Source organism: Cucumis sativus, chromosome 7 (assembly GCF_000004075.3).
Source record: "Cucumis sativus cultivar 9930 chromosome 7, Cucumber_9930_V3, whole genome shotgun sequence".
NCBI lineage: Eukaryota > Viridiplantae > Streptophyta > Magnoliopsida > Cucurbitales > Cucurbitaceae > Cucumis > Cucumis sativus.
The window spans coordinates 14,632,140-14,754,190 of NC_026661.2; the positions used below are offsets into that span (position 1 = coordinate 14,632,140).

Consider the following 122,051-nt stretch of genomic DNA (forward strand, 5'->3'; position numbering starts at 1 on the left):
TTTTAATTTTAAAATATCAATAGTACAATAATTGTAATATGAATAATATAATATAATGGTTGTTGATTGGAGTAATTTAACTTCATTTGTGATTTTTTTTTACTTTCTTCGATGTGTATTTTGAGTTGAATTTGATTTCAAATGATTTTGTTTTATTTTTTTACATTAATTTTTTTGTTTTACTTTATCTCAGTTTCGTATGTCAGTGTTGTGATATATTTATATTATATGTATTAGTTGGTTAATATACTTACTACGTGATTTTCATTTTTTAAAATTTTATGCAGTTCATTAGAGTATTATTAAGTGTATGAATGATGTAACTCAGTGTATCATTATCAAGTATATCAACAATATTGTTAAATCATATGAGTAAAGTGAATCATTATCAAGTATATGAATTGAGTTTACAAGTGTATATCAATAGTATATCAAGTGTATAAGTAGGACTTCAAGCATATCATGTGCATTTAATCAATCAATCAATTATATAAGTGAAAAATACTAAATATATATGCAGTGTATCAAGTGTATCAAACATATATTAGTATGTTTTGGCATTGAGGGTATCAAAGAGTATCAGGTGGATCAAGTGTATCAATTAAATGTATCAGATGTATCAAGAAGTATTAGGTGTATCAAGAGGTGTATTAGGTGTATCAGGCGTGTATTAGGTGTATCAGATTACGTGTATAAGGTGAATCAAACGTATATTAGTAACGAGGGCATTTGTGACATTTTACCTCTTGATGTGTGGATTGGGCTTCATTTTTGTCATTTTCGCAAATAATAAAATGTGTGTGCTATTGACTTAATTATTATAACTTATTTTGTTATTTTTTGTAAGCCCCTAATAAAATCTCAATACAAAACTCACAACACACTTTTCATTCCATTCATAACATACCAACTCATGAAGAGTTAATCGTGACTTTCTAGAATTTTAAAAATGAATCAATTCTATTCATATATTTTTTAGCAATGGCCACGTTTCAACCATAGGGTGACTACAATATAAAACATTTTTCATCCACTTTCTAAAAACATTCTATAAATTTCACCCACCTCAAAATTTATATTTTCCTAATATTTTATTTTTGTACGGGGAGAGATGGAGGCATATGAGAGATGCATCCAAGTTTTTTTCTTCTACAAGTACAAAATAGGGATAGTTGTAAATTTAGCAATTAGATTCAAAATAATTAAGTATATAGCAATATTTTAAAAAAATTTATAAATATAGCAAAATTTGTCAAATTCTGTCAATGATAGAAGTCTATCACCGATAGACCATATTGCAAATATACTATCAATAATAGACCATACGAGTCTATCACCGATATAAGTCTATCAGTGATAGTTTTACTATATTGACATTTTATTTTTTAATGTTGCTATATCCTTAATTATTATTTTTAAAATGGTCATCAATTACAATTTTCGTATAAAAAATATACATTTGAAATTATTTTTAGGAGTTTAACTACTACTTCAAGGGTGTTTGACCTATGAGTTTGGAATTATAGAGTTTTAACATTTGAAATCAAACCCATGTTTGGACACTTGGAATAAAATTCTTGGGATTAAGATTCCAAACTCATGGGTTTAGAATATGTTTATTATTATTGTTGTTGTTGAATGTCATATGTTTTAGAAAAAATTTCACTTCAACATCCTATCAATGATCGTTGATGATCGTTGACAACAAATGTTAGCCAACTTCACGATCAACCATGATGACTGATCATGATCGATCAATGACCACAACAACCAATCATCTTAATCGTTGGTTTCAGATTATCTTGATCGTTGGCTCTAAATCGTCTTGATCGTTAATCATCAATTGTCTTGATCGTCGGTGACCAGTCATCTTGATTGCTGGTGACCTACAACTTTGGACGTTACTGTTGTGGGGTGAACATCTTGATCAACGACAACCAATCGTTATCGTTAACTATTGATGTCATGCCTATTAACAAACGATCATAGTGATGGTCAATGATCAATAGCCATGGCCCTTGACGACCGATTGTCATGATGGTCGAAGACCAACCAATCGCCTTAAAATTGGCAAACGTTGACTGTCTTCACCATTGATCAATGACCGTCTTCACAAAGGCTTCCTACATTCTTTCCCATGGAATTGAATAGTAAACACTATTGAAGTTCATAGATTACATTTCTTTTTAACTCAATCTAGAAAATTCATTGACCAACTTCGAACACCACCCCTAGTGACCATTGTCAGTCGACTATTGAGTGTCATTTCTGAAAACTCTGTCGTCAAACTTCTAATCACCAACTTTTGAAACTGCTCCAAACCATGAAAAATTAATAAAAATGAATTTTTGAAAAACATTTTTTTTCGAGTCATTCAAAATACGCATTTATTTAATCACAATAATATTTTTTAAAATACGCATTTTTCATTCTTTTATTTTCTTTTCTTATAGAGTTTTTTTATAACTATTATTATTAGATCATCTTTTTTAATTATATTTTTTCTCTTCTTTATCTAAAATTAACATTTCCTTCATTTTATGAGATATTATTTATTTTGTTATATTTTTTCAAGGTGAAAATTGATGACTTATTTATTGTGATCTCGAGTATAAATCAAATATTAATATATTGGTAATATAATAGAAATTGTAAATATTTATCACATATATATCATGGTTTATTTTTAATTTAATAACAATTTTCATTTTTCCGTTAATCAATTTAACTAAAAGACTTATGACTTATTTTGATTGACTTAAGAAAAAAGTTTTTTTTTTAAAAAAAAAAAACTCATTTTTATTTAGACTCTTTTGATAAAAGTGGTTTAAAATACATTGCATGTGTGTCATAGGCAAACAACCATAAGTATGGCTAAATCTAACTCTACTTAACTTTCGCTTTTGCATGACGCTTTTAGTTATGCTTATTTTGAAACCCATTAGACCCTTTTTAAGGTTGCTTAACTAGAACTTTCATAAACTCAATCCGATTACATGATTTGTTATATTTTGCGAATTGTTTGTAACATTTCTAATTAGATCATTCATGTTAAAGCAACTATAATCAAAATTATTGTTATTGAATATTAAAATTTATCGTTTTTACATTATTGTCATTAAAATCAACAGAGTCAAAAATTGAATTAGAGATACAAAATATTAAAAAAAAACCAATTAACAATTTGGTACAAAATAAATTTAGAACATACAATTAATTAAAAAGAAAAACTAACTAAACAAATTAGCTAAACCAAGAATTCAAAATTAGCACTCAAACATAGGCATTAGAAATCCATATTTTCAAATCTTGCACCCAAAACATAGAATCTGTAATTCTCAAGCATTAGAGCTCCATCAAATAAGCTATCGACATTTAATTTTTAGGCATTTGATTCTAAACTTTAGTTTGACGAGAACGATTGGAATTCAATATAATGTATGCAATTGAAAAGTAATCATTTAAGCCGTTTACGTTTATCAGTAGCTAAAAATACTAAGAGAATTGAAGTTTATGATTTACCCAAAACAATGCTATAAACTAAAAGGGGAAAGAAAATTAAAGGAATGGACAAAAAGAAATCTAGAGAAAAATCTAACATGTACCAACTGCAACTTGAATTAGTATTAAAGAAGATAAAAACAAAAGTGGACCCATGGTTTTTAATCTAACAACTACAAGGACCCATTTGAAAATATTATATCACTCAGAGTTAAAATTAAAAGAAAAAGAATGATGTTAAATGAAAAGATTAGAAGAGAAAATGGAACAAACCACATTAAAATGGGGGCAGATATGCAAAAAAGATATCATTATTTGTTTTTCTTCATGAAATTTGCATATAAATAGGAGAAACAAAGCATAGGGTTGATAGAGTTTATATTGAATAATATAATATGGAGAGTAGAAACACACAGATGGAAATGGATGGGGAGGAAGTGTTAAAAGCTCAAGCTCACATATGGAACCACATCTTCAGCTTCATCAATTCCATGGCTTTGAAATGCGCGGTTGAACTACGTATTCCCGATGCCATCAACCGCCATGGCTCGCCCATCACCCTCTCTCAACTTATTTCCGCTCTCCAAATTCACCCTCAAAAGTCACAACACGTCCATCGTATAATGCGTATATTGGCTCACTCTGGCTTCTTTCTAATACACAACAAACTTAGCCAACAAAAAGATGATGATGAAGATGAAGATGAAGATCAAGTAGCATACTCTCTCACCAACCCATCCCTTCTTCTTCTTCAACACAACCCTTTAACTTTGTCTCCCTTTTCGCTTTTCATGCTCGACCGAGTCCTCATAGAGCCATGGCTATTTATATCGGCCTGGCTCCGTAGTGACTCCGATTGCCGAACCCCATTTGAAACGGCTCATGGGAAGGAATTTTGGGAGCATATGGGGAGTGAGGCAAAAGATGGGGAGGGTTTTAATGCAGCTATGGAAAGTGATGCAAAGTTGGTGGTTAGTGTTTTGTTGGAGAAATATAAAAGCGTGTTCGAGGGAGTTGAGTCGTTTGTGGACGTGGGAGGTGGTACGGGAAGTGTGGCAAAAGCCATTGCTGAGGCTTTTCCGCAAATGAAATGTGTTGTTTATGACCTTCCTCAAGTTGTGGCTGGCTTGGAAGGAAACCATAACCTGATGTTCCTTCAAGGTGACATGTTTCAAGTTATTCCCTCTGCTGATGCACTTCTCTTGAAGGTGAGAACAAGGTTAACTAACTCATTTAGTGAATGGGTGTTTCGGAATTAATTTTGGAATTACACAAAATTAATTTTTACTATGCCTAGAATCACAATTTTATATTAAAATTGTGATGTTTAACCACACTGACCGAAAGTGACTTAAAAACTTAGTTTGAGATTGGTAGATAAACTAATTTTGAAATTATTTGGATAATCCTTAGCAGGCACATCCAGAACAATCACTTATATTTGCGCATATTTTCTCATCACACACAAAGAAAATATTACAATATTATAAAGAAAGGGAGAAGTAAAATATTTCATGTAATAACTTAGGATTGAACAATTCGATGGAATGTACAAATATTTAGGTGCATCCTGAACATCACCTATCTTTTTGCATTTCACCAAAAGGTTAGTTTAAGAAAAGTATACGACATCATTAGCTTGGCAAAATTGAGATTTAAAATTATTGTATTAGTTTCCAAACTTAATTTAAAAATTACCAAATTACTAAAAAGGATTTTTCTTTTATTTTAGAAACATATCAATACAGAAGAAACACGAATTTTACTATGAAAAAAAGAAAAGAAAAGAAAAATGGGGTGAATTTTGTAAGGTAATTCCTTCTCAATCACTCCACCAAAAAGCATACTTCAAATAATTATTACAAAACCAATTCTAAACTGTTTTTAGATTGTTTTAAAATAAATTTCAACATTTTCCAACACATCAATTTGTTTGTTTGAAAAAAAAAAAGTATTTTTAACAATACTAAAATCACTCCTAAACATATCTCTAATCTTCCCTTTTGTATATTCTAATGGGAATAATGTAATAATACAGTGGATATTACACGATTGGACTGACGATGAATGTGTGAAGATATTGAAGAAATGTAAAGAGGCAATCACAAGCAATGGAAAGAATGGAAAAGTGATTATAATTGATATGGTGGTAGGCAATAAAAGTAATAAGAAAAACATGAAGAATAATGATATGTTGATGACGAAAGGTAAACTTTTTTGGGACTTGTTGATGATGGTTAATGTTGGTGGAAAGGAAAGGGATGAGAAAGAGTGGGCTGAATTGTTCCAAGCAGCTGGATTTGGTGCCTACAACATCTCTCCAATATTAGGTTTAAGGTCCCTTATAGAGCTTTATCCATGATTATATTATATATGCTAATGTCTTTAAATACTTGAGATACCAAGATTGAACAACTATATATATACTTTCATACATGAATAAGTTTAAGTGTGGTTTTATGTTGATTGTCGTCATAGTTAAAACAAAGGGCAACTTTGGGACTTGAGATTGAGCGTTGTTGTTATAAAATTTGTATACTAAGTTGGTCAATATGTTATATTGAAACTTGTTATAGGAAGGAAATGTGTACTCATCGGTTTCCTTCGGATGTGATTTACATAATCTCATTATCTTTAACAATAATGTTACAAAATTGTCAAACAAAGATATCAAAAACGTAAAAGATGAGAGAACTGCCATACAAATTTACATGACTTTTTTATAATGTGTTATCTATGACGTCTATAGAATAGAAGAATAATGATTTTATTAGAGAGAATATGACAAAAAAAAAATAGAATCTAATGAATGTCGTCCTTTAGAATTAAAGAGTTTATAAATTATTATATTAATATTTATAATACAAAACACATAGTTACACTTTAGTAAAAAAGACCATAAAATACAAACATTTATTACATTTATTTTTTGGATTTTTTTAAAATAAAAAAAATTCAACCTAGCAAAATCACGGAAAGACAAAATTCATTATATTTGATATTTGTGTGAAAGGTAAATATTTTATAAAATGTCGTTGTATATGTGATAATTTCTCCATATTTTTCTAATCAAATAAATATTTTATTCATTGTGCTATCTTTGAAAATTTATCTATTTTTTTAATTGTTAGAAAGAAGTAAAAAAAATGTGCAGAAAAAAATTCACTTTTTACTATTCATATTTTATTTCACTTTCATCGTTGTATCAACCTACCTATACAATTGATATGCTAAATCTAGCATTCAAAAATCAAAATTTATTATTGCACTGAGTGGTCATGCATTTATTATAAATTGTGGTTTTGATATAATTTCTTTTGATCATTTCTTTCATAGTATTGTTTTTTAGTTCACTATCATAAGCTTTTCGTAGTTGAATTCATCCAGCTAGTAACCATTTTTGAATGAATGTTGATATTATATTGATACAACAATGTTACACTTCTTTTGGCACTTGAAATTAAGTTTTGAATAGATAGGTTATGATAAGTCAAGAATATACTTAAGCAAACTTATTTTTAAAACATATCAATATATGATTAGTGATTACACACATCAATGTTATACTTAAAATGGATTTTAAATCAATGTTATATTACTAATAATGCACCAATGCAATACATTTCAAAATCAATGTTATATTACTAATAATGCACCAATGCTATACTCCAAAGTTTATTTCAAAACAAATGTTACGATATAGTATATATACTAGTACATATACTATATAGTTCCAATGAACTTTGAATGAGTGCTTAAATAATAAACTACTGATACATGAATAACATACATGAAATTGCAGGTTGAATAAAGTAATGATATATTATTACTCATGCATTAATATACCAATGATACACTTACTTTTTTTTATGAGTTCTGATATAGTAATTATACTAATAATATAAGTTCATGAATTTTTAATAATGATCACTATTAATATAACATTAATACATCAATGTTTTATTCTAAATGAGCCGTAATAAACTATTGATAATTGTTCTCCTGAAAAAAGAGATTAGAGAAGCATGTTTAACACAACCTATAGCGTAAAGGCATATAGAATAAAACCTTTCTAGAGGGATTTGTTCTCCATGTTTAATTAGTATTTAATTTTGAACTAATGATGATATGCCATTGAATTAACTACTCATGCCATTCAATTAGCAATGTCATTATATGTTATATCATAAAGTATATATATTGTTATGAATGACATTGATATATGAAAAGTGAAGTCTACAATGGTGTAGCCAAAAAAATTTTATATAGGGGATACGATACATAACACGTCTAACAAAAAAATATCTATAAATGAATGTAAAAAATGTATTCACAAGTTAAGTACATAATTCAATACATTACAATATACCTCCTTATCTCTTTGGGGCTATTTGGGCCCCGGTTTATTATTGTGGGCTTGGGTTATAATAACTCAAACTCACGTTTTAGGGTTTCCATTACTCGTCTTCCATTCATTTTTCTCCCCGGTTTACTTCCTCTCAACTCGTCTTCATCCCTCGCAACTCGTCTTCAATCTCTGTACACTACTCGTCCTTAAAGCCGTTTAATCCTTCCAATCGAAATCATCCCCTCTCTTCAACCCTTGCAACGACATTTATTTCGATTTAATTTCAGAAATTTTTTTTCCCTTTTCCCGTCAACTCATTTTCAAAAATCTCTGTACACTACCTCTTTATGTTTGTATCTATTGCGTTGTTTTTCTTTTATAATCTCTTCATATTAACGTAGAATTAACACTACAAAAGTCTTAATAATAAGTGCAGATTATCATCTATTATATACATTATTGAGAAGTATAAGAACTTATGTCTTAGAAAATTTTAGAACTTACTTATCGAGTTCGTACAACTGAACGAGCTAGTATCGATCTAGCTAGCTTGAACTCTAAAATTAATAATTTAAAAAGATCTATACTAATAAAGTATTTACAATAAAAAAAAAAAGATGAATAGATCTAAAAAAATACCAACTAAAAAGTCTAAGGATCCGTTTGGATGGAATTAAGAAAACAATGTTTTTCAAGAAACTTTTTTCTCTAAAAATTGTTTAAAATACACTTAAAAATCTATTTTGAGTGACTTTCAAACACTTTTGTTTTTTCAAAATAAATTATTTTCTAAATTAAACAAAAAGACCTCTAAATTTTGTAAAAAACAAACATCCACATAAGATAAAATAAACCACGCTGATATCTCCCCTTTTACTCTATTCCTTACAACAATTGATATACCAAATTAAGAGTAAATTAAGAGTGTAACTTATATGATATCTTACATTAATTTTTATGAAAATATAATTATACTATTTGTTGTCACTAATAATGAGATTCAAAATATTCCATTAAGACCAAGAAAAAAAATTTAAATCATCGTACAATTTACACCAAAACCTAAATTAGAACTATTAAAATGGAACTAAAAAAAGTATACGATATTGAGCACACACTAAAAAAGCAACGTGTGGATCAGTACTCGTTGCAGGGTGGGGCGTGACATAATTAACATCATATCCTAAGCCTTACAAGCTTCAATGGCTCAATGATAGTGGAACAATGAAGGTAGTTTCTCAAGCTTTTGATTTCTTTTGCCTTGGAAAAGTATAAAGATGAGGTTCTATATGATGTGCTACCTATACATGCTAGAGATATCTTACTTGGCCAATTGTGACAATTTGATTAGAAGGTTTTGTATAATGGATAACTTGAATAGGTATTCTTTTTACCAAAGATGGGAGAAAAACAACTCTTTTCTCTTTCTGTTCAAAGAATGTATTTTCTTATCAATTAAAGTTAGAGAGGAAAAGGAAAGAATTGGAAGAAAAAGAATTGAGATAAAGAAAGAGACGAGTGAACAATTAGATAAAATCTCCAAGAAAAAAAAGAGTAGAGTGAAAAGTGAAAAGCAAAATGAAAAAGAGAGAGAGATAGGGTGAGTTGTTTGGCATGAGTGAAAGAAGCGAGGAGGACATTGTTTTTCCAAAAATCAATCTTTGTATTTATGTACAAGGAAGGGTATTTGGTCTCTAATGTTAACAACTTGTCTTTGCCTAATGTATTTCAATCTCTTTTACAGGAATTTAAAGACGTATTTCAAGCTGAAGCTCCTAAAGGATTACCACCTATTAGAGGCACAGAACATACAATAGACTTCATTTTCAAGGTTATCATTTTAAATGGGCTAGCTTATAGAAAAAATTCAACTAAGACGAAAGAAATTCAAAGGGAAGTGGAGGAGCTCATGAAAAAGGGGTATATGTGAAATCTTGAGCCCATGTTTTGTATAACTGAATTTATTAGTGTCAAAAAGAAAAATGAAACATTGTGCATGTGAGTGGACTATGGGGCCATCAACAAATTAATCGTTGTAAAGTATCGTCATCCTACTCCTAGGCAAGCTTATATGTTTGATGATCAAATTGCATGGTTCATGTTTCTTTACAAAGATTGATTTAGAGTTCATATATCATCAAATTAGAATGTCATGAAAGGTTAATGAAAAACTACCTTCAAAACTAACTTTGAATTATATAGATGACACTGTTATGTGTTTTGGTTTATCTAACGCTCCTAACACATTTATTAGAAAATGCATAAAGTCACGTGCTTATTCGTGGAGGGAAGCAAGTAAGGAAAATCGCCCAACTACTGAAGCACTTGAAAATTTCCCATTTTTATAGTCTTGCAGTTTTTGTTGCTTTTGTTAATCAATATTGCACATCTTCTTTTAAAGAACCTCTCATCTTTTGAGATTTTGATAAAATGAAAATAAAAGGTTGTAATATACTTTATTCCCATCTATTTTGTTTGAGCTCTACATTCTTGAGATCACATATAAAAATGCTATATGCATTATGTCTAATATGTGTATATATGTATAGTATACTAATAAGAAGAAATAGCCTTAAAGTAAATCAACATTATAAGTTTACACACAATACCATAACAAGCATTAATTAATATTAAACAAATCAGTTTACAAATTAACTAGTCACAACAATTACTTCTCTGATGATCTCCCAAGGAGCTCTTATTTTGAATGCAACCCTAATGAAGCATACGATATCATAAATTCTCTAGAGAAGTTATTTTTGAGTGTAACAAAATGAATCAAAATATTTATAGATATAGTAAATACCAATAATAGACGTATCTATCATTTTCTATCACCGATGATAGAATTAAAATATTACTATATTTATAAATATTTTCAAGTAATTTTGTCACGGATAAAGCTTTATGAGAGACCTCAAACCTAAAATAGGAAAGATTTTGTAGGAACCAAATCCAGCTTTATGAAACAATTGAGCCCATTCTTTCTCATCTCTTTCCTTTCCTCCGACTGAAGCCATCATCAACATGTCCCAAAGCAGTTGAGTTTGGGTCGATATATAATCCGCTTTATTATTACTACTACTACTCGGTAGTACCATATCAATTATAATCACTTTTTCTTTCAACTTGTTGTTGCTTCTGATTGCTTCTTTACATTTCTTCAATATCTGAACACATTCGTCATCGCTCCAATTATGTAGTATCCACTGCATGGTTATCGCCAACATTTCATAAGTTTACATTTACACTCAATGGTTCACTTAAAGAAATATAATGATAATTGAAAGCTTAAAGGCTTTTTAAGTTTGGATTGCTTAAGAAATTTGTTGTGTTTGTTCTTTCTCTACCCAATTTCTTTACCATGACCATCATATTTCTTAAGGAAGCATATGAATTATTCTTAGCAATGTTTCAAAAAAAAATAATAGAAACTGTTTATTTTAATTTTCAAACCTTGGTATTTGACTATTTTAAAAATACTGATTAGAAAGTAGAATATATATATTAAAAAGAGTGAAAAAAGTAAGTGTTTACAAGGTTTAATTTTTCATAAGTCAAACAATTAATTGTGTTATCAAATAGATTAGTGTTAAAATTCTTATTTAAAAACAAAATTAACTAATAATTCAAAAGTTTCATTAGAAAATAAAAACAAAACCATACACTAAATAAATGGATGAGTAAGGCACAACTTGAAAAAAAAAAACCATAAATGTTTATTACTAACAAAGAAATGGAACCAAACTATGCTTAAATTACAAGTTTAATTTTAAAAAATTTATATGAAGTTTACGTACTTTACATATTTTATTGCTTTAAAACGTTTATAGTAAGTAATTAAGTTGACTAAAATATAAGATTATGTAAAAATTTCCTCTTGTTCTTTAAAAAAATAAAATAAGATAACAATAATAAATCTTTGAACAATCAAATTCTGTATACCTACTTGTCAATTATTAGCTCCCACGTTTAAACAAGTGATGGAGCACATGTTCTTGAAATTAATGACAATGAAAACATTAGATACAAATAAAATTAATGGTAATGAAATATTAGATACAAAAATTTAAGATTAAGAGATGTTCAAAAAATATTTTATATCGAGAAAAATTATGTTCCCAACCCCAAGCATTATAACTTAATTAATTTCAATAAAATTTTGGCAAGTGGTGAATAATTTTTTTTTAAAAAAAAGAATCTCACATTTTAATTTTGTTTTGCATGGGAAAAAAAGAAAGGACGATCATGAATCATTACTCGTCACCTTAAGTAGAAGTACTTCAGCGGAAGGAATGGCTTGAAACATATCTCCTTGACGGAATGTTAAGTTATGGTTTCCTTCCAAGCCAGCCACAACTTGTGGAAGGTCAAAAACAACACATTTCATTTGTGGAAAGGCCTCAGCCATGGCTTTTGCCAATGTTCCAGTACCACCTCCCACATCCACAAACGACTCGACTCCCTCGAACATGCTCTTGTATTTCCCCAACAAAACACTGATCACCAACCTCGCATCACTCCCCATGCCTTCACCAAAAGCCTCCCTATCTCTCGTTTCACTCTCCATGTACTCCCAAAATTTCTTCCCATAAGTTGTCTCAAATGGGGTTCGATCACGACCGCTACTACGAAACCAAGTGGATAAAGAGTGCCACGGGTGTAAGAGGCTTTGGTTGAGGACGGAAAGTAGAAAAGGAGACGTAGTTAAAGGGTTGTGTTGAAGAAGAAGAAGAGATGGATTGGTGAGGGAGTATGCTACTTCCTGATCTGCATCATCATTTTCTTCTTGTTGGGTAGTTTTCTTGTGTATTAGGAAGAAGCCGGAGTGAGCTAATATACGCATTAAACGATGAATATGTTCAGATTTGTTAGGGTGAATTTCGATTGCAGAAAGGAGCTTAGAGAGGGTGATGGGCGAGCCGTGGCGGTTGATGGCGTCTGGAATGCGGAGTTCGACAGCACATTTCAAAGCCATGGAATTGATAAAGCTGAAGATGTGATTCCATATGTGAGCTTGAGCTTTGAGCACTTCCTCCCCTTCCATTTCCATCTTTGTATTTGCACCCTCCAAATTATTGTTCAATATAATTCCAGGGTTATGCTGATTATGCGCTGTTCCTCCTATTTATATACTCAGAGCCGAATCGTAGAGTCTGATAGAGACTATCACTTATACATTTTTCTAAATTTTTCACGCTTTAAAGGTTTAATTATTAGTTTTAAGAATGCTACCAACTGTAATTACCTATATTTAATTGATATGTATATATACACTTGATTTTAACCATTTTCCTATAAAAAAAATCATTTAGGAAAGGAAGTAAATTTGAGTTTAGATCCAGGAAATGTAGGTTAGTATAAGATCAATAGTACTAAATTGTTTCAAATTAGCAATATTGACTCCATCAAACCTAAAAAGTAAAAATTAATTCTAAGGTGCTTTTGTAGAAGAAAGTAGAGAATTTTTTTTTATAAAAGAGCTCACGTTATAACATTTTCTAATTAAAAAGTGATGATATTTTCTAATAGTCTTAGGATTATCATTTGATTGTCCTATGATATTATTTTCTTTCTCATTTACTATTATTTTGATTAATTGTGTGAGATTTTTGTTTATTTTATTAAAAAAAACCTTTTCCAATATATTAAGGTATTTATATAAACTAAGAGAATAATGAAAGCACCAAATGAACCTTAAAACTTAAATGCTTGACCAAGGTTATAAGTTAGTAGTTGAGTGGCCAAATACGTTCTTTGTATATTTGGTTATTTATCGTTTTTGTAACTTTTCGGGGAAGGTTTTGGTTTTGTAATTTTGTGAGATTTTCCAACTTTAACTTGAACACTACAAGAAATTATAATTTTTCTAGCGAGTTGTTGGAAAAGTCAAAAAGATAATGTTGGGGAAGATTTTCTCAAACACCACACTTTATTAAACGCGGCAAGAAATTAAGTAAAAAAGATGATGTTTTGGAAAGATTTTCTCAAACACCCCACTCTATTTACCATTGGGCACGACCATCGAGAAAGCTCCGTAATTAATTAACTTTACAAATAAGGTGTGATTTAAAATTTTAGACAAACCTAAATTTATCTATGTTCATCCATATACCAAGCTCAAACTCAATATAAAACTTAAACTTCAATGTAAAAATATATAAAATGTAGAGAATCACCCTCACTCAACCCCTACTCCTCCTATCAGGGTCTGCTTTAAATTCAAACTTACATTTACAAATTTTAAGCCATAAATACGTCCAAATTCAACCTCAAAACTTAAAAGTTAACTCAAAGTTAAACCTAATTAACTATACATTTATATTAATATACCAATTTCAAACTTCACTTAAATCCAACCTAAAAACATTCAAACTTAAAATTCAACTCAAATGACTGTTACTATATCAATTTTGAACTTGTAAAACTTAAAACTTAACCTAAGAGCATTAACAAACTCTAACAACAAACCACCCACATTTTAAATTGCAACTTAAATTTAGAACTTACAAGCCAAGAATACATCAAAATTATTTAAAATTCAACTCAAACTTAAACATAACTATATATTATTTAATCACCCCTACACCAACTTTAAACTCAATATAACTTGAACTTTAAATTCAACCTAATAAATAACACAACAACCTCAAATAAACTCTAGACGTTGCACTCTCTCCTAGTTCTTGTCCTCATCACACGTTAATCTCTTCTAAACTCCTTTGAGCTTATCATATGGATTCCATTAAACTTTTTAAGTTTTTTTATGAGTTATCATGCAGTGAACGCTAAGTTTTTCATGGGTATATCATACATGCTAAAGTTAGCCATAGCAGTAATGATGCATTAGATATACTTACACTCATTTTTTTATACAATAATATATCATGTTTGGAAATGTAAGAAAAAAATTGAAATAACAGAAATCTCAAAAAACGAGATTTCAAATATCTTGTCTGCAAAATCCAAAAGTATAGTTTCTGCATTTACCAATGTAGCAAAAGTTTTAGTACCTCAAGAATAGATATTGTTTTATAATATGGAGTTTAAATTTTCCAATGTTTTTTTCCCTTGAAAAGTGAAAAGGTAGTTATGAACTATTTATTTTATGTGATCTTTTTATTATTTTGTTAATATGAGAGGTTGTGTGGAGGTATGGAGGTATATAAAGAAAGTAGTTTTCCTTTTCTTAAAATAAGGACGGAGTCAAGCACTCTTCATTTAAATATGGATCTGTTAACTATTTTCTGTCTCTATCCTCTTAATAGCAGGAAAGATTGGAGCTTCTAGAGAGTTTGGGAAACCTTCTCCATTACGTTTTTCTTCTTTCTGTTTTTACTTTACGTAAATATTAATCTATATTTTCATTGTATTATTTAAATAAATAATTCACTATATCTACTTATTTTTATTATTTTTAACCATATATTCCATTTTAAATTTAAATTAATATTTATTTTATAAAAATCTTAAATTATGATCTAATAAAATCATAAATATAACAAAACATCAAATCTCGTGTAACAAAATTAAAAAGTCACTATTAGGTGGGTCATTCTTTTTTAAATATTTCACATTTATCCTTCTTTTCAATCTTTTTTTTTCTGCAATTTTTCTTTTATATTATTTTGAAATCATATTTTTTGTTTTCAATTAATCATAAATCTTGTATTTTTTTTTCAAAGTGTTATTTGGTTCAAGATCGTGCACAAAATATAAAAGATTTTGGTATACAATCTTGAACAAAAACCGTTGGAATATTGGTACACGATAATTTAGATTTGGGTTCATGATCGTGTACAAAATTTGAACGATCTTGGTCGTGTATCAAATATATTATGCACACGAGTGGTCAATTAATGTGTGTTGACTTAGGCATTTTTTGTATTTTCCATTATGGGTATGTACGGGTTTTTTTCATTTTTGAACTTGTTCTATAGAGTGTAAATGTTTGTTTGGTTTGTTATATTTTTTAAAAAATTCCTAAAAATAATTTAAATTTAATGTAAAAAGAAATTCAAATTAGAAAAAAAATGTTATATAAGTTTAAATTAATTAGAAATTGATTAATAATTTTAATTGGGGCATTTTTGAAACATTTAAGAAATAAAGACAGTAATCAAATATTTTTATATATCTATCAAAATATTCCTACAAAACAAACATCTGGTAATAGTTCACGTCAGATTTCCAAAGAAATTTGATTGGTAGAGTTGAAGTTGTATTAATGTTGATTAGGGTAACAGTTCACTTTTGATTTAGCCCTACCTTACTCGTGTTGCTATTTTTTGTTTGTATATATGTGTATTATTTTCATAATATATATACATACACACGTTACTTGTGCGATGAGTAATTGATATAGCTGACTTATTGAAAATATATGGAAATAATTGATTGCCACATAAGTGTGCATCATCATACATAACTTATTGAGATTGAGATGTTTTTTCTCGTAATAATCAAGCAAAAAACACAACTCATAAGTCATAGAAACATTAATTCATGGAAGGTCATATCTTTCAACCCGACTCTAAAAATATTGGTTCGTTAAATATGGCACGCAATATTTATACTTATACATAACTTTGATTATTTGGAGATTTTAATAGGGATGTCAATTTAATTTTTGAACTTTTGTATGTATATATTTTAGTTTGCACTCTTTTTTAGATTTTATTAAAAATTATCATATAGATCTTTAATTATTTCGATTAAATTATTTTTAAATTGTCACGTGTGAATCAATTTAGACTATTCATTTATACTGTGATCTTTGAAAATTGTAAATGTTACCATTTGTATATTTATGTAGATTTTCTCGAATATAATATCAATATAATGAATTAGTGAATGAGTGATTTTCGAGAGTAATCTTATAGTTGTGAGACTTAAACTGCTTGTCAAAACTATAACAAAATTATAATAAGCTATATGTATATAGAATATAATTAAGGGTATACATACTTGATATCACTGGGAATTAAAGGAAGGAGATCATGGTAAATTGAGAGCTAATTAATTGGTACATTTTTTTTTTAATGAGATTTGAGATCATGTGATTTGGAGGATCTTAATTATTGTAACTTGTAAGTCATGTGTTTAATGGGGAAAAACAAAATTTGGCCATTGAAATTTTCTTATATTTATCTAGATGTTAATTACGTAAAAACAGTATTATATATTGGTTTCCTAAGAATGAATATCATTTGAAAGTGAGCAGTGGTTGTGGCTAGAGAGGTGATTAGTGGAAGGGCATGGTTAAACGGCTGCAACCATGGATGGAAGAGAGGTAGAGGGTTTATAAACGTTGCACGTGTTAGCTGTGTTCTTACTATTTGCTCTCTCGATTAGTTGGTTATAAACATTGGTCAAGTGGTGGAGTAAAACTTAACTAATGCAATAAATCTTATAAGTTAGACTTCTTATCAAGAACTTATCACAAGCCTAAACTACTTATAACACTTTGATAGATGAACATTAAAGGAATGATAGATTGAAAGGGGATAAATATGCAATGTATTAAAGAATATTGGTTTTAGGCCATTGTACAATATGAACAACATACATTATAATGAAATACAAAAATGAAAAGTAAAGAGGTGAAAGTTGTACAAGTTAGGGGGAAGAAAGTAATGGAATCTCTCTAAGCTCTCACTTAATTACAAGATTGACCAGAGTAGAAAATGAACTTTTACAAAAGGCATAAAGGACTCTTGTTCACCGGCTCCAATAGAGCTCTCTAGGTTTTGGCCCATTCAGGCTAGACTTTGGCTAGTCATTCAGACTTATGGCTTTCTTTTCCTTGGTAGAGGTGGAAGCTTTATATAGGCTATTTTCGATGAAAATATTTTTTTGTGCATATCAGCGTCGAAAGCAACCTCGTCAAGTCACATCAACTTCAACTATCATTCTTGTCTGCTAGTGAATTCTTATCGCATTCTGATGTGGTTCCTCGCCTAGGAATGTTTAGTCGCCAGGCAAGCTTCTTATGGCGTGTTCTCTGTGATTCACTATCTTTCTTCTTTTCTCTATAGCTATAATTATGTGATAAAACACTGAAAAATAGGATAAAATAAGTGTGGAGACTTATGTAAGCTGTATCATCTTATATTTATGAATTTGCGATAGAAGTTACGTGTTTAACACATTATCATGCGTTTTGGTTCCATTATCCTACATAAAAGGCCATAATAACTTGTATTTCTACAAGTTATCATGGATTTATTTGCATAATGCATGTACTTCAATAGTTTCTCATCCTCAACCAAAAATCATTTCAGTACAACCCAAGACACCAACGATCACCTACCGCTCGTCCGACAGTCGTTCGCCTACTTGCCAAGACAACACAATCTCCATGGAAAGAGTAATGTTGGTATATTGCATAATGAAGGAGATTACGGTGAACGTTGGCGAGAAAATAAGTGATCACATACTTAATTGAAAGATTGTGCTTAAAGGCATGTCCGACATTAGAAAAGCTTCCTTAGGTGGAGGTGAAAGATGGAGTCTGGACACCATCATATCCCTTCACCTCATCATCACCATCCACAAAACCAAAGAAAAGTCAAAATGTCACAAGCTGTCTTAAAAAAGAAAAGACTTCGTTGAGAAAACTATTGATGATCACTCCAAGTGGACAATGTAATGTCAAAGCCCATCACATAAACTTCTTCACCCAATGTCGTATCACAAGAGGCAGAGAAGGAAATGCATGGAGAAGAAGTTGATGAGGATTATATCTTGAAGTTCATGGATGAAGGCATCTGTAAGCCAATGGAGAAAGCGTTTGAAGATATGATCCAATGCCAACATGTCCTTCAAGAAACACAATTCGAACGCATAACCACGTAAGTGATCTAGAATTGAGAATGGAAAATGTGATTATGTCTATTGAGGCATATATAAGTCAACAAGATGAGAAAATAATGAAGCTCACAGCGCAAAATGGAGAGCTCCATATTGAACTTCTTAAAGTCTACGAGCAAAATTAGGCTTTAAACGCAAGGATGGAAAGACTGACTGATCTGGTTGATGTCTTAGCGGAAAGATGCGACACACAGTTCAACACCTTATTGAGATATCAACATATGTTAGTGTGTTCCGCAACGACTCAGGTTTTGTTAAGCTTAACAAGTCCTTTAACACGTTTTGATCTGGCAGTGAAAGCGAGGATGAATCCACCGCAACTATCATCAGAACCTCCTCTACGCCACAATCTTAAAAGTACATGCTAAGCTTTTATATTTTATAATTATTTTGTATATTTTTAATTTTTGCCTTATGTAAATTATATTTCTTTGTAATTATGCAATACAAGTACATATTTTGGAATAAGTATCATGCGTTAAGTTTTTCTTGTCACAAGTACAACTCTCTCCATTTTTGCACTTTAATTTTTTTAAGTATTTTCAATGATAGCTTTAGTGAAATAATGCGAAATAAAGTTCCATTCATTATTTGGGTGTTTAACCTGGTAAGGAAACTTACTTAAGAAACATTTCTATAGTTTATTATGCAAGTAAGTTTTAACTCAAACCTCTTTCGTAATATTTTTCTGCAAATAATCTTATCATTCATTTTTAGCAATGAGGACATCGTTAACCTCTAAAGTTAGGGGTGTGCGAGGTTCACGTTAAATTTTTTGAAACTTTTGAAAATCCATTGTGGCATCTTTGAAAAATAACTGTTTTAACATAAGTTAAAATTTAGTAAATACATAATTATTTAAAAATGCACTTTACATAAGCTTCATGCCTACTTTACCCCGTTTTTAGTGTCTAAACACAGGATTATTATCAAAAGAATAAGCTGGCAAATCGCACAGAAATAATGTGAGAAGATCAAATCATTACATGAGAAGAGGTTTTTTAGAAGACAAAAGTGGTAGTTGGAGTGATGTGACTTGAAGAAAAGGACAACTTTTGGCGCTGATCGAGTCAAAATGATAAGTTTCCCGTTGAAAGTTGCTTATATAAGAAGTTCTATCTCCATCAAGAAGAGGAGGCCTATATGGGTCATAAAGGTGTTAATGGACCAAAACCTAGAGAATTGTTGGCAAGGATTAGACTTACGATCATTTGTTCAGCACTTCTTCATATTCTCTAATCAGTTTATGGAGTGAAAGCTTGTAGTCTGAGTGAAGAAGATATTATTCTCATCTCCCCCTAACTTGTATTCATTTTCTTCTCTTTCCATTTTATTATTTTTGTACATTGTATTCGTTTATATTGTACAGTGGCTAAAGGTCTTTATTCTTTAATATAATATATACTTGTACACTTTTCAATCAATCCATCTCTTTACTATTCATATGTCTTTATGTTATTTGTAGTCTAGATTTATGATGCATTCTTGATAAGAAGCTTTTATTTGCAATGCTTATTGCGTTAGCCGAACTACATTCATCATTTGACTAGTGTATATCGCCAATTGTCCGAGAGGGTAAGTAGCAAGGACGTGGCTAAAACAAGCAAGGAAAGGTTTTCTCAGCCTTAGTGATTTGGCTTCCTTCATTTGTATCTCGAAATGTGAACAAGTGTGGACAATAGGCGTCAAGAGGTTGTTATCCTTAAATGTAAAGCACTATGAGTGGTGTAAGTAAATATTTCTAAATATACCTTACTAAACTAGGTTTAGACATTTGGTTCCCGAAAGGAAACCAAGTGTGGCGTTCAATGACTCTGATAGAAGCACACCTTAATCATAAAACAGTTCAACGAGTTATATCGCATTAAAGTGGTTGTATAGCCTATTCACCTGGTAGCATTAGACCTTCCTTCACGCAAGTTAGTTCGCTCACTTCTCCATCTCGCCATAATATATTCATTTATGTATGAGTCTCTATGTGTAAATAGGTAGTTATTAAGGGATAAAAGCTCTAGCGAGCATAAGATTTTATAAAACCATTCCTTAAATTAATTTGGGAATCCTAAAATAACAGTACATTGCCAATATTTATAATCAAAATTCTAAATAAAAACTAAGTATACTTTTAAATTAAAAGATACAGATAATTTACTCTTGTTGAAATCTCTAAATCTACAATCCACCGAATTGGGGACACCACCCGTTAGAAACCTTCCTATTCTCTTGGATGAGATTGGTTTGTGGGAACCAATTGGAATGGAAAAAGTTTTAAAGAGAAACTAGTTTGTAAAAAAGTAAAATCATTAGTTCAATTGATTGATTAAGAAAAACTATTTTTCTTCTAAATATTTATAACACTCTTTCCTTCCCGGTGTAGGAGAGAATCATTGCATTCTATTAATTTCAAAAATATCAAATTAATAGAAATTTCAAATCAACTAATTAATTAACAATTAATAATTAACTAAATCATATTTAATTAATATTTCATTTAAATAAATTTAAATGAACATCTCTCCAATATCTTATAGTTTTAAATTAATTTAATTAAATCAAATTAAATTAAACTAAACTATTAATTAATAGCTAAATTAAATATTTTATATTTAACTTAAATTAAATTTGAATCAAATTCAAATATAAATTTCTCCTCTAACCAATAATTTTCATATGAATCCAATTCACATTAAATTGATATTTGAACTCATTCAAATATTTTATCTCTCATAAATTAATTTTGAATCATATCCAAAATTAAATTTATATAATAAAGTTTGATTAAGCTATACAAACTTTGTATTATAATGTATATCACCATACATTATACTAATTTGCAAAATAAATTTGAACATTTCAAATTACAACCAATATAAATAAATCTTATTATAAGGAGACCTAATAGACTTACAGATTATAAGCTACAACGATATGAGATTAATTGGCTAAATTCATTAATCACATTAATCCATATTCGTTAATTGTGCGCACACTCTACTAAAGACTCACAATTGACCTATAACAGTAAATTAGTCTTTCACGAGTGTTCGTAACACCAGCTAGATCAAATTATCATTTTACCCATGGGTTACTCCTAGTACTTAAATACCGTGCTCATCTAATGAACAACATGTTTTTTTTTTTTTTTGTGTAGAATTTTGTTAGTTCTATTTGCTATCACTTTTTACGAAATAAAATAGCGGGAAGTTCCGAAGTTTTGTTTTGGTGAGTTTACTGTCTTTGAAATCACCAATTTTTGCCCAAAATTGAAACATTGAGCTCCATTCTCATTCTCCCTAAACCCCTCTCACACCACTGCCTTCAACTCCGAATCAATGGCGCGAGCCAGGCATCCACCCCGAAGAAAGTCCAATCGCACGCCATCAGGTTCTTCCTTTCTCTCTTCTGCATACACCGAGTAGTTTGGATAAATTTTACTTCTTTTTTTTTTTTTTTTTGGATTGGTAATGGTTTTGTCCCTGGAAGTGTTGTTGGATGTATTGAGCTTTTGTCCTTTTTCATACTGCTTCTCGTTTTGTTTGTGAAATCTTAGGTTCTGGAGCTGCACAGTCTTCCCCAACTGCCCCTTCGACGGTATTACTTTCTCGCTTTCTGTACAATGATTAGATTTTCGCTTCCACGTTTCTATTTTCTTTGGAGTTATGATGGAAAGATGTTGGGGAGATAATACATTATGGGTCTGCGAGGTCTGGTTTCAGTAGATTTGGTGGCTTAAGAATTTTCGAATATGAGAATCCTGTCATTGTTTTCCATTTTTAACATATAATTTCTTCTCTAAAGAAAGGGGAAAAAACCCGTAGACTCTTTTCATTTTGATGATAGGATAGTAGGAATGAGAGAATAAATTATATCATTTTTTCCCCTGTTTGTGGCAAGGGTAAGATAGAGCTTGGGTGTTCATGCCTCTTCTAAGTTGAAGGCTCACTTGTGGAAGTATGTAGTCTGATTGGGTTGTTTGATATTGCATCGGGCATCCCGAACGTGTGCCAATATGTTGGTAGACAAATTACCCCTCAAATTCGCTTTTACTTATGAAATGAAGGGTACACTTGATAGTAAGGAGGGGATTAATGGGATAAATTGATATGCAGGGTTAGTTACTAATGGTATATAATATATATAAAGCAGAGGCAGTTATTGTCTTAACTTATATTTTTTAGTGTAGATATAAAACTCCCGAAAAGTCTGTGAACTTTGTAATTCTCTTTTCTCTATGTATATAAAAGAAAATTACTGATTCCCAGCAGGTTTCTAATTGTGAAGATGTAACTTTTACAACCCATGATGTGGGGTTACTTGTTTCCATATAGATATTTAGTATTGATTTGAGGACCTCTTATGTCTACCAAAACTATCAATTGGACTAGATTGGAGGGATGCTCTGATTGGAAAGTGATAGGAATGCTATTAAGGGTATATTAGTAATTAGCTAAGGAACTTGTTATGATATTTGGTTATAGATTAAGAGAGTGGGAAGGGAAGATGTATACATTATTGTAGCATGAGATTTAGGGCTTGAACTTGAAAGGTATCTCAATAGAGGATCTCCAAGTACCTTGAACACTTATTTTATCTTGTATGTTCTTATTATTTATATTGAAAAGAAGAAGAAGACAAACACAAGGTATATGTGGAAAACCCTAGTACATGGAGAAAAAACCACGATAGGAGTTGCTCTTATTGTTTACTAATAATCCAAAGAATATGAGGGGTAAGAATATATATAGGCTACAACAAGCCCTAACAAATGAGGAAATAAAACTAGGGTACAGTAAAATACAAAAATACCCTTGAGGCTTTAAACAATCAACTAGCTCTTATTTCCAACATTCCCCCTCAAGTTGGAGGGTTGATGTCAATTTGACCCAATTTGCTAACACAAGAGTCAATCCTTTGGTGAGAACCATCAACAATTTGTTGACTAGACGGATTGTACGAAATACAGAAACTGTCATTATCAAGTTTCTCCTTTATAAAATGTTTTTCAATCTTCACATGTTTCGTTTCGTCATGTTGAACTGGGATGTCAGCTATGCTTATAGTAGATTTATTATCACATAAGAGCTTCATAAATAACTCACATTCTTGGTGAAGATTAGACAAAGCTTTTTGCAGCCAAATCTCTTCACTGATTCTCAAACTCATAGCTTTATATTCAGCTTCAGCACTACTCCTAGCGACAACACCTTGCTTGTGAGTCCTCCAAGTAACAGATCACCCACACAAAGGTACAGTATCCTAGAGTGGACTTTCTGCCAGTAATTGATCCTACCCAATTAGAGACGGTATAAGCCTCAATACATCTTCCGTTAGTTTTCCTAAACATCAAACCTTTACTTGGAGTAGTTTTCAAATACCTCTAAATACGATTCACATCTTCCATGTGTTCTTCGTAGGGTGCTTGTATAAACTGACTCACAATACTAACTAGGGGTGTAAGTCCAATTCGAATAACCCGATAACTCAGACTACCCAACTCATATTATATGGGTTGGGTTAGGTTAGTTTAAAATGTGGGTTGGGTTGGGTCTCAGGTTAGAGGTTCAACCAAACCCAACCCGAAATAATAATATATATATTATATATTTATATTTATTATTATTATTTATTTAATAAAAGTAAAGTTAAGGGTATTTTGTTAGCTGATCGTATTGAAAGTTAAATGATCGTGTAAAAAGTAAACGATCATTTAAAAGTAGAAAGCTAAATGATATAAGAGGGTAAATGATCGCTAGGTTGGAAATGAAAAAAAAAAAAAAACAACCCAACCCATATTTTATTGGTTGGGTTGGAAAATTAATTTGAGTTATTCGAGTTGTCAACCCAAAAATATAGGTTGGGTTGAGAATGTCTCCCAATCCAACTCAACCCAACTTGTTTACACCCCTAATACTAACCGCATAGGAGATATCCTAGTGTGGGATAGATAAATCAACTTTTCCACTAGATGCTGATACTTCTCTTTATCAAGAGGAACTTTGTCAACAGAATTTCTCAGTTTCGAATTGAATTCCATAGGAGTATCAGCAGGTCTGCATCCATCATATCTATTTCTTTTAACAGGTCAAGAGTATATTTACTTTGTGAACAAAGATTCCTTCCCTTGATCTCACCACCTCCATCCCAAGGAAGAATTTCAGATTTAGGTAGAGTGCAAAGATCTCATGTCTTATTCTTCTTAAGCACTCTCATTTCTTCCATGACAATAGTCTTCCACTCTAGACTCTTTATAGCTTCATGTATGTTCTTTGGTACTATTGCAGTATCAAGGCTTGCAGTGAACGCCTTGAACTTAGGCGATAGATTACTGTAAGACATGTAATTACACATAGAATGCTTTGTACAGAACCTAGTATCCCTTCTCAAAGCAATGGGCATGTCAAGAGAGGGATCATAACTTCTTGGTTTGTTTGAGTCATCCTAGTTGGTCTCACCCACCTGTTTTTCTACTAGAGTTTCATCACTTCTGGCAACCGTGTTCTCTTCTTGAGATTAGTCATGTCCTTCTCAACCACATCAATAATATCATCCTCAATGCATAAGTTATTATTATTAAGTTTAGTCATACCATGAGCTTGTGTTGGTTTAGATTCATGGACCGAAGTCGACGGAGCAGTAGGGTGCACTATTTCCTTTCTAAGGTTCTTCCTGTAGTAAGTTATCCAAGGGACTTGGTTGGTGGGTAAAACGGTGTCATGGAGGATGGGTTCAGAAGGCTCAGTAAGAGCTAAAGGAACGAAGGAAATGAGCCACTTAGCCTCTTCACTCATACTCTTTCCTTAAGGAGGGCTCACAGGAAAGAAGGGTTTGTCCTCAAGGAAGGTGACATCCATGGACACAAAATACTTTCGAAAAGGAGAATGATAACACTTATAACCTTTCTGGTGTAGAGGATACCCCTAAAAGGGCATGGTTGAGCACGAGGAGCAAACTTAGTATGGTTAGGGCCATGATTGTGAACGAAGGCAGTGCACTCGAGCACACGGAGAGGAACACCAAGAATAAGTTGTGTGATAGGGTAGAACTCCTTGTGACATTCAAGAAATTTTTGGAGCTGGAGGATGCAAGATGATATTCTATTGATAAGATCATATTGCTAAGGCAGTAAAACATTCTTAAAAGAACTATGCTTTTCATATATACATCATAAGATTGCATCATTAAGCATGATACAAACATAGCATGAAAGAACTTGGAAAAGACTATCTTTTCATTGAAAAGTCACTCACAAAGCCTGATCTCCTTTGTTCTTCCACCTTTCTTAACATCTAAACTTTTCTTCCCCCTTCTCGTCTAATCTTTCTTTTCTTCCTTCATCTTAACGCCTTCTTTACAGCTTCTTCTATTCAGCTGTTTTCTTTTGAGAACACTTTAGAGCTTCCTTTCCCACTTTTCTTCTGATCTCACGAGGCTTATTTATACTCCCACTTTTCTTCTGATCTCACGAGGCTTATTTATACTAAGTTTAAACTAGATTAGTCATCCTTAACTTCATATTTGCTTGCCAGCTCCTCTTTCATGATCTACATATGTCGGTATCCCATTTCCTCTAGTCATGCTTATCCTTAAGTTAACACGTAAAACACTGACTAATTTGAGTCTACAGCCTCACCCAAAATACCTAACTTCCTTCCCTTGCATGGCTTCTTTGCCTGATGCCCAAAGCTCTTTTCGTGTGTTGTGTACCCTTCCTCGCGTGACACCTCTTCTGATCATCACGCAGATCCCAAATCGCTTTCTTCTTATACAACCTAACTTTCTTCTTCACAACCCTTCTATTCCAGAACGCGGGTGCTTCACAGTACAAGAAGAAAATAACTATCAAATGGTTGCGTCTTGCCTCATCCAATTACAGGGTTTGGAGTTGGTACAACTTTCACTTTTAAGGGCCATCGGTAGTAGAGAGCTTTATTTTGTAATTGCAAGATAATTTTTTGGTCAAATATATTTATATTTTCTTGCTCTTGGTTTACTTCAACTAGTTTGGTACAGTTGCTTATTTATAGATAAATAGATAGATAGATAGATAGATATAGCTATATAGATTATTGACTAACTAGTATTCTGTCCTCAAAATTGATAGCCACTTAATGGGAGAACGCAAAATGTCAGGCAAGCTCAAAGTGAGTTTTTTTATTCTGGCTTTTCTTCACCTTTGTATTAAGAACATTTTGATTTTGGTGATAGCTTTTGCATTTGCTTTTTCAACTGGTTTATTCTGTGTAAGTCTTTTTTCGTTCTTTTCTTTTTCTATGGCTTGAAAACTTTTTAATATAGACTCATCGTCAAGAACAATAAAGAAAAAAAAACGCTTCAGACCAGGGACAGTGGCATTAAAAGAAATTCGGAATCTCCAGAAATCATGGAATCTGCTAATTCCAGCTAGCTGTTTCATTCGAGCAGTAAGGTTTTTTTTCCTTTTTTCCTTTCTCTTTTTCTCTAGTTCCTATGTATATAAGGACATCTTTGCGTGCATATTTTCACTAATTGATTTTAAGGACCGAAAAATATGGTCAGCCTCTTGATTTCTAGAGAACAGAAATGGTCAGTACAGAAACTCAGGAGAAATGAAAATTCAAATATGAGAAAAAGTATTCAAGAGAAAGTCCTATATCTAGATTCACACTTCCTTCTGACAAGTATTGTAACCTAGTTTTTTATACTTACAACTATATAAAGTGGTCTTAATGCAGTTTAATATGCTATGTGATTATTTTGATATTCATGTTTCTGGTCTCATATTGAGATGTCTGCTTCTTTGCCATGACAGTAGCCTTGGTGCATATATTCTATTTTATAATAGTTCACTCTATACATTTCTGAGGCTATTTCTTTTGGGGAAAAAAATGGAACTTCAATCAAGAAATGTGGACTATAAAAATAGTGGAGCCCGCCTACCTAGTATAGTTATTGTAGATGCTACTTGCCTAGGATAAAATTCTATGAATTTCTTGACAATGAAATTAGTTGAGAGTAAGGTGGTCTCATGAGATTGATCAAAGTGTGCAATCTAAGTTAGGCACAGACAGATATAAATTTATATTTCCACGTATGTAATGAAAACAAAGGGGGAATATCATGAACAACTTAGTGAAACCCATGATACAGCGTTGAAATCTGCTGGACCCCAGCCCTTCTGCCATTGATTTTTCTAGTCAAATGTTCCACATAAGAGCCTGATAGTCAGCTTGTAAAAAAGAATCCTCCTGTCCTTAAATGGGGCTTTGTTAGTTGAGTTCTTGAAGAGCAAGAACATATTAAATGCTCATTTTGTAATTACTTAACATATATTGCTTTTAAAATTTGATCATGTGACGGTTATAATAAACCCTTGTAGGTGAAAGAAGTAAGCAACCAGTTGGCTCCACAGATTACGCGTTGGCAAGCTGAAGCTTTAGTAGCTCTTCAGGAAGTAATTGCTTCTTTTCGTTAGTTTGGTTGAATGAGCCTTCTTTTATTTGTCTACACTAATGAGAGGAGTTGTGTGATGTGTCTTCCATTTTGTCTATACTAGGAAGCAGCTTCTCTTCCTTTGTGCTACACTACTTTTGGCAATGCCGTTCGGAATTTCAAGCTTATAATTTTTTTAATTTGTTGCAACTTGAAGAAGAAATTAAAATTCTCTTTGTTGTGTGAGTGTGTGTGTATTTCCTTTCCAAGCTATTGTTTAATTCTTGATTTATAAAATTTGATGTTGTGGTTTAGTACTTCAAAAATACCTTTTGTTTCCCAAACTTATCTATTATGGAACATAGTACAAATGTCGATTTTACTTAATTGTCTTGGAACAACCGGTTTAAAGCAACTTGTGTGTTTGTGTCATAACTTTGTCCCTCAATAGCCAAGCAAGTATTTGCGCAGTTTACTTCTAATTTTTAAGCGTATCTTGTTATCACCTAGTTCAGGTAGTTGGATTTTATGCCATCTTTAACTATAAACGTTATTTCCATTTAATGAATCATGTTGTTTTGTTTCTTTAAGATGGGAACGAAGCGAAAACATCAAACCTTCTTGTGTTTATTTTGAAGTTCTGAGGACCATAGTAATATTTTCCCTTTATTTTTGTATCTGCGATTATTTAAAGTATGTTAAACAAGCTTTATTCTGTTAGACATCTTTTTTAAATCTTAATTTAGCCTCATACTTCTTATAATTGATCTCTGACTCACTCTTGTATTTCTATCCATGGCCATATTTGGCTTAAGACTTAGTGTTGTTACAAGATATTAGGAGTGAGTTAATTTTCACTTTTACGTGCAATTATGTTATTATGATTTCCTTTTTGAGTTAGTTTCTTTCGTCTTTCTGTTGCATACAAAATATTTTTATTTCTTGCAACAAACATTTGGCCGACCTGATTCCATTTTTTGTAGTGCAATCTATCACTTTGTCACCTGTTTTTGTGAAGCCTGATTGTATTTTGTTGATATCTGCTTTTCGTTAGGTTTTTTTAAGATCAAGTAAAATTGTACCATTAAACTGCTTGCATCTCTCATCTGTAGGCAGCAGAAGATTTTTTGGTTCACCTATTTGAAGATACCATGCTGTGTGCTATTCATGCCAAACGTGTAACTATCAGTAAGTCAATCTTCACATATTTGAGTTTTGTTCCAATTTTGATTATGGTAGCTATTTTTCCTGTCAGTATTATTTAGATTAAAATACCATTTTGGTCCAACTATTTTGAATTTTGTCCCATTTTTGTCCCTGTTCTTTGGATTGCCCAATTTTAGCCCTTTGTACTTTCAATAAATCTCAAAATTAGTCCTTGTAGTTATTGTCTTGTTGATTGTTCCCACAAAAACATTAGTCTCTATGAGCACATCTTTCATAAATTGTGAAAATATATTATACACAATGTCTTTTCTTGATGAAAATTATTTTTATTATTTTTCTAATTTTGATAGAGAAATTAACTTCTAAAGACTAAATTGAAGTTTTATTGAATGAAAGCACGTGGACTGAATATAAGATTTATGGACAGTACAGGAACTAAAATTGGACAATTGAAAAGTACAAAGTCCAAAATGGACCAAAATCCAAAGTACAGGGACCAATATAGTATTATACTCTTATACTTGGGAAAACTATACAAAATAGCCCCTGATCTTTTAAGCAATCCTAAATTTGTTCCTTTATTTTTCAAAGTTCTCAATTTTACCGTCAATGTTTTAAAATTCTCAATTAGGTTTTTTGTTTAACATCTTTTTTATGAAAAAAAGAATAACAATATTTAGACTCATGTTGTCACATGAGATCCAACTAGTTTATTGTTAAAATCTGACCCACCACAAGCAAATTCCTTTCTTTCCTAGTGGCACACTCATGTGCCCAAATATGTCGACTAGGCAATAATTTAGTTTGACATAAGATTTGGTAACAAATTTTAACAAAGGGTAACTAGCCCCATCCATGTTCGTTGAAACCTTCTTCCATTTTGTTAAAAAAAATTGTGTGCTTTTACTTAAACAGTAACAGCCTCATTCTCACTGCCCCAGCTTTCTCCTTCGTTTTGATTGATATTTTCTGTTGCACTATGGGGAGTTTATTTTTAAGAAAAGCAGTAATATTGAAATCTATTGTGTCATTAAGATAAGAGTACATCAGTCACTGTATAATCTTTTTTGTTTTGTTACTCGAAGTTTCTAGCTGAAAAGGATAAAGGAAAAAGAAAACCCAAAATCTTAATTAAAATATATTATAGTTTCTTTTGTCAAAATGAGCTTAGCTCAATAGTAATTGACATTTTCTTTCTCATTAGAAGTTTTGATTCCGCATCCTGCCGTTGTACTAATATATATATATATTTCATGCTATGAAAAATTGAGGTTTTGTTTTGCTTGTATTTGATGATTGAAGTAACTTTTAAAATTTGAACTCCAAGATTCAAATTAAAGGTAAGGCACTCAATTGAGGGGAAAATAGTTAACCGTTCTGTTTGAATTAGGTTTAGTTAATAAAATTTGATGCTTCTACACAATGGTCAAAGTTCCATAAGCAAGCATATGGACTAAGATTATTCACTTCTTTAGATTGGTTGTGTTAGGAAATGATTGATAAATTTCTTTTTAACTCATTTTGGATCGCTTCTTCCTTTTCTTCTTTCCATATATGAACATAAGAACTAAAAAACACTCCTGGATTTGATAATCAATACTTTCAACTTGTAAAATAGTTGGACACTGGACAGTATAATACTCTCAAACATGATTATGAACTGCGCTAGGTTCCAAGTATCTGCTAAGTCTATAGATCTTTATTTCCTGCTATCCTCCAAGTAGTTTATTGATCCTTTAAATGTTATCCATTTCCGTTTTTTCCATTCAGTGAAAAAGGATTTTGAACTGGCACGTCGGTTAGGAGGGAAAGGGAGGCCATGGTGAGAAGAGATGTTCGTTAGAAAGAGTAGCCGATTTAGCAACCCAATACCTCATTAATCGGCATCATAGAATTGCAGTTGTTGATTGCTAGTAAAGTAGTATATTTGAATGCGTAAAAATTAGGTAGTACACAAGACCAAAAAAATTTGTTGCCGAGAACCGTTTATGCCACAGCCTCCAAAGTTCCAATCCCCCATCCATATCAAATTTGACTCGAGATACGAAGTTTATGTTAGCTGTTTTAAAGAAGATTGTAGGATCGATTCAGCTTTGATGTGGCCATTGATTCTGACTCTTGCGGTGCTTTTTGTAATCTGTAACTTTGTTGCATTTTGTTATTAGAATACAACTTTCTTGTGGCAGGTCTGTCAAAAAAGAAGACACCATTTGGTCAGCCCAATCTCTTTACTATTGTGTGCGTTTGTAGGGGTAACGTTCATTTTGTCTGTCTCTTTACTATTGTAAGTTGTAACATTTGGTGTTCGTATTTTTGTAAATGATGGTTGATTTTTGTACTATTAAAATCTTTACCATTAAGTTTCATGTGTTAAAAATCTTGTGATATCTAGGTCTAGCTTGATTTTGTTGTAGGAAGTGTGCCGATTTTGTTATCTTAGTTCAATTGTGTATTGATTTTTAAGGTACAAATGTTAAATTAGACTAGACTATGCAAAAATACTCCTATACCATGGTTTTGGTTTTGGTTTTGGTTTCATCAATATCCCTCAACTTTTAAAACTACTAGTATTATTAGTAGCTTGTATGAAATACCATAGGTTGTGAAATGATTATTCACTCGTTGATTATTCGAATAGGCCATCGATATTTGATGTAAACAGAAAACATTACAAGCTATTTTAAAACGATTTGTGATGAATTTACAAGTATTTCTCTTTTATCTTTATCCTTATTCTTACTGTATCATATTAAATGTGACTTAGGAATAGAATCATTTTTTAACGTTTTTACTATTTGTCCAATTTTAAGTTTACAATATTAACTTATGTATTAATGTTAATATTAAGTTATTGTTTTTAGTTTATAAAAAAGTCATTCACATTTATGTTATTGTGTTCGGTGGATGAATAATGTTTTTAGAAATCATTTAACACTACTTGTAACCATTTTGCACTCAAGGAAAATAAGTTTGGTTTTCCAAATTCCACAACTTAAAAAATTTTAGTTTGTTACCATGGAAAATAATTTATTCTTTTTGTAATAAATGAATAAGTATCATTATTATAATTAATAAAAAAAATATTTCTTTTAAAATTCTATAACAAGAACGATAAATTATATCTGTAAACTTCTTCACATTTATTGCTTAAAATTATATTTGTACAACAATTTACTCCATATACAAAATATAAGGTTGAATTTTTATAATTGTAATAAAACACAAAAATATTTTATACACAATATAAGGTTGAATTTTTATAATGATAACAAAACACAAAAATATTTACGATCATGGTGACAAAAAGCAAAAGCCCATGAAGTCAATACAATATTTTCATAATTTTTGAGATGATGTATTACTTTTCTTTATTTTTCTTTTTTATGATTTATTCATCTTTTTTTACCAGATTTCATCTCTTCTTTCAGATTTTCTTTCTTCTTTAAATGATTTTTTTTTTTTTTGTTTAAATCTCCTATTTCATCTTTACCGTTTTTGACAAGATTTTTTTAAACAACTTCATCTTTCTCATATTCGAGAATATCCATATCGTTTGAATATCATTTTGACATGATCTAAATGATCATTTACAATTGTCAACATGATCGCCTACCATGGTCAACATAATTGTTTAAATTTGAAGTCATTTTTCCATCGTTTAAAAAGAATTACACAATCGTGTTTATATGATCTAAACGATCACCCAAAGAACTACACCATAGTTAACATGATCGTTTAGCATGGTCAATACGATCGTTTAGATTTGTAACACTTTTTCCATCGTTTAAAAAAATTACACTATCATCTTGAGATTGAGAACATGCATTTTTGTAAGCAAAAACTAACCATAGAAAAAATTTAAAAAAAGTGGCAAATTTGACTAAAATATTTACAGCATATAGCAAAATTTTCAGATTCTATCAATAACCGGCATTGATAGTCAGTTTTATTAGTGGCAATAATAGATAGTGATAGAGTCTATCAGCTATTATGGATAGAATCCAAAATTTTCCAATAGCTTGTAAATACTTTAATTTATATTTTACTTTTAAAAATACCTCTTTTATCATATTGGTTTTTCATCCCTCAAGACCAATTTTGAATCTCCCATTTTTGGTAAGTTCTTCTATATATTATAAATATAAGTGATTTAGTTTCATTATAATATTTCATTTATCTACGTTTCTGTTATTTAAATAGATATTGTTGGAGTTATAATAAATGTAAAACTCATCACTCTTATCAAATCTCGAAATTTGAAAGAACAACTTAGTAAGAAGTATGATCATTCTCGATAAAAAGTAAAATTATTCCTTTAATTTGTTTAAAATAAGTTCATTTTTATTATATCCTCTCTAATCGTTTGTACAATGAATAGTTCAAAAACACCATGAAGTTTAGAGAGAAAAAAACAACAAACAATGTCAAATAGTTGTTATCTCTAATGTTAAGTTCGTCTATTACGAAGGTATTGATAATTTTATTAAATGATTGTTGCTTTTACTTTTTAAAATAATAGATGAATGTAACAACTCATTAGCCTATGTTTAATTTCATATTTGATAGTAATTAATATAATTTAATTTCAAACATGATACAAAAATAGACTAATATAGTATTTGTCCTCTATAATAGTAATGAAAATTATTTATTGATGGATCTACTTTTAATTTAAATTTTATTTTTGTTGGATTTTATGTCCTAAAATTCGTCGATAGTAAATATAGTTCGTTGATCGTTATTAATAAAATGTTGTTATTATAATTTCAATAAAACATTATTGATTATATTGTTAATTTTTTTCTTAATAACCTAAATACAATCAACTAACATCTTAAGCTATTTGAGAAGTCTTGAACAATATGTAGAGACATACATGGATTAATGATCGAGATATAGCTTAAAGTGTTTATAGTATAAAGATAAGGTTTGAGTATTTTATCCTAGTATCAAATTATGGATACGACTCACTTTGTATTTGATATAAACACAATGATTCAACATGTTTGTGTAGGTGACATATGAGTGGGGATATCCTATGTAACTTAGTCTTAATCATGAGTGTATTATGAACTTCTGTTTGCGAGAGATTATCTTTTGATTTATACGGGTAAGAGTGACCAAATTTTCGACTCAATATGCTTATCATTTTGGAGACAAAACCGAGTGTGGAGCTGGGAACATAATCACCCAAGTGTTCTTATGAATGGTATCTCCAGAACTTTAACAAAGGGTCCTACCCTCTCTATGACATAAGAGAGGTTTCTATTTATTGGTTAGACCAAAGATCAATTGTTCACTAGATGAACATTGATTTTTAAGGACTAGAAGTATACTGGGGGTAAAACGGTAATTTGACCCAGTTGGTGTTATGAACACTTGTGAATGACTAACTTACTATTATTAGTCTATATCCGTGGACACAAAAATATATCTACAGTAAGGGAGAGTTCATATGTAATTCTTTAGTGGAGGGTACACAAAGTTAATGAATACTTATTAATATGGTTAACAAGTTTAGCCAATTGATCTCATATCGTTGTAGCTTCTTATATGTAGGTCCATTAGGTCCCCTTTCTAGCTTGTAAAGGGTAATGAGGCTAATATATATTGGTTGTAATTAGAATTGATTGAATACTTTGGAACTATATTATATAGAAATAGGGTTGGACACCTTATTTTGGGACCATTAATCTATGGATGCAATCCACTTTGTATTTAGTACAAACAATGTAATCCTAAATCATTCATATGAATACATGTAAGTGGGGGTGTCCTATGCAATGAGATTGAATAAGACAAGACCATGAGGTAGCACATTTACATTTTGATATTGTTTACTATTTAAAATTGACTATCTCGATTTCAATGACCTAGGTAACTTGATCTTAATCCTCAACCAACTATGAACTTTTGTTTATTTGAGATTATCCTTAGATAAACAATGATGAAGACAACTCAACAACATTGGCCTAATATATCTCTCATTTCAAAGATAAGACTATGTAGATAGTTGGGTCATATAATGCAAAACAAAATTCACTCCTACCCGCTTTTAGGGATTATAGAGAGCTTGTTCCCCTAAGTGTTGACTCCAAGGCTTGAATAGGAGCCCCTCTCACTGGCCCAAGAAGGATTCGATTTAGCAGATAGTCTATAAATCAATTGTTCATTAGAGGATTTGTAGAACTTAAGAAACAAGATGTAATATCGAGGGTAAAATGGTATTTTGATCTTACTATGATTACGAACAATCTATGAAGGGTTGACTTACTAACCATGGTTGTATCAAGTTGACACAAAATATCTACAGTGAAGAGAGTGCAACTACAAGTTATTAAAATAATAACTAAATATTGATTGAAATTTGTGATTAAAATAATAACTAAATATTAATTAATTAGATAATTTAATTAATTATTAACACAATTTTGTTATTATTTAATTAAATATTTCAAATTAATTAGATTAATTATTGAAATTAGACTTTGATAGTCAAAGTCTACAAACTTGAGGTTTTTCCATCTTATAGTTGAAGATTGAATAAGGTACTTAGTAGGTAAGGTGCTTAATAGGTTAAGTGTTGTTCTCTAATTTCACCACAAATACCACTTCATGCACGAATTAAGCGTTAGATGCAAATCAAATTTGCCTGAATTTGGGATATTAATGCACGAGGTTTTATGAGATCAAACGTTACTGGAAGTTGATAGTTTTGTTAGAAATTTTTTTTCACTCCAACATGAACTTAACTCAACTGACACATGTACGTACCTGTGGACAAGAGGTCTTAGGTTCAACTCTCCACCCCTATTTTAGCATGTTTATAGATCTAGATCATAACATACATTAATAGAAATGAGACTTGATTCTCATTTGGAATAAGGATAGTAATCTTTTGTTTAATTTGGAATGAGAGATAATATTGGTGGTTGAAGATTGGCTGGCTTTATTCAAAATTCTACCTACATACTTGAAAAGTTGAAGTGTAATAGAGTTTTAGAGATTTGTTGTAGAGTAGACATAGGTCATAGGGTAGCAAAGCAAGGAAGAGAGAAACGAATAGATGAAAATAGGAAAGCTAACCCGAACCAAAAAAACAGTAAGTAGAGAGACAAACAATTATTTGGCTCTCTTTTTGAAATAGGTATTAGAGGCCATCTTCATTTTCTAATATAGGTAAGATCAGTAAAACCCAAACCTTTTACAAATTCGAATTGAACCAAAAACCAAAAACCAAAAACCAAACCAAAAAAATGTGTCCGGTTTGGTTCAACTTTAACATTGAAAACCCAATTGAAGCTAACCAAACCGAACCACTTCAATGTTTTATATTAACTTAGGGTTACTCTTCTCTTAGTGAGGAGAGAGTGCCCGCATTATTAGAAAAACAAAAAATAGGAGAAAATAAAAGAAAATAGAAACGTAAGTCTGCTGCCGCCAATCTCCCACCTTCCACCTTCGTTCCTTTCCCTCTCTCTCCGCCGCTCTCCGACGCTCAGTATCGGATTTCATATTCCTTTTTCGTTAACTTTGTTTTCAGTCCTATTCGTCAATGGCGCCGAACAAGAGGACTAGGGATAGACTGCGAAACCCCCAGCCTTTTATCACCACAGATGAAGATACGGTGCCCAATAAGCAACATTCCAAAGCAAGAAAGCGCAATCATCAGGAGGAAGAGACGCTTTTGTCATCCGGGATGAGCTCCAAGATATTTAGAGAAGCTCGTATTCAGCAGAGAGAGAATGAGTTTGAAGCTAGAAACCAACAGCATCCCAACCCTTTCTTTGACCTTCCGGATGAAGAACTCCCCAAGGACGAAGAGGATATTGATGACTTTACTGGATTCTCTGAAACTCAAACTGAAATTGGTACTTATAAGGAGGTACCGTAGTGTGGCTATGTACATGAATGAATTTGATATAATGTGCTTTAGGTTGTTGGGACATATGGGATTTTAGTTTTTTTTTTTTTTTTTTTTTTATATATATATATATATTATACAGGAGGATATTGCTGAGGAAGATGAGCGACTAGTGGAAGCTTTTCTGTCAAAGGATGGTGGTCCACAACATACTCTTGCTGACCTTATTGTTAGGAAAATCAAAGAAAATGATGCTATAGTCTCTTCAGGTATAGACGCGTTTTGGTGTTTAAGCAAGTTTCAATTTGATCATACGCTTTGTAATATTTCATTTGTGTTGTGGTTTCATTGCCATTGATGTTTGTGGATGCAGATGCAAAGCCTTTGCCGAAATTAGACACCTCAGTCATAGACTTATACAAGGGGTATAAAGCTATCAATTCCGTTGATTTTTTTTTAAATAAAAAAAGAAATTTGGGATATTTTCTTGAGCTGAATTAACATACTTGATGCAGAGTGGGAAAATCTCTCAACAAGTATACGGCTGGAAAAGTACCCAAAGCTTTCAAGCGCATCCCTTCCATGCCACTCTGGGAGGAAGTTTTATATTTAACCGAGCCTGAAAATTGGTCACCAAATGCTATGTTTCAAGCCACAAGAATTTTTGCATCCAATTTGGGAGTGAAAAAGGTGGAGAAATTCTATAAGCTGGTTTTGCTTCCAGCAGTAAGGAGAGACATTCAGAAGAATAAGCGGTTACACTTTGCCTTGTATCAAGCATTGAAAAAGGCCCTGTATAAACCCACTGCTTTCTTCAAAGGAATTTTGCTTCCTCTCTGCGAGGTATTGTCTTAACCAGGACTTCTTTTCTTTTTATTTTATTTCATATGAAAGAAGAATTTTGTTGTTCAAATGATATTACGAAAGGAAATTCGTATTAAAGTAGAAAAGTTTTTCCAATGACTTGTAAGAGACAGCTTAGCTAAGAGCCTTAGACTATAATCACAAAATGGTAATGTATGAAATCAAAGTGTTAATATCTCAAATGACTTTCAAAAAACTCTTTAGGTGGCCTTTAATGCATTTATTGATAATTCTGGTTCAGTTGATACCCCCTCTGACAATTGGGATGTATACCTGGTCTAACCTTAGGGAGGATTTGGCAACAATTCATATTGACAGGTTTTTACTCTCTCCTGCATGCTTTACCTTCAAAGATTCCTCCATTAGGAAATTATCTAGACCAATTTTCGATCACTCTTCTCTTTAGGAAATCTGATAGAACCCGACTTCTCAGTTTGCAATGGAAAAGGATACAATATAGGAAATACTGTGGCTTATGTGTATCTGGTGTTCGATATTTCTGTTGGGTGGTAGCTCCTTAGGCTCCTCGAAGACGTCCTCATACTGTGTTAGAACTGTCAAGATGCTCTCCAGTTCGGTTTCGTTTTCTGCAGTTTTCATTTGGCATGCCTCCAGTGTTCTGCACTCAATCAGATATCCCGTGTCCGTTTCTACCCAAGATTTAGTGAGGTTTTTTAGACTCACTTGAGTTTTTGTTAAACTCGGATCTCCTTTTAGTACCACCTTTTTACTGTTATGAAAAAAAGACATGGTTAGGTTCCTCCAATCCATTTCTGTCACTCCCAAGGAGTGTAACCATTGCATTCCCAAGATCAAATCTACTCCTCCGAGTTCCAGTGGTAGGAAATTTTCTACTACTGTCCACCCACTGAGGTTCAGCTCCACCTTTTCACACACTCCCTTGCCTTTGATGGCCGTTCCGGATCCCAGTATTACTCCATAGTTGGCAGTGTCTTTTGTGGTTATCTTCAATGTCTTGACTAGCCGATCAGATATGAAGTTGTGGGTTGCTCCACAGTCGACCAGCACGACCACTTCCTTGTTTTGGATTGTGCCTCTTATCTTCATGGTTCCCGGGTTTGTCAACCCTACTACTGAGTTAATACATAACTCGACTACTTCTCCCGGTTCGTGCTGCAACTCCATGGCCTTCAAGTCTTCTAAATTGTATTCATCTTCCTCAATGATTTCTTCTTCTACATCGTCAGCCCTGACCACAAACATTCGTAACTCGCGAATCTCCCTTGCCTTGCACTTGTGCCCGGAGTAATATTTCTCATCACACTTAAAAACAGAGTCCCTTCTCTCTCTTGGCCTGGAATTCCGCGTCCGATAGTCGTCTCGAGGGTCCTTCTTTCCTAACCTCCTTCGCCGGCGACGCTCTCAGTGTAATCGTTCGGATTGGGAAGGCTACGTTCTCTTTATTCCCTTGTTCCTTTACCCCACCGTATGTCTTGGTTGTAGGATAGCTGCTACTCGAGAATTTGGTTCCCGAATATCCTGGTAAGTTTGCTTCCCTCCTCAGGATCTCCCGTTGTTCTACCATTTGCGCGTATCTCATCATCTCGGCTAATCCCACGGGATTGCAAAATTCGGTTTCTACCTTAATCCACGGTAACAACCCTCCCATGAATGTCTCTTCCACGATCTTCTCCGGGATATCCGATAATGGGGCCACCCATTTATCGAAGAGATTCGTATACTCCTCTACGCTTGACTTCTGTTGGATACGCAAGAACCGGCCATACAAGGAACCTTCGCGGGATGATCGGAATCGGATCAATAATCTCTCCTTTAAGTTTAACCAGCAGGTGAACTTGTCCCTCTCCTCCTGTGATCGGTACCAGTTGAGTGCAGGTCCTTCGAAGCTGATAGTGGCGACCGTTAGTTTTTCAGAATCCGTGAGTTTGTGTATTTGAAAATACCTCTCTGCGCGGAACAGCCACGAGTCGGGGTCATCTCCATCGAATACAGGCATTTCTACTCTTTTGAATCTGTCTCGATCATTGCCATCCTCTTCGCCGTCTTCCTTCTTTTCTGCCGTCCCTTTTTTTGTTTCTCTATTTGCCGAACTTTCTCCCTCCACCGTTTTTCCCGTCCATGTTTCTTGTTCTGACGAGTCGAGACCCTTCCCGCTCGCTAATACCCGTTCCTTGGCCATTGTTTCCATGAAGATCATCACCATCTGGTGAGTTTTCTCCACTTGAGCCTGCAAGTTCTCCATGTTCTGTGACATTACGGTCAGTTTTTCTTCCATCGCCGGAATTTTGTTGAGTTCTTGTTCGTGCGTGTCTCTTCTCTCTTCGCTTCTGGTTTGAACCATGGTTTCCCTTTCGTTTTGGATCGATGGGTGCTCTGATACCAAGTTGATAGAACCCGACTTCTCAGTTGGCAATGGAAAAGGATACAATATAGGAAATACTGTGGCTAATGAAAAATACAGAAGAAAAATAAAAGCTCCCTGTCGAAGACTCCCTCTCTCCCTCGGCTGCCTTCCTATCTCTCAAGGAATAACAGTAGGATTCTTATCACCAAAATTCTCTGCCCTCTCCCTTCCTTCTCGTCTCTATTTATATTTGCTCCCTCACTCCCCTGCCATGGTGATCGTGCGTCGGCACTCCATTTCCTTGTGGTCCCCACCTGCAGTTGGTTACATAACCAACTCCTCGTCCTTTTTCTCTTTCCTGTTTTTTCTCCTACTATACTGGCGTATGATGGGTGGTCTAACAAAATCAGAGGTGGGTCCATCTCCCTTCAGAAATTACCAGAAGCATGATGGGCTTTAATACTTGGGCTATTGTAGCTTTGACCCTCTAACATAATTTTATAAGGTACCAAACAAGGGAAGTGTACCCCTTATCCATCCCCACTTGTATTCTCATCCTCCTTCCCTCAATCCAATTGAACCTCTTCAGGGATTGTAGGTATTGTAGAGGCATGGTAGAGGAGGTTCTTTTGTACTACTGTTGAGAAGGGAAGGGAAAATTTTGGTAGATTATTTTCCCCCTCCTGATCCTTGTCTTCCATTGAGGAAGATAGAAATTTTTGTGCCATATACACTCTTTAATAAATTTTATCCATCTATTTCCAGACCCTTTTAGTTTCAATATTTCAATGAAAAAATTTCATTCCATTTCATCCCATCAGGGGCTTTTCCTAGAACCAAGTCAACTACCATTCTGTTATTCTTCTATTTCTACAGTCTTCCACCACTTCGTTTTCGACTAAAAGTTAGGTCAATGATTTGTCTTCCTTTGATAAAAGCATTTTGACCTGCCAAAACTGTAGCTGGTAAAGAATAATAATCTTTGTGCCATTACTTTTGCTATTATTTTGTTCACATATGCCATTGAATTTATGGGTCTGTAGTCTTTAATTCCTCCTTCCTTCTCCTTTTTAACTTTATTTTGCAATGTATATTCTGATCAGCGTGTCTCTAATTTGTTGTTGAAATTTAAGGTGCTCCAATGAAAACTTGCTTCTTTCTTTCTACAGTCTGGCACTTGCAGTCTGAGGGAGGCTGTGATCATTGGGAGCATTATTGAAAAGGTTACGATTCCTGTGCTTCATTCAAGGCAAGTTAGTATGTAACAAGTTTCATTATGCATTTAGAGTTTCTTTCTTGAGGTCAGGTACACATGAAGACACAAAACACATTATTTGCTAGTTGTTCAATTGGGGATTTTGGTTTTGTCTGCCCATTGCAGTGTTGCATTATTCAAGCTTGCAGAAATGGGATATTGTGGCACAACAAGGTATTAATTGATTGCTAAGTGTGCATATTTGAATGTTTTCTCATATTCTCACTAGGTGGAAAAATATTGTTTTTAATGAGAAACAAACATGTATATTCCAAAAGAAACCAGAAAAAGAACGGCATAGGGGCAAGGGGTTGAGAGAACCCCTGCCCAAAATACTAATGTAGAAAAGCTTTCCAATTGTTAAAAATCATCCAAAGGTGAAAGATTACAAAGATGAAAAATGGCACAAGATATTATCCATGAACTCATGCTAGGAGCTTTGTTTTCGAAGACCTATGTAACTATTCTATCAGTTTTATCTTGTATAGTTGGAGCCTTTTTCTTTAGTAGGGTTTCCTTCTTTTATCGGCTTGGCTTTTTCTTTTCCTTTGTATTCTTTCATTTTTCTTGAATGAAAGTTCTCACACACAAAAAATAAAAAAACTTTCATGCTAGTGGTAGTGGTATCAAGTATAATGGAATGCATTTCGTTTTTTTTCTCATGAAGAGGTGAAAGTAGAATTTAGTTTAGTGAGTATTGTGGACAACTCTAAACTTGCACAGAAACTTTATAATGTTAATACTTTCTGACGTAATTTATTTTAGAAGTTGTTGGTTTCGGAATTGCTAGCCATTGATTGTTTTATATTTGTATATATATACTTTTTAATCTTTTAATATTTAATAATAAATGTTGTTCATCCAACCTAAACATGGCTCATATAATTAAGGCACTGGAATCTTGGCAAAAGAGCTCATCTAATTAAAGCGTTGTAATCTTGGCAAAAGGTCAAGTTTGAATCTCCATCTGCACATATTGTTGAGAACTCAAATAATAATCAAATCTCCTCTTTTAGCAGGGCCTCTTTAATTAAGGGGCAGGCAGAAGGCAATACAATAACAGATGTTCTATAGTTTGTATAAAATTTCTTTGTGCAATGCCTAATAGGTGGCGTCCTTAAATTATGGCAGTTATTTTATTAAGCTTATATTGGAGAAGAAATATGCATTGCCATACCGTGTAGTGGATGCAGTGGTTGCACATTTTATGAGGTTCCTTGAAGAAACACGTGTAATGCCTGTAATATGGCACCAGTCACTACTTGCCTTTCTGCAGAGGTGAGCAAACAATTTTCTTTTCTCATGTTTTATATTGCCATTTCATGTGCTAGGCTTCCCTTTTTTTGGCATCAATTATATTTGTACTTAATGCAAATATCTTCAGAATGGTTTGTTTCAAAAAAAAATTTGATCCACCATGTACAGTTCAAGTATCTTTTGATTGTTCTTCAATCCACCTTAAACTAATGACTTGAATTTTCAAAATTATATATGTGTGTGTGTGTATTTATCATCTCATTGTAAACCCTAAGATGAATAGACTAGAAGCCAAATACCTAAAACAAGTAAGTCCAAACAAACTGTTGTTGGATCTCAAAAGGATATAATCAAAGCAACACAACGGCCTGACCATGGAAGATATTTTTCTCAAAAGCCGATAAAAAGTTTTGGTTAAACTCTGCTATCGAAGTTAAGAGAGTCATGACACATCACTTTTGTTTCAGACAGAACTACGAAAACCAAGCGAAAAAGGAAAGCTCCCAAAAAATCTAGTACATCAGCAACATAGTGATTGCTCATATAATACAAAATGATATCAGAAACACATTTCCTTTCTACCATCGATAAGCAGTAAACCACATAAGAAAAAGATCACTTCTTCCTTTTAAAATCACATCTTCCTTTTAAAATCACATCAGTTGAATTGCCTAGACCACTCACTCAATATTGAGTACATTTAGATATGCAAAGAGCAGTGATCTAGAGAGAGTTTCATTTAGCAGAAGAGTGACATAACGGTTTTCATTTCATGTGAATCTCATGGTAAAGGAAAGACTCCAATTTCTTCCTCTCTTTTGTTTGCGGGCATAGAAAAAATCGATTCTTTTTTTAACCCCTTTTGATCTGTAAGTTTCATTCTTTGTCAAGCAGTTTGCAGTTTGATGAGGAAAGACCTTTTAGATTCATTTTTATTTTTCCTTTTTATTGTCTCTAATTAAATGTTCGTTATTAAGGGAACATCAAACTTTTTATTAGTTGATATATGTATTATTAAATGAACGTGAAACTTTTTATTAATTGTTATATGTATCTTGAAACTTTTATTTGTTGACCATATGGATGTGTTTCATAAAGTTTGTGTTTAAATAAATAGTACTTGCATCCATTGTTTGATATTTGTAACGAATGCCTCTCTTTACAATATTGTTGTGTCACTTTGATAGTGCGTTTTAATTTTTGTGACCATCTCATGCAGATATAAAAATGAACTACGGAACGAAGATAAAGCAAACATTAGAATTCTTCTGGAAAGTCACAGACACAAAGATGTAAGACTGAATTCTTTTGATATGCAGCTTCACGAATTTTAATATTACTTTCCTGTATGGCTTCAAATTACCATAATAAATGTGCCTTTTGGAACTATAGGTTACTCCAGAAATTTTGAGGGAACTAAATAATAGCCGCAGTCGAGGAGAGAAGGATACTACAATAAATATCCTTTGAAAATAGTATAATCTATCATTATAATTCTTTATGCAGGCTGCAAAATAATCTAATGTTTTTTTATACATTTAATGCTAATAATTTTTGCTGGCACACAAACTAATCAGTTTCCAAAATCTTAATAATTAGGCGACAGAATGAATTTCGTCTCTAAGCTTGGACGTTTTCAATTTAGTTCCCATATTTTTTAATGTTTCAATTTGGTCCATGTGTTCTTTAAAAGTTCTATTCAGTCCCTTTAGTTTATAATCAAATTTTGCAAATCGTTCTTATATCACATTTGGATGACTCTTTGTTGGGCTTTGTTAAGGTTTGTGGTAGTGTATAATATTGGAAAATGGGTTGAATTTTTGTTGAGTCAACGAAAGTTGAGGAATGATTTTAACTAAACTTTTGGGACCAAATTGAAAGTAGAACTTCAATAGACTCAACTTTTAAAAATATGGAGTTGAAATTGAAACGAAGTTTAAACCTACAGAGGATAGTAGCATTGGTTAAATGTTTTGTTGAAGATGAGGTTCCGCACCATTGTGTTTTGGTTTCAGTTCATATTTTTGTGTGTTTTTGACTAATTGGTGTGTGATGTTAAAGGAGTTTGTTCCTTGACTGTTCTTACCTCCAGCTCCTCTAACTAAACCTGTTGAAGAAGACAGGTTCAATATTCCTTACGTTCCAATGGAAGAGGATTATTAGGATCAATCTCCGTGGCATTGGCCTCGTTGGTGCTCAAGTTTTTGTAGTTGATAATTGAGATGATATTGATATGTAAAGGTTAGTTATATTTACACATTGAAATCATAGTTTGTAAAATTTATTTGACAGATTTTATTTTTCACCTTAGGGTGCTGTGGTGCTCAATGAGTCAATTTTGATGTAGCATTCTTATCATTTAAGTGATTTCTTTTGAAAATTTGTAGTTGCCCATGAGTATTTTTATAGTTGAGTGGAACGCCTTTTTCTTTCAAGATCAACTATACCGAGGCTTTAAGAATTTTGTTGATTAAAAATTGTATACTTCATTGCTTGTTTCATTGATCCTCAAATTTATCATTTGAGGTTTGTTTTTAGGGATTCTTGGTCGATGTTTCGCCCACCATGTGTTGATTTTGTATATTTGTGTTTAATTGTTTTTGACAAATTCGAAAATTTTAATCTTTGATTAATCTATTAGGTTTAAACTTACGACCTTACAGCTACAATAACTTTTCTATAGGAGGTTGTACAATTGTCTCCCTCCAATTTTTTCTTTTTTTTGTTTAATTGTATTTTGTATTTTATGTTTTAATTGTTTTTGACAAATTTAACAATTTTAAATTCTAATTAATCTATTAGCTTTAAATTATGTTCTTATTTGAACTGTTCTACAGCTTCTAAATGGTGATTTTTTAGGTAAGAATTTTAAAAAAATTGGAATGTATTTTTGTAGGTATGAATTTTATAAAATTTGAAAGTTCATGGATGAACTTTGCTACTAAAAAGTAACTGTGTCATAAAAGTCTTGCAGTTGATAAATTAATTTATAATATATCTAGAAATTCAATATATATATATATTTTTCACGATATTATTAGTATATTGCAAAAGAAAAAAAACCAATATTGTTAATGTATCTTGAAATAGATTATAAGTGAGTTTTACAATATTTTATCTTTCTATAAATTCGAAAAGCAGGAAACAATAATTATGTTTTTTATACATTTGTATTTTATTTGAAATATGAACTCTAGGTAAATTCTTATAGATAGAGTAAAAAATTAAAAATATTTATAAAATAAGAGGACTTGACAGAATTTGTTTTGTAAATATTTCAGTTTTTTTTTCAGTCTCAATAATCCAACAGATCTCGGTTTTTCTCTTATGAAAAAATGGAGATGTACTTTCAATCTCTATGGTTATTTCCTTTTGTTAGGAGATATCTCAATTAGGCAACAGAGGGGCATTTGATTTGATGCAGTTAAAAGACCAAGAAGTTTGGTTAGGACAACTTCTTACTCATTCGTGCTTTTGTTTATGAGAGCAACAATTTTCCAAATTTAGAAAAGATATTTATTTGTGTAGGTTTTGAAAGTAACACTAACTTGAAAAATTCCTATACATGTGTCTTTTGGTACCAAATTATTTTTATAAAAACTTAACGATAAAGAACTGAAAGAGTAAATTTTGTCAAAGTAAAGTAATGGCCTAATAGCTATACATGAAAAAATATATATGAAAGTTTAGACAAGTGGGTGGTTTGAACTAAAAAAAATATCAATTGGTTAGATTCAGTTTTCTAACCAAGCTGCCATGAACCAACTATGACTAGCTTAATCAATGTTTAAAATTTTGAATTGACCTCTGACTGTCGAGGAGTAAAAATCAGTCGATTTTAGTTTCTCGATTTAGTTCCTTGGAAAAAAATTCAAACTGACTTATGTTCGATCGACTAACTTGGTTTTTCGGTTTATTATGCTTATCCCTAGTTTGAACTATTCATTTGAATCAGTCGATTTTAGTTTGTCGGTTTAATTCTTTGGAAAAAATTTCAAACTGACTTCTGTTCGATCGACTAACTTGGTTTTTTGGTTTATTATGCTTATTCCCAGTTTGAACTATTCATTTCACAATATCAAATGAGAAATTATGATCAATTGTTTCTAAAAAAAAAATGTGTAAAAGGCCTTTGTAAGTATCCCTTCTTGTCCATTTTTCTAGCGAAATTATGTCAATTTTGTTGTTGAGTGGGAGTCTTTCCAAGCTTAATTATTTCAAAAACAAAATCATACATGACTATCCACCTTGCATGCTAGTTAATCATCCACCCAAATTGTGTGAGACCCGAGTCAGGAGTAGAAAGGTTTTGCTTTTGAAAAGAAGAGGCATTTTGAATAATAGTAGGTGTTTTAAAGAGTATGCGTTAAGACTAGGCAATGCGATTCACGTTAAAACTAGGCAACGCGATTCACATTAAAACTAGGCAACGCGATTGAGAAGTACGCATCCAAGCCCTGTAAACACAAGGAAGTAGGCGTTTTGGTGTTGTAACGCAAGGAGAATCTAGGTGAAGAGAGTTAGGAATTTAAAATTCTTAATCTTGATTAGACAGCTGATGACATGTTGAGTTAAATCTTAGCATGGTTAAGAATGATATTAAGTCTACACGTGTAAAGCACTAAGTAGGAACTAGCAAGTAAAGAAGAGCTTAGGGAATGACTAATCTGACTTAGGATTAGTTAGCAAGTAAAGAAGAGCTTAAGGAATGACAAATCTGACTTAGGATCAGTATAAACAGGATTGAAGGGGTACGAAGTGTTGTAATTTTGAAGTTACCAAGAGAAAATACTAAGTGTTGATTTTCTAAGGAAGCATTCGGCGAGAAGAAGACTTGGAGTTGGACGTTCAAAAGAAGGAAACTTTGTTTTGTGAGTGATAATAAAAGAAGGAACAAGGTTCTAAAGCATTTTTCTGAGTTTTGTGTTGATCGTAAATATTTAACAAATGTTGTAATGTTCATTTATTAAATAGCTTATTTATTTGAAAATGAAGTTTTTAAACTAAAAGTTCCTATGTGGGAATTGTATGTATATGAGTATACCATTGGTATACTTTGTTCCTATCATAAGCTAGCTATTATGTGACATAATGAGCCAAGGCAACCATGGGGAGAAAGGACTCTATGGCAGTAAGAAGTTGGCCAATGCATTTAGGAGCGTATTGAATCAACTGAGCAACGAAAAATGAACTGAAAAATTCTCTAAGGGGTGTTGATGATGATGCAATCATCATAGTAGTCTATACATGATAATGATTCATGTTCTTGGTGAAAGGAATAAAAAAGGCTAATGTGTGTTTTATGTTATTGAATGAGGCGTTGTGAACCTATTTATGAAAATGTATTTACTTGTTGTATGCCCAAAAAAGCTTTCTAAAATCTCACTAAATACTTAACTTATGTTTTAAGTTTTTCTTTTCCAAGTAACAAGGAGTTGAGGCCAAGTTAAGAAGGGTAAAGCAAACAACTAAGCACTAAGGAGTTAAACCAAGTGTTCTAAGTGTGAATCTGAAAAAACTATGTTAGGCGTTCAAAGCCTAAAGTCTTAGTTATAGTTCTTTGTACTCGAGAAATTATGTATTGAGACGCACGTTGCTAAGAAATAAAAAGAAGTTACTTTTATTATCATGCATTGTGGAATTTGTTATCACTATGTATTCTAAGTCTCAAGTTTAAGCATTAAGTTCAAGATTCAAAGTCTAAGGCTGAGCATTTTGGCTTCAGAGGTGCCACAACACGAGAGTCAGGCCGTCTTGCGTTGCAGGGCAGGATGCATCAAATTGTACACAAAATACTTCTTATATTACCTCATAATGGAACACATAGCAAGTACTTTACCATACAAGAAACCAAATTGCTCTGTTTATCTTATAAAAGTGGTGAAATTGTATACTTAATGATCTAATTATGATTAAAAAATCCATGTTCTTAGTGTTTTTCACGAGCTTCCTTGAAAATCGACAATTTGTGGTAGATTTTTGCTTCAAAAACTACTGTTTCTACCATATCTCCCTTTCCCCCCAAAATTTGGGAAAGCTGAACAAAAAGAACGCTTCATGACTTAGTTATCATCAAGGCTTAAAGATCCTCACTGTTAAAGGATTGTTGGGTTCCTATTTCGTTGGTTAAAGAAAGACTCACGGTATCTAAAATAAAGGTTTGTTAGAAGTTCTGTGTTACTTGTAAGATATCTTATTATATGGTCGAGAAAAACTCTCGGATTGTCCCCGAAACGTTTCTCATTTGGTTATTCAAGATGATCACTAGTCATAACTAAAACAAGACAAAACCATGGAGCTAATAACAAATTCACATGAGAAAGCAAAATAACATAATGAAGACAGCACCAATCCAAGGGACGCTTCTAGACTTAAAATTGGAACCTTCATTGAAATATGTCCTTTCATTTTTGAGATGCTTCCACCTTCCTTTCCTTTGGTTTCAGAAATGGATCCTGGCAAAATCCGAACGTGCATAGGAATACACTGTTAATTAATACTATTCTCTTTTGAGAAATAATCACCATTCACTGAAAAGTGAAGGAATACAAAGGGCAAACTGATACCAAAGAAAAGCTCTCAAACAGTAGTTAGGATCCAAAAAATCCGATACTATGTAATAATATCTAATTAAGATAGAGAGAGTTCTCCTGTCCTCATTGATGAATTGGCAAAATACAACTACGTCTATAGAAGAAAACTAAAGTGAATGATAACAATAGTCTTAACCACCTAATAATAAGAAACTAACTATATCATTAGCTGTTGTGGATGAGGATGAATCACACCAATTGGCACCAAAATCCAAAAATGAGTAATTACAAAAAGATTAACAATGTGAACTCCATTTTGCAACCAGGCTAATCACCCTCTTTACATAAGATTTAACTATGAGTAAAACTATCGAAAATTTGTCACTTTTTGTTAATGCCAAAGTTTTTCAATCAAAGATGGCCCTAATAACGTTGCTCCAAAGAATTTTACAAATTCCCTTGTTTCTCACCAGCCAACCAAGGTTTTCAAAAGAGAGACCGTGTTGACACAGCTCCAAATAAATTTCTTCTTTCCTTTGAAAGGATACCCGCACAATATCTTGAAATTTTTTTATAACATTTTAATTCCCCATGAATTTTCTTGACAAATTTGCACACTACAAGAAATTGTATCCAAAAAGTTCCTTCCTGAAACTGATTCTTCATTCATTAGTTCTTGAAAGTTTTTTTTTTCGGGAGGGTGGAGGGGAGATCTTGAAAGATTAAAAAAAAAATTCATTGAAGATGAACACCTTAGGCAATAATAGTGCATATTCAAAGTAGCATCAAAGAAATAACTTGGTTATTTCGTAAACCAGCAAGGTACACATGTTGACAACAGTTGTGCTTGATTTGGTAGGCCAGCCTTAGCAAAAGAGTTCAAGTATCTTTCAAGGAAGTTAGGATACATTTGGCTAGTGTTTTGCTCGGCCCAGGGGATACAAAGAGGTGATTGAGGAGTTCCTTCTCCATCCATTCTTTCATGATTGGAGAAAAATTCATGATTGGTGTGGAGGGAAAAAAATAAAAAAGAAACTGAACTTCAACCAACCCTGGAATCACAGAAAATTTCTTTCTACTAAGGAGTAAGTAATGATCTTCTTAAGATCGATCAGTCCTCAGGGTGTGTTGCGGAACCTTTGAGGTGAGAAGAACAATAGGACCTATAGAGGATTTGAAGGTCTTCAAGTGACAGTAGGTCCTTCAAAAGATTCAATGTTTCTCTTTCAGCTTTGAGAGCGAAGTCTTTTATAATTATTCTCTAGGGTTTATGCTTAACTAACTTTCTTTTTCTCATAAGAAACAATTTCATTGATGGGAAGAAATATCCAAAGAAATACAAAAGGGGCCCATTAATAGGGAATACAAAAGATGCTTCCACTTTGTAATAAGGAACGAGAACTATGGCTCTTAAAGGCTATTAAACTTTTACACGGAAAGAACCTTAAAATGACACTCTAGGCTTCCTTAGGTGACTTGGCTGTGTCTTGAAAGATTCTTGCATATCTTTCATCCAATTTTTCCACAAAACTGCAAAAACAATGTTAGTCCATAGAAGTTCTTTAGGAGCATGGAAAGGATGATCCTCAAGATGTAAACTAATCCATAGAAGTTTTATTAGGGTTTCCAATGAGGAGCCTTTATTTGGATGGTTAAGAATCACTTTAAGTCCCTAGACTTACGTAGATGTAACAATTTAGTCCCAAAAGTTTAGTTTGTAACAATTTAGTTCCTTAACTTTCATTTTTTAACAATTTAATCTTTGTACTTTAAAATTTGTAACAATTTAGTCTCTACTAAAGAATTAAATGTGAAAATTTAATGAGAACTTTTGCATAGATAAATCAATAGAATACTTAGAGACAGTGGTGTTAAAGCACATCCGAGCTCTCGCTTAAGTCGAGAGGCAAGAGGCGAGGCGAGGCCTTGACGCCTTGCAAGTACCCAAGGTGCAAGTAAAGCACTTGCCTTTTGCGCCTTTTAGTCGCCTTGAACGCATTCAAGGCGACCAGGCGCTTGGCTGGTCAATTGCTCAACTTTTTTTTTTAATAAAGAAAATAATATTCTCATCGAAATAGAATTAAAAGTATCATAATTTGTAAAGGTAGAATTACATAAAAATCAAAGAAATGATGGAGAATGGAAGAAAAAAAGTCAAAGTAGAAATAAAATCATTTTTATTTCTATATTTTTTCTCAATTTTTTCGTTCAAGATTATTTGAGTTGATTTCCTTCTAATCTTTATGTATTTAATTTATATTATAATAAAATAAGGTGATGCCTTTTTTTTCTCCTCGCCTTGAGGCGATTAAAAAGCTTATCACCTTAGAGTGCGCTTTGGGCTTTGAAAACACTACTTAGAGACTCGACAATTTTATAAAATATAATGCCATACATCGTAATACTAGAAATTGACATCAAATTTTGATAAATTTTAGTTATGTTGGAAACTAAATTGTTTCAAATTTGAAAGTACAAGGATTAAAATGTTACATATGAAAGTTCATGGACTAAATTGATACAAAACTAAAAATACAGGGACTAAATCATAACAAATTGAAGTTTAGGGAACAAATGTATTTTTTAACCTATTTAGATCACTTGTAATTATGAAGAGAAGATGTTTAAGAAGTCTTCTTTTGTCCCTCCTGATGCTCAAAATATGCTTAATCTGGTGTTGGAAACTTGGAAAGGATGTAATGGTTTTCAAAAGGAATATTGTACTCTCTCATGAAATTAATGAGGTTATTAATTCTCCTCTTTTCCTTTTTGAATATGATATGATCGTGGAGTCTATTATTAATAATCTTCTCTCATCACATTTAATGCAAAATCGAATTTTGTGGAAGAGGAAAAGACATGTCTCAACTTTGATGAAGAGGAAAGATCAGTTGACTTCCTTTGGGGGAAGATTTTGCATTCTTGCTTCAGAAAGCAGTAGATCAAAGTTTCAAGTCCTCCAAGATTTTCAAGTTGTTGTTGGAGCCGGTTTCCTCTTCATTTTTATTATTAGTGACTGTTTTGTGAGGGAAAAGAAAAAAAATTAGCTTGTAAACTTTGGCTAAGTATTTGCATTGTATTTGATTTCATATCTTGTGGTTATTTCTTTTTGGTCTCCTTTATTGTATTTTGAGCATTAGCCTCCTTTCATTATTTCAAATTTTCAATGAATAGCCATGATTCCATTCCAAAAATGAAAAAATAACAATAAGAATAATAATCATAAGCTGCCATGGTTCTAACTTTTTGCTAATTCTGTCCAAAATGGATTTCCAAAAGGCTACTGATGTGGGTTTAACATACAGGGGAGTCCCAAGTAGGCAGCCGGCCAAACACCCACCTTGTACTCATGCTTCTTGGGTATATACTCCACCAAATCTTCTTCACAAACGATGCCCAAGAATTTTGATTTGTTTCTATTGATGTTGCCAGAGTCCCGCTCAAAATAAGTGATAAGTTCAGGTCAATGACTTCTTCCTCATTATTAATTAAAGAAGAAAAGGATAATGTCGTCAGTAAATAATAGATGGTTGATATTAATGGTGCCTCAGTCATCTTGACCCATGGATGTATCCAAAAAAATGCCCCTAATCATATGCTGTGGCTAAGTGCACCCATGACAATGATAGGAAGGAAGGGGGAAAGTGAATCCCCTCGATTTAATCCTCTAGAAACTCTAAACATCCCACTAAGATAAGCTAGCCTCAGTCATCTTGACGATGATAGGAAGGAAGGAGAAAAAAGTCCCTCAGTCATTTTGTCCCATTATTATTGGATTAATATTAATAAAGAGGCTGTCTCCTTTTAAAAAAAAAAAAAAGATAAGCTAGCCATTAATGATGATTGAAAAATTGGACGAAGAAACACAACCTCTAATCCAAAGCCTCCACTTCAAACAGAAACCTTTGCTCTCAACAATTTATCAAGGAAGTCTCAATCAGCTCTGTCCAAAGCTTTCTCCACATCAAACTTAATGGCCACTCCTCAAATTCTCATTCTATGCAGTCCTCGATGATTTATTAACAATAAGAGAAGAATCAAGAACTTGCCTACCCTCCACAAAGGCAGATTGATAATCCATGATGGTTGGAGTTCCTTTTTGTAGTTTGACTCCCTTTTTGTGTGCTATGTATACATATGCACTTGAGAAGGTTTTGTTAAGTCCAAAGTAATCAAAAATTATTTAAAAAAGGATAAAGAGGGAGACCCAAATGTTCACTGGTAGAGGGAAATGCAGGCGAAAAGCTTTGAGAATGCAGTTATAATAATGAGGTTACAGGGATGCGCTCAATGTGGAGGGACCCTCAACTCCCTCAAGGTACTTCATAGTTATCTCTAACATTGTGGGTTCTTGTTTTTTTTTTTCTTTTTTTCTTGGCTAAGTCTTACTTACGTGTATCAAGAGTCAAGACACCTATGCTTTGTTAGGAACTAAGTGTTGTTGTCTGTGTAATGGAGAGTGTTGGTGTTAGCTTTACAATTGCAAGGTACGGTTAGGAAAAGGGTCCTATGTTCTCACAAGCATTAGCAGCCTTATAGGCACCTCTTGGAATTGCTTAAGAAAAAGGAAGAGTGCAAAATGTGAGGCAACCCATCTACACATTTAACCACTAATAATAGGATGAAGGATTCATCATTGATTATAGGGAAAAATATACATTCATTTGTATCCTCACTTTTATTCATCGAAGGAAGAAAAATAAAAAATGGTCCGACTATTTTTATAGGAATGATTATGTAATAGTAGAGCTCCAAAATCCAAATGAATGAAGAATTAATGTTCAGAATCCCTAAATCTAAACATAGAGGTGCACATAACAAAACAAGGCATCGAAATGAAAGCAAAAGAAATAGTAGATATGAAAACATATAGACACACAAATTAGATCAAAAGAAGCGAAGGAGAGAGATAGATCGATGTTCATACTTCTTTAACGAAGATGAAGTTAGCGACGGCTAGAGAGACAACAATACCGCCCAGGATAGCGGGAGGGACGCTGAGAAGGCTCCATTTTCGGTAGATCATCTTTAGTTTTGCTCCTTTTGAGTTTTCTCCGCCAAATCGTGGTTTGATGTTTGCGATCTCCACAAAATCGCCAAAAATGGTCACCACCCTACCCTTTGTATCTCGCGAATCAATGGCCCAACCAATGGATTAAAATACCCCTTTAGGCTTTACTCAAATCGTGGGTTTCACTTTATGCATAGATAATAGATATTCTTTTAAAACTAATAAAAATCTATCCAATTTTGTTATATCATCCAAGGGTGTGGTTCGGGCAGAGCAAGAGTTACGGAGGAAAAGTATTATAATAATCTTAGTGCTATAATAATATGTGTTTGGGGTTAGAGTTATTATTGGTAGTATTATGGTAATATGTATTTGGGCGAAGGAATATGAATGATAGTATTATAATAGTGTGTGTTTGGGAAAAAGGTTATAATAGTAGTGTTATAATAATATATGTTTGGGAGAAGAATTATTATTGGAGTATTATCGGAAGAAGAGTTATGAGTGTGGTATTATGATAATATGCGTTTGGAACAAGGATTATGTATATTTTAGATTTTTTAATAAAAGAAAGAATATTAATAAATGTATTTATAATAAATCATATTATTTTCTTAAAAATAAACAATATTAATATATGTAATTATAATACACCATATTATTTTTTTCAACACGATTTGCAATTTTTTGTTACGGACTTGAGATTAGTGAAACATTTGTTTTATAAAGAGCTTAGCGTGATGGGCGTTTAAAATTATTATTTTTTCCATCGTGCACAAGTAACGCGTAAATTAGTTAGAGCATTGAAATAAAAACGATGTTACATAATATTCCATAAAACATACATAAAATACGAAATTAGTTAGAGCATTGAAATAAAAACGATGCGTTGAATGAAATTGGAAAAAACAAGTTCAATACATACTAGGGTTTACATAATAGTCCATAAAACATATATAAAAATACGAAAAAGCATACAATACGCAGATTAAAACAACAGACAAATAAGAGAATGGAAGATAGTGCAAACAAGTCAAGGTTTTTGTTTAGAATGACGCTGCAAAATGGGAACTTCATTTCATCGGGTATATCGAGGAATCCTTTCATGTCTTCGACGTTGTGCATCAATTATGCAATAAGCGACATCTATCGATCATAGTCAGCTCCAATATGGCCTGTAACTAGCGAACTACCTCTTGTCGTGTTGTGCTCACATCTTGCAACTTGAGGATGGGCCAGTCTGCAATGCGGTTTAGTTGTTCATTGTCGTAATGAATTGCACGTTGTATGAAACTCCATATCATTGACATTGTCAACAAAAAATCCCTCGCAACCTCCCGGCACATTCGAGCCAACATCGACAAAGGTCTCTGGACGCACCCCCTTGCATGATCTTTGCCAAAGACATAGGAAAGTTCGTCATAGTGGGGAAACGATCTATGCAAGAGGCCCTTCGTGGTCGGATCACTCTGTTTAAGTACAAAAAATATTGTTAGTATTATTGTCGCTTATACTACAATAACAGATGACATAAATAATACCGTCCTTGACCCAATTGTCAAACACATCCTTTTCCACAACGATGCACTTTAGTTCATCATTCCACCTGAAGTCGCTGCAAGATGGGTCACGCATCTCCACTAGAACATGGAATGTTCTCTTAAGCAATTTTATGCGGCTATCGATAGTTGTAGCCTGGATGTTACCTCATGGGCTCTTACATGCCATCATTCTTGCAACCTGACTAAGGTACCCTGGTCGAAAGGTCCCATTGTCAGACCTCCATCCATCGGCGTTGACTAACTCAACGAGGCACTCGACCAGGGTTGCCTCCTCCTCTTTCGTCCAACTATGCTTTGGCATTCTTACTGAAGTTGCCATGCTATAAAATTAACGTAAACATATTAGTGCCATGAAGTTCGCTATGGTTACGACATACACACATTTAATAAATTACGCATCCCGAAAATAAACATATTGTCCATCGCAACAATGGTAAACCAACAGATTTGATAAAAAGAAATTCCAAAAAGTATGACAAAAAAAGATGCAAATCATTCATTAACAAGCAACTATGGCTACACTAGTCGTGCTACTGGTTACGCAACTCTCAATCACTAAACATTTCATCAGCTAGCTCATCTCTCTACTGACTCCACTCGTTGGAGGTCTCTATGTAATGTATGTCATCTCCGGCAGTAGTCGCGTGGGTTGAATCACCCTCATCTACGTCGTCGGGTATATCGATGTTCGTCATTTCTCTATTGATGAGGTTGTGCAGAAGACAACATGCGAGTATTGTCCAACATTGGGCTTTTACAGGGTAGTACGACTTTCCTTGCAGTATTGCCCATCGACTCTTCAAGACACCGAATGCTCTTTCAATCACATTTCGAGCAGAAGAATGTTTCATATTGAAGAACTCTTTCAATATTGATGGTGCATTCTCAGCGCCATGCCAATCCTGCAAATGGTAGCATTGCCCTCTATACGGTGCCAGAAAACCTTCAGCATTTAGGTACCCGTCATCGACTAGGTAGTAATAGTCTATGAGCACATTGGACAATTGAAATGTCATAACTGATATTGGAAAAATTGTACTTCTATATACAATTTTGCAGCTAATTACCCTTTGGCACCCTCAGTCCGTTCGGTCTTGAAATGGCATCTTGAAGGATGCGTGAGTCTGCAGCTGATCCTTCCCAACCAGCTAATACAAATACAAAAATTGCCTTTGGTATCACATACACCAAGGACGTTTGTGGCCACTTCGCCCTTTCGTGTTCCATATCTAGTCTGCTCACTTATTGGAATGTTCACCTTGATATACGTGTCACCTCATGCGTGAAGACAATTATGCAACGTATAACTAATGATTATTGACCACATTGTATGTTTGATTCGTTGAAGTACGTAGTTCGAGAAATAAACACAAACCACAAACCACCTCCATCTTGGATATGTACAACTATTTGTTGTTGGTTGTGGTTTTTTCAACAGCTCATCATGCAGGCGAATGACTGCAAGCAACACCTTATTGTTCATTGTGTTGGCCTTTTAGCTATTTCTTTGGGTTCATCGTCCTAAAGTTCATTTCAAACACAAATCCATTTAGATGGAGGTCGTTTTTTTGAAACCATAGATATATTTAAAATAGATTCCAAAGTACTAAAAATCCAAGACATGTTTTCTACCAAATCTTTATTGAAAAAGTTCGTTCAAGTCATTGCTATTAGAGATAATTTTCAATATGTTACAGTGAAATCAAACAAGAAAGTGTTGAATTTGCAGTGTGTGTTGAAGATTGCAAATGGTCATTGTATGGTTCTAGTTGTTTTCATGGTGATAGGACCATATGGGTTCTTACTAGATTCGATACTGAACACACATGTGTTCTACTTACAGATCATAAACAGACTACTTTTACTGTTATTAAGGACTTGATAAAGAACAAAATTAGTTTAGCTGGTTCATAATTGTCCACTCCCAAAGATATAGTTAATTTCGTTCATGTTGAACATGGTTTAAACATATCTTACCAAAAAGCATGACGTGTACGTGAGACCGCGTTAGATGAGATTAGAGGTTCTCTAGAAGAATCCTACCAGATGGTAGCCAAATTTGCTTTCATTTTACATTCTAACAATCCAGGTATATTAAATATATACATCTCCCGATATGCTATATACCTATCATTTTATAGTTTAATATTTTATATGTTCGTAGGTTCTATTGTTGAATACCAAGTTGATACCGATGGTAGATTTCTATATTTTTTAATGGCATTATCTACTTCTATTGATGGTTTGAAACATTGTCGTCCAGTCATATCTATCGATGGAACAAGCATGAAGAATAAATATGGAGGTACTCTTTTATCTGCTTCAAATCCTGATGCCAATGATAAAATATTACCACTAGCTTTTTGTGTGGTAGATTCTGAAAATGATGCCTTTTGGACGTGGTTTTACAATCAACTTAAGCGAATCATTGGTGGTAGAAATGAGATTGTCATAGTATAATAGATGTATTATTTCTCAATGTTCTACATTGCATGTGTATGGTTCATTTACTTAGGAACTTGAAGTTGAAGTATAGATCAATAGCCGATACCGTGTTCCATGCATGTGGCAAGACTTACAATGTTGTTGATTTTGAATAACAAATGCGTTTGTTGGAATCAAATGCACCTGGTATACGTGAGGAGTTACAATCAATTGGATTTGCTAGGTGATAGAGGTAGTATTTCTCAATGTTCTACATTGCATGTGTATGGTTCATTTACTTAGGAACTTGAAGTTGAAGTATAGATCAATAGACGATACTGTGTTCCATGCATGTGGCAAGTCTTACAATGTTGTTGATTTTGAACAATAAATGCGTTTGTTGAAATTAAATGCACTTGGTATATGTGAGGAGTTACAATCGATTGGATTTGCTAGGTGATCTCATGCATACTCACCCCTTAGTAGATATAATGTAATGACTATCAACAGATTTGAGAGTCTGAATAATGCAATTATCAAGGCTAGGGAGTTGTCAATATGTTCAATGCTTGAGGTATTGAGAATTATGTTGCAAAGATGGTTTTTTAGCGTAGAAATGAAACTGACTATCAAGTTATAGATTTTACAAAAACAGTTGAAAGTATTATAAGGGAAAAAATTGAAGTAGTCGATCTATGAAGGTATATATTTTTTTTGACCTAATAAAATATTTAAATATACATCGTCTTATTATCTATATACCTACTTATTTTTATATACATCATATTATTATTTATATACTTAATTTTTTTTTATACTTATTTACATATGTAGGCGAATCCAATCAACAACCTGAAATATCAGGTCATCCATGGCACATCTCAATATGTTGTGTACTTGTCTTCTAAGATTTGTACTTGTAGAATGTGAGATATATTGCAAATACCTTATGCCCATGCATGTGTTGTTCTTACTATGAAGCATTTGTCAATAAAGACTTATGTTTCACATTATTATTTGAACAACACATTGCATTCAATTTACGAAAACAACATGACGTGTATAACTCAAATAAAAGGATGTTATATTAAAGGTGATAGAACAAATCACATCTCACTAAACTTTTCTATACTAACAATCTTGAAGAAAATGACGACATCACAGTACAACAAATTTGTTCAAAGGATAACTTGACAAACTTTTTTTACAAAATCACTACCTACTGCAACCTTTGAAAAATTGGTGCACAACATTGGAATGCGGTGACTCACAGATCTCAAGTGATCTCAAGTACTATATCTTAGTGCAATTGGTGCACTTATGTATCTTGTTAATAATTCATGACCATATATTGCATTTTTAGTAAATTTATTAGCTAGATATAGTTTCTCTCCAACAAAAAATGTATTGAAGTGAAATTAAACATATATTTTGTTATCTCCAAGGAACAATTGATATGAGATTATTTTATTCAAATAAATCAAATTTTAACCTAGTTGGTTTTGTAGATTTCGGACATTTGATCCGACACAAAGCTAGATCTCATACAGGTTCTCTATTCATAGGTGAAGAAACTGTTATATCTTGGTGATCAGTAAAACATACCATAACAACCACCTCCTCAAATCATGCCAAAATTCAACACATTCAACATGTGGTTTTTCTTCTAGTAAACTCTCTTCAATAACATTATACGAAAACAACAACATATATAACTCAAATAAAAAGAGGTTATATTAAAGGTGATAGAACAAAACACATCTCACCGAAACTTTTCTATACTCATAATCTTTAAGAAAATGACGGCATCACAGTATAACAAATTTGTTCAAATGATAACTTGACAGACTTTTTTACAAAAATCACTATCTACTGCAACCTTTGAAAAATTAGTGCACAACATTAAAATGCGGCGACTCAAAGGTCTCAAGTGATGTTACCATGAAGGCGAGCAAATTTTATTTTTATAAGTATATATGAAATATGTACTATTTTTCTTTCACTATAATTTTTTTCCATTGGGTTTTTTACTAGTAATGTTTTAACGAGACATATTTCATATACGTAATAGGCATTTAAGGGAGAGTATTATAAATACTATGGATACATAGATGCCCATTATCTCACCATGCAATGCGTCTTATGATTGTAAATACTTACACCATGTGTGAAACAAACATGATATCTTAATGCCATCTAATGACGCATCTTACTTGCCAAATTGCCTATAAACAATGACATTTGGTGGAGTTGTAAGTTGTACTAGGTTGGAGAGAATTCCACGAAAGAGAGAGAAAATGGAAGAAATTCAATTTTCCTAATTTTATTAATATATTTTCTCAATTTTGGTATTATGTTGTGCATGTTTTCACAACATTTAAATCAATAATAAGCCTTCTAAATAGAAAAAAGTAAGGTAAGGTGCACCCGATCATAGCTTCTTCTTCTTCTAAACATAGAAAAGAAATTGAAAATATTAGTTATATTAAAAAAGTAGAAAACTGTTTAGACGACAATTATTGAATCGTAATTTGAAATGCATAAGAATAGGTGAATAAAGATAACAAACTTAGTATTAAAAAATATGAAAAGATATTAGTTAGTTTTAATTCTCACCAATGTAGCTTTTTCAAAATTATTAAAAAGTATAATTTGAGATTTAAATTAAACAATTTTTGCTAATTACACTGATCTTGTTTTTCCCAATTTTTATGTATTTTGGCATTGTCGGTCGTTGGTCTCTTCAAATTCTCAACATTTTTTTCTTCCTCAAATTCCTCTGTTCTTCCTCTCTTACGATTTTGTTTCATCTTCACCTGGAACCCCGGCCGGATCTCCGACCAGGTAATAATACTTCACATCATCTTCTTCTTCATTTGGTTTCGCAAACATTGTTTGGAAATCTGTGCAGTGACGCTTTCAATCTGCGTTACAGATAGTCTCATTCCAATTGCCATTTGCATTTCAAGAACGTGTTCCACATGGGGAACTTTGCTTTACCGGTACTTCTCCATTTTCCCCGTCCTTGTTTTGTTTTGCAGCGTTATCGCGTTTTGTTTTGTCACTTTTGGTTTAGTAGTTTTTTTTAAAGCTTACTAGCACGTGGTTTCATTCAATTTGAAAAGGGTATTGCTAGGAAATTCTTTCCAACAACTGAGTGTTTATACAGATATCTCCACTAATTTTCTATCGAAATACAACATGGTGAAAGAGGAAGTATTATTAGATTATTGGATGAATTTCTTGGCTTTCTTTTTTTGGAAAGTTATGTATTGTGAATTTGATCACCTCCATCCTCCCCCAAACCAGATATGAAGCGAGATTTGGAGGCAATGTTATGATGGGTCTGTTTGGGAACAATAATGAGCAGTTACCCGAAAGAAGAGGCATTGTTTCTGGATTTTTTAAATCCTTAGGCAAAACGGAATATGGAAGTAGGGCTGTTCGTCGAGGAAGAAGACTTGGCCGAAGTACCAGAAAAAGATTCTCATGTTTGTTTTTTACGCTTGCAACGTCCTTCTTATTGTATTTGGCGGTCTTTGGCTTGAAAGTGAACTTTTATGGTAAAGTTTCATTCCCTTCTTTCTGCTTTTGTATCATGAAATTAGGATGATTATATAGTTTTAGAATGTAGTTGGAAACTTGGAAATAGCCTCTCGCTCTTGGACTACCGTAGGAAATCAGTTAAGAGGGCAATCCCTAGTTTCTTTATCCTTCTTAACTTTTGTTTCGTGATTATTTACATCATTAGAACCACATCAGAAGTCATGGCTGGCTTTTTCTTAGGCATAGGATAATATTAAATGGTGTTTAGAACATATCAAATTTGATATGAACGAACAAAATTAGAGACAAATAGAGGTTCAAACCATAAAATCGAATATGGATAACTACATTTATTTCTTCAATTGTGCTTCACAAAAAAGCCATTAGTTTTTAGTTTTTGAAATTTGCACTTGCAGTTTTTTCAATGCCTCTCCCATTAGAAATATTTGTTCCATTTTATTTGATAGTTAATTCTATTTGTAACTGTGAGGCGTCTGATTATTGACACTTATGAGAGAAAGGGTATGAGTGGAAATTCCAAGGGGACGAGTCATTAGTGAAACTTAGAAGGTTGTTTTTTTGAAAAGTAGACAAACTTCTTTATCGATGATAAAATCTCAAAGTACAAGAGGCATATACATTGAGAATAATAAAGAAGCATAAAGCAAAAAACCTAAGGGATCAAAAGGTACACCCGGACATCTCAATTAGGTTGACACTCCATAGCACTAAAACATCATGCCCCATATCTAAGAATGAACAAAGGAAAGAAAATAATAAGTACCAACTATGAAAGTCCAGCAAAATAACACAGGCCGAGACTAGGAAAGAAGACTAAAAAAGATGATGCAAAGACAAACAAAAAACTACAGTTGCTGAGTGATACAAAAATGAGGCTGGATCCAATTCTAGACGAAAATTAAGGGGCTGGTTGGGAGAGGAAAGCTGCCCAGTTGAGATAAATATCTTGAATAGAGTAAGCCCCAAACTCCTTGGTCAAGGAGATCCAAGCTGCTGCACTTCTTTCTGCAGTGAGAAGGACTTCTGAACATGGCTTTTCTTTGTCTTGGAATATCCTCTGATTTCTTTCAAACCACTGTTCTTTTAGGATAGCTTTTAGCAAATTTAACCATAATAGTCTTGGTTTCTTGGAGAGCAAAGGACCCTCTAGAAGCTGGAGAATTGAGGAGCGAGGAGAGCCATCAAAAACCTAAACAATGTTCAAGATGGAGAAAAATCTGTTCCAGCAAAAAGAGAAGGGGCAAAACAGGAACAGATGTGATGAAGTCTTGTTTGCTTTCAAACAGAGGGGGCAAACTGAGGGAAGAGTTCGGATGAAGAGGGGACTATGTTGTTTATTGGTGAGGGGGAAGGAGGTTGTAGAGAGGTTTAGTAGGATTTTGGGGCTGCTTGAGAGGTGTGGAAAATTTGGTGGAAGCACAGAGGCATTCTTGGAGGGAATTCTCAATCTCAAATGTTTTGATTCTTTTATGTTATTTTCTTTTTATCTTTTTTAGATGTTTCCTTCTGTTTCATTGTAATGGTTGAACTTGTTGATAATTTTTGTGCACTGATTATATAAGATCAGGGAACCGATTGCCTTGTTTATCGGGTAGTGTTTGTTGGGATTTTCTGTGTGCAGGTGTAGGGAAACTAACAGTAATTATACTTCATTTCTAATTTATTTTGAGTGGGACGTTTTCTGTAAGCTCCTGCTTGGGAATTAGATCTCTCATTTGGATTCTCAGTACATCAATGAAAAGTGTGCTTACTTTTGAAGGAAAAGATGATTAAGGCTAAATATATCTCCCTTCACTATGATATGAAGACTGTGGAATCCATTGTATTTTCCAAGGGCCCATGGAAGTGCATTATGAAAAGAGAGACCAGATATAGTCTAATATCCTTTGTTAGCTGAGAAATGGTGCCCTCATTGCAGTCTGGTCCAACTTCTTTAGCGAGAGCCGAGAGGGTTTGTTATAGGACATCTTTAGTTAACTTTGTAGTTCTTGTACTTTTCGTGAAAGGATCTTGGCTTTCTTGTATTTCTTAGTTTTGACATTGTTTTCTGGTGGTTTGTTACTCTAACCACAACCAACTGAGGCACCTTTAATATTTTACAGCCTTTTATCTTTTAGTGGTTGGGGTTTTAAGTTTTATTTGAATTAGTTGGCGACTAAGCTTCTGCTTGTACCTAACTGTCCAGCCTATTTAAATGGTTGTTTTTGCTCCATTAGAGAAATTTTGAAGCATTATTCAATATTCAGTAAACACTCCCCCTCATCTACATCAATTTCTTTCTTCTTCTTTTTATAAACGCTTTTAAGCTATGATGTATCTTCATCTTTTCTTTTGGCTTATTTTAGAATTGGATCTAATCATTTTTTTATAATTTTTGTTGGGATAAGAAACCTAATTACATTATCAAAATCAGTGTTTTGAAAGACGTGGTTGGACGTGCGCCTAGGCACAAGGTGCAAAAGTCGTGCCTCGCTTTGGAAAGAAGAAGTGCAGGTCCTAAGGCACATGCCTTGTGGTGCCTTCCACGAAGCACCGACGCACGCTCATTGGGTTTTTAATTTTTTTTATTTTAACTATACCTACCTTATTGAGTTTTAATATAACAAATATATATTTACAATTTTTTAAACCTAATTCATCATTATGCTATGTAAGATAGGGAAGGGCAACTTGTTTTTTCTTCACAGCCACCATGACTTTGCTACCACATTGGAATCTTTGTTTTTTCATTAAAAAAACAAAGGCTTCAAATCAGAGAAAAAAACTCAACAAAACAGCAACCAATATTTAAATCTTTAGGATTTTAGAATTGTATTTGTTCATTTCACTTAACTTGGTGTTGAATGACTAAGATTTAAATCTCATCTATCTTCTATTTTTTTACAAGTCTCATTTCTATCCATATATGTTTTAGTTGTGTAAATAAACATTTATATAGTATATATCTATATTGTATTTTTTTATATACAGTGTGCCTCACGAAAAAAAGCCTGGCCTTTTTGTTGGCCTTGCACCTAGATTCCAGAGGGCCATTGCGTCTTAGTGTGCCTTGGGCATTTTAGAACACTGATCAAAATAATATTTTCTTTTGATAGATATAATTGGAGATAGCACGTCAGTGTCAGAAGTAGAAGAACATCTGGTATCTAGAGACCAGAGACCTCCAACTAGCAAGCATCGTCGGAAGCAACGTAAGTATTCTTGGCTGTTTTGCACACACGTGACTGAAATACCTCAATGGTTTTATTCAGTACTCCATTAGTACAGATGCTGTCGTATTTATAGGACTGGCAGTAATTGAGTTGGAAAATGGAATTACAATCTGCTGAATAGGTAAACAAATAGAGAATACCTTCTTACTACCCAACCAAAGATTAATTGAAAGACTTTAACAAGATGAGCAAGAAAGGTTACGAATGTCAAGATGCCTTACATCAGTCCCTTTCCCTCAAAAGAAAATGCGACTATGTGTTCATTCAGCCAAAGAGAAGTATGGGTGCTTGATAGTCAAATAGATTTGAAACATTAAAGGTTCAACTAATGTGAAATGGTGGCAATTCAATTTCATTGGCATTGCGTCCAATCTTTTCCAGAACAAGAAATGACCTGATTTTCTTGTTTGAGTTTGTTTGTTGACACAAAAGAAGTCTGGTTTTTCTCAAATGTACCATGACAAGGTCACCAACAAAAAAATACTTTGGGTGGCGATGAGTATCTTTTTTTTTTTTTTTTTTTTGTGATAAGAAGCTGGAAATATGCACAGAAGATCCAATAAATACAGCCTAAAGGCAAGGGGAAAAGGGAAGCCCCTCCCTAAGAAGAAAAGCTAACCAAACTATAAGACAACTTTCCAATTCCTTTTGTCTCTTTGATTTGTTAAATATGTATAGATTTTTTTTTGAAAAGGAAACAAAATTTTGCCGTGATATAATGAAAGAGGCCAATGCTTCATACAATTACCTTTGAGGGGTGGAGGATGGGGAGAACAATGAAATAAACCAAAAATAGACAAATGATAGTGAAACTAAGTCTTTTGAATAAATGACATTGTGCTTCCATGAAATTAGTAAAAGGACAGCAGCTATTGAACGAAGACAAACAATCTCTTCAGAAAGAAAATGCCTTAAATCCCTAACTTAATTTGTTAAATATGTATATTCGTGTATGAATATGAAGCTGAATAGAGATTTAAAGTGTTTTTAAAAAGTTAACCATAAATTAAGAGTAGAAATTAATTTAGAGTCCAAAATGTTATTTTTACGATAGATTTTTAATACTTATCTTTAGATTTAATTGATTTATATTTTATCACAACTTTCAGATTTCCCTTGTGATGTTGAGTTTGCGGAGTCAGTTGCTTACCTTGTGGAGCCTGAAGGTTTCATGAATGTTACTCAGTTCTCCTTAGAGTTCATAGAGCGCGAGGAAAAAGAATTAGAAGCTGATTTACATATGCCTAGATTTGGAGGACATCAAACCCTTGAGGAAAGGGAGATATCCTTTTATGCAACAAATCAAAAACTTCATTGTGGTTTTATTAAAGGACCACCAGGATACCCAAGTACAGGGTTTGATTTGGATGAAAAGGACGATGCATACATGAAAACATGCAAGGTTGCAGTTTCCTCATGCATTTTTGGGAGCTCTGATTTTTTGAGGCGGCCTACTAGTAAGCAGGTAAGTTTATTGTCCTTCATTAAATCCTATCCCTGAGATGTTTGTAAGACTTGATGATTTCTTTGCAATGAAATGATGTGATAGTAGATACTCATTAGACAATGTACTTCTATAGATTTTTTTTCCATTTACCATGCGTGGTTTTTTAAGGATGAGATGCAAATATCACTTCAAATGCTTGGAATTTCATTTGCTGTATGCTTCTTTTTACTTTTTCTAAAGTTATTTTGTGTTGCAAAAGTGGTTAGTTCCAGTCTTCATGGTATGCTTCTCTACCCTACAGATTGGCAATATGTGTCAGTAGAATCTTCATGATACAAACTCCACATAAGATCAGTGAGTATTATAACAGGGACTGCCGTCTTTCTTTGTCACAGATCAGCGAGTATTCCAAGAAGAATGTATGTTTTGTCATGTTTGTGGACAAGCAAACACTATCGAAATTATCAGCTGAGGGAAATATTCCTGATGATAAGGGATGCATTGGACTATGGAAGATAGTTGTTGTGAGCAATTTACCTTATGAAGATATGCGCAGAACCGGAAAGGTGCCTAAATTTTTGTCACATCGCCTCTTCCCTTCTGCTAGGTAATCCTCATGTCTTCTGCTAATTATATGTTGCAAGGCACAATGATTCCATCGTGTTTATGTATATTTACGTTTCTTACTCTCTCATACTTGTTCAAAAGGTATTCAATATGGCTAGACAGCAAAATGCGTCTTCAGGTAGATCCAATGCTAATTATTGAATATTTTCTGTGGCGAAAGAAGTCGGAGTATGCCATTTCAAACCACTACGATCGCCATTGTGTTTGGGAGGAAGTACAGCAAAATAAACGTCTGAATAAGTACAATCACACTGCCATTGACGAACAGTTTGCTTTTTATCAGTCTGATGGCCTGGTGAAGTTTGACCCTTCCGATATCAATAGTGGTCTTCCTAGTTGTGAGTGTTCCATCTATTTTACTGTGGAGTTTTTCATTTACTTGCGTATGTTTTATAGTTTAGCATTTTTTTTGTATCTATTCCAAAGCAGATGTTCCAGAAGGTTCCTTCATCGTCCGGGCACATACACCAATGTCAAATTTATTTTCGTGTCTTTGGTTCAATGAGGTTAACCGCTTTACCTCACGTGATCAATTGAGCTTTGCGTACACTTACTTGAAACTCAGGAGAACAAACCAAGGCATACCATTCAACTTAAACATGTTCAAGGTAATTCGCCTTTCTTTAAAATATTTTCTAGATGTTAGGCTTTTTTTAATAACCCCATTGGCCCATTCTTTCAAAAGTTGCAATATTACTCTTGACCATTCAAGTTTGAATTTTTTTTTTTATTGAACTAGGAATCCTTTAAAATTTTAGACAGAAAATAGGAAAGTGGTGATTTAAATTTCCATTCAGGTCACTGCCATATTCCAGGTCCTATTTTGTGTATAAAGTTATGAAGTATTTTTAGAGATATTTTCAACCTTAATGAATGGTCTATATTGCATCTTTTGAGATTATAAAGGTATTTTTTTTGGAATAAATGACAAAGTTCAGAGATAATTTTTTTCTTTTTTCTTTTCTAATGATTTAACTTTTAAATAATCAGAGAAATTTACCGTTTTCCCCCTCTTTTACTTTGTCAAGGACTGTGAACGGCGATCACTAGCGAAACTATTTCGACATAGAGTATTGTCACCTACAAACATTGATCCTTGAAGTTAACGGTTTGAGTTACTTCAAATTTTTGCTTTTGTAATTATAACATTCTACACATTTCATGACCAATTGGGCATCTTTTTTTAACCCTTTGGTCATCTGAGGATATCTCCTCTCCCCTTTATATGTTCTTAGTTTCTTATTAAAAGGGGAGTTTTTTTCCTAAACTTTTAGGATGATTTTAATGTTAGCCTCATTTTTTGATTCTCTCACTCAAGAGAGAATAATGAGTTTTAATACAAAGTTCTTTGACATGTTTCTATGTGGTAGTGAAAGTTAAAAGGTAATCCCATCAGTGCATTACTCCCACAACTCTGACGAAGACTATCTCCACCAACCAACTTTAACAACCACTATCCTAATCAACACTTATGTATTAAAGGAAAAAACCTTAATCTTGAAAGAAATTTTAAATAAAAGTTCAAAATTATTTGTTTATGATCTTTACTATTCATCTTTCGCACAGGTTTGACAATTGTAGAAACACTCCAAGTAGTATATATATCAAAACAAACAAATGTGTATACAAACATTTTGGAGAGAATGTAGCCAAACTTTTTAACTAACATCTGTCTTTCCCAATCCGAATAGGGCTTCTTATTCAATTTTTTTCTTTAATGGTGAAAAGGATCAAATGACAGGTTGAAGACAAGGTTTAGCATTCCCTGTGTTAAATATCAGAGAACCTTTGGAGAAGGGGAATAGTGTTTTAAATATGCATAATAAGTTTACATTATATGCAATTGAGAGCCAAATAAATGCAAAATATTGTTTGAATATCGATAAGATGGGATTCACTTTACTTAATTATTCCATAACAATATCGCCAAATTGAACGTATCAGTATTTATTTTAAGAATTTTTATCGGTAAACATTAAGGATATTTTTAAATATAGGAAGCTTAACTAACTAAAGTATTTTTTTTAAAAAATAGTGAAATAATAATCTATCAATGACACGAAAGATCAAGATATATTACTATTTATGTCTATTTATATTATGATAGACACAATAGTAATCTAACTTGGTGTATTATGATATGTCATTTGTAAATTGTTATATTTGAATTTTTTTTTCAATTAAGATAATCTTTCTAAATTATATATAATTTTTTCATTTAAGATAATATTTCTAAGTTAATTATATATATAATTGAAATGAGCATTTTTTTTTCAATTTAATTAAAAACAAAATGTAAAAAAAGAAAAGAGATTATCTATTTCGTTCTAGTTAGACTATTAAACTTGTAGCAACGTTATGTATGTTAGAGCATGTTGAACATCAAAATTGATTCACATTGGAAATATTTAGTTTGTCATTTTTTTTTAAATATACTGATTTTTCTTAAAATAAATATTGCATGTGTTCTACAAAATAATACAAATTGTTGTGATTTACCAAATAGGGATCAAAATAGACCTATTATTTAATTATTTTTAAATTAACATTTAACATCAATATTATAATAAGTTTTTTTTTTATTGATATAAATTGCAACATATTATTTAATCTAATTATTTGATAAAAGTTTAAGAAAACTGTTATAGTAGTGGAGCAGTAAGAAATTAATTGATATGGAACGAAATAAATGTGAAAGACAGTATATTACATCTTATTATTTTGTAGGAAAGCTACTTTTTAAAAGTTGGTACATAAGTGATTCTCAAATGGTTAAAATTCTCCTAGGATTGCCTTTCACCCCCAAAAAGTTATATTAAACTACTCATGTTTTCCTTCTGAAAAAGAAAAAACCAAAAAACAAAATTAACATTCGAAGAAAATAGTTCTCTCAAATCAATACGCTAACACTCAAAAACATGATTGAAAGCCTTAGGCTATAAATAAATTACATTATTCATTCATGATCATCTCACGGATTAGTATCTCACTTTCTAAGTGTTTAAAAGAAATATTATACCCGAAACAGATGTACTATGGTACCACGCACGTAATCTTGTTTCTCCTATTCCTCCTCTGGCTGCCCATATTTTAAAGTAAAAAGATATTTGTTTTTAAGCACTTGAGATGTTAATCTATAGCAATTCTGACTCTCGCAAGTAGCACTTGATAACCAGGATACGAATCGCCAACAAAGTTGCCTGTCAAAGTGCATAAGTTTCACCAGATGCAATCTTTCAAACTCAACATTATGATACCACAAACATTGCTCTTATATGCAATTTTAGCATCAATTCGTTTATTTTCTATGTAAATTTAATTTAAACCATTAAAAAATCTGATTAAATCTGTTTCTCTATTACCTAGTAAGAAAAGAAATATGAGAAAAGAATGACAAGTCAAGTAAATTTAGTCATTTATTATGAATAAGGGAGTGTTTGGAGAGTTGGAATGCAATCAGGATTACTAGAAATTAAAGGAGTGTTGGAAAGCATGAGTAATTGAAGATGAAACGAAAATAAGATTGTAAGATGTGAAAAAAGTGAGAAATAGGATTATTTTGAAGACTCTCCAAACGAAATGAGTTTTATATTACAAATTGGACACAAAGTGCTCAATTGAAACACTACAATACAAACATGTCCCATTACGACTCACCAACCACCCCCTAAATAAATAGTATAACCAACTCAGAAAACAAATCTATATGATAAACTCTAACATTGACTGAAAATTAATCTTAAAAACTAAAAGCACTTCCTCCTTTCTCCTTTGTACAAGAGAGATTGATAAAATGAATTAAATTAGCACATGATTCATAAGAATACCCCTTTCCAGAAAAGTAAAGATTAACTAACACATACCTGAACATCTCATCCTCAATCGTGTGGTTCCTCGTCGCCACCGCTATTAACCAGCTGAATGATTAATCAAGAAAAGTTTAATATAAATATTAAAATAGCTGGTATGGATTTTTTACAGGAGACAGACAAATAACACCAGATTTAGATATATACATATATATTTTGAAAAGGTATTGTAATTCAACTTGGGGTTGGGGGATTTGAACCTGAGAACTCTCGTCCTCGAGTACAAACATGTGTCAGTTGAGTTAAGCTAATGTTGGCTAGATTTAGAGATATAGTTTAGTGAAGATCGAATGTCACTTACTAGTGAGCCAACTCTCTCATATGCTTCCATTACTTTTGGGTTTTCCTCGTCTTCATACCCCACTTGCAGTATTCTTGGTCCATTGATAGACCAGAATGCTCTCCGCCCAGCATCCTGGTAAGAGCAAAAAAAAAATTATGATACATTTGAACCAAAAACGTACACTTTTGACAGTAAGATGACAAACAAAATGAAAAGGGTCAAAATATGAGAATTTGCTCATCCTTCTAATTCATTAATAGATTACTAACTGATATCGTTATGTTCTAACCTCAAAACGATTTAAAACTATTTTCTAAACTTCAGGGATCAAATTATTAGTTTTTAAAAATTTCAAAATAGTCTTCTTGGTTTTCTTTTCGATGAAAATGACAACTTTCATTAAGAAAAAGTGAAAGAGAATATACAGGGAAACAAAGTCTTCTTTGTTGTTCTACAAAAGTATATTTTGTGGGCAAGTTTGTATTAAGCTTCTGAATAGGATCTGATTTTGCAGTTTTTTGCTTCCATTGACTTAAGGAACTGGAGCTTCTGAAGCAAATGGTGGCCGGATGAGTAGAGAAAGGATGAGGAAACGGGCTGGAGCTAGTGGATGAAGGAGGAAAGGGGAGAGAGGCAAGAGGAGAGAGAGGAGGGAGCATACTTACCCTTTTAATAGGATCTGATTCAACCCAATGATTCTTAGTTTGACAGGTCATCCATTCCTTTGTTGTCGGATCTCCTTGCATTTTAAGATGGCTTCTTTCCAATCACTTAGAGAAAGCTTTGTTTTACATTTTTTGTATCCGTTGGAAATAAGGGGCTTTGTTGATACTTTATAGCCTCGAGGGAAGTTTAGTATTTTACTTTATCCTAACTTTATTTCTTTTTTTTGTATTAGGGCTTGCTACAGCATGTAAAGTTGTCCTCTCTTGTAACTTTCATTGTGAGTGAAAATAATAAAAAGACTCTCTATCGTGGTTTTTCTCCCGGTTGTAGGCTTTTCTACGTAAACCTTGGGCTCTCTTTTCTACCGTTCAACAGTATATTTGAATTGGACTGGTGGTGTTTATCAGAATCTTTTCTTTTTGGTTTTTTTTTTTACCAGTTTTTCATTTCTTTCCAAACCAATCAAAAGTTTATGTTAACTTCTTATAGGATCAATAGAAAGTTGTCCTCCCATTAAGGTAGAGATGTCAGTGTTTGGAGGCAACAACTCTTTTGAGCCGGCAACAAGTACATCCAATTTCACAAATCGACAACTTGACAGATCCTTAAAAGTTAATTGTGGTTGCAGTAACTTTCAAAGCTATGGTGTTAAATTGGTACAAAGGAAGAAAAATCCTTCAAAGACCGAAACAACTTGAAAATCATGTTACTCGATTTCGCACATCCAAGGAGGGGAGTGTGTGTGGAAGATTCTTAGCAATTAAGCTCTAGAAAAGTACCAGAATATGTTTAAAACCTCGGTGGCCGTTGTTCTCACTTAAATGGGCAGTGTTGGAGGTCATTGATTAGAAGACATGATGAAGTCAGCCCAACATGTAGAGGACAGAACACATTTGGGTTGTGTTAAAGAAAGCAGATATCCCAAATACAAATAGTAAGGCCAGGTGATAAACCCAAAGCGCACTCAACAGTGAGAAATAATAGTAAGATGCTGCTGGAAATGACCCCATGTGCACAATTATGTGAACAAATGTCCCAGCCCAAACAATGAGGTGATAAAACTGATCAAGTGTGGAGGGAATAAAACTTCATTCCTTAGAAAGTCACCCGAGAGCTGAATGCACTCCTAACAACTATGGCAGATTATGAAGTGATCATGGGAGCACGGTTAGTCGTGGAAAAGGAGGGAGTTTGCAAGATCACAGTCCTCAACAATAAGGACCTAACAGTAGCAGGAAATTTGAATTAGGAGTTGGTGAGCTCCATACTTTGGGCAAGACGGAAGTTGATTGAAAATTATTGACAATGAAGGTTGGCAAGGGTCACGCCAAATGACTTTGAAGGGTGATTCTGCTTTAATGAAAGGCTGAAAGCCAATGTCACATTAAAGAAAATGACGAAGTCGTGGGAAGACAGTGACAAGAGTACCTTGTGGAGTTCAGAGCTTTGGAAGGGCCACTCACTAAGAGAATCAAACACTAGTTCTATAAACAGCATAATAATTGCTTACTGATTGAATAAATATGAAAGCATTTGAGATTTTTCGGAAGCCCTATCTCCACATTGGGATATTGACCACAATATCCATTTAGTAGAGGGCTTCCTTCGTATTGGAAGCAATAAACCAACGAAAACACTGAATTACGTGAAAACTTGAGTACTGAAAGAAAAACCACAGGTTTACTTTTCAAATTATTTTCTAATAATTACAAAAGGTACAAGAGAGGAATAAATAGAATAATATAATGAGTTAAAAAAGAAAAGAAATTTGGGACAAATCTTCCTATGGGCCAAGCCCACTAACTCTAATACTCTCCCTCAAGTTGGGACATAGACATCAACGAGGCCCAACTTGCTAACACAAAAGTCGAAGTTTAGTTTGAGAAACCCTTTGGTGAGAACATAAACAACCTGTTGGCTCGAAGGAACATACAAAATGGATATGCTCCCACTGTCATATCTTTCTTTGATGAAGTGCCGATCAATCTCAATATGTTTGTTTCTATCATGTTGAATTAGACTGATAGCAATACTAATAGTTGCTTTGTTATCACAAAATAGCTTCATTGGTGTCTCACACTCCTGATGAAGATTAGACAAGACTTTATGGAGCCAAATTTCCTCACATATCCCCAAACTCATAGCCAGTATTTAGTCTCCCCATTGCTCCTAGCCACAACACTTTCCTTCTTAATTCTCCAAGTTACAAGATTGCCCCATACAAAGGTACAGTAACTAGAGGTAGATTTTCTGTCAACAACAGATTCTGCCCAGTTTGAATCAGTATAGGTCTCAATCATTTTTCTGTCTATCTTTTTTAACATCAAAGGAAATATCCCATTTAAACTGGCTAACAACATTCACAACAAATGAAATATTTGGACGAGTATGGGATAAGTAAATCAATTTACCCATAAAGCGCTGATATTGTTCTTTTATCAACTAGAACATGATCACTTGAATTTCCTAGTTTACAATTTAATTCAATAGAGGCGTCAGAGGCCGACATCCCAGCATACCTGTCTCGGTCAGCAAATCAAGGGTGTATTTTCCCTGAGATACAGAGATGCCTTCTTTAGATTTGGCCACCTCCATTCCAAGGAAATTTTGATTTCCTAAGTTCTTGATTTCAAATTCATCGTACATTTTCTGTTTCAATTGATTAACTTCTGCCTGATCATCTCCAGATAAAACGATGTCATCAACATACACAATCAGAACTGCGATCTTCCCAGTCTTGGGGATCTTTGTAAACAAAGTATGATCTGAATAATCTGAATGCTCTTGATTGTACCCTCGGGACTTAACAAAGGTAGTGAACTTGTCAAACCATGCTCTGGGCGACTTTTTTTATACCATATACGGATTTCTGAAGTTTACACACTTGATGACCAAACTAGGCTTCAAATCCAGGTGAGCTCATGTAGGCTTCCTCCAGTAGATCTCCATTCAGAAAATCATTCTTAACATCCAGCTGGTATAGAGGTCAATCTTTTTCCAGAGCAACAGATAGCATGACTCTAACAATATTCAATTTAGAAATTGGGGGAAAAGTTTCTTAGTAGTCAACACCATAGTTTTGAGTAAACCTCTTTGCAACTAACCTTGCTAGTCAACACCATAGGTTTGAGTAAACCACTTGCAACTAACCTTGCCTTGTGTCTGTTAGGTGTTCCATCTGCTTTGTATTTGAGAGTGAACACTCGTTTGCATCCCACTGTTTTATTCTTTTCAAGAACCTTCATCTCTTCTTTGACAACATTCTTCCATTAAGGACACTTTAAAGCAGTGTGGATATTTTTCGATATTATGGTAGAATCAAGGATCGCTGTGAAAGCTCTAAACTGTAGAGAGAGATTATCATAGGAGACATAGTTACAAATGAGATATTTTGTACAAGACTTGATACCTTTTCTCAGTGCAATGGGAATGTCTAGGGAAGGATCATACACATCAAGTTTCCCCGAATGTCCCTCTTCATTACTACTAGTTTATGCTCTGACCTCAATTTTATCACTAGTGTCTTTTTCTTCCACATTTTCAGGAACAACAACATCGGACTTGTCATTCTCACTCATCTTATTATCAAGACAAGGTTTGGTAGGATTTTCCAGACCTTGATATTGAGAAGGTTCAGAGTTTCGGGCCAGGGAGCCGGCAGACTAGTAGTGGACCCAATTTCCTTTGTATGATTCCTCCTCTCGTACGTTTTCTAGAGAACTTGGTTTGTGAGTAGGACAATGGAATGAGGATCAGAGTAAGACACGGTACTAGGAGTAGGTTCAATAAACCTTAAGGTACAGTTAAACTCTTCACTCACACTCTCCCCCTAAAGATGGCTAATGGGAAAGAAGGTTCGGTCCTCACAGAAAGTAACATCCATAGTGATAAAGTATTTCCTGGACGGAGAATGAAAGCATTTATAATAGCATTGATGAAGGGGATACCCAACAAACACACGTGCTTAAGCCCAAGAGGTAAATTTGGTCTGTTTAGAGCCGAAATTATGGACATATGCAGTACACCCAAACACACGAAGGGGAATCTCAGAAATTAAACGAGTAGAAGGGTATGCCTCCTTGAAACAATCTAAGGGAGTCTGAAGGTGGAGAACACGAGAAGGCATTCTGTTGATTCGATAAGTTGCTGCAAGAATAGCATCTCCCCACAGATATGAAGGAAGGGAAGTAGATAGCATAAGAGAATGAGCTACTTCCAAAAGATGACAGTTTTTTCGCTCAGGCACCCCATTTTGTTAAGGGGTGTGGGTGAACGAGCTTTAGTGAACAATTTCCTTGGAGGCTAGGAACTCACTAAATTATGGTTTTGGAATTCCCAACCATTATCACTCCGAATAATTGCAATTTTTGTATTGAATTGTGTTTCAATGGTGTGATAGAAGTTTTGGAAAACAGAGGAAGCTTCAGATTTATCTATGATAAGGAAGACCAAGGTAAGGCGGGTATGATCATCAATGAAAGTAGCAAACCACCGTTTTCCATAGGAGGTAGTGACCTTAGATGGGCCCCAAATGTCACTATGAATAAAGGTAAATGGTTGTGTGGGTTTATATGGTTGTGAGGGAAATGAAACCCGACGTTTTGTTCAAATACACTCATCACAAGATAGAGAGGAGACATAAATTTTAGAAAACAGGTGGGGAAATAAATATTTCATATAATTAAAGTTCGGGTGGCGCAACCGAAAATGCCACAACATAGCATCATGTTTAGAAATACTAAAATAGGAAGACAGTAAATTAGTTCTAGAGATACTACTATTGGAGATGTAAAGTCCCCTACTATGTCGAGCAATGCCAGCTCACGTGATCTTGCTGATAGATAACAAATTATAAGAAAGCTTAGGCACATGCAAAACATTCTGGAGAGAGTCCTTCAAAAAGAACTATTTGTCCTTTGCCAGCAATCATGGCTAAAGAATCACTAACTATCTGAATTTTCTCATTACCGACACAAGGGGTATAAGAGACAAAATTCTCTGAAGAACTTGTCAAGTGATTTGTAGCCCCCGAGTCTAAAATCTAAGGATTCTTCCCATCAACACTAATAAGGCAAAGGGACTGAGGCATAGCTGATTGAGAAATGGCTCACAGAGTAGGAGGGTTGTTTTGGCTTGCAGTGGGGCTAGTAGGCTGAGAGATGTTGGCAGTCTCATTTATATAGGCATGCCTTGAGTTATGTTTCTCGTTGGAGGAACGTTTCTTACCTTCTGGGGGACGACCGTGGAGTTTCCAACACTAATCCTTGGTGTGCCACTGTTTCTTGCAATGCTCACATACAGGGATTGGTTTCCCGCTATTCTTCTCACTGTCATGGATAAAGGATCGAGCACTGAAGGCCGTCTGTATACTCATAGCATTCGTACGGTCTTCTTCAAGACAGACTTCATAGCACACTTCCATTAAGGAGGGAAGTGGTCTCTGTCTAAGCATACAACCACATACAATATCAATTTGAGATTAAGTCCTGCAAAGAAATCATAAATATGGTCAACTTCCTCAAGTTTAGCATATTGTATACCATCATTTGGCGTGTTCCAAACTGTCTCCCTACACAAATCTATCTCTTGCCAGAGAAGGGAGAGCTTATTGAAATAGGAGGTCATGTCCGGGGTTCCTTGCTTGCAATCGTGGTGGACCTGTTTCTTCAGTGTATACAATCGAGAGGCATTTTGATGCTTCAAGTAAAGTTTTTGAGTTGTATGCCATAAATCTTTACAAGTGACTGCGTAAAGTAAAGGCTTGCCGATTTGTGGTTCCATGCTATTAATCAGCATAAACCGAATGAAGGAGTCCTCCCCTTTTCAGAAGCGTTACAAGGCATCATCTGGTGGAGGACTAATAGTCTCCCTTCTCAAAAAGCCAAATTGGTGGTGATCCTCAAGGAACATCTTGATCGATTGGGACCAAGAAAAATAATTCTGACCATTTAATTTCTCCTCAGGAAAATTCCCTATAAAGGGTGCTATAGAACCAGATATGTAATTCGAAGACAAATTAGAGAATGAAGTTACCAGGTCCTTCAAATACATCGGTAGATAGATTGATTTAGACTGCACCGAGGATCCACCAACTTAAAAACCAGACTGAGTATACCCTCAATCAATCCTGGAACCATGAATATGTGGCTGCTGAAAAGTCTGAAAAGGCAACGGTGGGTGAACCGGGCAGTCCATAAACCAAGGGTAGCAGCAGTGCATGGGGGTGTGGATTGTCGGAAGCATATGGCGACTGGACTTGGGGATGACAAAGGAGAGAAGACAGGCTGGTTCATGGAGGTATTCGATGGCGGCGTGTGGGCAAACGCACCTGGTAGTTGTGATGCGTGGGCGACAGGTTGCGGCGCGTGAGGTTCATTCCCGAAACTGGGTTGTGCGGACTGCTCTGAGGGTGGCCCCCAAGTGACTGCCGGCATCCTCTGAATCTAATGGAGGAGTTTTTCCATGGCAGCGACGGCATCTTCCGTCTCTATTTGGGCTTCACCTATATAGATGTCTAGGGTTTTGTTGTTACCTAACTTTGATACCATATTGAAAGTGATAAACCAACAAAAAAACACCGAATTATGTGGAAACCCAAGTACTGGGAGAAAAACCAAGATTTTACTTCTCTTATTATTTTTTGATAATTACAAAAGGTACAAGAGGGGGGAATAAATAGAATAATACAATGAGTTAAAAAAGGACATAAATTTAGGGCAGACCTTCCTGTGGCCCAAGCCCATTACTCTAACACTTCTAATGTACAACCTTATCAATACTCATACACCCAAAAAAAACATGAAATTGAATGACTTGTAAATGAAATGTTGACTTCAAACATCATATAGTCCAATGTGCTACTCCAAAACCTATTGTGCTGGGTAAGGAAGATGGGGCATGAAGATTTTGTGTTGATTTTCGTGCTTTGAACAATAAAAAATGCAACGATTCCCAACAAATTTTTCATCCTCATTGTGGAGGAATTGTTAGCTAAGCCACAAGGATCGCATATCTACTCCAAAATTAACCTCAAGTTGGGTTACATCTTACTTAGTACATGAAAATGTCATGTGTGAGAGTACTAGTTAGACGTATATGGGCAAGATTAGAAGAACATTATTAGCAAGCTAAGGACATCATGGTAATTACATATGGGTGTCTTGGTTATAAGGCTGAGTGTAAGGGACCTAGAAGGGGTGGATCATCTTGGGGTGAGTTTCCATTGTGTGTGACTTCGGAGAAAGATATCCCTCCCAAAAGGCTATTATGCTGTAATTTTTGTCTTGATTTTGCTAATATTTGTAATTATTTATTTTCTTTTTAATATAAGAAACAAATTTCACTAAGAACAATATACAAAAAAAAGGGGCAATGGACTGTACCAAAGGGGTTACGAAAGATATCTACCATAGTTCAAAATAGATACGAGAGATTATAAAAGCTATACAAATATGTACATTTGACAATGCATAGTAAGATAGATAATATATATACTAAAAATCAGTATCAAAAGTGTTTTTTTTTATTGAAGAGGCAGTTATTTCTTTCCTTACAAGTAATCCATTAGAAAGCAAATAAGATACATCCACATAATCCTTTTTCATCAGCAAAATAGTAGCCCAATAGAGTGTATATCAGGAGATAAATTATCTCATTTGGATTCAGTTTTTGTTTGTTTAAATAATTAAAGAGGTAAAAAGTCTTAAGTTTCAAGAGGAAAGGCATTTCATTAAATTCAAAAGAAATGGAATTCTCTGAAACCTGTAATATGATCATGTATATGGCTTCCAATGCATGAACTCGAATTTCAGGATCATCAATTTGCTCACGCTCAATTGAAAGTGCAGTTCCAAGCTCAAGTGGCATTTTTGATGTATCCTCCTCCTTATAAACCTGCTCACAGAAATGCTATGATATAAATGCAATAACCATGAGAATTGTTGATGGGGAATATCAAGGTTGCTAACCCTTAAGAATATCTTAAAATATTCATTAAATACTCTCTTTGTTCCTCTTTCCTTCTATACCTATCTTCAAAGCTGACTTGTATTGTCCTTTTACTATTGCCTCTATTTCCTTCCTCGTACAAATCTTTTCTCTTTTAAATCTAAGGCTGTATTATTCCAACTTCCAAGAATATGATGAAAGAAAATATTACAATGGTAAAAACATAAAAGAATTAACCACATTGCCTTAAAAGGGACTTGAGAGTATGGGTTCAAATCTCATTGTAAAACCACCTACCTAGGATATTATTAGGCCGCCAATCATTCAGAAATATAAAAGGAGGAGCAAAAAGGTCATTAACCAGCATATAAATGATGGGGAAAATGATTGGGGAAAAGATCTTGACAGGTGGGGCCCACAGGTAGAGGAGGCCCCACCGGTAGAGGAGAGATATAAATAGAATGATATGGGGATTACAATAGATAGGGTTTATTTTGTGTAAAAAGCTGCTAAAGCTTAGGGGAGAGGTTTCCAGCCCTCTTGTTAGGATTCTACCCTTAAGGTGCTAGGTATGTTTTTGTCTTTTTGTTTGGATATTTTCTTGCTGAAATCATTTTGTTACATCTGATTTTGGTTAAGTAATATAATTAATAGAGTGCCACCTCTGGTTTTAGCCTTTTGTTAGGATTATTGAGTTATTTAAGGGTAGAATCCTAACAAATTGGTATCAGAGCCCGGAAATTTGGGGGTGGTGATGCGCTTGATGGCTCACAAACAGATGGATGTGAGATTAGAGGGGACGGAAAAGGAAGTTTTGGGCTTGAAAGAGATGATGCTTGAACTTAAGATGGTGGTCGACAGAATGGCAGAAGACATGAGAGAAAGCAATAGCCATAGACGCAAAGACGATTCGTGCACATCTGATGGTTCCGTATTGAAACTGAAGTCTGAATAGAAAGATGGGTGGTCTGGAGACCGTGATGGACAATGGAACAGTAACAGTGGACCAAAGCAAGTATAAGAAGCTTGAGATGCCTATGTTCGTGGGAGAAAACCCAAAGTCTTGGGTGTACAAGACTGTAACATTTTTTTTTAGATTAATGACTTACCAGAATCCGATAAGTTTAAGGTAGCAGTTCTGAGTTTTGGCCAAGACAGTTATGGGGATACGCTGGAGCAGAGAGTTGGGGGGCTAATGAATGGCTAGACAAATGGAAGGGCATGCCAGCGAGTGAAGCCACTTGGGAGTCGGGATACCAAATGAACCAACAATTTCCGACGTTTCACCTTGAGGACAAGGTGAATTTGGAACCCAGGGGTACTGTTAGGCCGCCAATCATCCACAAATGTAAAAGGAGGGGCAGAAAGGTCATTAACCAGAATATATATGCTGGGGAAATGATTGGGGAAAAAGATCTTGATAGGTAAGGCCCACGGGTAGAAGAGAGGATAAATAGAATGACATGGGGATTGCTGTAGGTAGGGTTTATTTTGTGTAAAAAGCTGCTAAAGCTAAGGGGAGAGGTTCTCAGCCCTCCATAAGGTGCTGGGTATTCTCTTGTCTTTTTGTTTGGATATTTTCTTGCTGAAATCACCTTAATGAACCAATGTTGTAGGTTTCAGTAGTTATCCCACAAAATTACTCAAGATGTGAGGAAGCAAGCTTAACACTATTTGATATCTTTTGAACTTGGCACATCACAAAATTACTCAAAATGTGAGTAATCAAATATATTTTGTAAAAAGTTAATGAGAAAAGGAGGTCGATAAAATCATTTTCTACTTCAATGTGGGGAGTTATAGAAACATGCCATCAAAAAGAGTAAATAGTTTGTGAAAACATGCAAATATTTCTAGAAACTGACTACAATCCTCCATATGAAGGATCCCTCGCGAAGGCAAAAAGGGGTAAGAGCATGTGCAGGTGGTTTTCAAAATCTTCAATGGTTTCATTCATAACTAGTAGAAATTTACTTATTTACTTATTCATTATTAGATCAATGTGGGCCTCTATGGTGAATTTTTATTGTTGCAGACATCCAAACAGGAAACGTTTAACATATTATGGCTACACGTGATGAGAAGATCCTTCAATTCATTAGAGCCCAAAAAGATGGACTTTTTCTGTATTTTATGTAAATAGTAGGGGCAGTTCTATTTACACTGATAACAACATTGCCTTTGATTCTAGGTTGATGGCCTTTCTACTGTATAAGAAACCCTAGCTGCAACTGCCTTGAAATGGAACACCCTAACTCCAAAAACGGAACCTAGTCCTAACACCAACCAAAATAGTTAGAGCCAAGGAAGCTTACACATAATTACCCCCAATTAGGAATAATCAAAGAGCTGTTGTAATCGAAATACTGGTTAGAAAGGGTGGGTAGCCTAGAAAGAGCCCATATTGCTAATGATAATCCAATATTCAATAAGACAGCATCTTCCAATTCCTCTCTGATAGAACACCAAGTAGTGTGTTCTATTTGTTCATTAAGCAACTAAACTATAACAAAATACAATACTCAAACCAGTCTTGAAAACACAGAACAAACAAGAACTATTACAGACAATAACCAAGTTCAAAATAAAACATCCAAACATCAAAAGTAAATTACGGTAATGGAAAACAACTTTCTAAGATTAAAGTAACTGAACTTCTGTTTTTCTTCTCTCCAGAAACTGATTAACCACCCCTATCTTCCCTTCCATCTTTCCCTTTTAACTCCCTTCCATGTAACTAACCGTGGTCCCCACTAAGGTGGTTTCCACTTCCTCCTTCATTTTCCTTCTCTTGTGCATGTGCAACTTCTCCCTTTCTCCTCCTACTATATTGTAGAATAATTGGTGGTCTATCACTCTCCTTCTAGAATACAACTCCAACAGTTAATAGCTGAGTAAAAAATGAACCCAGCTTTTAGAAGTCTAGAATATTGAACAATACTAGTTATTTTTCTTCTGAACTGTAGTCTACTGGTTGAGAGAACTCTTAAAGACTATAAAATAAAATAAAGGTTCATCTCTTCAGCTGCTACCTAATAATTGAAGTTGGAATGACCTATGAAACTTCTAAGAATTTACCAGGCTCCAGTTAAAAGAAGAAAAAAAATCCAATTTGAGACGTTTAAACAAAATAATAAACTGCAAACATAAGTTGAAAACTTCATAGAGAATGGATAGGTAAGAGCAGAGGATTTTTTTACAAGAGTAAGGTCTCCTGATCCCTGATTTCATAATAAAAATAGGAACATATCAAAAAAGACTAAAGACAATGAAATAAACTAGAATTAACATGGTATCCCAACTTACACAATTATTGTTGAATCGAAAAATCGATTAAAATTCAAGGATAAAGAAAAAAGTAAATAAAAGAGACTTGAATCCCCCAACCCATGAGTTGAACTAAAAAACTAATAATAATAAAATTCAAGTTTGTTTCTTTCGTCTCTAACTTTGAAAATATCAATTTTGGTCTTTGAACTTTTTAATTTGTTCCAACTTGTTTCATTTTGGTCACTAAGACGAAAAAATATTACCTTGTTACCAGCAACAGGGAGAAGTAAAGCTGGCCAAAGGAACTCAGCTATCAAGAGTAAATTTTGTAGTTGATCTTCTGCTTCAAAGCAGCAATTTCTGAGAGTTCCAAATACCTTAAACAAGAAAATTGCATGAAGACATGAGCCTGGTGATCCCATAGGCTGAAGATATACTTTGACTATATCGAAAGTGTAACTGATTGAACAATACATATATACTTGGCATCTGAGCTGGAATAAGTAATTAACCAATCACAGTCATGGCTTAGTTTCCAAAATTACCAAAGAATGTAAAAGTAATAATATAGTACCAATCGTGTAAATCAAACAATATGTAACCTAGTTTTAGGCCTTTTTATTTTTGGTTGTCTTTTTAGTCGTCATTGGAAGCTTGTATTCTTGAACATTAATCGATAGCAATGAAAAATTGTTTCTTGTTAAAAATAGATATCCATTGGACTTACTCCATTCTTCCGCAGTTGACTATTTGAATCATACTGCCTAATTATCTGCTTCAAAAGTCCCCGATTAGGATCAAGCAAAAGCTTCCTTCCAGCTTCCTTCTTTGATATATTTACCAGTATGGAAGCGACGTGCTCAAAGGGATCATCTAGTAGAGAACCAATTTAAAATGTCAAATGAACGCTGAAAACTTTAAATGATTAATGTTGAAATGTGATAAACTGTAAATGACAGGATGCCAATGTTAGGTTAAGGCTGCAGAGGATTTGGCCTTGAAGCATTGCAATTATTATTATTATTATATTTTTCTGTTTTCTAGAAGGACTAAATACTCATTTCGAAATGCAGCACAGTAAATTAAGTTGGTAACACCACTACACATAGAGATCTTTAAGAAGCAAAGATAACCAAAAAACCTTGCAACCAAAGATATTAAAAATTTAAATTATAAATATAGAGCCCAATATTCTTGAAAAATAAATATTGTCCAAAGCAAGCTGCATTAGAGAAGAAGCAAGGCATACCTCTAGATTCACTTGCTGAACGACAAAATGATCTGACAATCTTCATGACATAGAGACCTTGCATCTTGTCATCTCCAGTCTATGAAGCAGAATTGATAACCATAAGAACTATTTTTTCATTTCATAAAGATCACAAAAGTCTAACTAAGCTATTAGCAAAGGAAATGCTTAAACTATAGCATTCAAACTTTCCCAAACAAATTTCAACAAAAATAGCTCATCTGAACATCAACAGAAGAAAAGGCCACTCTAGCAATGTGGCACACCTGAAGTAATGAAGCAATACCCGCATCCAACTGTGTTAGATTAACCAGAAGCATTACTAGCAACTGGCTAATGCTAGAGTCCACATTATACAAAAGATTCATAGCTTCTCCAATCAGTCCCAAGTTTATCATCTTTCCAGCCAGATCAGAATTTTGTGAAAGATTTACAAGAGCTTCAGCTGCACGTTCTGCAACATCCTGAAATAATAGACAATATATCTCACTGTAGAATTGGAAATGTTCTATGAGTCACATTTTCCAGATATTTTGAACCATACCGAACCAATGGATAGCCAAATTCCTATAATTGATTATAATTATATCTATTATCAAATACATTTTACAACAGAAAGCCATATTCTTAATGATGCAAATGAAATTGAAATGCTAAATCACATTAGTGTGAAACATGAGTTATATTTAAACCATAAATATAATTAGCAGAAAACATTATGACAACTTTTGCCTGCCTATCAAATAATCAGGTAGCTTAGCACTGTGTCATGCTAACAGGAAGTTGGGAAGAATAAAATCGATGTTTATTATGACTGCATGGTCAATAAAAACCCTCCGAGATGCTCAATTGTTTGCTAATACATTCTTTAGTACAAATGGATATGTTAATTAAAAATCATTCATCCAACATAATACAAAGTATACATATAGAAACAGTGTTGATAACCTTTTGTCTATAAAGAAGATGATAGATTAAAGCTCACCTTTTGTTCTTTCAAGAGTCGAGCTAACGATGGCAGCAGGACGTCGGGATACTTGGCAAGAGACTGCATCCCATCCTCAGACCCAGTTAGACCTTGAACAATGTCTATGGCCGCTTTCCTCAACTATTGAGCCAAAAAATGGAAGTCTGTCAATAATATGTAAAATTCTAAAACCAAGTTGTGATCACAGGGAAACGAGATTTGCAATCAACAGAAGCAAACACGGTATTCCCACACCATATAAAGAAACTTCCCACAATCAACTTTCGTTAAAAAGAAGGAAAAACTGTCACAAATGTGGAATATAACTTCACAAACACTTGAAGCATGAAAAGAATCACCTAATCCTAACCAAGTGAAACAGAGCAAGAAGATGTAAATTGAAATTGAAGCAATAAAATCATGGATTTTGATTAAAATTGAAGCAGTATAAGCTGCATCTGACCAGGTAATCGACTTAATAGAAAATGTCTGTCCGAAAATCCTTCATCGACAACGAAAAAGATGGAGAATGGTTGAATAGCGAAGAAACTTACTTGAGGGGAAGGAGAGGAAAGAAACTGTATCAATTCTTCGAGTTCAGTCGCCATATGCTGTCTGTAGCTGAAGCAGTGTGGTTTCTTCTTCTTCTTCGTTAGTTGGGTGGTGGTATTGCCCTGTTTCAAATTGCAAAACGTTTACAAAGTAGGTTTTAGCCTTTAGTTTTCTTTTGCAAAATTTTAATATACGCTTTTTCAAAAAATAGAACCATCTAAAAATATTTACACCGTCTAAAACAATTTTGAAAAATGAAAAAGTCAGTCGAGCGTGAAATATAAAAAATACTTTCGTCAATATGCGATTAATCGATCACATGCTTATGAGTGATCTTCTCTTCTAAACGATCATGATATACGATCGTGTAAATAGTGATACACGATCGTGTAGATTATTTTAAACAATGATGAAAAAGCTCCAAATTTAAACGGATAATAAACTCGACAAGAAAGCTTCAAATATAAACGATCGTTTAGATTATACAACATCGTGTAGTGCAGTTTGAACGATAAGGAAAAAAAACTCAAATTTAAACGATTGGATAATAAACTATAATAAACTCTAAACAAATGTGATAAAGCTTCAAATATAAATAATCGTTTAACATATTTTGAATGATCATCAAATATGTATGCTCGATCGTTTATCCTTATATAAACGACTGTCTTGAAAAGCTGAATAGAAGCCAAACCAATCATGCATAGTTACATAAATATGATCCAAATCAATGCAATAGAAAAAGGAACCCTCTTCTTCACAATTTTTCTCTTTTTCACACTGCTTCTTCTTCTTCACACCATTTTCACCGTACATCTTCTTCTTCATCGTTCATTTTCACCTACCTTCTTCCAAAGATCTATCTTCTGAAATTACTTTTTCGACATTCCATTTGTTGTTTAATATTTTGATTCTACCAAATCTATCTCGATCTATCTTTGATACAAAAAGATTTTGAATGTATCTTCGTTTCATTTAATTTAATAACCACTCTTACTCTATGTAACTTAACCCTAATTTTTCTTTTTGTATATAGATGGTGAGCAAAAAGAAAACAACATCAACTAGCAAAGCAATCAAATCTAAAGGAAAGATAGAATAAAAACAAATGAAAATGAAAAATAAGGGTAAATAACAAAATAGAATGCCAATGTTTATATGTATAGTGCTCCATCTTTGTTTATATTTGTCTATCTTTGTCTGATTGCTCTGTCTTTGTTAATATCCATCTTAATAGTGTTGTATATTTGTTTATATTTTTCTATCTTTGCTATATTTTTGTAAATATCTATTTGTGTAGTGCTCTATCTTGATATATCTTTGTTAATGTCTATTTGTTAGCACTAGCTCTTGGTTTATAACATACTGTTTATTATATCTTTGTTAATGTCTATTTGTTAGCACTAGCTCTTGGTTTATAACATACTGTTTATTATATCTTTTCCAAATGTCAAATACCATCCAAATGACTTAATTATGGAAGATGAATACAAAAATCTTAGAATTATTGTATACTACAGTTTAGAAACATTAAATCTAATAAAATCAAGAATAAACCAAAGAATTCTTTATAGAGTTTTAGTCCTCTTGGCCACTTCCTCAACATTAAAATGGCCAAAATACCAACAAAATTTCTGAATTATTTAATAAGCAATGCTATACTAAAAAGTTCAATGGTACTTGATTTCAAATTCAATGAACATATAACAAAATTTGGGCTGAAAGAATTTTGTTTGGTCAAATTAAAAGGTTATAAATTCTGAGAGTTGAATCTTGGAGAAAAAAAAGAGAATAGTTTGAAAAATGTCTTTTTCCCTCACGATGACTTTATAACGAGAAGAGACATGGAGAGAACTTTCAAAGCACTACGCAATGAGGAAGACTCATTGAAAGAAAAATTAGTTAATCTCTATATCTTAGAAGCCTTATTAATTCCCAAGCAACAACCTAACCACATCAATCTCAAACATCTAGACATATTGGATCATGAAGAAACCTTCAAACACTATCCACGGGGAAGATTATCCTACATCCTAACATATCAATTTTTCAAGAAAGCATCATACAACGCCAAGAATATTGTATACCTTCAAGGATTTTTTCTAGTTTTAGTCTATTGGGCTTTTGAGACAATACCAAAAAATTTCAATTTAAATGTTGGGTTTGGAAGAAAGCTTGGAATTCAAGGGCCAACAATCATAGCATGGAAATGTTTGGAGTTAAGTGACTGGAGGACTCTAAACATGAACATTTTTTAATATGAGGATGTAAGTACATTTACAACATTTTCTATCTATGTCTATCTAAATTGACAAATGCAAATGTATATACGTATGAAAGTATGTGTAGACAAGTATGTTCAAAAATGAAATTTATTGCAAAAGAGTACTTACCTAGATTCGCCTCGACAAAAGTAATTTATATTTTACCCTTACTTATTACCGTAGTTGGTGGAAGTACGGATATTGAACCCAAAAGAGTGGTAGTTAAGTAAGTTTCTTGAATTAAAGCTTCAAACAAATGATGTTAGTAGCAAAAAGAAAAGCATTGAAAAGAGTTTGGGAAAATCAAGTGGAACCAAGAATCGAAGGGTGATTTAATATGCAAAGTCAATTCACAAGAAAAAGTAAGTAAAAATTGAAACTCAATGAAATATGAAGGAGTGGGCAAAGGGTACTAATCAATTCTTATAGTCTATCTAATCATAGCATACCTCAATCATAATGTATCACGATCATAACATCTCTGTCATACATGTCTCTCTTAACTAAGTAACACATAATACATAACTTACATACAACTTTAATGTGGGGGTCTACGAGGAAAGTCTCTTACGTTGAGATTAGCTAAATTAAAAATTCCCTGGTTGACAGTCATTTCCTCCCAAATACTCAGTCCTAAACATGAACAAAATTAAAATTAAAAATTTTGTCAACTATCACCATCAGCTTAATTAAACATCCAAACTCAACAAAGGAGGTTGAAGCCAATTCAACCTTGGTTGGGAGAATTTCACAACTCAACTCCCCAACAAAAATAAACTAAACCTTCAAGCAAAACATCCAACTTAAATCCATAATTTAACTCATTTGGGACAAAAATAGGTAATTAATGGGTGTATCAAACCCAATAAAAAACTAAGCAAAACTCACCAAGAAGTGACTCAAAAATAGGGGACGACTTGGCAGGGGCTATCGGCTCGAGCGTGGCTTGTGGAGAAAGGTGCACATTATGGATCATGCGTACGGCTTGGAGGAGAAAAGACTCGATGCACGACTTGCAAAGGGGTGAAGGAATCAGCTGGGATGAGCGCGACTTACGAAGGGTGAAGAACCAACTCGTTGATGCTCAAATTAGCTAGATTAGGCAAGGATTTATTTGATGGCTGCCGACGACGAGATATGGATGGCGTGAGATGGAGCTTGATGACAAAGAGGCTTGACAAGAAACGTGCAAAGACAGTCGCCTCAGCTTCACGTACGTGCGAATGGAGGGGTCGGGGTGAGAAATGATCAACGAGCTCTTCGACTTCGTCTGACGTGTAGCAGACGGTGGGTAAACGACTTAGACGAATGGAGATGCTTCCACCAGAGTGCTGTGTGCGACGGAAGACTGAAGGAATGGGCGGCGGCTAGGGTTCCTCAAGCCTAGGATTTGGACAAGGATTTAGAATTCAGATCTCCGACATTCCCCTACATCCCCCATGACCTGGCAACATCATCCTTACTATTCTTAAATGCTTATTAGATTGAAAGTTCTCCCCACAAACCAGCACGAGTCCTTTTGTTGGCTTTTTGGCCCTTAATCTCAAATTAATTTATTTTAATTATTCAATTAATTTATGTTTTGATGATAACAAATCTGACTTTTTTTATTGACAATTTTATTAATTTGAATAGACCATATCGTAGAGCTTGGAAAAATGATTCTAACGCCTCTTGAATCACCCAAATCGAAGTTCAAATGAAGAAAATATTGCTAAAAGAAGCTTAACGAAAAAATACCCGAGATGGTGACGTGGCGACCAAGCATTCAATTTGAACCAATTAGAGAAAGCCACTTGGAGCAATGAAGGAGTAACAAATGTGGCTTTTTGTTATGTTTTATTGGCTTTTATAAAGAAAATGAATTTAAAAGAAAAATGATTTTAATATTATTATTTTTTCTTGTGTCTAACGGCTAGTTTTTTTAAAAGAGGGTGAAGTTGCTTTATTGATTTCTTTTTAAACAAAATATTTTGAAAAGACATATTATTATATTATTATTTGTATTGTGTCTAACGGCTAATTAAGTTTAAATCTCAACCATTCATTTTTCTTTTACTTATATCTAATGACCCAAATGATTTTGAATTTATCTTTCCTCTCTTTTTAAATACTTCACATTTACACAAGATCACAACATCTTTACAATAATCCTCAAGCAAAAAGCCAACATTGTTATTCTCTCTAAAGCTTCCAATTTTTATTCTTTTCATCTTATTCTTGAGAGCTTCTTATTGTATTGTGAGGATTAAATTTGTGAGCTTCAAATTGTATACTCACTCTTTTAGAGAGTTTTCTTTTGTGTGATTTAAAAATTTCAACATATTGTAACGGTTGGATCCTAACCCGTGGAAAGGATCGGGTTTGCTCTTGAACCCGAAAAAGGAGCAAGAATCGGTTCGGCTCAAATCCGTGGAAAGAGTCCAAAGAAGATTTTCAATCAAAATCCCAAGGGGTGCTTGGGAAAGTGGATGTAGGTTGAGTTTAACCGAACCACTATAAAATTACGGTGTCTTCTTCTCTAACTCTTTTCTAATTATTTTTTAATTTAATTTTAGTTACATATTCTTATTGGTTGAGTTTGATTGCATACTTCCATTCATATCTTTTTATCAATCTTGTTATTTAACAAAGTTTACAAAGTTCTTTATTTAAATTTTAGAAAATATCTAATTAGTTGATTTTACTTTTTATTTGTCAAAAAGTTTATTTAAACCCTATTCACCCCCCTCTAGGGTTGCCATACCGATCCAACACCTTTCAGCATGCTTTGTCCTCACTCACATGTATCCTAGGAAAATTTCCAAGAGGTCATCCAACATAGAATTGCTCCAAGCTAAGCATGCTTAGCTTTGGAGTTCCTATGATCAAACCATCGAAAAGGAAAGTGCACTTTGTTCGTATAGATTACTTTTAATGCTTTTAAGTCTTTCTTAACATTATTTTCATGTCCTTAGGGTCCCTCTCATTCATATGTGATATCGGTTCATTCATGTCTCCCTCCTAATCTCGGGTGTTACATGCCCGCCAGCTTCTGCTTGGTTCATTCCTGAACCACATCTTACTGGGAGAGGTTCTGCTCTGATACCAACGGTAACAATCCAACTTTTCGACTAAGCTGAGGTCATTACCATTTAAATAGATATAAATCTTTTTAATTGAAAATAAAAGAAAGTATAAAATTTAAGGAAAACGTTTCAAATATTCTTTTAAAAATTAATAATAAAGTAAATAAAAAGAAACATAAATAATTAAGATACTAGTTTGAGCCCTATATAAAAGAATTAAAAGTTAATACTTATACAAACAATGTGCACATTTCTTTTTGGTAGCTTGATCATAGGAACTTCAAAATTAAGCGTGCTTAGCTTGGAGCAATTCTATGTTAGGTGATCTCTTGAGAATTTTCCTAGGATGTAGAAGTTGGATAGACGATGAAGCAAATGAAGCTAGCATGATAGAAGTCTATCGTTGGCTATCATTGATAGAATCCAAAAAAATTGCTATAGATTGTAAATATTTGAATTTATTTTACTATTTTTAAAAAAACTTTTCATAATTTAGATATAGTTTGTGCTTGAGAGATTCTGCTAGTACTTTTTATTGGATGAGGGGGGGGGGGGGGGGGGGGGGTAATATGGAAAGTTGTTGAATCTTGATGAGCTTTGAGTACAATATCCAACTTTAGAATGGAGTAGAATTGTAATGGAAGTACTAATTATAGTTCGTGAAGTTCGATGGAAGTACTAATTGGAGTTTAATGGGGTAATATTGATAACTTGTAGAAATATAAGTTATTGCAGCCTTTTAAGTAAAATAATGAAATTTTATCACATGAAAATAGGAGAAAACATAGAGAAAAAGTAAGCGATTTGATTACTTTGCGAAAAGCCTAACGCAAAAGAACTTCATCCTTGTTCTACTATGTTTCAGTGCTCTTATCGTAGGATTCTAATCGAAGAAGAATGAAACTCGATGAGCAGCACATTATATGTGAGGAAACCCAACCAACCTTTTCAACGTGATGAAGTAGATGTTAGGTGATCAAGCCACTAGAAAACAAAAGAGGTTGGCAGGAAAGTTAGAAAAGGACAAATAGGACAGGCTATACAGAATAGCTACAACTTTTTAGTGATATTAATGGCGCGTGCTTTCATGTCAGCATTACTCCGTGTATATAAATAAAGCTTCTCACCCAAGAACAAGGTGTGCAAATTTGGTTGGATAAGCAAGCTCCTCATATCGTCCATTCCTCTCCCTTACCTTGAGTTTTAGGTGATAGCTTAAAGTAAAAGAGAGGGAGATTATATTCATCCATTCTATTGTCCCCCTCATCTATAGGCAAAAATCAGAGCCAAAGAGTATGAGAGATCAAACTCCGCGGCGTAACACATATATTGTATCTTGACTGTTTATTTTCTATATTGTGTTGTTTTGTAAGTAGAACCTCATGGTCGAAGGGCCTAAAGTGTTATTTATGAATGTAATGCATTTCTTCTTCCATTCTCCCATCTTTCTTATCTCTTATATCTATCTATCTATCTATCTATCTACCTATATATATATATATATATATATATATATACATATATAATTTAATGAGTGATGTATTTGATACTTAGAAAGTTACAATGAATGCAGTAAGAGTTTTGTTCAGTTAAATGTGAGTATCTTAACCTTGTTCATTCGAAAGAAGGTAAAAAGTAGAGATTGTAATTAAAAAACAAGTGAGAACCACTTTTAGATAAGCAAGTGGTGAGAAGAATGTAACAATGCATTCTTGTTGCCAAGCTCATCCTTTACATAGATTACGACTGAGAGGTTAATGTGTGTGTCGAAAGCCTAAAAGGTGTATGTCTTAATTAAGGTATAACTAATGTTACTACATTCAAAATGATTAGATATAATGCATCGCTTAACTTGTGTATTTGCATCCACAGGGGAGAGCAAGTATGCGTTGCGCTGGGACGTTTCCTACCTCAATTCTTTGTTAATAGATGTTTGTACCGCCACGAAGTATTGAAACATCATTTATTATATTTAACAGTTCAATTTTCCTTCCCTACCATGCCTATATTGATTTCATATCTCGTCATGCCATACCACCATGTTCACCTTATGTTGTCAAGCATAGTAGTGTAAATAGTTAGGGTAATTATTATACTGTTCATATGTTGTACTGTATAGTGTACATCTCATGATTTAGTAAGCGATTAGTTAAAATTAGGAGCTTAAATTCTCTGAGTTCGACCTTGGACTTACTAGAAAACCTTTTGACACTTATACTTTGGCGATAGAAAGGAAAGCTCTGTGCGACATGTTTAATTATCATGTTAGCAACACATGAATATGAGTGCACATTTTATCACATAACCCTATTTTGCTGCCTATTAGTCATTAATTTTAGATCCATTCACGCTGACCTACAAGCGTAAAACTTGAGAGAATTTAATGCATGAATCAAAACAAGCAAATACCATCATCTTTTTGTTGGAAGATTTGTGTATATTGTCTTTGTTATTTGGTGTAAGTAATATATCATGGAAGTACACGTTGTAGTTTGTGAAGAGACAAATGATTATTAATTTTAAGGAAGTCTTTAATATATATATATTTTTTTAGTGTAGTTTTGGAGGTGTAGTGATTCCACATGTGATATTGAAGTATTTTGAATATGTTGTTTTCAATTATTGTTATATGGATATACAATATTAGTTAGTATGTTTATTGAAATTTTATAACTATCTATATAGAATGAATTGGAAGTACTAATTGTTGTTTAGGGATGAACACATTTTTACTTATATTGTAGAAGTCTTTTATGTTTCTTATTAGGTTTTTGAAGGGGTGGGTGGTGGAACATGTGATATACAAGTGTTTTCAAGGATGTGTACTTATAGTTTTACGCAAACTTTATTGCATTATGTATATAAGCAAGGAATTTTAGTACATTATACAAGTTTTGTTGGGGGATTTGTGTCTAGTTTTGTTGGAGAATTTGTATGTGATTTCATATGCAATATAGTAGTGGATATGATGTTTGTTATTGTAATGTTGTATATATGGAAGTGTGTTTTTAAATTTTAGGTAACTTTGTATTCGATTTTATGGTAGAGTATAGTGTTGTGTCTTTTTTATATTTTAGGTTTGGCTTCTATGCATTTATAGGTGAAAGAGATATTATTGGCTTGCCATGAAGACAACAAACACACATATATTATAGTCGACACACATTGTGACAAATACTTTTTTTATTTTTTTATACAATAAGTAATAGACTTTTTCTGTGACAAAACGAGATATCTAATGTAGGTTTTAACTTTTTCATCGATATAAAAAATGGATTAATTATTTTAAAGAAACCGACATTTAATACGATTTTGTAAAATTATTTAAAAAATTAAGTTAAACTTGACATAGAAGGGGATGTATAATGCCAGTTTTAAATTGACATTGAAAAGGATGTACAATGTTGATTAAAAACGAACATTGAATATGATAAGAATTGAAATTTCGATATCTATAGTGTTGGCCGACATCATAGACCTTTTAAAACACGATATTCAATGTCAACCTAACCCAACACTGAACCTATAAAATGTGAGTTTCAAACTGACATTAAAGTTTTGATTTGTACTAATGTAAATTTGAGAAAATGACTTTAAAAATGAAATCAAAATTAATCCTCGTGTATTTATAAGCATTGACCATGCAAGTAATACATGAAGTGAACTACGCTTCAAATTGAAACTCATGGCAATCTTTCAAGATGAAAATTAAAGTTGGATAACTTCACAAAAGTTGATGTTGGGTTTTTTCACTATCAAAATATTATATAGTTACATGAAGTTTGTAATTTAATTAATCCAATGAATTAATTTACAATATAAAATTATAAAATAAAATAAGAATTAATTAACTAAAGCATTTAATAAATTAAATTTAATATTTAATATTAAATTATTATTTTATTCAATAATCTCGATCAATTCCATTGACCTAATTTGAATCCCTATTCAAATTCTCAATATTTAAATATATTATTTGCCTCTCAACACTATATTGTTAATTATATCGAATATTATTATTAACAAAACGTTTTCAGCGTGAATCCAAACAATTTGAATTCTCAATCAATATATTCTAAGTTGAATTTTGTTTTGAGCTAATAGAAGGTTCTACAGAGCATGTGCTCCAATGATTTAAGATTAACCAGCTAAATTCGTTTAACCTAATTAATTAGCATTCGTTAAATAACAAGATTGTCCACTATAGCCCTTAGTTGCACTCTCTTCACTATAGATATATTTGTGTCAACCTGATATAATCATGTGATTAGTAAGATAACCTTCCATAAATTGTTTGTAATTTTGGCCAAAATACATGTCTTACCTTTAAAAGGTCTATGATCTAGACCTATAGCTTCGCCTGGTCCTCTAATGAACAATTAGATGATGGTTCATCCATTAAACTGAGTCTCTCTCCGGTCAATGAGAGGAAAAGCCTCTTGTTCAAGACTTGGAGTAAGCTTTTAAAAAGGAACAACCTCCTTCTACTATTCCTAGAAGTGAGTAGGAGTGAATTTCATCTTGCACCCGATGTCCTCAACTTATCCATCCAGTCTTAAGTCTGAAATAAGAGGTTTATTGGCCAATGCTAATGAACTATTCTCTTATATGCAGATTTATGGATAATACCCAATAACCAGGAGTTCAAAGTTAGTTCAGAATTAAAGTCAAGTTACCTAGATCACAAAGTTGAATAGTTAGCTTTAAAACAATAAACGATGTTATAATGTAAAAGTAACTATTTCATTGTTCGATTGATCTTATATGCAAACTCTTTTACATAGGATGCTCCCACTCACATGTCTCTACACGAGCAATTTTGGATCACACTGCTTGTACTAAATACAAAGTGGACCACATCAATGAGACGTTGAACCCTATTCCTATATTATAGATTGTCTAGACTATCTACTCGAACTTGATTCACATTTATATCACTGTATAAAAATTTAAGTAGTCAAAGAACCTTAGTTTATTGAATTCTATGTTTATAACGAGCAAATTTTTTATTCAGTACCAATTTATTGAACAATACCTCAATAACACTTTTACTAAATAATAGAATAGCTTAACATTCACAAATTACAAATTTAAGACATAACACCAAACAAAAGTGAGTAAATTAAATTGTCTAAGGCACAATGTAGCATTGTCGTTAGACATAATTTCTCTCTAATATTCATGGCACTGCATTTTCTTATGTTATGTGATATATTATTCATATAACAAATGAGCGTTGAGCGTTGAAAAAGTTGGAAAAATATTCATGCATTTTAATGTTCCAACAAAATGTTAGAAGAGATTCCAATAAAAAATTTTATATGTTTTTTAAGTTCTAGAAAATTGCACAAGATACCTATAACTCAACCTAAACAATTTCACTTTCTTTATCAAATTAAACATTAAAGCTTCCTTAGGGATCCATTGGTAAACAAACTCATCAATATTAATGGGCATGTTTTTCAAATAAATTCCATCGTCTTTAGCAATCTAAATACAAGTTCCTTGATTTCCACACCTATTACAAAGCCAACGATTCAATGACTCAGGCCAAAAGCTTTCAAAAGCAACATACACATCTAACTTGTTCAATCTACACAAAAACAAGATTGTTCCCCAAAAGTTTTCTTCAAAGTTCCATGGGAAATCATCTCCATGGTTAACCAAATGATGATTTCCCAAATCATCGTCCATAGATTGACAATGCACATTACAACTGTGGTTGCTTAGCCCGTTTATTACATGAACAAAATACCTTGAAGGTTGTGACCGAGGTTTCGACCACGTCCAAACTTGACCCTCAACCAAAACCGTTGTTGCAAGCCATAAAATGACCACAATTCCTCATCATCATTTTATTTTTAACCAAACACACTTATTATTATTTTTTATCTATTTATTTGTTACAATTTGATGTTTTGGCATGTACATATATGGAAATAAATATACATACTTATAGCACTGGTAGGATTTTAAGTAAAAAAATTTAATCTCCTGCCTAATTTTGTGCTGTGGATAATGCATATTTTTCTCCTCAAATAAGGAAATGATATCAATGCATTAATTAGATACCTATTATTAACCATTCGTGTATTTAAGTTTAAAGAACAATTTATTTATGTTAAACCTCATGACATATACTCAAAATATTAGCATATACAAGCATTTTTTAAAAAAAAATTACAAATATTGCAAAATCTATAGAAATTTATCAACAACAATCACTAATAAATCATATTGCAAATATTAGTTTAGGATTAATAGATTATAAAAATCTACAAGGATAAAAATAGACTTTGCTATATTTATAATTTGTATAAAATATTATTATATATTTAATTATTATTCTTAAAATTATTACTCGTTCTAGTAATTACTCTTCATAAAACGTAAAATGTAAAATAATTTAATTATTTTACTGTTTATTACAACTTTCCTAGATTAAAAAAGAAAGGTTTATTTTAAAATAACTCATAAGGGTAAGTTCAAAATTAATACAAATGAGTTGTTTTTAAGTACCTAGAAAAATGAACAAAATTATTTATAAATATAATAAAATATTACGGATAGATATGGATGAACACTAATATATATATATATATCAGTAATAAATTAAACTATCTAAATATACATGTATATTTTACAATAGAGACAAATGAGAGTGCTAGTAATGGATGAAGTTTATGTTAATTGTTTTATATGCTAATTTGTTTGAATCAATTTAAGATGAAGTCATTTCTATACATAGAAAATAACATTAACATTAACGTAAATAAATTATTCTCCGAACTCAAATACAACGAATGGTTAATAATAGATATCTGAGCATTGATTTTCTTTATTGAAAAGGAAAGTTTAGATTAAGGACAACACAAAATTAGGCAGGAGATTAATTATTCTTTAATTGAAATCCTGCCATTCAATTTCTTCAATTTCTTGCAAGTGCTATAAGTATGTATGTTTATTCCCACAAATGTACATGCAAAAACATCAATTGTAACAAATAAATAGATCCAAAAAAAGTGTATTTGGTTCAAAATAAAATGATGATAAGGAATGTGATCGTTTTGTGGCTTGCCACAATGGTTTTGGTTGAGAGTCAAGTTCCGAACTGGTCAGAACCTCCGCCGACAGCTTCGAGGTATTTTGTTCACGTTGTAAATGGGCTAAGCTCCCACAGTTTGGATGTGCATTGCAAATCCAAGGACGATGATTTGGGATATCATCACATGGTTAACCATGGAGATGATTTCCAATGGAACTTTGAAGAAAACTTTTGGGGAACAACCTTGTTTTGGTGTAGATTGGAGAACCCGGAAGCGTATGCCGATTTTGAAAGCTTTTGGCCTGAGTCCAGAAACCTTTGGCTTCGCTATAGATGCGGGAATCAATTAGGAACTTGTATTTGGACTGCCAAGGATGATGGAATTTATTTGAGAAACATGCCCGCTAATGTTGATGAATTTGTTCACAAATGGATCCCTAAGTGAGCTTTGTTAGTTCTGGTTAATTTTTAGGTTGATTAGGTTTATTGAATAAAATAATTTTGAATATTGAATATTAAATTTAATTAATTAAATGCTTTGCTTAATTAATTCTTATTTTATTTTATAATTGTATATGGTATAAATATATCCTAAATTAATTGATTGGATTAACTAAATTACAAACTTCATATTACTATATAATATTTTGACAAGTGAAAAAATCCAACATCAATTTAGTAAATTTATCCAACTTTAATTTTAATGTTTGAATGGATTGTGGTGAGTTTCCACTTCAAATTTAATAGATTTGAAGTGTCAAGTTCTTCTTAATTCGTTTCTAATCAATATTGTACACCTTCTCAATGTCAACTTAAAACTTAACATTGTACACCTTCTTATACGTTAGTTTTAACTCAATTTTTATTAATAATTTTACAAAATCATATTCAATATCGATTTTTTAAAATAGTCTATCCATTTTTTATGTTGATGAAAAAGATAAAACAAACATTAGATATCTCGTTTTGCGACATAAAAAGTCTATTATTATATTTTATATATAAAAAAAATGTCTCAATGTGTTGGCTATAATATATGTGTGTTTATTGTCTTCATTGCATGCCCATAATATCTATTTCACTTATAAATGCACGGAAGCCAGACCTAAAAAATATAAAAGGACACAACAATATACTCTACCATAGAAATGAATACAAAATTACCTAAAATTTAGCAACACACTTCCATTATTGAACATTACAATAAAGAAAATCATATCCAATACTTCTATATTGCATATAAAATCACACACAAATCCTCGAACAAAACTACACACAAATCCCCCAACAAAACTGGTGTAATATACTAAAATTTCTTGCTTGTATACATAATGCAATAACAAAAGTTTGGGTAAAACTACAACCAAGTACACGTCCTTGAATACACTTCTATATCACATGTTGAGCCACTCGCCCCTTCAAAAACCTAATAATAGACACATAAGACTTCTGCAATATAGGTAAAAATGTGTTCTTCCATTAAACAAAAGTTAGCACTTCTGATTCATTCTATAAATTTTCAATAAGCATACTAACCAACACTTGTATATCCATGAAGCACTTCAATATAACAATAGTTGAAAATACAAAATATTCAAAATACTTCTATATCACATGTGGGAACCACTACACCTCCAAAACTACAATAAAAAAAATATTAAAAACCTCCTTAATGTTAATAATCATTATTTGTCCCTTCACAAACTACAACTAGTACTTATACTTACACCAAATAACAAAGACAATATACACAAATCTTCTAACAAAAACGTCCGGGTTTTACCCCCATTACATCAATTAGTACTTCCATTTAACTTTACCAACTATAATTAGTACTTCCATTACTGTTCTAATTCATTCTAAAGTTGCATATTGTACTCAAAGTTCATCAAGATTCAACAACCTTCCATATTACCTCCTCTAACAAGAGGTACTAGCAAAATCTCTCAAGCACAAACCATCCAACAAAACTTGTTGATTTTGTTTGAATCTCATCAATCTCTTCATAGGTATATACATTTTTCGTATTAAACTAAAAAAGATTGAAAAAAATGAAAAAGAAAGAAAGATAAGCACAACTAATTAATTTACATCAACTTTTAAATTGTAGCATATTAGTAACTTGTAGAAATACAATTTATTATGGCATTTTATGTAAAACAATAGAACCAAAATGCGAAGTAAAAGACCAAAACGCGTAGCTTTTGTTGCGAAGTTATAAACTTTAGAGAAAACAACTTTAAGCCATTACGACCGATTAACTATAAATTTAAGAGTTTTTAAACGCGGGATGATAAAAAGAAGGAGGATTGAAGCGAATCAGAGAGGAATGTGTCGATAAATTATGTGATGAAAAGATGTCTGGGATCCAAATCATAAGGCATTTGGACAACATTCTCATAATGCGTGTTGATTCGCTAGAAAACAAAAGAAGGTGGTGGAGTTGATGTGGCCTGTCGAGACTGGCATCGACTCTGACATGTTGATATATAACTTGTAGAAATACAAATTATTAGAGCCTTTTAGGTAGAATAATGAGACCAAAATACATACTAAATGTGCAAAAATGCTTAACTTATGTTGTAAATTTATAAATATCCGAAAGTACACTCTACATAAGTTTTCATGTCTGTTTTACCCTGTTTTCAGTGTCTAAATGCAGGATACGGAACAGAAGAAGAAGCCAGTGAATTCCAGAGGAACTTGCACAAAGACTACGCGAGAAAACATTTTCTAGTAAGTATAGTTTCTAGGCAAGATCCACGTCAACACTCGAAGAAGGTTCACTTGAAGACAAAAATGATAGATGAAGTTGATATGACTTGACAAGTGATAACTGCTTGTTTGTTGGATAGAATTACAAACCTTGCTTTATTGGTTCGTGGGTGTTTTCTTTACACATGTCATGTGTGATGAGTACAATACTCTTAAAACTTGCAAATAATCAAGGCATATGGACTTATAGTTTGGCTGTTTGTTTGTTTAGTTTGTAATATGATGAAGTATCATTAAATACGAATCATTGTATAAACTTTAGATTTTTTTTAGATTCTTTACTATTATCATATAATATAGGAAGTTGAATTTAAGTTGTTGAAGAAAAATGACGATGCATTTAGTTCAAGTTGTGTTAATTATTTTGGATTTTTTTCTTTAAAAAAAGATAAAGAAGAATTTGATGGAATTTAGTTTATTATTTATATATTTACGATTAAACAAGAAAGAAAAGAGAAAAAAAGGAAAATTTATTTTAAAATGAGATTTAAGAAAGAGGAACAAAAGGTGAAAGTCTCATTCGGTGTATCAATTTGTTTTTCAATCTTCTTCTCCACCGCCCGAAATTTCTTCTCCTATTTCTCATCTCTTTTTGGTTCATCATCTTCAGAAATGTGTTGAGGGAGGGCTTGAGAAGATTGGAAGCAAAATTCTGCAGTTCGGAGGATGAAGAAGACAAGAAACAACAAGCTCAAGTAATTTCTCTTGACAGATTGAATTCACGCAAACATCTTCTGGTTTGAATTGCTCAAAGGAATTAAAAAGTGAGGTTTATTATATTTTTTTAAAATTTTATTCAATTTATAACAATTTTTGTGAAGAAAGCTTGAGCAAATTCTGATGTTAGATTAATATTTTACGAAGAGGCATTCAAGTCATAGTTTGGTGTGTGAAATCATGAAGCCTCTTGTTTTTTGAGTCTTCTAGATTGTACAGAGCGTTCTTTCATGAAGTAATCGTGAGTCAAACATGATTGGAAGTAAGTCTAATTTCAAGAACAAGTTAGAGGTTAGCAAAAAACCCAAATTTTCCTGAATTAATTTGTTACCCTAAATTGTTCTTTATGGCTTTGTCGTTGTAAAAATCATTCCAAGTTGAGAAAAATGTGTCTTTCTTATTTTATTCTGAAGATAGAACAAAGGAAAAAATTCAGAAAATATGTGAAGCTTTTAGTGCAAATTGTTACCCATTCACTTGGGCAAACAATATCAGATGATCACAGAGATAATCATGCTTGTTACTGTATTTTATTCCCTTCATAATTTCTTTTCTCTCTCTCTCTCTATCCCAACTTTCTGGTTGGTAGTGCTAATAGGTCGAATTTGAAGTGGTGGATGATGTATAAAATTGAAGGTGCATGATGGTGTATTTTCTGGAACATCGAGATGAAGAGGCTATAACCCTACTCGCTTTTGAGGACTCTTTGCAGTCTATTTTGTGGAACATTAAACTCGAACCCATCATAGATTTCAGTTGCTTCTATCATTAGTGCACTAGAGTTATCGTCCAAATTTAAGCTACCCTTAGGCCACATCTGATACCTAGCCACTTAGAGTATTACAAATCTAACAACGCCACATTTAACAATTGATGTGCATAGTTAGAATTTAGTTAAAAAAAAGAAATTTAGGAGAACTAATTTTTGTTACTCGTCTTTGGTGTCTCATGTTTATGTTATTATTAACTTTTTTTAATCATGTAAGACTCACAAGCAACGATAAAGACTACAAACTTCGATTCAACTCAACGATGCATTCTTCCTCTATTTTCCTGCTATCTTCAAGACTTGTTGCTTTACATCTCTTTCTCATATATCTTCCTGCCATCGCTCGAAAAATCGCAGCCTATATATTTCACTTCACTCTCAAAAATAGAGAGTCTGAGTTTTCACATTCTCACTTAATCAATTTCATCATAGTCATTAGATGGAAGAAGAATCCATGATGGTGGATAAAACTTCAGCGTGGAGAAGGGGAGTGGCGACGACGACAAAGAGGCTAAGGAAGGTCAGTGTGGAAGAGAAGGGGAGGGTTTAAGGAAATCACTGTAGTATTTGTTTGGACGAATTGAGATGTAAAAACAGGGATGTGATGAGGGTTCCTTATGGGCATCTGTATCATGAATCATACATCTTCAGTTGGCTTAGGGCCACCATTCCTTGCATTTGAGGTTTTTAGTTGTTTTTTTAGAAAGAAAAAAGAAAACATTAAGGTTCGTTTGGTAATGTTCTCGTTTCCTATTTTCTGTTTTCTGTTTTCATTATTTAAGAAACATAGGTGTTTGGTAAATTTTCCTCTTTCTTGTTCTCAAAAGAAATATAAACGTTTTTCATTTTATAAGGAATTATTGGAAACAAAAAGAAGTAATTTCTCTCATTCCCGTTTCTCAATTATTTCTATCGGTTTCTTTTTTCTTTTTCTCATTTGTTTCTATTGGTTTTCTTTTCTTTTTTCTCAATTCCTTTTATTGGTTTCCTTTTCCTTCTTTTCAAATATTTTTCTATTTCATTTTCCTTTCCATTTTTCTCTTGTGATTTCCTTTTTCTTTCTCTTATTTCCATCTTCTTTCCAAAATAACCACTCTCCACGTGGTTTCCTTTTTCTTCCTCTTATCTTCATTGTCTTTCCCAAATAATCATCCTCTTCCTCTTTCTCACATCGTCTTCATTGTCTTCTCCTTTGCCTCTCATCATCTTTCTCTACACGACGCCTTCCTCTTCACTGGATCTGGATTTCTGCTCTTCCTCTTTGCGTGAATTGTGTTTTTATTGTGAATTTTCGTCGAATTTGTGGTTTTTGTCAGATTTGTGTTTCAGCTGTGAGTTTTTGTCTTCCTCTTTACCATGGGTTTTGGTCCTCCTCTTCGTCAGTAAAGCAGCATCGCACCTCTCAAGAAATAAGAAGAGCAACTAAAAGGAAGGAAAGATTGAATTCAGAGATCATTCAACTCTCTTTCTTTCATACTCTTTCCCTTGTTTCGGGTTTTCGTCTTCCTCTCGTCGACTTTGTTCTTCAGATCTCAATCTCCATAAGATTACAAAAAGACTTTCGTATCTAGATTTGATATTTTTTTTTTTATGTTTAATGGAGGACATATATTTTTGTTTCATGTTTAATTGAATTAAATGTGAATAAAATAAAAAATAAATTTCAAACAAAATCATATAACAAGAAACAGTTATCAAACACATTTTTTGTTTTTGTTTCTATTTCTTTTTTTCAAGAAACAAGAAACAGAAACAATTATCAAACATATACCTGTTTCTTGTTCTAATAAAGAAAGAACATGAAACTGGAAACAGAGAACAATGAACAAAAAATATGAAACAAGAATGTTACCAAACGAGTCCTAAGGTTATGATATATTCATTCTAGTGCATTTGTGTGTGCCCTTGTTGAGTTTATATTATGTCTTTGAATTGACAAACTTTGAGTCTTTTGGTAACATAGCTTCATCATCACTCATGATATGTTTTGGATAACTAGTATCTATTTTAAAAATAATTAAGGGTGTGTTTGGATTTATTTTTAAAGTGTTTAATTTTTAAAATAATTCGTTTTAAGACAAATTGAGGTGTTTGACGTTGGTTTAAAATAACTTTTAAAAATACGAGATTATGAAATAAATCATTTTAGAAAAAACACAAGCAACAAAAGTTTAGAACAAATGTTTATTTGGTGTGTTTAATGAGGAATCTTTTTCACATATCTATTTTTCTTCATCTATTTTTTCTATCTATTTTTCACTCGGTCATTCTTTTTATATTTTTATTTTAAAATACTTTGAATATTTTTTTTGTTCATATACATTTAAATATAGGGATTTGCAAATGTTCCTCTTTCAGCCAAATCTACTTCACCTTAACATATGTGGAAAAAAAAACATGTGGACGTCAATGAAGAACATGATCGCTCAATTCGTGAAATGAAAACAAATGAAGAACGTGATCAAATTGGACATCTTTCTGTTTAGTTGATATTATATTGTCTCAAAAAATTATTGATCTTACTTATATTTTATTGTTGGAAATCAATTATTTTTTTTATGGTTATGTATTTACATTTTAAGATATTTGTGCTTCTAAAATTGAATTGTCTAAAAGCAAACTAATACAAAAAAAAATGAAATTAAGATGAAATGCGATTAATTTTAAAATATAATTCGAAAAAAAGATCCAAAATGTATATAGTTGTTTGTGAAATTAATTCATAACGTTTAATAATCTTTTATGAAAATTTGACAAATCATACACACAACTTGCATGTAAACATTTACAGAAAGATAAAATCAAACACCTAAACTCTTTAGATCATTTGAATTAACTCAATTTATAAAAGTGGTTTTTAAAAAACTGTATTCTTAAAATAAACATTTTTTTCATAGGAAACCTAACTTCTTTTGATTATAGCAACCAATATCATTTTTTTTTGTTGGTGATTAGCATCATATTATTTCTCTTTAATTATCATGCAACTGTTATTTGATTGATATCTAATTCATTGATGATAAGCATATTTTATATATCAATGTAATCTAATAGTGTTTTCCTTTTTTTTTTTTGATAGATTGTGGAGTTTTTTTGACAATATTAGCAGCACATTTTTGTATATATGTTTTTGTTTTGTTGAGAAATTTCACTCATTCACATCTAATTGTTTTTCTAATTGCTTTTCTAATTGCCATGGATCGTGAAAGTAAATGAACCATGGGGCATTTTTTTACTTTTGAGATTTATTGTTGATTGAAATTGGGTTGGATTTGCAAAATTTTATATTAGAGGAGGCCTGAGGGTAGGTATAATTAATTTTTATTAATTTTGTTTTTAGAAAGGTAAAACTAAAGAGGATAGATTATGAAAAGAAAGTTGATGTGCAATCATGAAGTAGTCCAAAGTGCTATATAATGACTGATATATATATATATATATATAACCTTCTTGTTAGGTAGAAAACACACATTAAAGAAATATGTACAAAAAACAAAAATATGAGGTCAAAAGTTTCTCACACGTAGCCGTGTTGTCTGCCCAATTTTCCGAGAAATTTCTAAGGAATTGCTTCCTTTTCCCCTACATTTTGCTTTGCATTCATATTTGGTTCAAGCCTCCAAAATATTCTTTTTCTCCTTATGCGATGGATTGCTCAATTGGACTCTGATATCTAAAACAAAACAAAAGTTCTACGTCGTCCCACCATAAAATCTCGCTAAAAATCTTATTATACAAAATTTTGTCAAAATAGTCCTTCTATTTTTATCTTTCTACACATAATCTGAGAATGGAAATTCTTTTTTTGAAAGGTCTCGAGTTTCAAAAGTGCTAAATTATGACAAAACCTAATAGTGAATATACAATGAAGTGTGAAGTACTTTCACACAAAAAGTAAAGAAAGGTGTCTATAATTTCTCCACCAAAACCTACCCCCAACCTAAAGTAGCTAGGTAGGGAAGTGGAATTAATCCTTGTTCATGAATGGGTTTCTTTCCCAGTACAAATTGAGCCACTTGAAGAGCTTTATTTCTTCGACCTAGAATACGCTTAATCTCGTGGGCTACATGAGCCCCTAGTAGTTTCCAGGATAAATTGATTACTCGAGTACAATTAGCTAAAGCTAAAGTTTCATTAAAGAGCATTTCCACATGGTAGAACCTCCTCCTTGCAAAATATAAGATTTTCATAAGATGGATCTTGGAGTCACCATAAAGCATGAATACCTTTGTTTAAGAGAATATTTTTGGTCTAAAAAGTCTCAAATTCAAGATCTTCCCTTGCACGAATTTTCTGAGAAAGGAAGTTATGGGTACATAGGTTTAGGGCCAAACAAACTACTCCAAGAGCACTCATCCACAAACTAGTTACTGTTATAAATAACATGCAAAAATTTAATAAATGTTTAATGGAAGAAATAACTCCAAAGATTTGGGACCAAAAACGATTAGCAGTAATCATTGAATAAAGTTTCTTAAGCTGGAGTTGGGTTAAAATCATAAAATGTATTTGCACCATATCCAACCTCAAATAAGGTATTTTCCATGACAAAAAAGTAGTACTTTTAGAGAGAACAAATTTTGTACTTTATTTCAAATCTACAGCAAAATAAAAATCATTGGAGATCTTATGATATGGTAAAATTTTAAGATTTAAGATGTTAGCAAAATTGAGAATGCTTGTATTTTGCTCATGAGATCTATAATGAACAAAGCAAAGTCAAAGGAATAAGTTTGGTTAGTGCAGTTGAAAAGGTGTGTTGTGTTTATTGTACTAAAAACAGTTGGGTTCATTGATTGCTTGAATTAAATGTTTAAAGTAGATTGTATAATTTATAAGACAATAAATGCTCATATCCCATATCAAATAATACACACACACACACAACTAACCCAATAGTAAAATAGACTTTTTTGGAAGTTTGTCCAATCGTTAAAAACTGATATATAATCTACTTTGTATCGATTCATTTAGTATTATACCATCAAATATTAGTGTTGCCAAAATGATTGTGTTCCCAAAAATGATATTGTAAAACGATTCCTTCCGGATATCAAATGCTTGTATTATTATACTCCCAAACTACTGATTAACAAATGGCATCAAATCTAATAAAATTATGTTTAAAACCATTGACTACCCACACATTTTAGGGACGTATAAAAAATTTAATGGATAATTACATGTCAATCTAAATAATTAAATAGAGAAGAATATAATTTTTTTTAAAAACGTCGTTGTATATAAGTAATAAAAACTGATAAATCTTAATAAACTACTATGAGTTAAGGATAGTACGTAGGACGCTTATCTCAATAGAAGGTAACATTTCATTCGTGTTGAATTCTCAACCAAATTTCATTCTTGACCTTGAAAAAAAAGTTAAAATATTGCTTCGATATATGTATACTTTTATAATTAATTGCATGATCATTGATCACCGATCACCGAGGTCCCCACCTTCATAAATGTAGCCTAGCCACATTGGGAACATCAAATTATTTTTTTTCCCTTTTCCTAAATTATATTAAGGGGCACTTGCAAAAATGGCAAAATAAGTTGTAATAATTAAGTTCATAGTACACACATTTTATTATTTGCGAAAATGACAAAAATGAAGTCCAATCCACACATCAAGAGATAAAATGTCACAAACGCCCTTGTTACTAATATACGTTTGATACACCTTATACACGTCTGATACCCCTTGATACACCCGATACATTTAATTGATACACTTGATACTCTTTGATACACTCGATACCGAAACATACTAATATATGTTTGATACACTTGATACACTCATATACATGTATTATTATTCACTTATACAATTGATTGATTAAATACACTTGATATGCTTGAAGTCCTACATATACACTTGATATACTATTGATATACACTTGTAAACTCGATTGATATACTTGATAATGATACATTGAGTTACATCATTTATATACTTAATAATACTCTAATGAACGGAATAAAATTTGAAAAAATGAAAATCACGTAGTAAGTATATTAACCAACTAATACATATAATATAAGTATATCACAACACTAACATACGAAACTAAGACAAAGTAAAACAAAAATAGTTAATGTAAAAAAATAAAACAAAATCATTAGGAATCAAATTCAACTCAAAATACACATCAAATAAAGTAAAAAAAAAAAAACCACAAATGAAGTTAAATTACTCTGATCAACAACCATTATATTATATTTTATATTACAATTATTATACTATTGATATTTTAAAATTAAGATTAAGATAGAAAGAATAATTAATTTTTCTAGTATAAGAATAAACAAATAATTAGGGTCTTAAAAAGTGAAAGCATAAATAAATAATGAGTACGGCATTAAAAAGAGAAAGAAAAATAAGTTATTGAAGGGTAATTTAGGAATAATATTAAATTTAAGATGAAAAAGTAAAAATTTTGCCATATTTGCAAAATTCTAAAACAAGATGCTATAATTGCTATATCATATTCTCAAAATGCTATCATATGCAATTTTTCTTATATCAATTTAATTAGATATAGAATAGAAATACAAAACTAACTGGTGCTGGTGGGAGTAGAGCAAAACACATAGATCTAAATGGCAAGAGTTGAGAGAAGGACCTCACATAGAGATCTAGAATAAAACAACATTAGGTTGAGCTCGAAGAAAACATGAATAACATTAAAATTTGAGAGGAAAAATGAAAAACATGAATAGATCTGAAATACCTTGGATTTTACTTGAAGGTTGACTATTTTATTGGAAGATTGGAACCGTGCAATCTTCCATTCAAGGTTGTGTTGGATTCAACATTAATCTTGGGAGTAAGTTTGGATACGTTAGGTTGCTTAATTAAATAGTACGGTGATAGTTGACAAAATTATTAATTTTAATTTTGTTCATGTTTAGAACTGAGTATTGGGAGGATTTGACTGTCAACTAGTGAATGATTATTTTTAGCAAATCTCCAGGTAAGAGATTTTTCGATTAGACCCCACATTAAAGTTGCATGTATGTTATGTATTATTCATTAATGTAGTTAAGAGAGACCTAATATTACGGTTTGAGATGACCTAATAAATGGTTACTTAGGTGACCATATGTATGACAAAGACAAGTATGACTGAGATATCATGACTAAGATGCAGTACGATTGGGGCATGCTATGTTTGAGTTATGTTTGACTGAGCTATAATATTTATGTTATGATATATATCTATAGGCTATGGTGATCTGTTAGATTTACTGTTAGATTTACTGTTAGATTTACTGTTAGAGTTGTATCTTATAGGTGTCCCTCGAGATCACCACCTATTTATGCATGTGTGGCTAGTTTTATGTGTGATTCAACGGGATCACTTACAACCCGACTCTCCCTTAAGGTGTTTCCTTCGGAGTCACTGAGAGCCCAACTGTGTCCCTAGGGGATCACCGGATAGCGTGTCTTCGGGAGCACAATAGTTAGATGATACCTTCTTACAAGGCTTTAACAAGAATTTAACAGACACATAGCGGGATTAATAGTGGGTCCCTTATTGAGTATAAATGTATACTCATTCTTTTCAATGTTCAACTTTTTTCAGGAAAAGGTAAAGATAAAGGCAAACTGACAAATGACAAGAAGTGATCGTGGTTCGCCATAGGGGATAGTTACTATTTTCTTCCACATTTAGATTACAGTAATTATATTTTCATAAATTTATTTCGAAACCCATGTTTATTTTTTATTTGTTTTGTATTTATTTTATTTTTATAATGTCCAAACTAGTATTTTAATTTGTTATCTTATTTATTTATTCTATCATTTCTTTAAATTTTTTATTTATTTTAATTGAGTATTTAAAACATTTCCTTAAATTTTAGTATTTTCTTTTATTTAAAAATAAAAAGTCTATATTTATTTAAGTGGTGATGACTTCAACTTAGTAGAAAAATTGGCTCGTTACAATAAAAGAGTAAGTGATGGAAAATCTATGCATTGTAAGGTGATTAAGTAATGTGAGAGCCTTAATGCAACATATTGCTCTTAATCAGATTATGATTAAGACATGCTCCTCTCAAAGTAATTGAATGCCACACACATGGTCACCTGTCGAGATCCATATGACTAATCTTCGTTAAGCAAAATGTATGTAGAAGTATTCACTTATAAGACTTATAGAACTTCACATTTAAGAACAACAACCTCTTGATGTCTAGTGTCAACACTTGTTTTCCTTTTGTAATACAAATGAAAGAAGTTATCTCGCAAGGTTGAGAAAACTCTTTCTTGCTCGTGTTAGCCACGTCCTTGTTACATACCCTCTCGGACATTTGGCAACATACACTAGCTAAGTGTTGTATATAGCTCAACTAATGCAATAAGAGTTATAAGCTAGACTCCTTACCAAGAACTTAATATAGACTTAAAATACAAACAATACATTGATAGATGGAAAGTAAAGAAGTGAGAGATTGAAAAGGATATAAACATGTAATATATCAAAGAATGTAGGACTTTAGCCATTGTACAATATGGACAGTATATTACACAAAGAATACAAAAATGGAAACAACAAATAATGGAAAATAATACAAAAATGGAAACAACAAATAATGGAAAATAATACAAGTTAGGGGAAAAATGGAAGATGGATACTTCCCTATCCAAACTCTAAGCTTTCACTCTACAATCTGATCGGAGAAGAAGAAAATTAGTTCCTTGCAGACAGTGGAAAGGTTATTCCTTTCCACCTTTGTCTAGGGTTTGGCCCCTTCAGGCTGTATGGCCGGTCCGTTCAAGCATCTGGCCTTTATTAAATGGTGTAGAAGGGGGCTTTTTATTGACACTTTTGGGCAAAAAATTATTCTTCTGATTGTGTGTACCAAACTCTATAGACAAATCACATCACTCCAACTACTACTTTTGTTTTCTAGCAAACTACTTCTTACTTTCTTATATGGTCTTCTCGTCGAGTCTTTTCGCGAGATCCCTTGCAATTCACTAGCTTCTTCTTTTTGTTTGCAAACCTATGTCAAAGCACTAAAAACACAGTAAAACAAACATGAGAGCTTATACAAGGTCTATTTCTAAATACTTATGTATTTTCAACATAAAATATGCGTTTTGATACACTTCTCCTGCATGTTGGCCTCAATATTCTATAAAAGAGGCTACAATAACTTATATTTAATATCTACAAGTTATTAGTTATATGATTTTTTTTCCTTTGACTGTTGTATGGTTTATCGAATTAGGTTAATACTCCAGCTTTGAAGAAGCAATATAATTTAGGTTGACTTATTTATCTAATGAGAAAAGTATTCGATCTTAGAATTGAGTCATTCAAGTAGTTATCTAGATGCATGAAATTTTAATTATTTACCCCAACATTCCTAAAATTACTTAATGCAGTTAGGTTCGTTCGAATTCCCATACTTTTCATCTCTTCGAGTTAAACTAGTTTATTGTTTAGAACAAAGTAAATAGCTTTTGTAATTGGTTTGATTAGGAATTAAGCCAATTAATAACTTTTAGTAATGACCATTGGATGATCAAATGTCTTGACTAGGAAAACTCTAAAACAATCCCAGCTAGGTCATTTTAATGATTGAATTACATCTTTATTTTCCTTTTTTTTTATGCAATTTCATTTACTTGTAATAATTCATCAATAACCCCCCTCCGTTACCCTTGGGCTAAAGGTTATTTACTAGAAAAATTTGTGTGCTTCTTGTGTTATACCCAATCTTAGGCCATTAAAACTAATTCTTGTGAACTATTCATTCAACATTATCATTTGATCCGAATTTAGGTGATGAAATTTTCTCGATCACTGCAAGAATGACGACGCTTGAATAGAGCATAGTGAAGTGTCGTTGTTGAACTTGTGGGTTGAACAAAAGAAGGTGGACAAAAATGGGAGGTGACAACAGAAGAGAGATAGATGTGTGTGAGAAAAAAGAGAGTTGTTTTACAAAAAAAAGAAGAAAGAAGAAAAGTTACACAAAATGAGGGAAAACTATTAAAAACAAAATGAGTATCTCTCTAATGTCGGTTTTTGAGTGACAATGTAGCGTTGGAAATGGCATTAAAGTTGAATTCTTTATTCTTCATTTTGTCTAACATTGTAGATCCATGCTTTTTTTAATATGTTGTTTTAGTGTAAACTCACCCTATAGAATCTTAATACTTTCAAAGTGATTTTTAATAGACATTATTGTTGTGGAAGAGAGAATAAGAGTTTGTTTAATATTTAAAGTGAAGTGACATTTGTCTTCAGGTGCTTATTATTTGGGATTGGAAGGAAAAAGGGTATGAAAGAATCTTTATACACTCTCTAATCCATGAACCATTCAAAGGGAATGCACTTTTTTGGTTGATTCCAAAGAATTTTTAAGAAAAAATGATAACAATATAGGGTATCATATATAGAAACACATGCTTAACCAATCTTGTGATGGGCCACTTTCATAAACATATAATCATTTATTTTTGTACAATCATTTCCAATTGGCCTTATGTACACAATTTGGACAATCATTTTATTTACATATACACTCATTTTTCTTATGCATCCAACTTAGTTTGAACCCTACTAAAGAAAGGTATGATGATCGATGTCTTTTCTATTATTTGTACTATAGAGAAAAGAAAAGATATGTTCACCGGTGAATTTTGGTGCGTCCAAATCAATTTACTTGTAAGGATTAGATTTTTTTTACTCTAGTCAACATGATCGTTTATATTTGAAGCATTTTTCTCATCTTTAAAAAGAACTAGATCGTGTATCATTCCCTACATGATCGTATATCATGATCGTTCAGAAGAAGAAGAATTACACACGCGTGTATGGTCGATTAATCACATGTTAATTGAGACATTTTTTGTATTTTTCATTGTGGGCCTGTAGGCTTTTTCGTTTTCAAAATTGTTAGTAAATATTTTATCAGTTTGTTATATTTTTTAAAAACCTTATAATAATAATAACAATAATAATAATAAATCAAGTAGTAAGAACTACCCTTAAATTTTTAATAGTAATAGTTTGGATTCTAAACTTTTAAAAGTATTAAAATTTAACCCTCGAAGTTACAATAAGCTCACAAATGATAAAAGTCGAACCTTTAAACTTATATAATTATCACAATGACACAATTGTATAAGTTTGAGTGTCCAATTTTAACATCGCTCAACTTTTGTATTTAAAAGTTTAGAAATATAATTGCAATTACCGCCCGTGGTATTCAATTTACCCTAAAAATAAAACTAAAGCCCACCTATGGAGTTGCCCTCAAAGAAAAACAAAGAGAAAAGAGAAAATTAGGGTTGCAATTTAGTCCATTTATAGGATAAATTTAGTTTAAATTTTTAATTTGATTTTAAACTTAAATAAAATCTCAAAAATATAAAATAAAACAAATCATTTTTTGTATTAATTAATACAATAACTATTTAATATTCATAACTTAAAGAACTCTTTGTTAGTAGGATGGGGTGAGAGAGGAATTGGGCTAAGTGGTGTAGTTGACAAATCTTGAATTACTTAACATAACTCTATAACTATCAAATAAAATATAAAAAGGGTAAAGGAAGATGTCATCAGTTTTTCTTTTTCAGCTTATTCAAAATTATATAAATTTGTTTCTTAATTCATTAGCCATATGATATTTTTGTTTTGATTTTTTTTTCTTTTTGAGTTTTGGTATCGTATCATGTACGTATTCTCAAATATAATTTTTTATTAATTCACATATCTAATAAACATTTGACATAAAGTTTATATATCTCATAAATTAAAGAATTTTTTTTAAAAGTAGTAGATTTTACAAAATATTTACAACTTATAACGGATTCCATTAATCATAGGTACACGGATTGAAAACCAAATTAAAAATAATTAGAAAGGAAAGGATGAATGAGAGAGGCGGAGAAATGAGGGTTAAATGTGAGAAGAGAGCGTGTATTGTGGGGGGTGGGAACAGCAACAAACAAAAAGTTTCACAAACATTTCATACGAAATTTCATAGAAAATTGTTTGGGTTTGCCGTATCATTTACTTTTCTTCTTTATTATTATTGTTGCTGAAAAGACTTTTTGTTCACTTCTTTGTTTTTGCCACTTTGATTACGATATCTTCTCACAATTTGTCACTTTCTTTTCACTAATTCTTCTTCTCTTTGGTCCCCTACCACCTCACTTTCAAACTTCCTTTCTTTATAATTATGATACTAATATAATATATGATTTTTTTAAAAAATAAAATTTTTGAGTATAAATAGTAATAAATAATCAAAAATACATATTAAAATTCAAAAAACTACATAGTGTATTTTAGGAATATTACGTATGGATGACACCATTGCATGACGTTTAAACATACTATTTTCTATTATTCAATTTTTTCTCCTACACCTCATCTTATCTAATTATAAATTTTATTTCCTCCCTAAGAAACCAAACACAGTTCAATATAACTATATATTATATAAGGTAAAATAAGATGGAGATTTATTGGTATTTTAGAAACAAAATAGTATTTTAACTTTTTAAAATTTTGAAATGAAATATATTTTTGGTTTTAACTTTTTGTTTTTCAACTGTGTTATTTCAAAAAAAAAAAAAAAAAAATCAGTTTGAGTGTGTAATATTGGATTATTTGAAACAATGGGATGTATTTTTTAAAAAAAATTGAAAAAATTTGGTGTTTTCAAAACTATTTGGATAAAACGGGTGGATTTTTCTTTTGTTATTTCGTGTGATGGGCCTCCCCATTTCTATAAATTATTCTTATTATTATTTAATTATAAAAAAATTAATGGAATAATATTATTTAATTAGAAAGGGAAAGGATAACTTTATTATTTAATTTATTTTGCTTTTAATAAGATTAACTGATATTATATAAATTGAATTTCAACTTTCTAATTTTTGATATTGTATAGATTTAATTTTTTAATGTTGAAAAATATTTAGTAATTTTAAATTTATGAAAATTAGAAATTATTTGTTATTAAAAATAAAGGTAATAGGAAGTGGAAGGATAAATTGAGGAATAGGATATAAATCAATAATAAACCAATTGTGTATGTATATATGTGTGATTGAAGAATAAAAAGTAAATTTTTTTTTTAAATTTTATGAAAATAATTTTACAAAAAAGTTATTTTTACGTGGATTTTGTTATTTTAAACTTTTAATAGTGTAAGAGCTTAGAACAAATGTTGCAATATTGTATTGTACCCTTTTACCAAGTTCAAAAATTTGCTTCAAAATTGAGTTTAAAAGCATGTATACGTATATATACACATAAATAGCAATAAAAATAAAAATAATGATAATAATTAAAAATAATAAATTAAATCAGATGAGTTTACTACCCATTTCTTTTCCTTCTTTTATGTTGATTCGGACAGAGAGAAAAAGAGATGCATTCTAATAAAGCAAAAAATCTATCCATTTTATCTAAATACTTTTGAAAACATTCCTTTTTCCAAATAAGTGTGTAATATTTAATAACCCCTAATTTAAAATTACCAAATGAGTTTAATTGTGTTGTTGTGACTACCATAATCCTCCTATGTTGTGACTAATACATTATCATTTCCTCCACACAATCTTTGCCTTTCAATATCTCTTTCATTCTCCCTAGTCTCTCCCATTACACTCACAAAAGTCGATTCAAATTTCATAAATATAAAAAAAAAAACCAAAATTTATGAGTCCAAAATAAGATTCTTCAAAATAAGGATGTAAAAAACTATGCTTGTATTTATTTTATGAAATTAATTTTAAACATAAAGTATTCATTAATCAAGAGTTAAACTTGTGTTCAATATGATCTATGTTTTGAGAGTTTGATCTACGTTTTATTGTATTTACAAATTCTTTTGCATTGTATTATATTTGTCAATACTTTGACCATAATTGATATTTGAAGTTGTTTGATTATTGAACACATTCAATGACATATTAGAGACATGGAAAAATAAATCAAATATACAAAATATAGAATAGAAAAATTGCCAAACTAAAAATATACAAAATAAATACACAAACCATAGAATAGAAAAATCAAACAGTAATAAGCATAAATAGCTTAGTTTATAGGACAGAATATTACCATCTAAAGATTCTTTTAAAAAAAATTAATTTTAATTTTGGGAATACCATCTAAAGATGTTTGATATGTATAGTTTAGTTTCATACAAGATTAAATAAAGTAATTAACATCTAAAATAAGTATTATCAACCTAACTCTTTATATGAATAGAAATGGTCACTCTCAAAAGTCTATATCCAATATAAAAATAAAATAAAATAAAATAAATCAATATGGTCCATAATCCATAATGTATAGTATATGTCTGAATGAAAATGACAAATAATTTAGTTTTAAATCTTATGGGATGAATCTCGTAGCCTTAAATTGATAATTTAGTCGTACTTTTCGACTATGGTCGCTATCAAATTCATTAAAGGTTTTATCAAATGTTTTCATAGTTCAAAAGTTATAAAACTCAATATGCTTTATCAATAAACTCTATAGGAGATTGTATTTTTTTTTTTTTTAATCCTAGCTAAAAGTCCTAGGGTACATAACATGACAATATAATAGATTCATCTCATATGGTTTTACATTTTTTTTCATTTTTTCATTTTCTTTTTTTGTCATTTAAGAATACAAGAAAGGAAGCATATAATTTAAGTAATGGTAAAAATATATATGTTTAGTTGAATGGACCATCTCAAGAAATATATATCTATTACTATTTATTATTTTAATTGAAAAAGTTATCCAAATATATATGAAAATAGTTACCAAAGAATATGTAATATTAGAATATGAATACTATCAACTAAAGAATAGGGATAGTTGCAAATTTAGCAATTAAATTCAAATTAATTAAGTATATAGCATAATTTTAAAAAATTTGCAAAAATAGCAAAATTTGTTAAATTCTATCAATGATATAAGTCTATCACTGATAGACCATATGCAATATGGTCTATCACTGATATACCATATGAAGTCTAGCAGCGATACAAGTCTATCAGTGATAGTTTTGCTATAATTGCAATTTTTTTAAAATGTTGCTATATCCTTAATTATTATTACTAAAACAGGCCTTCATTGCAATTTTCGTACAGTAATAGATAAAAATAGTCTTTGATCCTCTAGTATTTAGTTCTTAGGAAGAATAACAAATGTGGGCCAACTACTTGACCAAGATATAGAGAAATTCAAATGAATTGTATATTGCTTAACATTAGATTTTGAAGATGTTTATCTACCATCAAAATCTTATCTAAAACAAAAACTTTGTTTGAGAAAGTTAAATGAACATCTAAAATGACTATGACATTTATGATTATAAAGGCTTGGAGGATTGAAAAGGGTCATATGTCTAGAAGAAGATATCCTATGTAAGATTTATTTTTTGATAAAAAAAATTGAAATAAAGAGTAACGAAGATCGAGTATAGACTTTTAACTTTACTGGATTGATGTTTTGGTAACATTATATAAACTGTTGCAGTGATTTATCTCGACACAAAAACCAACCGGTATAACTTGTATACTAAATGGTTGCACACATTATGAAAATATACTAAAACAAGAGGTTATATGTAGCAATTTGTATGCAAACAATTTTGAAAATATACTAAAACAAGTCTATATATATCAAGTTTATTCAAGTGTATTTTTTAGTTATGTCGCCGAATGGGTATGTTATTTTACTTATAACATATACAAACAAATATATATTTGCAAATGTGATAATGTGTGATTGTTTTCATGTATGACAGTTCATTATTATTCCTTCTTCACTGAGGTGTATCGTATTTCAAGTGTCTTCTACAACTAGTTACAATAGCAAAACATAAACATATACAAGAAAGTTATGGAAGGTAAATTGAGAGATCAATTAATGGATGAATTTTCTCTTTTTTTTTCTATTAAAACCTTACGAGGAAAAAACCATGAGACCCATTACTAAAATAGAAGAGTCAAATGGAAATAATTAGAGTTTGATTAATTAGAAATTTTTGAAGAAGGCATCACGAGAAGAGAAGAGTGTTTTGAAGTAGGCATTCTAAGTGGTAGCCCGCGTTGAAGTTAGGCGAATTGAGGAAGGTGTTTTGATGCAAGGCATGAAGAGGCTAGGTGGTGAGAGATAGGAATTTTCTAAGAAATTTTCTAATTGAACTTAACTAGTGGGCTACATGTAAAAGATCAAGGTAACCATGACTTAGGAAGCTAATAAGCTTACACATGCAGCACTTTAATTTAACTAGAAGCTAGCGAGTTTATGATAGCTTAAGGATGACTAATCTAATTTGAGATTAGTATAAATAGGGGTGAAAATGTTCGAAGAAGAAGCATTAGGCGAGGAGGTGTAGGTGTTTTGAAAAAAGAAAACTTAGTGTTGTGAGTGATTTTCTAAAGTTATAAAACAGAGTCTCAAAACTTTTCTTTCTTCTTCTGTAATGTTATGCTACATTTTTAAAGCTACTTTTTTAATGCATGTACAAGTTTATTGATGTTTACGAGAAAACTTGAATATTTTATAAGAAAAGATTCTAATGTCAAATTTTATGTAATGATTATATGATTATGTATGTGAGTAAACCACTAGTCTTATTTTTATTGATGAGCTAACTATCATGTGCACATAATAAATCAAGGCAACCATGCAGAAAAAGACTGCATGATGGTAAGAAGTTGACCAATGCAGTTGTGTGTTAGTAGCCTGAGCAACAAAAAATGAATCAAGAGACGATGATGCGGTCATCGCAGTAAATGATGAGAAGGGTTCATGTTCTTGGCGAAAGAAAAAAGAAAGACTAATGTGTAGTTTATGTTTCCAACTTAGGCATAATTGACTTTTTTATTAAATGTGTTATTGAATGTATTGTATTGTGTTTCCCCAAAAGAAAATTTTAAAAATATCACTAAATATTTGACTTAAGTGTTAAGTTTTCTTTCCCCAAATGACAAGGTTCTAAGGTCAAGTTATGAAGAGTTTGGTGAATTGCTATGCATTGAGGCGTTAGCCAGGCGATCTAAGTTTAAGCTCGAAAGTTTAAGCTAGGCATTCAAGGCTTTAAGCCTTGCCGTAGAAAAAGAAAGTTTATACACAATATTTTGGAACACATATTATTAAGTTATATTAATAAAAGAGATGTTTGTTATTTTTTCACTGCGTTATGTTATTCTTATCGCTTAGTAGCTAAAGGAGTTAAGTTGAACTAAGCGATAAAGCTAAGATTCAAGGACTTAAGTTTAGCGTTATGACGTTTCATCTTGAAGTGTTAGGACTGCTCAAAATCACGTCGTGTGTCGCAATATGAGGTTAGGATTCGTGTGGGGTGGGACCTTAGCTATATGGATGAAAATAATATATATTGTTCCTATGATTTAATATATCGTTCTTAATAACATTGCTATAGAAATTAGCGAGTGAGATAAAACCATAGTCAAAGAGGAAAAAGTGCATCACATATGCTTCGGCCCTCGTAATCACATGATTTGAGAACAATGAGATGTTTCATTCAATCACTATCATAGATAAAAATGTATGGGTAAATAAGTATATACTTCAAATATAGTAGTATCACCATTTTCACCACTGTCTTCAAGATCATAGGTGTGTATATATATGAGCTTTAATTTCATGAGATATACTTTTTTTTTTAATTTCCTTTTAACATACTCTCTTTTAATTTAAGCAAAAGATTTCATTAGCTAGTCTGCTCCATTAAATTGCCATTATGTATAAGTACTATGTATTTTTCATTGTGTTAAACTTCCCATGATTGCTTTTAGCCTCGTTTCTTTTTCTTTCTTGTAACGTTGACACTACATGTTATGTTTAATATCTAACTTTATATTTAGTTAAAGAACCAACATTTCCATAACCCACTAGAAAAAAAATAATATTTGATCAAAATTGATTCTTACATCGGTTTTATTTTAATATTGTTATTTTAAAAATACTTATTATCACAATAACAAAATCGTTTTTTTATTAACAATTTAAACATTTGAAAGTATACAAACTTCAAAGTATAAGATAAACATGGTAATGTTTTGTATGTAGGAATAAAATGACACGTTTTCTCTACCAAATTTTTGATTTAAAAATAGACAACTATATACGCATTTTTGATTTAAAAAATAGACAACTTAATAACATTGCTATAGAGAGAAGGATTATGACAGTAGTGTTATTTTTAAAAAATATATATCCAATAAACAAATTTAATATATTTAATTTAATAAATCGTATTAGGAAGTAATTTCAACCATAAAAAATATATTATTTTAAAGAAATTCTTCTGTTTTTAAGTTTTCTTGTGCTTACAAAATGTCTTCGTTCAGTATCCTTTTGTTTTCCATTTTTTTTTACCAAAATTATCTTTTTACAAATTTTTATAATATTTATTAACTTTAATGCTTATTTCCCCTCCCAAACTTTCGATATTAAACAAAATTAAAATTTCTAGTTAAATTTTAATTCTAAAAATGAAAACAACCTATTTGATTTTTGTTAGTTTCTCAAATTTTGATTAAGTAAAACAATAGTAAAAAGTAATAACAAATTATCAAACCTTGTGTAGGCAAATAATGTTTACTAACTTAATTTTAATTTTAAAATATAAACAAGATTAAAAAAAAAAATCTTAGTTGGTTAATTATTTTCTTATTTTTTAAATTAAGTCAAGATTCTTAACTACAAGAATGAAATTAATAATTAAAATTTAAAATTAATAATAAAAAAATTCTTAGAAACTATATTTTTCTTTCATATTTCAACTTAATTTTTAAAAATACTTGTAAAGTAGGTAATTAGTTAATAAAATAATGTTCCTAAGCTAATTTTTTATAAAAGAAACAAAAATAAAAACCAAATGATTATTTGTATGAAATGTCTAAAGTTTTTATTTTTTATTTTGAATTTTTTTAAAAAGAGTAGATTTTACAAAATATTTACAATCTATAGCAAATTCTATCACTCATAGTCATTGATATGCTATTGTGATAAAAGACTATCAGTGATAGAATCTAAAAAATTTTTATAATTGGTAAATATTTTAATTTATTTTACTATTTTTAAAAATGTCTCTTTTATTTTTTCTAATTTTACTATCCATCCTCTACTAATATTTTAAAATACACTATCAAGTTAAGAAAACGAAAACTAAAACTAAAACGTTAATACTTTTATGAGAAGGAAGAATAAAATTGTATGTCGTTTTTTAATCTTTACAAAGTTCCACTACTACATCATTAATAGAATTGTGAAAATTTAAAAATAAAGATAAAGGGGTGTTATGGAGTGCTAACTCTCCCTCAAACAAAAGTCCACTACA

The 122,051-nt window shown here is 32.3% G+C and overlaps 8 protein-coding genes and 3 long non-coding RNA genes across 20 annotated transcripts; 7 read left to right on the forward strand and 4 right to left on the reverse strand.

Annotated features, from left to right (window-relative positions):
- Window positions 1–3,778: 3,778 nt before the first annotated feature.
- On the forward strand, window positions 3,779–6,124 carry LOC101208387 (trans-resveratrol di-O-methyltransferase). Its single transcript, XM_011660848.2, has 2 exons — window positions 3,779–4,709; window positions 5,540–6,124. The coding sequence occupies exons 1-2, from the start codon at window positions 3,897–3,899 to the stop codon at window positions 5,861–5,863; spliced, it is 1,137 nt and encodes a 378-aa protein (XP_011659150.1). The 5' UTR covers window positions 3,779–3,896; the 3' UTR covers window positions 5,864–6,124.
- A 4,320-nt stretch (window positions 6,125–10,444) lies between these two features.
- LOC101208143 (probable O-methyltransferase 3) lies at window positions 10,445–12,945 on the reverse strand. Its single transcript, XM_031888514.1, has 2 exons — window positions 12,117–12,945; window positions 10,445–11,058 (listed from the first exon to the last, which is right to left on the reverse strand). Exons 1-2 carry the CDS (start codon window positions 12,900–12,902, stop codon window positions 10,741–10,743), a joined length of 1,104 nt encoding a protein of 367 aa, XP_031744374.1. The 5' UTR covers window positions 12,903–12,945; the 3' UTR covers window positions 10,445–10,740.
- Window positions 12,946–21,899: 8,954 nt separating this feature from the next.
- LOC101210011 (histone H3-like centromeric protein HTR12) lies at window positions 21,900–31,832 on the forward strand. 3 transcript variants are annotated; one of them, XM_011660850.2, is made up of 7 exons: window positions 21,913–22,105; window positions 22,272–22,312; window positions 26,823–26,862; window positions 27,017–27,141; window positions 28,077–28,151; window positions 29,242–29,317; window positions 31,483–31,832. In XM_011660850.2, exons 1-7 carry the CDS (start codon window positions 22,054–22,056, stop codon window positions 31,617–31,619), a joined length of 546 nt encoding a protein of 181 aa, XP_011659152.1. In that variant the 5' UTR covers window positions 21,913–22,053; the 3' UTR covers window positions 31,620–31,832. The 3 variants fall into 3 exon arrangements, with proteins under 3 accessions (XP_031744977.1, XP_011659152.1, XP_011659153.1); XM_011660851.2 differs by having other exon boundaries at window positions 21,921–22,105; window positions 31,067–31,821; XM_031889117.1 differs by lacking the exons at window positions 26,823–26,862; window positions 27,017–27,141 and having other exon boundaries at window positions 21,900–22,105.
- A 4,811-nt stretch (window positions 31,833–36,643) lies between these two features.
- On the forward strand, window positions 36,644–45,361 carry LOC101207233 (bystin). The gene is made up of 10 exons (XM_004139601.3): window positions 36,644–37,181; window positions 37,303–37,429; window positions 37,534–37,585; window positions 37,676–38,003; window positions 41,520–41,599; window positions 41,732–41,779; window positions 42,737–42,883; window positions 44,082–44,154; window positions 44,255–44,321; window positions 44,949–45,361. Exons 1-10 carry the CDS (start codon window positions 36,852–36,854, stop codon window positions 45,023–45,025), a joined length of 1,329 nt encoding a protein of 442 aa, XP_004139649.1. The 5' UTR covers window positions 36,644–36,851; the 3' UTR covers window positions 45,026–45,361.
- Window positions 45,362–49,032: 3,671 nt separating this feature from the next.
- On the reverse strand, window positions 49,033–54,677 carry LOC101212551. Its single transcript, XR_180783.3, has 2 exons — window positions 54,323–54,677; window positions 49,033–49,317 (listed from the first exon to the last, which is right to left on the reverse strand). It is a non-coding gene; the product is annotated as an uncharacterized LOC101212551 (long non-coding RNA).
- A 1,875-nt stretch (window positions 54,678–56,552) lies between these two features.
- Window positions 56,553–57,195, reverse strand: LOC105436262 (protein ALP1-like). Its single transcript, XM_011661456.1, has 2 exons — window positions 57,036–57,195; window positions 56,553–56,953 (listed from the first exon to the last, which is right to left on the reverse strand). The coding sequence occupies exons 1-2, from the start codon at window positions 57,193–57,195 to the stop codon at window positions 56,553–56,555; spliced, it is 561 nt and encodes a 186-aa protein (XP_011659758.1).
- Window positions 57,196–61,079: 3,884 nt separating this feature from the next.
- Window positions 61,080–68,792, forward strand: LOC101206756. Of its 5 annotated transcripts, none has more exons than XM_031889422.1 (9): window positions 61,080–61,236; window positions 61,328–61,394; window positions 61,702–61,955; window positions 65,055–65,150; window positions 66,281–66,636; window positions 67,014–67,225; window positions 67,327–67,583; window positions 67,672–67,853; window positions 68,616–68,792. In XM_031889422.1, the coding sequence occupies exons 1-9, from the start codon at window positions 61,104–61,106 to the stop codon at window positions 68,616–68,618; spliced, it is 1,560 nt and encodes a 519-aa protein (XP_031745282.1). In that variant the 5' UTR covers window positions 61,080–61,103; the 3' UTR covers window positions 68,619–68,792. The 5 variants fall into 5 exon arrangements, with proteins under 5 accessions (XP_031745282.1, XP_031745281.1, XP_004139647.2 ...); XM_031889421.1 differs by lacking the exon at window positions 68,616–68,792 and adding an exon at window positions 68,274–68,605; XM_004139599.3 differs by lacking the exon at window positions 68,616–68,792 and adding an exon at window positions 68,274–68,605 and having other exon boundaries at window positions 67,675–67,853.
- Window positions 68,793–69,931: 1,139 nt separating this feature from the next.
- On the reverse strand, window positions 69,932–86,196 carry LOC101207484 (protein HGH1 homolog). Of its 3 annotated transcripts, XM_011660852.2 has the most exons (10): window positions 86,051–86,196; window positions 85,515–85,637; window positions 84,796–84,993; window positions 84,530–84,608; window positions 84,008–84,153; window positions 83,544–83,657; window positions 79,825–79,956; window positions 71,416–71,529; window positions 71,109–71,162; window positions 69,932–70,445 (listed from the first exon to the last, which is right to left on the reverse strand). In XM_011660852.2, the coding sequence occupies exons 1-9, from the start codon at window positions 86,102–86,104 to the stop codon at window positions 71,124–71,126; spliced, it is 999 nt and encodes a 332-aa protein (XP_011659154.1). In that variant the 5' UTR covers window positions 86,105–86,196; the 3' UTR covers window positions 69,932–70,445; window positions 71,109–71,123. The 3 variants fall into 3 exon arrangements, with proteins under 3 accessions (XP_011659154.1, XP_031744985.1, XP_031744984.1); XM_031889125.1 differs by lacking the exon at window positions 84,796–84,993; XM_031889124.1 differs by lacking the exons at window positions 69,932–70,445; window positions 71,109–71,162; window positions 71,416–71,529; window positions 79,825–79,956 and adding an exon at window positions 82,425–82,873.
- LOC116405206 lies at window positions 80,509–81,798 on the forward strand. The gene is made up of 2 exons (XR_004218371.1): window positions 80,509–80,579; window positions 80,685–81,798. It is a non-coding gene; the product is annotated as an uncharacterized LOC116405206 (long non-coding RNA).
- A 12,266-nt stretch (window positions 86,197–98,462) lies between the features above and the next one.
- On the forward strand, window positions 98,463–98,870 carry LOC101207655 (S-protein homolog 1-like). The gene has a single exon (XM_004139683.1). It carries the CDS (start codon window positions 98,463–98,465, stop codon window positions 98,868–98,870), a length of 408 nt encoding a protein of 135 aa, XP_004139731.1.
- A 2,843-nt stretch (window positions 98,871–101,713) lies between these two features.
- Window positions 101,714–103,424, forward strand: LOC116405037. Of its 2 annotated transcripts, none has more exons than XR_004218096.1 (2): window positions 101,714–101,964; window positions 103,119–103,424. It is a non-coding gene; the product is annotated as an uncharacterized LOC116405037 (long non-coding RNA). The 2 variants fall into 2 exon arrangements; XR_004218097.1 differs by lacking the exon at window positions 103,119–103,424 and adding an exon at window positions 102,507–102,969.
- Window positions 103,425–122,051: the final 18,627 nt, after the last annotated feature.

Excerpts from the sequence above, each read along its gene's own strand:
- LOC101208387 (XM_011660848.2), top strand. The coding sequence starts at position 3,897 with ATGGAGAGTAGAAACACACAGATGGAAATGGATGGGGAGGAAGTGTTA. Across the intron at positions 4,710-5,539 it reads CTGATGCACTTCTCTTGAAG|TGGATATTACACGATTGGAC; the intron begins GTGAGAACAAGG and ends GTAATAATACAG.
- LOC101208143 (XM_031888514.1), bottom strand. The coding sequence starts at position 12,902 with ATGGAAATGGAAGGGGAGGAAGTGCTCAAAGCTCAAGCTCACATATGG. Across the intron at positions 11,059-12,116 it reads CTGAAGTACTTCTACTTAAG|TGGATACTACATAATTGGAG; the intron begins GTGACGAGTAAT and ends ATAACCATGCAG.
- LOC101210011 (XM_011660850.2), top strand. The coding sequence starts at position 22,054 with ATGGCGCGAGCCAGGCATCCACCCCGAAGAAAGTCCAATCGCACGCCA. Across the intron at positions 22,106-22,271 it reads GTCCAATCGCACGCCATCAG|GTTCTGGAGCTGCACAGTCT; the intron begins GTTCTTCCTTTC and ends GTGAAATCTTAG. Across the intron at positions 22,313-26,822 it reads CCCCAACTGCCCCTTCGACG|CCACTTAATGGGAGAACGCA; the intron begins GTATTACTTTCT and ends CAAAATTGATAG.
- LOC101207233 (XM_004139601.3), top strand. The coding sequence starts at position 36,852 with ATGGCGCCGAACAAGAGGACTAGGGATAGACTGCGAAACCCCCAGCCT. Across the intron at positions 37,430-37,533 it reads TGATGCTATAGTCTCTTCAG|ATGCAAAGCCTTTGCCGAAA; the intron begins GTATAGACGCGT and ends TTGTGGATGCAG. Across the intron at positions 37,586-37,675 it reads GTCATAGACTTATACAAGGG|AGTGGGAAAATCTCTCAACA; the intron begins GTATAAAGCTAT and ends TACTTGATGCAG.
- LOC105436262 (XM_011661456.1), bottom strand. The coding sequence starts at position 57,195 with ATGGAACACGAAAGGGCGAAGTGGCCACAAACGTCCTTGGTGTATGTG. Across the intron at positions 56,954-57,035 it reads CGGACTGAGGGTGCCAAAGG|ACTATTACTACCTAGTCGAT; the intron begins GTAATTAGCTGC and ends ATGTGCTCATAG.
- LOC101206756 (XM_031889419.1), top strand. The coding sequence starts at position 61,104 with ATGTATTTTGGCATTGTCGGTCGTTGGTCTCTTCAAATTCTCAACATT. Across the intron at positions 61,237-61,327 it reads CCGGCCGGATCTCCGACCAG|ATAGTCTCATTCCAATTGCC; the intron begins GTAATAATACTT and ends TCTGCGTTACAG. Across the intron at positions 61,956-65,054 it reads CTTGAAAGTGAACTTTTATG|ATATAATTGGAGATAGCACG; the intron begins GTAAAGTTTCAT and ends TTCTTTTGATAG.
- LOC101207484 (XM_011660852.2), bottom strand. The coding sequence starts at position 86,104 with ATGGCGACTGAACTCGAAGAATTGATACAGTTTCTTTCCTCTCCTTCC. Across the intron at positions 84,994-85,514 it reads GACTCTTGAAAGAACAAAAG|GATGTTGCAGAACGTGCAGC; the intron begins GTGAGCTTTAAT and ends CTATTATTTCAG. Across the intron at positions 79,957-83,543 it reads TCCCTGTTGCTGGTAACAAG|GTTTATAAGGAGGAGGATAC; the intron begins GTAATATTTTTT and ends TTCTGTGAGCAG.
- LOC101207655 (XM_004139683.1), top strand. The coding sequence starts at position 98,463 with ATGGTTTTGGTTGAGAGTCAAGTTCCGAACTGGTCAGAACCTCCGCCG.